This window comes from Cajanus cajan, chromosome 5 (genome assembly GCF_000230855.2).
Source record: "Cajanus cajan strain Asha chromosome 5, NIPB_CcT2T_4, whole genome shotgun sequence".
In the NCBI taxonomy this organism is placed as follows: Eukaryota; Viridiplantae; Streptophyta; class Magnoliopsida; order Fabales; family Fabaceae; genus Cajanus; species Cajanus cajan.
Window position 1 is genome coordinate 60062875 of NC_138521.1, and position 134072 is coordinate 60196946.

At 31.4% G+C, this 134072-nt stretch overlaps 11 protein-coding genes across 17 annotated transcripts; 4 read left to right on the plus strand and 7 right to left on the minus strand.

The window, feature by feature from the left end:
* Nucleotides 1-13961: 13961 nt before the first annotated feature.
* LOC109808250 (protein IMPAIRED IN BABA-INDUCED STERILITY 1) lies at nt 13962-20077 on the minus strand. The gene is made up of 9 exons (XM_020371153.2): nt 19185-20077; nt 18316-18600; nt 17879-18196; nt 16973-17200; nt 16594-16691; nt 15927-16014; nt 15274-15804; nt 14611-14743; nt 13962-14443 (listed from the first exon to the last, which is right to left on the minus strand). The coding sequence occupies exons 1-9, from the start codon at nt 19494-19496 to the stop codon at nt 14424-14426; spliced, it is 2013 nt and encodes a 670-aa protein (XP_020226742.1). The 5' UTR covers nt 19497-20077; the 3' UTR covers nt 13962-14423.
* An 11375-nt stretch (nt 20078-31452) lies between these two features.
* LOC109808869 (HNH endonuclease domain-containing protein) lies at nt 31453-33635 on the minus strand. Its single transcript, XM_020372034.3, has 3 exons — nt 33374-33635; nt 33172-33294; nt 31453-31896 (listed from the first exon to the last, which is right to left on the minus strand). Exons 1-3 carry the CDS (start codon nt 33594-33596, stop codon nt 31757-31759), a joined length of 486 nt encoding a protein of 161 aa, XP_020227623.1. The 5' UTR covers nt 33597-33635; the 3' UTR covers nt 31453-31756.
* Nucleotides 33636-38073: 4438 nt separating this feature from the next.
* On the minus strand, nt 38074-39360 carry LOC109809794 (eukaryotic translation initiation factor 5A-2). The gene is made up of 5 exons (XM_020373193.3): nt 39122-39360; nt 38832-38954; nt 38670-38726; nt 38489-38563; nt 38074-38377 (listed from the first exon to the last, which is right to left on the minus strand). The coding sequence occupies exons 1-5, from the start codon at nt 39242-39244 to the stop codon at nt 38273-38275; spliced, it is 483 nt and encodes a 160-aa protein (XP_020228782.1). The 5' UTR covers nt 39245-39360; the 3' UTR covers nt 38074-38272.
* Nucleotides 39361-42916: 3556 nt separating this feature from the next.
* LOC109809409 (uncharacterized protein At5g01610) lies at nt 42917-45243 on the minus strand. Its single transcript, XM_020372716.3, has 3 exons — nt 44979-45243; nt 44362-44416; nt 42917-43474 (listed from the first exon to the last, which is right to left on the minus strand). The coding sequence occupies exons 1-3, from the start codon at nt 45063-45065 to the stop codon at nt 43089-43091; spliced, it is 528 nt and encodes a 175-aa protein (XP_020228305.1). The 5' UTR covers nt 45066-45243; the 3' UTR covers nt 42917-43088.
* Nucleotides 45244-61647: 16404 nt separating this feature from the next.
* LOC109806856 (Leucine-rich repeat protein kinase family protein) lies at nt 61648-65676 on the plus strand. The gene is made up of 2 exons (XM_020369388.3): nt 61648-62042; nt 62231-65676. Exons 1-2 carry the CDS (start codon nt 61979-61981, stop codon nt 65449-65451), a joined length of 3285 nt encoding a protein of 1094 aa, XP_020224977.1. The 5' UTR covers nt 61648-61978; the 3' UTR covers nt 65452-65676.
* An 8057-nt stretch (nt 65677-73733) lies between these two features.
* Nucleotides 73734-74591, plus strand: LOC109809928 (uncharacterized). The gene is made up of 2 exons (XM_020373356.3): nt 73734-73956; nt 74160-74591. Exons 1-2 carry the CDS (start codon nt 73825-73827, stop codon nt 74400-74402), a joined length of 375 nt encoding a protein of 124 aa, XP_020228945.1. The 5' UTR covers nt 73734-73824; the 3' UTR covers nt 74403-74591.
* Nucleotides 74592-99804: 25213 nt separating this feature from the next.
* On the minus strand, nt 99805-102984 carry LOC109808654 (flavin-containing monooxygenase FMO GS-OX-like 8). 2 transcript variants are annotated; one of them, XM_083075528.1, is made up of 7 exons: nt 102311-102984; nt 102152-102222; nt 101815-101973; nt 101653-101735; nt 100580-100715; nt 100253-100426; nt 99805-100182 (listed from the first exon to the last, which is right to left on the minus strand). In XM_083075528.1, the coding sequence occupies exons 1-7, from the start codon at nt 102879-102881 to the stop codon at nt 99979-99981; spliced, it is 1398 nt and encodes a 465-aa protein (XP_082931654.1). In that variant the 5' UTR covers nt 102882-102984; the 3' UTR covers nt 99805-99978. The 2 variants fall into 2 exon arrangements, with proteins under 2 accessions (XP_082931654.1, XP_020227320.1); XM_020371731.3 differs by having other exon boundaries at nt 99805-100170; nt 102311-102981.
* Nucleotides 102985-105445: 2461 nt separating this feature from the next.
* LOC109807578 (uncharacterized) lies at nt 105446-109845 on the plus strand. 5 transcript variants are annotated; one of them, XM_083075525.1, is made up of 3 exons: nt 106308-106548; nt 107194-107274; nt 107730-109845. In XM_083075525.1, the coding sequence occupies exon 3, from the start codon at nt 107767-107769 to the stop codon at nt 109465-109467; it is 1701 nt and encodes a 566-aa protein (XP_082931651.1). In that variant the 5' UTR covers nt 106308-106548; nt 107194-107274; nt 107730-107766; the 3' UTR covers nt 109468-109845. The 5 variants fall into 5 exon arrangements, with proteins under 5 accessions (XP_082931653.1, XP_082931651.1, XP_082931650.1 ...); XM_020370122.3 differs by lacking the exon at nt 106308-106548 and adding an exon at nt 106572-106936; XM_083075527.1 differs by lacking the exons at nt 106308-106548; nt 107194-107274 and adding an exon at nt 105446-105556.
* LOC109809677 (uncharacterized) lies at nt 108736-113117 on the minus strand. The gene is made up of 5 exons (XM_020373052.3): nt 112597-113117; nt 112133-112416; nt 111817-112027; nt 111446-111512; nt 108736-111363 (listed from the first exon to the last, which is right to left on the minus strand). The coding sequence occupies exons 1-5, from the start codon at nt 112620-112622 to the stop codon at nt 111187-111189; spliced, it is 765 nt and encodes a 254-aa protein (XP_020228641.1). The 5' UTR covers nt 112623-113117; the 3' UTR covers nt 108736-111186.
* A 123-nt stretch (nt 113118-113240) lies between these two features.
* On the minus strand, nt 113241-121639 carry LOC109807448 (uncharacterized). Of its 2 annotated transcripts, XM_020369963.3 has the most exons (8): nt 121243-121637; nt 119656-120966; nt 116932-118728; nt 115347-116447; nt 114897-115001; nt 114732-114821; nt 114208-114318; nt 113241-114123 (listed from the first exon to the last, which is right to left on the minus strand). In XM_020369963.3, the coding sequence occupies exons 1-8, from the start codon at nt 121297-121299 to the stop codon at nt 113596-113598; spliced, it is 5100 nt and encodes a 1699-aa protein (XP_020225552.1). In that variant the 5' UTR covers nt 121300-121637; the 3' UTR covers nt 113241-113595. The 2 variants fall into 2 exon arrangements, 1 of the variants encoding a protein (XP_020225552.1); XR_002240455.3 differs by lacking the exons at nt 113241-114123; nt 114208-114318 and having other exon boundaries at nt 114754-114821; nt 114897-114970; nt 121243-121639.
* Nucleotides 121640-127734: 6095 nt separating this feature from the next.
* LOC109809088 (heparanase-like protein 1) lies at nt 127735-132602 on the plus strand. The gene is made up of 10 exons (XM_020372310.3): nt 127735-128133; nt 128845-129110; nt 129259-129295; nt 129447-129630; nt 129970-130118; nt 130195-130428; nt 130917-131106; nt 131241-131366; nt 131510-131612; nt 132120-132602. The coding sequence occupies exons 2-10, from the start codon at nt 128901-128903 to the stop codon at nt 132528-132530; spliced, it is 1644 nt and encodes a 547-aa protein (XP_020227899.1). The 5' UTR covers nt 127735-128133; nt 128845-128900; the 3' UTR covers nt 132531-132602.
* Nucleotides 132603-134072: the final 1470 nt, after the last annotated feature.

The following is a 134072-nucleotide window of genomic DNA, read 5'->3' on the forward strand; positions in this document are numbered from 1 at the left end:
ATAGAGAATAGAGAAGCAAGAGATGGATTATAAAGGAATTAAAAAAATGTGTTTGGAGAAGATAATTTAAGTGAATTTGTGGAAAAATTGTGGTGAAATTTATGTGAATTTAATTTCACTCTCTTAAAGATGAATTTGTATGAAATTTTCTATATAAAAAATATATGGACAAAACTACTTTTACACTATTGTCTAAATAGTTACTCATTCCATTTTTTATTTATAGTCATTTTGGCATTATATTTTTTCTCTAAAACCAACGACTTATTATTTTTTTTTTCATTTTTACCCTTGATAATCAATGTGTGTTTATTGAATAATGTGTTTATTTATTTTCTAATGTATCTATTTCTTCTCTAACTATCTAAAGGATATAACAGGAAAATAAATAATAAATACTTAAAAAAATTAAAATATTAATCATTTTATTAATTCTTGTGTATAACCTTAAACGTCAAATAAAAAAAACGGAAAAAGTAGTAAGTAAATGATAGTAGAAATGTAATTGTTTAAATGTTATTTTTATATAAAAATCTTAAATAATATATTTTTATATAAAAATCTAACTTCGTAAAATATATTTTTAAAACCTCAATTTGTCTTTATTTCTCACCTAATTTCATTTTATCAAATAATTAAAAAATTTACACTATTTTTTACTTATTTCTTATCAAATCAATTTTCACATATTATCTTCCAATCCTCTCAATTCTTCTCTCTCCGAAACAAAATATTAATAAAAAAATTGTATAGAAAATAATAACAAATTATAAAAAAAAATCGTTTTAGTAATTTAACATCTATATTTTTTAACTAAGAATCAAACATAGAATTATAATTAAAAGTATCATTTTATTTTTATTAAGATTGTTGGAATAAAAGAAATTATAGGTATTTGTGTATGGTGAAGAAAAGGAAGGGGAGGGGTGGCGTTTGTCGTTTGTGATTTGTTTAGGTTTGGCAATCCCGAAAAGTGTAGAATAGAAAGATTGGAATGGGATTGGTGGATGAGACATGATACACGCTCATTCATTGTCACCCAAAATACCAATCAACTTCAACTTTTTATCACCTCCCTTATCCCATCAATTCTTTCATAACAAACAAATAAAAACTCACATGTACAATCATCTTTTCTACAACAAATTCTATATTTTTTCATGCAACTTACAAACATTTTTTTTCTTCAACAAAAGGCTCAATTATAAGCTTCTATCTCATAATGAAGGCGAAGAAAAAACAAGTTCTAAAATGGATTGTATTTACTTCCCATAAGAGTTTGTATAGAGACAAACTAATGTAATAGTCCATTCTCTCACAATGGTAGCTATCCACAATACCATATCTGTGTCTATCATTAATCTCCTTACTTAATTGTTGTGTTTATTCGTAATGGTTTGATCAGAGTTTGTCATTATAAAAAAATGTATTTTTTTTTGTTAATATAATATTAAGCATTTTTTCATTTAAATCTCTAGTAATAGTTTCTTCACAATGGTTAGAAATCAAATTACCATCAATAAGATTAAGAAATTCAATTATGTATGAATTATGTTAGTCCTTATTAATCCTCTAAAAATAATTCTTAAAATGTTGTTATTGTGATGCTTTTTTTTTTTTTATTTATAAAGAGTATTAATAATAAGATTAATTTTGTAAAATTGTTATGTTTTTCATCTGTTTAATAACTTTTTTTTATTTGTGTAAAAAAAAACTTGAGACAAATACATTATTAGACAAATTTTTATTTATTTTATTTTTAACTTTCTTTTATTTTGTAAACATGTTTTTTTTTCTTTCAATTTTTCCCGTTATTTTGATCTTTGGTTAGTGCAATTTTAATTAATCCTTTAATTTGATATTCAATATTTAAACTCCTTATAAGTGGTGAGGAGTGAGAACTTATTACATCATTTTAATTTTATTGTATTCAACAATGCTTTAGAAACGTAAAGATTTGCATTTAATTCTTTTTCTATTTCATACAATGCTTTTGCCATTCATTGGCACCAAAAATTGCCAGGAAGTGATGTGTGGTAGAAACATTTTGTTTTTCAATTTGTTGGCGCTTTAATAATTGTCGAAAAAATGGGTAATTTTATAATTTTAATTTCAATTTTGTGCTAGTGTTTGATATAAGGCTAATAGAGCATGACAATTAATGACAAAGATTAAAGCATAAATAATTATAAATCAATTAAAAAATTAATTAAAACATCCTTAGTGGCATTAAATCAACGAACAAAATTTTGTTTCACAATTGAGGAACCAAATAAAATATTGGGATTAAAATCAATATCGAGAAAATTTGTCTTTTCAATGTTACTAATTTCAAAACAATTTTCTCAGTTCAATAGAATTAATTTAGAAAAAAAATTCAATAATATTGATAAATAAAAAAAATTAGCAATTGTAATTTTTAGTTCAATCTAGCAAGGAGGAAAAGATAACTATGTTATAATGAAGCCTAAAATCCAAACAGTTCAAGAAGTGTTTACATGAGAGAGTTAAACAATGGTAGTGCACGAATGGTGGTGATAGAATCATGGTGGTGATAGAATCAGATGGTGTGATTATATGCAACTTTAGATGATGGTATCACACTCATACTCACTGTTGAGAAATCAATTCAAATTTTTAAATTCAAATCTCTAAGATATTATTTAGATTTTAAAAGATATTAATTCTTTTAGGATATTGTTAGAATTGAAATATATTGTATTTATTTTAGAGATTTGTTTCTTTTTTTTTAAATAATGATGTAAGGCCAATAAATAGAGACTCTTAAGATGGAAGAACTACCCGACCTGCAGAGGGGGTCACAACCTTAAATGAGAGAGGAGGTCATATGAAGGAGGGTTTCCAAGTTTCGCCAGAAAACTTGTGAATGATGGTTTTCAAGTTTCGCCAAAAAACTTGTGAGAAAGGGGTTTCTAAGTTTCATCTATAAAACTTGTGAGGAAGGGGTTTTCAAGTTTCACCCATACAACTTGTGAGGAAGGAATTTTAAAGTTTAACCCACAAAACTTGAAGGGAGGATTTTCAAGATATATGTAACACATTTTGAAATAAATAATGAACATCCTTGTGGACGTAGGCATGAGGGACTGAACCACATTAAATAAATTTATGTGATCTTTTCCTATTTCTTTTATGGTGTTATTTCAATATGTTTCTCATCATCATTATTGTGCGTAAAAAAAAGAAGTTTTTTTTTGTTCCCAACACTCACAATGAAGGTGGAAGTCACAATGAAGCTCGTGTTAGCCACAAACTCATAGTGGTGTCATACAATCACATGGTGTTGGAGCCACGGTGGAGTCGTTAAAATGGTGAAACTCGCACTCACAAAGGCAAAGATACTACACATGTGATTCGTAAAGGAAATGATATTAGATTTATGATTTCTTTTTATATTATTAGGGACTTATAGTATTACTTATAAAATTTTAAAATATAAATAGTTTTAACACACACACACACACATATATATATATATATATATGTATATATTATTTAATTAGTTAATTATATTAATATATATCTGGTGTGAGATGGGCGAGTACTTTACTACTTGAACCCACACCTATACTTTACTTGATGAATACTTTACTTGCATACTCACGAATTTGGCTCAAACTACATGCAAGTAGAAGAACGAAGCATGTAATGTAACTTAACATAAATATAATAACTCATTCTACATTAGAAATCCAACATGCAACCACAATTGAGCTAGACTCATCAAGATCACCTCAATGTACATCTCCCACCCAAAACTCATCAAAAACCATAATTTCATCCCTCAATTACTCACACAACCACGAATTAGTACAATACCACAACATACAACAATAATTCATCCAACAACCAACCAAATCACTCAATAATAATCACAATCTAGCTCTTTACCTTTGAAAATCTCCAAATCTAAGAAGAAGGGAGAAGGAAGAAGATGGTTTTCAAGCTTTGAGCAACAAGGAGCTTTGCACAACTCTACTCAAGAACGATCATCAACCAAGAACTTTGAATCACTACCCAACAACAATCCTCACGCACTCAGGAGGTCTATAAAGAAGGAAGAAGAAGAATTAGAGTTTCAAAAACCTTCTCATTAATATCTCTCTAATTTTTTTTAAGAAATGAACTTATAAGACTTAAGTTTCAAAAGAATCTTGTATACTATTTTCTTGAAGGTCAAATTAAATCTGTGTTTAGAAAAATCCTCTAAATTATCTAAAGACTTCTTAAGAGTTTCTTAAATCTTAATCCCTCCACAATACCTCAAAACACCTAAACATGCAATTATTGATATAAAGAAAATAATTAAATGAAAACTTAGTTATTACTAGAATAATTTTCAAGTTAATTATTATAAAAACTAACAAATTTATGGTACATACAAATTTGTAATTAAATAATAATATAAAAATATAATAATATGGGTCCATAAATTATTTATTGATAAAAGAATCGAAGATTGCAATGATTAGATCACAGAGACACCAGGTGCGGAATTCTAGTTTTAGCGCAATAGGATCTCGTTCCCACTTGAGAGAGGTGTCTAACGTGGAAATTTCTTAGCAAAGACAATAGTGAAATGTTGGACGGTAGGAGAAAGTAAGAAAACGCAAAATGAATGAAGAATTGATTTGAATAAATTAAATTAAATTTGATTGTGTGTAGTGTGTACTCAGATTTGGACTACGTAAGAAGATTTACACCACTAAATGAATAAGGTGGGGTAGTGCATGATTGCATCTCTAACAGGAAAAAGAAGGCACCAATCTCTGCGTGATATTGTGTGGTGTCTATTGCCTAAGGTCTGGAAGATGATATGTCAATTGGAAAGGACACACAAAACAACACTACCTCATGAATTATATTTCACTAGTTATGCTATCGTAACTTTTTTTTATTTTTTTTATTTTATTAAATTTGTTTTTTACAGATTTTTTTTTTTTATTATTTCAGCACGATTCGGTTCAATTTTTATGTGTTAACTTACCCGTAGGTAATGATTTTTTTCCTCTCTAAAGAGCCTTTTCTATTTCTAGTTCAGAGCACATGGACATTTTTTTTTTGTCCATAGGAATTAAATTTAATGCAAAAGTTGTAATAATTTAAGTGCATTATTCAACCAATTAAGATAAATCTCTGTGGTAAATAGACTTCTCTTCTAATTGTTGAGTACTAGAGAGAAAAGAAAACTTTAACAGCGGAAACGCACACACGAGAGAAACAAAAATAAAGAAACAAACTCATAAATTAACGTGGTTCGGCACTTCTTGCTTATATCCACAAACACACTCAACAAATTATTTTATTTCTCCACTTGCAATTTTTACAAGGATAAAATTATAAATCCTCTCAGACAATTTTTACAAGGAAAAAATTGCAAACCCTCTCACATAATTTTTGCACGGAAAAATTGTAAACCCTCTCATGACACACAACTACCCAAGTCCCTAATACACCCAAAGACTAGTGTTGTTGTGGTGAGTAGACCCAAACTATCACCCCTTATTTACAGTAGTAGTCTACCACTTCCCTTCTTCAAAACTATCCGATGTGGGACTTTGGAGAATACTCACACACTTTGGGCACAACATATCCTCCTTTCATCCAAAGTCTCACATTAATCCATCATCATTCACAAGTTTTCTGGCAAAACTTGGAAACCCCTTCTCAGTTTTTTGGCTAAACTTGAAAATCATTCCTCACAAGTTTTATGGGTGAAACTTGGAAATTCCTTCCTCACAAGTTTTTTGGCAAAACTTGGAAATGTAACATTGTTAAAAAAAAAAAAAAAAAAAAAAGAGGCTGATTCAGTAGCCCAGAACGGGCCGTTCCCAAATTGGAACGGGCCGTTCCAAGCTACTGAATTGAACTACATATTGTAGTTGAGAACGGGCCGTTCTGGGAAGGAGAACGGACCGTTCTGGAGGGAGAACGGGACGTTCTGGAGGGAGAACGGGCCGTTCCGGAGGGAGAACGGGCCGTTCCGGAGGGAGAACGGGCCGTTCCGGATGAGTTCCGGAACGGGCCGTTCTGATTTCAGAACCGGCCGTTCTGATTTCAGAACCGGCCGTTCTGGGCGTTAATTTTGTGCGTGATTTGGGAGTTCGGAACGGGCCGTTCCGAATTCGGTACGGGCCGTTCTGGGCCAATCCGAAAGTCTATAAATAGGGGGTTGGGGGCCTTCAGGAGTTTTGGAGTTTTTAGAGAGAAGTTTTAGAGAGAAGGTCTCTGGGTCAGTGAGCTCCTTTCTCTCCCAAATTTCTCTGTTTGACTCCTTTTCTCCTCTAGATCACTAACTCCTTCTGACTTTTCTTGAAATTCAGATTAGAAAGCTTGTTTTGGAAGGACTGAAGTTCCGAGTTGAGCCTCGAGGGGAAATTATACTTTTGTTCAGTCTTTGGCTATCTGAGCCAATCTTCAGGTAAGGGAAGCTAGAATGTTTGTTATTTAAGTTGCATGTGAGTTTAGAAACTCAATTGATGCATGAAAGTTGAGGATCCATGGCTGGATCGGAGAATTCGCTAATTGTTCAAAGTCTTGGAAAAATGGGGGTTCTAGTGAATTTGATGCATCAGATGGGTGCATGTTGATTCTAGGTTTATTTAAGTTGTATGGAGTCTATGCATTGTATTTTGTGTGTGCATGTGGCTGGATTTGTTGGTGTGGATGAGAGTTTGTGAACTCTGTTATTGGAATTTAGGCCGGGCGCAGGTTGAATGCGCTAGGTGTGGATGAGTCTTGGGACTCTCAGGCTGGGATTAGGCTGGGCGAGCTCAGGCTACGCCGAGCGTGAATAAGTTTATGAATGAATTGATGCTTATGCATGTTTAAAGTTAAAGTTTTAGATCATGTATGTATGATATATGATGTATGGTGAGGTGTGATTCATATGTATGCTTTGTGATGATACGTATGAGTGTTTGAATATGATATGACATGCGTATATGTTCATATGAGTATGATTGTTGATCATAATGGTGGGCAGACCATTATGATGTATGATGCATTATTGCATGTGATGTCTTATGACATGTGTATGATTGTTGATCATGATGGTGGGCAGACCATTATGATGTATGATGCATTATTGCATGTGATGTCTTATGACATGTGTATGATTGTTGATCATGATGGTGGGCAGACCATTATGATGTATGATGCATGATTGCATGTGATGCCTATGGCATGAGTCTAGCCTAGGACTTGAGGAGAGGAAAAATATTTTCGAACTGGAAGAGCTCACATAGAGTCTCTTGAGAGTGGTGCTTGGATAGACCACTGATATATGAGAGTGGTGCTCTGGGAGGCCACTGGATTTGGGAGAATGGTGCTCAGATAGGCCACTGGGTTGGGTGAGTCTCCTCTAAGTCCTTAGCTAGTGTTGGAGCGGGGTATGAGGTCGAGGGTTATTCCCTTAACCAAGTACTCGGGAAGGTGCGTGGATCCTTGCGGATAGTCGGTGGGCGAACTCCACAATTGACTTGGTTAATGCATGCCAAGGTCGTGGTAAGCCCGTACCCAGCTGTGCTATACCTGACGGTGGATCTGGACTTCCAATTGTGTAAGTGACATCATCCGAGTAAACCCGAGGGAGGATTATATATCCTGTTTAGCTGTGACCGAGCGGGCGCATTGGGCGTGAAAACGGTTGGGGTGGTTTCGGTAGGATGGAATGTCACTTATACAGCTCTATTGTTGTGGAGATCTCCTAGGTGTATGCGTGACGACGCATTAGATGATTGATATGCATTGATATCTGTCATGAGATGCATTTATTGTATGATTATTAATATGATGAAGTGTGGTGTTTGACTTCATGATTGGTGGATTGTATTTTATGCATGAGTAGTATTGGATAGAGTGTATGGTGTGACTCTATGAATACGATTGTGTAATATAGATTATTATGATTCATTTGTGAATTCTAGCTTACCCTTCTGTTTCCATGTGGTGGAACTGCGATGATCATACTTGGTATGGGAGCAGATCAGGGCTAGCTTGGAGTCGAGGTGACCGCTGCGAGACGGGGAGTTTGATCCTCGTGTTAGGGTTACCATTTTGGGTAGCGATTTTTGTCTGTTTGACCGGCACTAGGAAATATTATTTTTGGGATGACTGTACATATATGGCATTTTATTTTGTATTTAAAGAATTTGGTTATTTTTATTCTTATCTATACCTGTATGTATGAGTTATCCAATTTAATATTTTCCTTAGTTCACTAGTAGTAGTGCGATTCCACTAAGTGTAGAGACCATGGCGGGTCGTTACAGGAAACTCCTTCCTCACAAGTTTTTTGACAAAACTTGGAAACCCCTTCTCACAAGTTTTTCTGGCGAAACTTGAAAACTATCCTTCACAAGTTTTATGGCAAAACTTGGAAACCCTCCTTCACAAGTTTTATGGCAAAACTTGGAAACCCTTCCTTCACAAGTTTTCTGGCGAAACTTGGAAACTCCTTCCTCACAAGTTTTCTGGCGAAACTTGGAAACCCTCCTTCACAAATTTTTTTGGCGAAATTAGGAAACCCCTTCCTCACAAGTTTTCTAGCGAAACTTGGAAACCCATCTAGCCCACATACTGCTTCTTTTCCTCCCTGGTACATGCTTTTCTTCTTTCCTTGGTCAAAACCTCAATTCTTTTCTAATGTGGAAGATCAAACAAAGCTGCAACCACAGAGCATACTAAGAATTAAGAATCTCACAGAGCCCCACCACACCAACCTGGCTCTGATACCACTTGTTGGGTACCAGAGGGAAAAGAAAACTTCAACAGCGGAAGCGCATACACAAGAGAAACAAACTCAGAAATTAACGTGGTTCGACACTTCTTGCTTACATCCACAAACATACTCAACAAATTATTTTATTACTCCACTTGCAATTTTTTACAAGGATAAAATTACAAACCCTCGCAGACAATTTTTACAAGGAAAAAATTGCAAACCCTCTCACACAATTTTTTGCAAGAAAAAATTGCAAACCCTCTCATAACACACAACTACCCAAGTCCCCAATACACCCAAAGACTAATGTTGTTGTGGTGAGTAGACCCAAACTATCACCCCTTATTTATAATAGTAGTCTACCAATTCCCTTCTTCAAAATTACTTGATGTGGGACTTTGGAGGATACCCACACACTTTGGGCACGACACTAATATATGATTTTTTTAATAAAATTTAATAGTAAATAATATTTAGTTGGTGGGTCTCAAACTTTAGGTTTAGTAGCATTATTGTCTCGCTGGCACTGGGTATAGTAAACTCGTTTCCTCTGAAGATTCGATCATCTGACCTAACAATTTTCATTTTGTTTTAGCATATATAATTTTACTTGATGACCATAATAATAGAAAAAATTAAGCAGGAGACATATTTACATTAATTCCCACACACTACTCAAATATTATTTATTTGGCTAATAACACTCTAACACATTTGTCGTGCATTAGGGAATAAGAAAGGCAAGAAAATAAATATAAGTATTGAATATATAGAATGTGTTGATCATGTATATAGAGAGGTGTTTGAATCATGCAAAATCACGGGTTGCTAGCATTTAGCAGTCTCTGTTAAATTTGCCTTTGAATCAAAGGTAACCAACCTTGTGGTCCGAGGAATCAGAGTCGCTGTTCCCCAGTACGTGGCTCCGTGTGTAGAGGATGTAAGCGATCACAAGTAATCTATGAACTCAAACTAACTTAATGGCTTTGAGTAAGTGTTTTTTCGTGTTTAGATTAGATTTAATTTAACTCAGTCAAAGTTTAATATGATATAAGTCGGATAATTTTTTTTTTGTATTTTTGATTTGTGACTTCAACTAGTTATAATAATAACAATATTTTAATGATTATTTGTTTATAATAATATTCATTATCACTTTTTATTCAATAATAATTTTTGTGATTTTAGGTTGATAACATTGGAATAACATAACATATTTATTTTAAATTTTATTTTGTATTAGTGAATGTTAGTTTTTTGTAGAAGTGTTTAGAGATGGGGTTGGTTCGAATTTTGGTAAAACTCCAATTCGAATAAATTAAATTTAATTGCTTTTAATTCATCGAATATCCAAATGATTTTTAATTCTTTTAAATAAATAGATTTTTGATATATTGTCCAAAATTAACTAAATTGAAAATTTTGTAATATAGTACCTTTTTGTTTGTTTTCTTAACCTATTTAAAGTTTCAAATGCACTACAATATGCGAAAATAACACTTAATATATTATGATATAGTTCTTCATGGTTTCTTTTAAGTATTTGAAAAAAGAATGAAAAAATATACATATTAATCAAAAACGTCTTTAAAATAATCAAAATGATATATACATATTAATTGTAAACCAAATAAAAAATAATAATATATAAATTAATTGGTTTGACCGGAATTGGTTTAAATTTTAAATGTGTAAATTTGATACCTGAATTAATTAATATTATGTTTAATTGGTATATTTTGGGACGACCCTAACAAAAAAAATGGACCAATTTAATTGGTTCAATTTGAATTGTTAAGTTTGTCAAATTGATCTGATCTAATAAACATCCATAATTTTTTTAGTTAATAATATAATAAATTAATAAATTTATTTTTGAATTTAATTTATATCATTATTTACTTTATATGTCACTATAATAATATATCAAATAATTTATATTTATTTTTAAATTTAATTTTTTTAAAAAAATAAATAAATTTAATTATATTAAATTTAATAGAATCAATCAAACTCAATCGTGATTAAATTAGATTAAATTAAATTTTCTAAAACATTGCACAAATAATCATTACATTTTGATCGAATCAAATAAAAATTCATTCAAATATCCGACTCGCTTACACTAGAATTGCGTTGCATTACCACATGATTGTTTGTGAACATTAGAAGAAAAGTCAAGAGTATCAACGTAGGAGAGATGTCAAGTTACTTCCACAAAATGATTGCCACCACTCTCTGCAGTGCTGCCTAACATCATCTGAGATGAGGAATGATAACGTACGAGTGTTCCAGATTCTGCATTCACGTGTCTAAACTCAAAATCAACTTCCCAACACTTCCAGAGAAACTTTCTCCTCTAGCAATCAGACACTAGAAACTTGGTTTTAGATCACATAATGAATAAATTTAGACGGAAAGTTTATAAATTTGAGTTTTATATTTTGGTTTGCACATATTTCGATGGAAACCCTTGCACGTGAAGGCAAGCCTTGTGGTCCAAACCCAATCACATATAGCTGTTAAAAATTAAAATCAATTTATGCCCTCTGAGAAAGATATAAAATCAAACGTTGATATTCAATTTTATTTTCAGACATTTTATTATTACATACATTCAAGAAGAGGAAAATTTTAAATAAATATTTCTTAATTGTTATCATGTATAAAAGGAGGTATAAGAGTAGTGTAAAAATTGAAGTGAGAAAAAAAATATTATTATATTCTTCTTTTATTATGATTTTGCATAGGAAGAAAGATTAACATTCCTTTCTAATCCATATTACAAAATGGACAGGCAGGTAATTGGCTTATAATGATCACATGGATTACCGAATCAACGTGGAGACCAATAACAAAGACTAAGCCACTTTGGATAATTAAAAAAAAAAAAAAAAGGTACAGCTTATAATTAATTTCTTTTGTGATTATTAACTTTTATAATCAGATTGTTTTCTCCATCAAACTGAATGTGAAAAAAAAATCTTTTAAGTACATTAATATTATTATATAATTAAAAAATTAAAATTTATCGGCTTGGTTATGTTATAGGATATGGTTGGATTTTCAGATCAATTAGGCAGCAGCATAAATTTTTCTCGAATATCTAAGCAATGAAAAATTAATTAAAGGCTTGAAATTACTTAATCTAATCTCACTGAATTTATATATACAAGGGCACTAGTGGTACGAATTATAATTCTACTGGTCCCTCTTTCACTTTCATCATCACGTTGATGTACTCGTCCTCTTTAAAACTGACAATAAAAGAAACACAATCATTTCCGTGATAGTGAGGATACCCTTTGGCTCTAATAGCTTTGTTAAAATTTCACTAAGCTCATAGAAATCTGCATATAAATAAATCTAAGTTGTCCAATTCCTATGTTCTCTTTCACTGATTCGTTGACTAAAACAATGTTTTGATTGACAGTGACCAAGTTTGGAAGCAACTTCTTGTAAATATTTCAGCTTATTTAACAAGCATTGTATTGCATGCATGCGTCTGTTCCAAGAGTGAGGGTGACTCTTTTTATTAAGAACACCATGACAAAAGCCTAAAACCAAGGTTTGCAGGTCTAGGTTATGGTTTTTTTTTTTTTTTTTTTGTATGGATAGAGCAATTATTAGACTGATTAATATTTTTCTTACACAAATTTATCCATTACAACCACTTTAATTTGGCTTAGAGTGGCGGTTATTTGCTACGTACTAGCGTTGATTGCATCAATCAAAGCGGGAAAAAAAATTATCAATTGAAATTGTATTATTCTTGAAGTTTGTGTTATTGATTCTAAATTAAATTGAATGCATATCACACTCAATTTTTTTTTAATTGAAAAGTTACTTTAATATCATTTAATGTGTACATATTAAAAAACTAAATGATAAATTATTTTAAATACTTTTATTCAAATATACTAAATTTATAAATAATTACTTTTATTTTTCAGATTATTTCTTGTCTTGAACTTTAGTTAAAACTTCAAATTGTTTTATTTTATTTTTGAATAAATTTCTCAATCTTGTAAATTTGAATACTTATATTTTTTACTTATTTATTCAAATTATATATAACTACACATGCATTTTTGATATAATTTAAAACAATTTCTTCTTAATTTGTATTTTAAAATTTGATCCAAGTTAAAAAAAAAAAAAATACTAGTAGAGTGTTAATTGGCGATAGTTAAATGTGTTCCACCAATTCCGACGAGTTACAACTCATCACGACTAACTCAGGCAATATGTTAGATACGCGTGCATTAATTATGATACAAATTTAATATGAGACGTAGTTTTCCAAGTTGAGATAGCAAAAATCTAAAGAAATGCATTATGCAGGGCAATATGTTATCATTTTCAGCCACGTCTATGGAGCAATAGCCCAATAAACAAAAGGAAACGAAACTACGTCATAAAAGTATCCATAGGGAACAAGAAGCCCAATAGGCAATAGCATTAGGATTCGAGGCTGATTTCATTTCAATAGTTAAAGTAAAGGATGAAATATAATTTGGATCTTCTAAAATTTTTCAATAGTTTTATTTTCAAAATTTTGTCATCATTCCTCTAATTTGGAAATGCACATTTTTTTCTACTCATTAATTTAGATAACACTTTTATAACCATTTTTAGTACTATTTAAACTACTTTGATAATCATGAAAGTGATACAATTTTTAAATTAAAGAGGCCAAAATAACAGTTTTACTTCTTTGAAACTAAAACGAATTAAAAAAATTATAGAGAAACTAAAAATTATTTCACTTTTAATTAAATGAATAAAACCAGAATAAATTATATCTGATTCTTTCCTTGATAAAGAAATTATCAAGATAGTGTTTGTTTCGAGATATAGAGAAAGATATTTGGAAATATTAATTCATTCTCCTGTTTGATACAAGTTTAGAAAAAAAAAATTTCTTCAAATTATTTATTCCTTGGAATATCAATTACTCACAACTCCTTATTCCCACAATAAGGGTGATCTTGCATTCTCATGGAAACGATTCCCACTTGGCTTCCATATGTTTTTTTTTTCTTTCACTTTTATTTTTTCAATGTTTACCATAATATTTTGTTTCTTCTGAAATTACTAAATGCCCAGCGATCATGTCTATGGAAATAATATTCTTAGACATAATCTGATTCTCGACAATACAACCTTGTACCTCCTAAATCCGATATTACTGAAGCCTATAAAAACCGTGAAAAAATGATAACTAGACCGATGTATAGATATTGAAGCAGTTGTGGCAGATCAAATATGTACATTGCTGGATGAGACTTGAGAGGTAGATAACGATTACCAGAGGCAAGAGGATTGAGGAAGTTTAGATCATACAGAAATAACTTTTCATATATTATAATTGACCAAAAATAGAGAATCCATGGTGAAAAGGAAGGAAGAAAAATCTTTTCCTCTCTTCTCCACGGCATTCTGATTTCTATAGATTGAATTACACTCCTCAAATTGGTTAGCTTCCAAGCTTCTAGGTAACAACTCATGCTGCTGGATACCGTGTTGAGTGTGTTCATGATAATGTTCATTTGTTGCTCAAAGTCACAGCAGTGAAGTGTGCTTGGACAATGGAGATTGCCCTTCGCAAGGACATTTCATTTGATATATCATACGAGGATATATAACCTTCTATGAATAAATATTACAGTTGTGGTTACTTTCCTTGCTTCTTACCTGCAATCCAGGGATCACGTGTTAAAAAGAAATGCCATGCTAATGTTCTCAACCGATTTGATTGATTAGCTTTCGAGTAGCATAGTTCCTTAATAATGAACTCAAGAAGTTTATGCATAAAAATGAAGGAGAAAACATAGTAAGTGATAAAAGCAACTATACAATACCTCTCTGAAACCATGATCTTCTGACGGTACGACGGATGTGACGCTCATGTCTTTCCAAGAGTTCATCAACTGTGTGCATTTGAGACAGAAGAGGCCCTGAAAACTCTACCTTTTCTCCTTGATCTTGGTAACTCTGTTAGGAGGGAAATAAATAAGAATCATGTCCATGCGAGGACGCATAAATTGCATATTCTGGCTTCTGATCCAAGAAAATTAATAACTAGGGCGAGTAAGGTAAAGTAAAGAGTAAATTTCATCAAATATTAAGTAATTTTTGTAAGACTAAAGTTTTTTTTTTTTACTAATAAGTTGTTTGTTCGAGTGATATTAGACTCAATCTCTTTAAATAAGGTCTTGGTTCCAGTCTTGTGTATGAAAAAACATAATTAGGAAAGAAGACCTCATTAAAAGCCAGCCAGATTCTTTGACAGATATTAGCCATCAACGAGAGAGTGAAGCTAATGGATCCCCACTAAAGTTTTTTGGTTTTTAACGGACAGTTAATTATCATCTAAGCAAGATATTAAAGTTCCTGACAACTCACTTGTCCTAAATGATGGACCATGAGTCATCACTAAACAAGGCTGATATTATTTCAAGAAAATATGAATATCTAATGCTTAAATGCCATATTAATGAATGTAGTAAACTTAATAAACTTACCAAGTTACTTCTCTTGGATAGTGAATCTTGCCTGTTATAAAGCGCCATGGACAGTTCTTGTGAATGGTACTCCTCAGAAGTATCAAATGAATCTGGACGATCAAACTTACTCCATTGATTTTGCATAGCTAGCTTAGAAATTTCAAGTAGGTCATGGCCCCTAGAGTTGGTGTGTGCCCCAAAAAATTCCTTATTTTCATAGTTTCTGGATTCAGAATTATTCCTTGAATTCAGTGTCGAAGTTTCTAATGAATTAAAGATATATCCTCTAGAAATAGACCGACTGTGGGTTCTAATTGAAGTGTCATCTTTGCGCCTTTTTGCCCATGCAAAGCCACTTGATTTTGAAACTTGCAATGGTCCAGGAAAGGGAATATCTACTTGAGATGCATTCTTCATCTGGGAAGCACCTTCTGGTTTAACACTAGACTGCTTTGGTGCCTCCTCACATGTGTTTGTGTTCTCTTCTTTAAGGGTGTGGAAAGATTTATCATCAATCTTTTGGGATGTTTGAGTTTGACTTGTCAAATCCTGAAGGAGAAGAATATATGTTAAATGAGAATTCATTTTCGGTAATTAGACCACTGCTAATCGGTGTGCATGCACAGATGAAGAAACACAATGATGCAAGAACAAAAAATAGCAAGATAGACCTCTGCTGGGGCTAATTTACTCAGTCCTAGTGGCTTTCTTGATGGTTTCTTCGATTCTGGTCCGCAAACTCGCCCACCAATTTTTTTCCTGAAAGTTCATCACCGTATAATTTTATGAAAAAGATAACAAGTAATAATTGCAGAAACGGAAATTTCAAGATTAAATTTTGTTTATTATGCTCGATTATATTGAAGTTTCAGCTTTCAAGTTTTACTACCTTAAGAGTCAGTTTGGTAAATTGACCCTTAATTTGTCATTCGTGTTATTTTGAACTTCTAATAAATATTTGTTTTTATTCACCTTCTGAAAATAAATAATTCTAGTCTCACCAGGTTACTTTTATTCTCAATTTACTGCACAAGTATGCTAATTCAAATGACATTTGAAAGATAAAAGAACCAATCAAACCTCCCTGGCATTCTAACGCCAAACCTTGACCCTGATTAAATATTCAAACAAATTCTTTAATGGATTAGCTTATGATATCAATGTATGGTGATGGACTTGACCAAGTGAATGAAAAATGCAGATATTCTCTTGATTTGACCATACCAGCCAGACAGAAGGTAATACATCACTAGGGACACTGGTTGATATGTGACAATCTAAACCTTTCTCAGCCAATAAAACTGCATAAAATAGGTAGACAAGATGATTGATTCTCACCTTCTCGACTCCTCTTCATGTTTCGCATCAATCTCCTTGCTAGGTGGGTATATTGGTAAGCTTGATGGATCACATGCATAAGGTTTTGTTTTGAAATACTGAAAGTGGTAAAATTATTTTATCAGAAGACTAGAAGTGTCCAAAACCATACACCAAGTCATCAATGCTTCACATAGCCATAAAGTAAGTTTGCAGATGGATGATGAACAGATTTGTGCCTAGGAGGAGGCTAGGACTAACAACACAAAAACAAACAGATTTATATGCATTAAAATATCTTCAAAATTTATTACCAATTTCAAAATTAACAAGGGCAATCAAAAGACTGTTTTTGCAATAGAGATTAATCACTAGATTCTATGCTGCCAAATTAACCTACCTCCAATGAGAGAGCAGACGAGGCAGTTCCACGTTTACTTGGTTCAACAGAAAGAAGGGTCTGTAGAAGATTTACACTGGATGCATGAAAATCTTTAAATGTCTCTCGGAGGCAACTATCATATGGTTGCTGTGGCTTGAACAATGTTGCATGAGGAAGTCTGGTCTTTTTCCAGTATTCATCAGGTGGGGAGCCACAAAGCTTGAAAATTTTGTGCAGTTGCTCAACCTGGATGTATAACAAAGTTGAATTCAGAAGAGATTCAAAAGAACATTCAATAAACAAAATATTAGTATTCTCATTTCCAGTTGATTCGTTTATTATCAATAAGCTGGTTAACAATCACCATGTAGTTTGATTCCAGTCCACTCTCCTCTGTACCAATATCATATACAACTAAACACACAACGATAGCATCAATGTCAAACAAACCAAATAGTTAGTTTGCCACAAGATCTCATGCAATAGGAACGGGACTAAAATTTCTACTCTGATCAATTATTGTCAGCAACTGCATAGTATTTATTTTGAAATTTACAATGTAACTCAGATATAGTAAATGTAACAGAAACAACGAATGAAGCTCAAATCAGTTTGTAGGCCTGAGTTTACTACTTTGTAAGAGCGGGAAAACAAGACAGTCGAGACTGATATCTAGGTAACATGCCTTTCAAGTCTAGGTTTGAAACTTAAAAGTGGCATAAACCACAGGCCACTTAAGCATTCGACCAAAATTTTGTACATCAACAAATACAATGACAGAAAAGTGGATTACTATATTTGTCTAATAAGATCTAATCCAGTTTTCACCCACTAGCATCATCAAAGGGGAATTTGATTCTGAACACAAAATATCAAATGGGGAAGGAAAAAAGTCCATACATTTTGAAAAGGTTACTTTACTACCTCAGTTCTCCCCTGAAGTATAGGCTTCCCAATTAGTAATTCTGCAAATACACAGCCAACGCTCCAGAGATCCACGGATGGACCATAATCTGTTGAACCGAGCAAAAGTTCTGGAGGACGGTACCATAAGGTGACAACACGACTAGTGAGGGGTTGCTTGTTCCCAGAACTGGAGAAATTTGCTAATCCAAAATCTGCCACCTTCAATATCCCTTCATTATTCACCAAAAGATTTGACCCTTTGATGTCCCGGTGCATTACACCCCGTGAGTGACAATGCTCAAGACCAGATAACAACTGTTTCATGTAGCATTTGATCTGCACAACAAAATCATTTCATCCTTTTAACTAAGCATCACAACAGCCAGTTGGCACTTTTTGTGTCATTTATCTCATGTTGCATAAGAAACAAAGCTGCAAACTCGAAACATTCATACCTGTGATTCACTGAACTTGATTTCTGGTCTAGACAAGAGCCCCGTGATGTCGTGCTCCATGTACTCAAACACAAGGTATATGCTACAAGACAATCTAGAAGTAATCAAGCCATCCAGTTTAATGATGTTTGGATGATCAAGCCTTCTAAGAATCATTATTTCCCGTGCCATGAACCTCACACTCTCTGGCTCAAAATTGTCAAACCTAACCTTCTTCAAAGCCACTATCTTCCCGGTCTCAATCTCCTTTGCTCGGAAAACACTACTATATGTACCCTGCCCAATCTATTCATCCAGTTCGAAAATATAAACCAAATGTCAAAACTCAATAATAAACACTACTAGAAAAAAGAAACATCTTATATACAACTCGAGAAAAATCAATATTCAACATACATTTATATCAAGGTTTTAAAAACTGCAATTTCAGAGGCAACATCAAGATTTTTGGGATATCAGTTACCCCATTGCACCAAAACTATGATAGCATTTATCTATAATTTCTCTCTATAAATGATTGTGAGGAAGCTACGTAATTGAAGTCACATTTTTCTACAATTTCCAACATATCAAAGGTTGCGAGCAAACTATAACTACAATTTTTTTTATGGGTAGTAATTACAATGACAACAATTCAACTTAGAAATATATGTATACTAAGCTAGCCTCCACCACCAGAATCTAGTTAATCAACAATTGCTATTTAAAACCTTGTTTATATCATTCCAACAAGTTTGAGAGATTTCATCCTTGCAAATATTACCTAGGTAATCAAAGCATAACATTACCTCCCCCACAAAAAAAAAGCTTTGAGAAAAAAAAAATTGATAATCTGACATAACGAAATGGTGGTTATTATTTATACGAACCTTATCAAGTTTCTCAAATGCGTCAGCACGAAGAGGCACCCAACCGTGAATGGCTTCACAGGCGACGGCGCTGAGCCACGCCGGCCACCCCGCCGCCGCCTGCTCTCCCTCGACGTACTTACTGAGGTTCCCCAATCTGAAGCTGAGAGAGTCACTTTCACCATTGGAACTCGCTCTCCCTGACTCACCCAACTCGCTCCTACTCGCTCCCACTGACTCACTCTTCTTCTTATTCCTGTTCTTCTCCAACTCAACCGAGTGCTCAATCGCCGGCGTCACTGACACCGCCTGCTTCGCAACCACGCACCCCATTACACTACGCCTCACCACACCATATCACTCCCCAACAAGTTCCGACCCACCACGCAACCGTTCCACTTTCTCCGGTTCCTCGGGTCAAGTTAGTTCCTTTTGCAACCGCAGAGAACGAGGGTGAGCATCAGCAACTGTTTAACGACACGAGGGGAAATGGGTCTGGTCTTTTAAACTCGCGTAACACGAACTCAGACACAGATACAGACACATACAAAGGACTTTGTTTGTTTCATTAGCTTTCTCACTTTTTTATTTTATTTTATTTTTGTTTCTCCGGCAATTGCGGGGAGAGGGTGGACGTTGGGATCTTAATGAGGCTCACTGAAACACAGCGCCGAAATCAACGGAAGGATGGAACTCTTTTGTGCGTATTTGCCTTTTGAATGACAACGAACGAAAACGCGAAATACTAGTTTTGTTGTATTTGTTACTTTGCATTGTTGTAGCCTCATAGGTTGATGTCAAGTGAAAGATAAACTACTAGAAACTATGGAAATTTTTGCATGGAGAGCGCGTGTGTAAACGGGTGGTTGCATTGTTTGTATGTATGTGAATGTGAGAGATATATTCTTTTTTTTCATTTCGGTCATGTCATGCCAATCACCAATTATTATCAATGACAATTAATATTGCTTCCATACTGATAAATGACATTGGGTCGTTGTTGCGTTGATTAATGCGTCTTTGTAAATCTTATGATTTTCCACTTTCTTTGAATTTAAGAATTGGAGTTTTTTTTTTTTTTCATACTTCATGCACCATTTACTTACGTGGGGACACCGCAATAAGAGGGAGATTTTTATATGCTTCTGGGTGTATTTGAATCTTGATAATTAACTTGATGATGTTATGTTACTAAGTTAGTGAGGAAGGTAATTAAAAAAAATTAATAATGAATCTTTTAATTGTTTCATGTAAACGTGTCATTGTCATATTGGTTCCAAATAGAAGGAAGATCTTAATCTGCATAAAATTTGCTTACTTTAACTGTGTTTAGTGTTTACAGTTCTCCCATGGCTGACATATTCATGTTTACTTTCGTCAGTTACTGACTTAAAGTCCACGCATTATTGGGTTTGATTTTGAAAGATTGAAATAATAATAATAATAATGGAGCAGGCACCACCTCAGTGCCACAAAATTTTCTTCGTGGTTTGACACTAGGTTATGAAAATATTACAGTCTATCTTTTCCTATCTTAGGTGTAGCTATCGACCACAGTTCTCACTTCCTTAGAGATAACGCTCTCAAATGTTGCATGTTTCTGAGTGGCCGTAGAAAGCGTGCTGCTCAGGATAGGGCTGACTAGGGAACTCACTATTGGGACCATTTTTTTATACAGGTAAAATTTGCCCAAATAATCCCATTTAAATTTGATTAAGATACTAACTTTTAAAAGGATAAGGTTTTAATACAATTGAGAATTCAGCCTTTACCTGTTAACTTCTATATTTCAATATTTTTTTTTTCTATGTGCAGAAATTTGAGTCACCATTGTTGCAAGAAGGTATTATTATATTGTTTGGCTCGATCTTGGAGTGTAACTTATGTATTTATTAAACAATTACATTTAATATCAATTGGTTTTAAGATGAAATCTAATATACTATAAGAATCTATAATTTATTTTTATAAATCACTTATTTTGATTAGTTCGTTTGTTTAAAAAAAAATGTATATAGTATTGCAAGATCTCATATTATTTATCAATTCTTGAGATGCAACTTATATATTTGATAGGTAACTTTATTTAATATTAATAGATTTTAAGATGAAATCTAACAATAAATAAATATATATATCATTGGTGTTAAGTATTAACCAATCTATTTTTGAAAATTTGACTAATCATTTTTAATATGTTTTTTCTCCTTATTAAGTTTTTTTATTCATAAAACTCAATTTTAAAACTTTGCTTAAGTTGTCTGAACTCAATTAAATTAAGACCAGCGACTTGATTGTTCTATGCTTGGAAGATATGAAAAGAAAAGTCAACATCTTTTTGCTTCGATTAATAAAAAAGAAATTAAAAGTTGTGTTTTCATTAATGATTCCTTCTGCTAATGCGTTTGGGAATTTAGTACAATGATTAGGCATGGTGTATCCATAGCTGACTTGAGTGAAAGAAGGATAGCATGATGATTTGATGACCAAAACCCTGCCTTCATTATTAATAATGTGTCCGCCTTATTTTCAGTATGCTGTTTTCCAGTATCCTAATTGCGAGGGAAAAGTTTGTAGTGTAGCCCCCACTATCTTTTTCTTTTTCTCATTCATAAAAGGAAAGTGCCCTCCAACAACTATTTTCACCATTATGATTACAATTCTATGTAATTTCTGGAATCCTAGAGTAATAGTTAGGAATAGAATAAAGTAAAATAAGTGAATCATTTTTCCTGATTTTGCAAGTGATCTTGTTATTCACCTAAATAATGCTTTGTGCTCTTATGCAAATTAAAGCTTTTTAATAATTTTGTCTATCCAGCCACATGGACAGGCCATAACTGAGATTAACAGTTTTGGGTTAAGCTTCAGAATTAGCAACAAAGTGTGGTAATAAATGTGGAAGGTGCCTTCTAATTCAGCTGATGAAGTTTTTTTTTGTAGTTGATTGTGATGACTTGTGATTAAATCCCAGTTTCACTCAACTTACCTCCCGGTAAGAAAATTTCACACATTAAACCATATACAAGGAGGAAAAAAGAAAAATAATTAAATAACAAATGGAAGGAAATTGTAATTTTGCAATTTAAGTTACCCAACATTGATATTGAACTTAATTTGTTAAAGAAGTTATAGGCTTGCTTTTAACAGTTCTACAATGTGGTGTCTTTGTCATCACTGATAACAGTAACTCTATTTCACAATCCCTTCTCCCCAATAAAAGAAAATGGCTCTGATAATATACTTTAAATAAAAAAGACTGAAAAAAGCCATAATTGCTGCCTCGTGCCTCCCGTGATCCAATCAAAATCTCCCTCTCAAAGCATGAACAGCACTCAGAAGCAATGATAAATATAAACAATTCAAAAGTGCACCAAATAAATACATCTATAGATGAAACTATGAAAGAAACACTTGCATTAAATAAATGTAGACAAAGCATTATTCAAACTTACAATTTAACATATAAAAAACGACCCGGGTGAGGATGAAAAGGGGGAAGTCACAAAGCTAAAACAAGCAAAAGTTTTGTCATTTACAACCTTGCACCCATCTTTCCCTAAAAAGTGTTTCAACCCGGTTTAAAGAAGAAAAAAAATATCTACATCAATTTTTAAGGACTTAATTCTAATTTTGAATATGAAATAAATTATATTATAAAAAAATTATCTTGTATGTACTTACGATATTTAATAAAGATTAATTATTATTTTTAACATTAAATATTTCATATCAATATTATAATTATCTAGAAAACATAAAATCTCTTATATAGTATTTATTGCAATGGTGTAAGTAAGTATACCAAAGAAAAGTCCACAAATTTTTAATGTACCACATAAAATTCATTTTTTATTAATTACTTCAACTTTTTTCTCATAACTTGATATCTAGTAATTTAGGATGAAAGTTATCTCTACTTTATACATACATCCATACATACATACATACATACGTGTGTGTGTGTGCGTGTGTGTGCGCGTGCGTGTGTGTGCGCGTGCATGTATGTGCGCGTGCGTGTGTGTGTGTGTTGATGTTCTAAACAAGCGCACCTAAGTCTCTGTAGTATAATAAAAGGTTGTCGATCCTTATGCACTTGGAAAGTAAATCTTGATTTCTATTGTACTAATTGCTACTTGTTGATTTAAACTTCGACTATTCACAAATGTTAAGTAGTTGATATGAACAGTAAATTAAACTTAAGTAAACAGAACTGAATTAAATTTAAAGAAATACAGATATTTTAAGCAGTTGGGATTAAATTTCATCAATCTCCCTCCTATGCATTCCTAATGATTCTTGCAAATAATTTCATTGTTCATTATCATTGAGTTCTCTATATTCATTCTGAACCAATTCCTTGACATAAAAAATTCTAAAATATTTAACTCAATGAATGATTCCTCACTTCATCTAGTTAAACGTCTCGCATTAAGAATCAAAACTTATTGCAACTATCAGTTTCGAAACCATTCCTAGCTTTCAAAGCTAATAGGTGATTCTTCAAAACTAGATGTAGAAGACGTTTTCCAACCAAATTCTAAATCCAAGATCAACGATAAATGATCAGTTTATCAAAGCATTAAGAACAGAATCTGAATCACTGACACTGGATAATAGATATAATATATATATATGAATCAAAAAGGAATATACAAGAGTTTGATGTCAATCAAAAAGTTTCAGCTCTCCATAGTGAAGGAGATCACAAGTGAAATCAGCAAAAATAAAGGTAGATGGAAGAGATTAATCCTAAGAACTTCGTTCCCACGAGCTCCAGGGTGCTACGTTTGGTCTTTCTCTCTCTGTTCTTTTTTTCACAAAACCTTCGATATCTCTTTTTCTCTCCTCTGACCCTTTTATATGTGCTGGAAATAAAATAGAGCATGCAAGAGAGAGAAGAAACCGCTCAACGCCTGGGAACCATTGAGTGGATTGGAGAGTCCTTCATCATGAAGAAATCCAAAGGGTTGAGCCCTTTAAAAGCGTTGAGCGCCTTAGAGGTCGAGACTGCTCCATCTCCAATGGCCAAATCACTCAGCCTTTCTAGGGCGTTGAGCTCTTTTGCCCCTATTCCACTTATGTGCTCTCTACCTTATTAAAAGCGCTCAGTCCTTTAACAAGGCTGAGCCATTTGCTTCCAAGGATTCTTTCTTGTTTCAATCTCCAAAATCCACAAAACAAAGGGAAATTTGATCATAAAAATCATTAATCCCTACAATCACTTCAATTAAAGACCCTTTTTTATTCTATTTATATTTGTCATAATTTTATCATTCTAGTTTAAAAAATTATGCTAGATAAGTGTCTTAATTCAATATTTTCTTTAGACAAAATTGACACTTTTATATATATATATATATATATATATATATATATATATTATTTTTAGTTGGTTGGTGTGAGAGTTGATTTTTTTCTTACTCTTACACTTTAGAAATTGTTTAATAGTTTAACAATCGAATTAAGTTAAGTTTTAATATCATCTATATACATACCATTTTGATACTATTGTAACTAAAATGTGACTTAAATTTTTTCAATACATTTTGACAAACCTAACTCGAATGATAAGGAATTATAAAATTCGTTTGGTAATTTGAAGAACATAAGGTTAAAGTGATAAGAAAGATGTATATTCAAATTTTTTCAATAACATAACACTTAATATTTAATATTTATCCATAAAAAAAATACATTTTGACAAACTTAATTCGAGATAACAAAAAATCTTATAGTGTGTTTGGATAGAGAATTTAAATAGAGTAATTCATTTATCTGAAGAATTTTAAATTTTTTGAGGTGAAATACCTTGTTTGGATGAAAAATTTATAAGGAAATTGAAATTCAAGTATTTGTGAAATTTATTGAAATAGTAGAATTTTAAGTTCTCACAAAAAAGTAAGAATTTGAAATTCCTCATATTTTTTTCTTCTTATTTCACTTATATATTTTATCTTATCTCTTATCACTTCATGTTTTTAATTATTTAATATTCAAAAATATTTTTAAAATTATTAAATATTATCTAATATTAACTTTAAAAATTATTATAAATATTTAAAAATTATCTAATATTTATTTTTATAAAATTTAATTTAAAAATCTCAACATATAAATATATTTTTAAAATCAATTTTACCATGGTGGAATTGAATTATCATATCTAACCAAACAATTTAAAATTTAAGGAATTTGAATTAACTTAACCAAACAAAATATTTTAAGAATGATAGAAATTAAAATCAAGTAATTCAAATATCAAGAATTTAAAATTCTTTGAATTTGTAAAATTTCTCATCCAAACACATCATTAGTGCCCTAAGTGGATTTATGTATTAATAATATAGGGTGTTTCAAACTGCAACCAGGGAAAAATGACAAGAAACAGAAAAACAAAGCGTGTGCGCGCACCTAAACATGATTAAACTGAAAAATTAATTTCCAAACGAGGAAACAACTCAAACCAGTGAGTAAATGCATGTAAAGACCAAAAGAAACAAGTGAGTAAATGTGACGTTGAAGAAAGCATGTGAATGGAACTGTTGTGATAAAATTTTGAATAAATTTTTTATAGATGGTGGAGTAAGCATGCATGATCTCCCTCTTCCTCCACTGGAAGTGAAAACCAACAGCGATGATTAAAAAGAATAAAGGGTAATGAAATGAAGAACAAAAGGAGGTGGTTGTGGTAGGTCACAAGTGGGGGATCCATGTCAGGATTTGGTTTATAATAACTATGGTTTAGTTGGTGCAAATATTGACTAGAGAACCAACATATGCTTAATGAAACCACAAACACTGCACGACAAGGGAACCATAACACACCAACATTTCCTTTCTTTTATGCTCTGCAACATGTGCACACCTTAACCACATCACTTAAGGAAATGCTAATTCTTCAACTCCTCCTCCTCCTCATAAAACCCAGCCATTCTCATAAAATAAACTTTGCATTATTGCCTACTTTTCTTTATGCTCTATGATCTGGAAATATGAAAAATATAAAAAGTTGTCTCAGTCATCATCATCGCTGATATTTACTTTTTTTTTATTTTTTATACAGCTATGTATTTTATTATTATTAAAGATATTTAAAATTACCATATTTTGCAAAAATTTCTTAAATATTTAATACATTTATATATTCATAATTCAAATTTAAGATTATTAGTTAGATTAAAACGACCTCACATGAATTGATTAATGTGTTAAAATTGATATTTAGCATGTACATTACATGGTCATTATTACATTCTAGGGTACAATGAAACAGCTGGTAAAGATGTATTTAAAGTGCAAGAGCTAGTACTAATGTATTTAATTTGAAGTATATCATAATTTTAACCCACTAAAATTTAACACCAGATACACCTCTTTTATTCAAAGACCAGTTCAGTTTAGAAAAGTTTTTTCCCAATAAAATTACTGCCATATGAGCGTATGATTCTTGCTTAAATGTACTATTAATGATATTTGGTATATCTGACAAAAAGAGAGTTAAAATGTTAAATGTTATGGGGTCAAGGGGTCTCTGTCCATTTGGAATTGTTTGTTCAGAGTCAAGAGATGGCGTGAAAGACCAACTTAATTTGGTAGTAATATTAATTCCATTTTGTTAAGTACCACCAACTTAGTTATAGAAACCTCATTGAAACATTTATTTCTAAAGGTCAAGGTTCAGTATATGAATCATGATTGGAAGACTGAGTTTTTACTGTCCAATCTATCAAAAACAAATCACTTTGGCCCAAAGTTGTTTACCTGTCCAAACCATTAATTGGTACATTGATTCAGGTCAATCATAAGCAACCCATGTGTAAGCAATTTTAATTAGATCAAGAAAAAGAGAACACACCTCAACCTGAAATAAACTAGTAGCCTTTTATTCTAGAACAGGTCAAACTCTTCACTTGAATGTTCTATAAATCTAAGTCATTATATTAGAGAGTCTTTGTAGATACTTAGTGTGTGTTTGGAAATCTGTTCAAAACATGTTAAACGAACATTTTTTACTTTCCGATACAAAAAAGCTAAAATAAGTGATGTGTTACTTTTGAGTTACATTGAACGTAACTGAAAAACAAACATACCCTTAATCCATTTCGATCCCAACTCGCCTCAAATTTCGGTTTAAATCAATTTCAAACATACTAGAAATTAGAAAACAACAATCACGACTATAATAAGAAGCAAAGTCAATGAAACACTTCTCTCACGTACCCAATTATTCAGGGCCTCAAGTTTTATTTTAACATTTCTTTAAAAAAATTACTTACCATTAATTTTAATTATTAGGTATATATCATGCACCAAAAAAAGGATTAATGTAGCCAAAAAATTATTAGGTGGTGAGTTTTATTATGATATCATATATTATTTATTTTTAATTTTAATTTTATTTTATTAACTAGTTTTATTTTCTCAAAATTATAATTGAAAAACTCTGTTTTTGCTTTTATACTTATTTGTTCTTAGAGAAATGAGAATGAATGAAATTGGAACGATATAGAAAAGGAGTATAAATGCATCTCTTTCAATGTTTGAATGAGGTGAAATATAGAGAAAAATTGCAAAAAGTAAGGGGATCTTTATAGAACATTTGTTCCCTTTCCCGGCACCAGAATCATGAAATGGAGAAAAAGAGGCTAAATACCCTCTTGAATTTAAAAGATACTGTTGAATTAGTTTCTAAAATTTATATATATATATATATATATATAATTAGTTCTTATATTATTAAATAAGCCATTAAATTTAATTACTTATTAACATTTTAATTTTTGAATATATATCCATGTTATTATTTTAGTCATAATTTTCTTTTAGTTTTGAACTAATAAATTTTTATCCTTAAGAATCATAATGAGGATAATATAATTCGAATTCAACTTTATGTATATTACTCTGATTCCACCACTAGCTTTGAATTAATATAATTGTCAATTTGTATTTTCAAAGACTAAATTTACAATTTTTTAATTCTAGGTTTGCCAATTTTTTTTTTTTTTGTTCGTCCCTAGAGTATCCACCGCCGATAGCAGTGACTAATCTCCTCGCTACGTTGGAGGCACCTCAAAAGGTGGGATAGCTGGCCCCAAGATTTAACGCGGCTGCATACACAAGGCAGGATTCGAACCCCTGACCTTACTTAAGCGTAGATCAATCCCTACCACTGAACCACACGCTTGAGGTTAGGTCTGCCAAATTTAAGATAAAGTGAGAATTTACTCTACACAAAACATATGTTTATTCCAATTTTATCTTTTGATCTTAGATATTTATTTGTGTAACTTACCTGCTATCATGATTTATTTAATCGAAGGTAAAGTTGTTGTTTCATAAATACTTTTAATCTTTTTCACTCTCACATCCATTCATTCAAATAAATGAAGAGAAATTCTCTCAAATTTTTTTCTTTACTATTTCACTCCTAATTCCAACATGGTTTCTTTTTGTTTGTATGCAAATTGCACACCTCTAATTTTCCATCCATGTACTGAAATTGATTTTTATTGCAGAATCTCCTGTTCCACTAGTATGGGGTGAATGCTTCTTCTGCTGTTATTAATATCTCTTCTTCTTTTGCAAGAAATATGAGTTGTATTTGCTTAAACTTGTCTTGTATTATGATACCCTTTCAAGTTTGATAGCTTTTGAAAGGAGAAAGTTGGCCCTTGTGCTATCAAGTTATTATTAATATAAAGCCTCCCAACATACTAAGAAATGAAATTATGAGTCATCCATCAATTTTATATTTCTTCACTAACACACATTGTTATTCACAACGAGGGCAAATCCTTTACATTCCTTCTTGAAATATTATTTTCCAAGTAGTAAAATTGCAGTATTTAGATGTATTTATATATATATAAAGAGGATTAATGAATACTCCCTCTCTTCTTTATTATATATAAAAAAAGAATATACATTTTTTTAAAATATAAGAAAAGTTAACTAATTTTTTCTATGATATTTTCTCTAAAATATTTTTTTTAATGCATAATCATTCCGTTATACAACCTTTCTTTTAATATTTCTAACAAGAATAATTTTATAAAAAAAGTCTTATAAAAATAATAAAATTTAATGTAAATAACTAACTTTTAAATATATTTTTTTTTCTTATAATAGAAAATAGATGGACTACACCCATATATTGTTATTTTAACATCCCACATAACTTCCTTGTGGCCGCCAGTAAAACCCCATCTATAAATTAAATGATATCTAGAATAGCATCAGTTGATTTTAGAGTGATAAACCCAGCAGCATTCTGATTAGAAACAAATCAATTTAGAGGAATAATTACTTATTTTTAAAAAATTCTCTCAAAGTAAAAAATATGCGATTATTAACTAAAATAACTTGATGAATAAAACACACTAATACAATTTTTTTTCTACATGTCCTTCAATATCCATAAAATAATCTCTCTAGGCCCTTCAATGTCCACTGAACGAATTTTAGCTTTAGATGTCGGGTTAATTGGTTTAAATAGGACATTTTTTTTACTCTTTTCAGGGTGCTATGGCCCCCACTCCTTTGCACCCACCTACCTTTCGGCTGTGAAATAATAAATGCAACATTAACATACTTGTAGCATTTCAAAAATTTCAGACTGCCATAAAACTATATTCTTTTTTTTTTTTTTACACCATAACAATATTCAAGTTAGAAACCACAAAATCTATCTAAATTGAAAATTAGAAAATGAATTGCCTTCTCCTGTTTGACTCTATGTGAGGTGGTGAAGATCATACACATTCATATGATCTATTTCTATACACCAAAATGGTAAGTGTGATAACATCTCTTATGTTAGAATTATGTTCATACACTTGTGCAAGTTCAAAATCCACAATAACATTAAAATCTGCATCAAGCATTATATTGCAGGTAAGAATAATAGAAGAATTGAAGTTTTGATGTAGAGTTTAATTAAGGCCCAAGGCTCAAAAACCAAGACCAACCCATTCCCCTCGTAGTTGTTCCATCAAAACAGAGGCTTGTCGTACAATGGTTTTAATTTTGAAATTCAAAAATGATTTTTGGACAGGCCATAAATAAGTTCATGTTGTTTAACCCAAGAGAAGATAAAATAAAATAAATAAATAAAAGATAGAAATGAGAAGATGTTGATAGTCTTTAAAAATATGGATGTCTAAAATTCATTACTCTTTCAAATTTGATCTTTCCTTAGTCCTCGGTGCATAAAACAATTTATTTATTTATTTTACAAACAATGCATTTGAAGTTTTCAATTGTCTTCATTTACTCTGGTGTATAATTTGTCGGAAAAATTGTTGACAAAATAAATAAAATCCAAGTCAATATTTTTATCCAATTTACATCTAACTTTTAATATGTTTATCAAATATTATTAATTTCAGCTAGTAAAAAAAACGATAAAGTAGTTGAAATTTTTTGTCAAAATACACTTGAGACATTTGACATACAAGCCAAATGTGTTGTTCAACCTAGTTCTGTTAGTATGCTAGACCAAGCCTAATTAGCCCAGTTCTTTTTGGGCCACTTTTTCGGAGTTTGCTCTATGCAACGTGTCAAGCCATAGAGTCAACGCAGGCCCGAATGTAAAAGTACAATTGTGATTAGTAGGTAAAACATTGCTTTAAGAATTGATACAACTGTTTAAACTGTTATATTAATTAAGCAAACAATCTCGATCATTTATCAGAAATTTTTTTTTAAAAAAAAAATAACAAATCTATAATTATAGATATAACAAATATCTTCATAAAATGTTAACCAAATTGTATTTCTAATCTTCCTCTTTTTATCCATTCATAATTTTGATCTCCTTATTTTAAAATAAAAAATATTTAATTACCCTATTTTTAGTAATACAAAATTTTAAATCTCTCATCATATTCACTTCTATTAATTATTAAATTTCAACATTTTTTCATACATAAATGGTGTAAAATTTAGCAAAAAAGGGCATTTGAAGGGGGAAAAAGCTATAAAAAAAGCATAAAAAATAAGATTTATTAATAAAATAAGTACTCATTACTCATTAAAATAAATACAAACAAATTTTTATGTTATTTTATAGTTTTTATTCATACATGTCATATAATTAAATATCATGTTAATTAAGTGATGACAAATCACCAAATAACATTAAAATTTAATGATTAACAAATATCAAAGTGATAATATGATCAAAATTCTACATTTTTAAAAAGAGAGGTTAAATGTTCCCATTTTAAAATAAGAGAACCAAAACTTCAGATTGAAAAGAAAAATAGAAGGGCCAAAAAGTTAATTTAGCATGAAATATAAGTTATTAATTTTGTCATTGAAAATATGAATCTTTTATTTTTCTTCTTACTTTAGAGTTAACTTTAAAGAAGTTAGAACCCTCGAATGTGTTTAACAACCCACTTAGATGTGAATCCTCACACAAGATCAAATTATAGAAAGTGAATTGCTATCTTGTCTAAAAATAAGGGAGTGGTAGGAGCTCCTTTTCTCAATGCATGTGTGTTGCAAAGTTGCTTGCTACAAAGATTCATCCTTCTATGAATGCATGTGTGTTGCAAAGTTGCTTGCTACAAAGATTCATCCTTCTATGGCAACTTACATGCATCTGTGTCATCTTTTGATTTGAATTTGCCAAGTTTTTCAGCCACAGTTCTGCAACGACATTGGTTTCCTGGCCGCAACACATCTCCATAAACAGCCATCTCAATTATATCAAGCTCCTTATCTAATAATTGATCAAAAGAAGATGATGATGATGATGATGATGATTGGACAAAATTTTGAGCACTACACAATTTGCTTTTAAAATGCTATACCTACAAGTAAGTGTATAGTCTGTTTGGATATAATTTAGAAATATTTTTTAGAGTTTATTTACTGAAAATAAAGAGTTATTTCCAGTAGACAAACTCTCAGATATTTTTATGCTTGTATTTAAATTCCAAACAGCTTCATAAACAAAGAAGTCAATAACAGATCAACTCTCAGGCAGCATCAAGCAGAACAAGATCCCAAGTGTAACAACAATTCTTCTAACTTGACACACTGAACAAACTAGCCATCCTAATAAAAGTCAGGTACAGTGACTGCCCATCAAACCCCTTAAAATCCATCTTAACTCTTAAAAGATATTGCCATCTAATTTTGGAGATCTTCACAATCAGGGTCAGAAATTTACAACATGTTCTTAATTGATTGAATTAAAATGAAGCATTGGCTTCAATATAGCATTCCAGACGAAAAGATTACATCCATATGCAGCACATGAAAGGGAACTAAGATTACACATGAATAAAGAATTTCAAATTGCAAATAAACATTTTCATTATTTCTTACAAAGGTAGAGCAGCCTATAATTCACAATACTTGTAAGGTACAGGAGATGCAAGTTCAAAGCATATTAAATTGCAAATGAAAAACATAAATTTGTAAAGCATTTAGTAAATCCACCCAATCTGAGGAAGGAAGACGCATGTTAAAAAATTTGCAGATGCCCTTCAATGATGCATCTATAAATTGCAAAAGCAACAATCGAAATGAATTATGACCATTACCCATAATATCATTTTGGATTTAGGGTTCTCCGTTGAAGAGGATTGAGGTCCTAATCTTACTAAGAGAAGATGGCATGGGTTTAAAAATACAAATTGTGATTTTCAATTACTAAAGACATGTTTGAGTAAGCTAAATAAATGAAATAAGTTTTTTCACAAGTTAAATTTTATGTAGAAATTATTTTCTATTAATTTTTCTAAAATTTTATTTTTAACTTACCACTGATGCATAGGCTAAAATTCTAGCTTATGAAAAGGTTTATTTTAATTTTCTTTCATATGTTTTTTAATAGTGCCTTCCGATATAAATAATACTAACATTTTATTCATCCATAATGGACGAGGCTGAATAAAGGAAACCCTAAGGCTAATAATGGGTAAAATGCAAAATAATAATCGAAAAAGATAGTTTGAATGCAAATAAAGACAATGCATACCATACATACCAGTAAAATTAACCTCACAAGAGTAGTCTTTCAATTGATCGGAATCAACGTGATATTTGTCCGATTTGAATCTGTTAACCCTAGATTGAAGTATTTGACAATTATCCGCTGTGGACTCACCACCTACAACACAATAATAGAGTAAGGAAATGAAATGAATGGGTTGAAAAGAGGTTGAAGGGGGTAAAAATAAAAATGGAACCTTTGGAAAAGGGAATGATGTGATCGTACTCGTAGCAGAGGCAACCGATGCAGTTGAAGAAACGTTTGCAGACAATGTTGCCGGCAGCGTCTTTGCGCCACCGCTCAGGGTGGCGGCCGGAGACAGTATCGGCCTTGGCCCAACAGATGGCCTTGGTCTTAGAGTCGAAGAATCTAGGTCTGTTGTCGCCATCGCCGCGAGAACGCTGTGGAGAGGAACTCATCGCCCCTCTCTTCACACTTCACACACAACAGAAGAAAAACTGCGCAAAAAATAAGGAAAAATGGTTTAATTCTATTATTATAACATAAATTTATGTTTGTCGCTCTGGTTTTTTCTGCAGTGGGTTTATTGTAATATTTTTTTTAATTTAGTCTTTGAAAAAAATAATAAACATGTTTTTAGCCCCTACAATTAAGTAACTCCTTAAATGATGACAAAACAATTATATTACGTAACTTGTATTATTTTAAAGATGATTTTTGTCTCTAAAATTTTTGAACTCTTGATTTGAGACTAAAAGCACACTTATAATCTTTTAGTTATCTAAAAGTTAAACGAGAACTCTGAGTGAGTGTTCTAAAGGAGGAAAATACCTACAAAAGATACTCTGATGTTTAAGTCAGGACAAACACAAATATTAATAACAATAAATGAACAGTGACTTTATCTCGAGATATAAACTATTTATACTGACATATATGAGCTCTACATGTGGTGGGCTTCCTTTGTGATTTTCCAAATTAGGTAATCAGTGCTCAATGACTGATTATTCCCCTAATCCAGTATTTATCCTAATTTAATCATGATCATCTCGCTTTCAAACTTGTGGGCTCCTTTTGGCCATCGACTAAGCCGAGGGATATGGGGTACCCAATAGACTTAAACACAAACATCGGCTCTCTCGACCGTTAGCCAAGCCGAGAGGTATAAAGTGCGATGGTTGGGGATATGTTTTCGATCTCGGCATAAGCCGAGCCGACATGATCTCCACCAATTGGATCAAAGCTTAATCCATCTCGGTCGATGACACGATCGAGATGTTATCTTGGACTTATATGGATTCAATCGTATCAGCGACCGTATTGACCGAGACAGCTTGATCGGACATAGGGATGACAAATATACCCGTACCCGTGGGTAATACCCGAACCCATCCTGACTAAGTCAGGACGAAAAATACCCGATTTGACCAAGTACGAGTACGGGTAAAACCCGATATATTAAATCGGGTACATGTACGGGTACAGGTATATACTTACCCGCCCCGTACCCGTACCCGTACCCGTCTTCGTTTCTATTTTTAATTTAATACCCACTTTCAATTTAATTATATTAAAAATTTTAATATTTTTTATGTGTGATTATTTATTATAATATGAGATAGAGAAATAACTTAATTATAATTATAATATAATAAAAAAATAATTTAAAAATATCATATTTTTTTTACAAAAGATAAAAAATAAAAAAATTTGATGGTACGGGTACGGGTATACCCGATACCCGATGAGAACAGGGATGAGGATGCAAATCACATACTCAACGGGTACGAGTACGGAAACGATGATAGGTTTGACTCGCGGAGACGGGAACGGGTATCATAAAACATGTACCTGACCCGCCCCGTTGCCATCCCTAACTAGACAAGTGTTATCTTGGCCCTTGGGCTGCCGAAATGACCGAGACGTAGTGTATCACATGATCGTCTCCTCCTTTCCGGTACAAGTCTAATAAGATTCAAACACTAATTTTAAATTTAGTCAAATTTCTAATATTTTCTTCATCTACTTATACATTTGTTACCAACATGACTACAAAATATCATTGAAACTTGGGAATTAGAAGCAAAGATGGAAGTAGTACCATGTGGCATACTAGTACAAGTAGTATGTGACATAGATCCAAATCAGGTATTATATATAAGTTTCAAGACACACTTCCTTCGACAAAGAAAGTTTGGAGATACACTTTTCAACATCATTAAGCACGTAGCAAAGTTCGATATTGAAGTTATAATTCAACTCTGTAAACTATACCCAGATTGGCAGGTTGGTTCATCAATAAATAAAAATTAAAACAATTATAAAACTGAAAATTACAACAACAAAAATGAAATAATCTATTACTACTTTCGCTCATTCACCAATAAATTTATAACTATATTTTTTTTTATCTAACTCTCCTAACTACTTTATTTTCAACACTATAAATAACCAAAAAAAATTGTTAGAGGCAATCTTTTAAATAAAAATTTTAGGTTCTAAACACCAGCATTTTCATACGAGAATGAAATAAAATCTTACACTGTTATTTTATTTACTATGTTTATCTACTTTAAAAAATAAAAAAATATTGAGCTAGTGAAAAACAAAATTTCGGCGAGTCTAACTGGTTATGAACCAAACATCATCAGCCCAACCTGCCTAAGAAAATAAAATAGGATAAGCAAACTTAATAAGTCAAGTTCACACCCATATAGACATAATATGATATTCACATTCACGTTGTATAAATAGTTTAAAAACAGTAATTAAGAAGACATACATACTATGTGTGAGAGGTATTAGAGAAATATTCTTACAACAATGCTTGAAGAAATTAAAGAGAGAAAAACCTCCCTCAAAAATAAAATAAATTAAAGAGCAAAAACATCATACTATTAAGATGTTGGATATAATGGCAAATACCTTTTCATAAGTACTTTTAGGAAGAAAAAAAAAAAACCTTATCTCATAAGCTAATTTTAGCTTATGTTCAAGTAAAAATCATCTCCTAGAGAAGTTAAAATCATTTAACTTCTAAAAAAATGGTTTCAACTTAATTTGATCTCATGAAAGAAAATTATTATTTTTTCTTATTTTCTTCTAATACGGGTACTTATAGAAGGGGGAAAAAAAACCTTATCGTCTAAATCTCTTATTGCAACCACTCTTCCTAAGAGAGGATCCTGGAATGACTTAATTTGTAAGTCTCTATTAGACGAAAATATATGTACTGAAGAAATTATATCGTCAATTTCTTCAAGTTTTGGAAAGAAACAAAAATGGAAAAACTGAAATAAAAGTAAATAAATGAATATGAAAACACTACGGCCAAACGAAAATGACCTGATCCATTAATGTGGTGTAAAACTAAGACGTGATCTCCCAAAGCAACTCGAGGGGCTTCACAGTTTGTAATCTTACATGTAATTCCAAAAAGTAGGGGTCAAAATGCACCACCATCACACGTAATAGAAATCGCAAAAAACCTGACCCCATAACTTGGCAACACGTGACTAAATTTTACTTGTGGCCCCTTAAATGCTTTTATGCATGAATCAAATAGCTGTTCAAGTGCATTCTTCCTCTTATACGCAATGTTCTTTCTCAAGCAACCTTGTTCACATGTTCAACTTACTCGTTATCTACCTCACTCCACCAAACCTGACTCCATTGCCACCGAAACACACGACCAGTGAGTGTGAACCAAGTCTTTTGCACATGCCTAACACTAAACTTGTAAACAGTCATTGACACAAACAACTCTAGTCATTGGTGCCAATGAATTACAAACGGCCTTTTATGAGTCTCTTTTGCTTAGAAGAGCACTTTGTTACAACTTGATTGCACTCATAAGCTACAGCTCATCAGAGTCTGAATACTCCATCAAAACCTAAGAGAATTAAGTACCTTATTGTCGAAAAAGCATGAGAAGTTTTTAAATTAAATGAAACGATTGTGTGCAGCTAACACTATTCGTTAACACGAAACATTACAGATTATATCTAAAAGAGTAAGCTTATTGAAATTTGAACTATTCTTGTAAAGCAAATAAAGGGCAGAATAACTGCTAAGAAAACCAATAGAATCTTTGAGACATTCCTTATCACGAACCCCTAAAACATCAATGTAAATCACAGATAGAGGTCCTGTATTTTCCAATACATCTGTATGTAAAAGTATCTAAGTGAACAGAAGAGCGCAGTCTATTAATCTTGAAACAATAAGCTCTTTCGTTAAACTCTAGCACCTCTAAAACTAATTAATGCGTTTACAACAACAAATTTTGGACAAATCAGAACATGGATAAACAAATTTTACAAACTTGATCTTGGTCCAAAATTATTCCTAATAAAACCATTTGCATTTAAATATTTTTGTACATAAGTTTAGTTTGAATACCAACAAATAAAACAACTTAAACAAAAATGCAAAAAACTTTGCTTTATACAAAGCATGGGTGTAGAAATAAAACCCACTTAACCCAAATGTGAATTCACCAAAAACTATTCTGGATATAGTGAGAATTCAATTTGCACACTTTATTGCAGCCCATACATGACCTCAAAGCACAGATTAATTAAAAAATTTGTTCATAATAGTATGGAGCTAATCAAGATTAGATGCATTCAAATACTTCATTGATGATATCGAATGTAATTTTGTCAAAAAATACACATTTGTGATTGATTGATTACAACCCAAGATCAAATTTGCCCATGTAGAAGTGATCAAATAAAACTTTGATGGATTAAAATATAAATATGAAGACTACCAAATACAAAAATACTGCACATTAAAACTAAACTTTTAACAAGAATTCATTTTATAAAAGTAAATTCAAAAGTGGCGATAAATTGTGTCATTTGCTATTAGCATGCAAGTTTTCATGATTGCATACAACGAACATAACATCATATTGTACCAAAAAAAACCTTCCCAAAATAGACTCCTCCTTTATAATAAAGTCACAGGACAACAGAGAAAAACAGAAAAATGTGTCACCACATCCATAAACACCATCGTTAAAACTAGTCCAACTAGAATCTATAAGCCAGGTCTTGAAGAAACCAATATAAAGGCTTACAAAAATATCTTTGCTTAAATAGAAACAACAAAGTGCCAGCAACGAAAGCTAGTTCTTTGGCCCAATATCCTTCAGGGCACAAATCTGTTCCTCGCCCATGGCAGACATGACAGAAACAACAAGGTCCTTGCCATCAGCAAATCCATCCTTAATCTACACAAAAGAAATCAATGATGCATACCCAATCAGAAGATATACACTCAACCAACTACATAATATTTGTCAATCCAATATGGTAAAAAAAAACACGAGAATTGCACAAACCTGAGTGAGCAGACTCTCATCGGTGGGAAGCCTGAGGTCGTCCTTAGTGTTCCCATTTTCAGTAAGGAGACTCACCTGCAATAGCAAACACTCATTCAGATCTAAGAATATAAAAGACTAATCACTAACTGTAATTATAACAAGTTAAAAAAGAAAACTCTGAACAGAAACATCAACTCACAAATCCATCCTCAGAAATATCAATGAGCTGGTAGTCAGTACGATTCACATGAGGAACCTGACAAAAAAAAAACATCGCATCCACACAAAAAACTCAATACACGGTAAACAACTATTAAGAAAACAAAAACAAAAAATAATAACAACTAAGTGGCATCAGTACATCACAATTGTGAGAAGAGGGCACAATATCCTCGAGTTTCTTGGCAGTGAAAATATCAATTCCAACAAAGTGACACTTAGCGTGACCATGCTTTCCAGTTTTGGAAGTTGAAACTTCCACAACCTGTTGACAAACAAACATAACATAATTAAAAAAGAAAAACAAATCAACATCCACAGATAACCAAATTCAGAAGACAAACACTCTAGATAAAAATAAAATCAAGCGCAGATCTAAAACGCGAAAAGAATTAAGGAAGAAAAGGGAAGGGTTTGGAAGAGGAAATAGACCTTGCAGGGACGACCTTTGATGACGATGTAGCCATTCTTGCGGATGGTACCAGCTTGCTGGGGATAGGTTTTGGAGGCTCCGGCATCGGCCTTGGACTCGAAATGATGCTCTTCGTCCGACATGATTTGGATTGAACAGAGGAGAGATTCAGAAGTGGCGGAGAAGAGCGAATGAGAGCAAACACACGCCTACAACTATCTGCGTCTATTTAATATAATCCTTTCTCATCTATCCAAACTAGGGTTTCCTTTTTCATTTCAATATATCACAGATCTTCTTCCTTTTGATTCTGCACCGTTGGATTCCACTTCCTGCGTCAGATGCACGCCAATCTTACTGGGCCAAAGCCCAACTATATCTTCTCTTTCTCTTTTTTTTTTTTAATAAAATAAAACTAACTTTAACATTCACACATTTTTCTGTAAAAAAGAAAAATAGCGCTATTTTTTCACTCAAAAAGTAACGTTTTTACTATATTATATAATTAAAATTTATAAAATCATTTTTAATATAAATTATATTATATTATAAGTAAAATTTGTAATAAATAAATCTTTTAAATATGTAAATTATATTTTAATTTTATAATAAATCATTTATATTGTGATAATGAACTATTTAAAATTATTAATAATTTATAAATAAATAAAAAGTCTAAAAAAATATTTTCATTAAATAATTATTTTTTTATTTAATCAATATTAATATAAGAAGAAGAAAAATTATGAGTTTTAAAAATATTTTCGTTATCAAGTACTTAAATTTGTATATTTATTTATTGATTAGTACACATTTACTTATTATACCTGAGAATTTAATTTATTTTTAAAATAACAAATAAAATAAAGTGATAACATTATATCTTACTGTTTTTATTTAAATTTAAAAGTAAATAATATTTTAGTAAGTGAAGTGTATAGAATAAATATTTATTTTTATATAATTATAATTTTTAATAAATAAATATTTTAATTATTTATAATTAAAATTTATAATAGATAATAATACTTTTGAACATATGAATTATATTTTAAATTTATAATAAATAATTAATATTATAAAAAAATATTTTAATTATTGATAAAAAAATTAAAAAATTATTGGAGTTTAATTTAAAACTATAAAACAATTTAAGTGGAAAACAAAAACTTTAACGGTGGCTTGATCCACACTAAATATTTTTTTTTTTCAAAAATAATTTTGATAAGTAGTGTTAGTTAAGATAAAATTAAGTTTTATTTTGAGTGAAACTCAATTAATATTTTAAAAATTAGATTAATATAATACTAGTGGGTCAGAAGTTGAATCAATAGATCACTAATTAAATTACATGACTAAATTTTTAATAACTTTTTTAGAAAAATCATGTCATACATATTTGATATCTATAAATTTTAATAAAATTCATATCATACCTTAAAAAACCTAAAAAAAACTATAATTAATATAATATTAATAGATAACAAAATTATAGACCGATTAAATTAATAAATTAATATATAATTAAATTTATAAATATAAATTAAAAATATGTTATGTAAATTATTTAAATCAGTTGTATATTAAAGTATATTAATTTAATAATCACTAAAGTGTTAACAATCACGTTTATTTTTTATCTAAGTCTCATTTCCAAAAATTATAATTAATATATAATTTTATATAAGATTTGTGTAAAAATAATATAAGTGAAGTAGACAATACAATAATACTTGGTTTAGTAGTATTTAATATTAACCAATTCATTGATTCATCTATCCAGTGAACCGATCAAGTCATACCGGTTTAAAACATATCAATGACATATCCGATCCAATGAGTAACTCGTACTAGCATCACCTAAATTATATATTTTTCAATATTTTTTATTAAGTAGTGTTGACCAAGTCCACACTAGTTTTATAACTTTAGCTTCTATCATAATGTCGATCATATTCATGTCAACTCTGGTTTTTAATTTCAGTGTGAAAGCGAAAACTTCCCTACCTCGATCATCTCACTTTGCTTCTTTCCCAAATCTTTCATCTCACTCTTATCCTCTCTCCACTCTCTCATCTCATTATATTTGTTGCAAGTGATGGTAGTCACACCAACATTTCTGAGGAAAGAGGCTACAACAATAATGAAGGTGATAATTATAATAATGGTGCTGATTATTAGTTCTTTTTTAAGTGTGTGTTTGACAGCACTAAACAAAGAGAGGAGAAGAGTAGAAAAATGTATAAATTATTACTATAGATACATAATTTGATAATACAGAAAAAGTGAAGAATCAGTGTTAGAAATGCAACATAATCAATTATGTTGCCTTTTTTAATATATAAAATATTTTAAAAAAATATAAAAACTAAAATAACAATACAACACAAATTAAAATGAAATATTAATAGTAATAATAAAAAATATATTTTTTTATTATTTTTATATTAAATAATCTTTTAATCTCCCTTTCACTTTTCTTTTACTTTTTTCTTAGAGTATCTATAATGGGAGTTGCTTATAAACAACTTCAAACCACTTTAAATGAGTCTCATTGTATCATATCACTCATAAGTAACTCATACCAATTTTTACAACTTTTGTTCCAATGAAATTGCTTATAAGCACCCCTACTTTTTTACCACTCATACTACACTTTTTTACACCTCACACTATACTTTTTGTAAAATTTCTGTACACTTTTACCTTGGATCAACATCAACCAATCAAACCTCTCCATTTTAAATTTTAGAATGTTAAGCATCGTTGCTTCTCCAAACAACAAAGCTAAAAATTTTAGAACTTGTCTTGTCACGTATGTTAACTCCAATGAGGATTTCTTGTAAGCACTGTTGCTTAAAAATAAGATACACAACAAGCACTTCTCACTAGAGGTGCTCTTACCAAACAACCTCAATTTTCACTCTCTTCTTCACTTCCTTTCTCTTATCTTCTCTTATTTCTCTTTATTTCTTTCTTTCTTCTCCACCAAACAAAATATAATTCTTATTCTAACATTTGACAATATTTTCTCTAATGGTACCACATCTAGCGACACATCTAACTAAAAGAAAAAAGAAAAAGGTAGAATAACCTTTAGGAACTAAAACTAATAAAAAAAATTATCAAAGAATTAAAAGTGAATATTGATAAAAATTCAAGAGTTAAAAATATATTTAATCTTTGACACTTAATCAAATCAAATGACTCTATTGGTAAGATTTTTTCGCATCAATTTTTTTTTATTTTTATAATTCATCATATTCTTAGTCAAAAGTTAAAAACTAATCATTTAAAGTATTGAGATTCATTTAAGAAGTTGACATTTTTTAATAAATTTTTTTCATACGCATTAATTATAGATCGAACCTTTAATTTAAGAGATAAGATTATGTATCAATCATATCACACCTTGTTAGTAGTGAAAAATCTTTTTATGTATTTATGAAGAATTCAATTTTCTTCTTTTCTTAATTTTACTTTCTTTTCAATTTAATTTACTGCATATTTTTTTAGTATTTTTAATTCAATTACTTAATTTTTTAACTTAAAACTCTTTAGATTAATTATAACAAATAATGATTATTTTTAAAATAAACACGATTAAAAACTTAATAAAAACTAGCCAACCAAAACATGATTCCAGTTTGATAATAATTAATTTCACGAATTATTCTCCTGGTGTTGACTTTTGCATAAAAATGATTCTTGAATATCTATAACACCTATTTGACAGCTTAAAAAAAAACTACAAACATAAAAGGTGATACGATTTAATATTAAGCCAGAGATAGAAGGGAAATAATAAATGTTGATGAAGTATGTAAAATTACGAGGTGTCGAGATATAAATACCCTTATCATTAGTGTATACATACTTATCACCAAGTAGTACCATCAATGCCTACAACATGCACCTTTCTTAAAATGATAGGTGAGAAAGTGAAATGTATTTCAAGTGTGATAGCATAATAACATAAAAAGTGTCTCAAAATTCTTCTACCTTAACAGCTTCACGAGGCATAAGATAGGCATCTTTGGGCCTTGATTTCTTAACTCCAGCGGTGGTAGTGAACCATACTTTGTCAGACTTGTAACTCTCAACAGCAACAGTAGTGACCTTGACCCACACCAGAACCTTGCTCTTCATTCCATCCACGACAGTTAGCTTCCCCTTTGACAGTGTCCCTTTTACACGATTTGCATACCTCACAATGGATGAGTCCTTGAAACACACTTCACAGGGAGAGGACAAGTACACTATCAACTTTCCTTTTGATGCATCAAACTCGTAGCATGTTATGTTCCGAGGAAACAGACCCGGAGGAAGGTTGTACTCTCTAAGGAGATCTGGTAAGCCTTTCTGAGATTTACCTATTAATGGAAAAACAGAACAAATTAAATAAATTCATGTATGAAATTTTCTTTATAAGTTTAAATAAATTCATGTATAAGTTAAAAATAAGTTCAGAAAAATTTATTTGTACATACTTAGAATATCTCTGATAGGTTGTAGTCGGTCTTTACTTATTTTTATAGGATGAGATATTCATTATTGGAGATGCTATAACATAATTTCATTTGAAATTTTCTGTGATCGGTCTTTATTGACGTCATAAATCATGTCAATAAAATAATTGCTACTTAAAATCACGGAAACCTTAGGAATGTAGTTTAGTTAATAAAAAATATAAAAACTGCTATTTCAAGTTTTCAATTTGAAAATCACGAAGCCACCAAAGGAAAGGAAGCAAATAATGTGTAATTATAGGATAACAACGGGTCACCCGTCGCATAACTTTATATCTTGAGATTAGGTAGGTTAATTCTTTTTAAAAAACCGAAATTGCATATTATTGGTTAATGTCACAGTCACAGAGGCGATTTTGAAATTGAAAGGTGAAGTTTCCATATGAAGCAAATATTGAGAGTGAGAAGCTAAAAAAGAAGGTAAAGATGATAAATATTATTAACATATTTTGTAAAACAATGTTATAGATATTATCTTTTATTTTAGTACGTGAATCTCACTCAATATGCGAGTTCTAATTTTTTTTATTGTTGAATATCATTCTCAAACTAATAGAACCCACGAAAATTTTAATAATAAAAAAAAGTCTGAGAGAGAATCTTTGTTTTAATAAGTACATAATTAGCTCTCTGCGAGATAAGAAAGGCCTACGCAAACATTTTGCAAGTCATAACTGGTTAATGCTGGAAACCACAAGTGCAAAATTTTGTGAAAATAAAATACTAAGTACCTTTCAGCTTGTTGATGAAAAGTTTTGCCTTCTCTTCCACCGTATTTGAGAGAGACTGAAATTGCAAGCACCGTTTGAGCATTTTTGATGTACCAAAATACAAATATAGGCATTCTTGTAGCACAAAATATTAGTAAAATGTTTACACAGCAACAAATCAATTTGCATAAACAGGAAGAACAGAAGGCTAATAGGATCTCTTCTGAATTCCATTTTTCCCCTAATTTACCAGGATCTGCAAACTATTTATATTTAAAATTTTTGGGGTCACCAATTAACTGCATGTGAGCTTTTCATGTATGCTATGGCTAATTTGGTTCTACACTTTCATATGTTCAATATCGTTTTCCTTAGTTTTTATCCCTTTTTCATTGTAGATTCCCAGATCTTGCCTATGTGACTAGTTATTCAAAGAGCAAAGAATATCTTCCAATAAGGTATACACTAATTTGAAGAACAATGGGGTGTAAGTAACATGAGGACAAGATTAGCATGAGTTACCCAAAATAGAGATAAGTCAAAAGCAAACAGAAATTTAAGATTTGAAGGTGGTCCTAAACAAATGAAAATTTTCAAACACTAAAGAAATAAAGGGTGAGTGAGACAGAGAGACATACTGATAGGTCATCGGTTATGTGGGAAATCTCTGTCTTGGCTTTGGTTGAGATCCAAGAGCTTCCCAGTTTAGTCAGAGCTTTATCCATTTTCCTTCAGCTTTTACCAATTCTCAATCTCTCTTATTGAAACAAACAAAGGAAAACCATGTTTAAATTAACACTATACAATGTGTCTCTATCTTGGATGGTAAACCAGACAACTCAGGGCGCCACATAACAGTAAATGCTCAAGAACTTTCAAATAAAAATTTTAAAAAAGATGGAAACCCGAAAATCATTGAAAGTGAAATCATCACTGTATGAGGATATACTCCTAACTTTTGTCTCTTTAGTTTGGATTTTGAGGTTAAAAATTAAAATTCTTATTGAAAATTATGTATATTAGTTTTGGCTACTGCTTCAATGTTATATGTTAGTTACGAGCTTAGCTTGACTTCTAATCTAAATTAACATCAATTTCTGTGAAATTATGGTTATAATTGTTGTATAGGTAGATGATGTTTCACATTCAATCTCTTCTTAATGTGAGGTATGAGGCTCGCTGAATAAAACATGACAAACAAACAATGATGTCACACCTACTTATGTGTTAAATCGATGTAAAAGTATTATTACCCAACAAAAAAGGGAAATTTTATGTAAAAATATTGTCAGTGATGTTTTTACAAACTTTTTTGAAAAAAAAAAATGTTAATTAGCATCAATAAAAGAACATTTGTACAAAACTTTGCAGAAAACTTTTTAGTTTAATTTTTTTTTCATGTGTAAAATATCTATTAATTTTATTAATTACTAATCTCAATAAAAAAAATTATTAACTATTTTTTAATGAATTTTTTTCCTATCATATTTTTTTCACCTGCAAGATGAGTATTATTTAAGAGATCTCCGCATGATACCATTAAGACCAAAATGACTTGTTGGTGACACGACTTTAATTCTGTTTCATATCATTACTTAATTTTTATTTATTAAATTTATTAATCAACTAATAGGAAATTACTAACAATGAGTTCGTATGTTCCGTATTCAAACGATTTCTTACTAATAGAACTATTTCTTTTCTTCTTAAATATAATTTTTTCATGTAATTTTTTTCCTTTCACTTTTAGTCTTTATAATTTTTTTTATTTCATTTTTAACATTTTATAACGTTTTAAAAATAGTTTCTATAATCAACTCTATTTTATAAAAAAAATCTTACATAACATACAAAATACATATTATATTTATTATATTACCATTGTCACATAAAAAAATCTTTTTAAGTTTCAAATAAATTTTAATTTGTTTCCTCTTCTCACAAGTTCCGTAAAAAAATATGATTTTTTAAGAAATTTCAGGCATTTCTCTTACTAAATCTTTCTTGTTTAATTTATATATACATTAAATTTATGTGTCCAATTTTTTTTATGCCAAATCCATCTTTCATCTTATTTAAAATCAAATAAGTTACATTTTTTTTACTAAATCATTAGGATAAATCTCATAGATATTATTTTTCTTTAGACAATAAAAAAGTATAGACTCATCATTTTATTTGACTGTGTATAAGTCCTGGTCAAAGGATACAATATACTCACTATCACAAAATTAATTTATACTAAATAAATTATACTTTAATCTTTCAATATAGAACACATTATTAATAATATGTGTAAAGTTCTTACTATCTTACCTATATCTCTGATCTTTCCTTTATCACTACCTTCAAATGAAATTGTTTTTTCATGAGGATGAAGATCTAGGAATATAGATCTTTCTCACGTCATGTGTCATGAGCAACCATTGTTTAGATATTAGTGTGAATCTTTTTTATTTTTGAATACCAACATACTTTTTCAAGTAAAAAAAAGTTTTAATTGAATATCACCAAATTTTGATGGGTTTCTAAAAAAATCTTGATTATCTTAATTAAATACCACTAGATTTCTACGAATTCTTAAAAAAATCTTTATTGTCTTGATTGAATATCACACGACTTTTTATATTAAAAAAAAGTCTTAATTGAGTATACAAGACCTTTTTTATAATAAAAAAGTCTTATAAAATTTATTGAAATTATAATCCAATACATTTCCTGAATATTATAAATGTATATTTATTTATGAACCGTGAATAAGCATACAGAAGAAGCTAATATTGTCCAATTCAAAAATAGTTAATACTTAAATTGTACTTTTAATCTCTCTATTTTCATTGATTCACAATTTTGATTTCTCTATTTTAAAATAGAGATATTTAGTTTCTCTAGTTTTAAAAATACGAATTTTTGGTTCTCCTGTAAAAATGACATTTACTAATCATTAAATTTTAACATTTACTCATTTTAAGTGATGTGAAATTTAGTAATACGATATTTAAAAATAAAAAACTATAAAGTATGCAAATAAAATTTTTATTAATAAAATAAATATCAATAACTAATAAAAATAGATACAAACAAAAATATTTTATGTTATTTTTTTAATTTTTATCCATATATGTTATTTCGTTAAATATCACATCACTTAGATAATGATAAATTACTAAATAATATAAAAAATTAACGATCAACGAATATCAAATTAAAAGTAAGACTCAAATTTTGTATTTTAAAAAAAATATTTTATTTTAAAATAAAAAAATCAAAATTATAAATCGATAAAAATAAAGGAGCCAAATATGCAATTTAACCTTAATCCTTTGCGCTGCTAGGGTTTTGTTGAGTCACCAAATAAATATTATTTTTATCACTCTGCAGATTGATCCGAGACTTTTTTCTTTTTAAATAATTATTTAACTTCCTCTGAACATAAATTTTAGGCACCTACATATATTTTATTTCAAAACTTTTTAGAAATACAAATTTTATAATTAAATTGATCGAATCATGAAAAATCGTTTGTATGATCATGCCAACTTCTAACCATTCGAGAAAGATCATAGAATTTCACTTTAAAATGCCAAATTTATCATTAGAATTCAAGTGTTTAATATTGTCTTCCAAATAATTTTTCATTCATTGCTCTTAATTTCACCCAGTTTCCTCCTCATTTGAATTGATGTTCAAATATAATAGTGTGAGAAATCATTTGATTATTGTAGACAAATAATTTTCAGCTTCTCCTTAATATTATGATACATTTCTCGTTCTGGTTCGTGAAATTCAACCATTTCGAAGAATTACCATTGAAGACTGATCAAGAAGTTAAGAAATGAAAATTATAAATGAAAAAGAAAATGAACAAATGAAAGAAATCACCAATATCATGGAAGAATTGATAAGATAATGAAGATGCACCACAAGCTTAAATGCTTAAATCTTGATAAGAATCAAAGGTTCATAAAAAAATATATAAGAGAAATTCAAAAGTCTTCTCTCACAAAATTTAAATGCTTAATTCTTAATTAATATCTAAAGTTTTAAAAGTTTTTAACAAAGGCTGAAATAGGCCTATTTATATTCCCTAACTTAAAAATAAGTCTTACAACCTGTTTGGATGTAATTTAAAACGATTTTTAAGAGTTTAATTATTGAAAATAAAAGGCATTTTTTAATATAAAAAAAACTCTTAAAAATCTTTTTAAGTTTGTATATAAATATGTTCTTAATCAAAGTTAAAATGCTTAAAAAAAATTAAATAAGAGTAAAATAATCCAAAATGTACAAAAACATAATTGAAATTCAAATTTGTAAGCAACTTGATGATGAGATTTCGCTTTGTCAATCATATTCACCAAGTAAAGTTAATGAATTTCATTAGTCAAATAAATTTGTCCAATGTTGCACTTGAAATACATCAAGGACAAATGTATCTTATCAATAATAACAATGAATATGATTCCAAATATTAAATCCAAAGAACTACGCAACAATTACCAGCTTAACAAAAATTCTCAATTGTTTTGGAGTAACCCAATTTTTTTATAGGAAAAAGTACAACTTCAATTGTGAATAATCTCAATTTATGCAGAGTCAAGATTTGATAATGATTTAAGGATTAAGAAACTTAGGGTTACAACTTCAATTGTCCCTAATTTTTGCAATTCTAATTTAGTTGAACCTTAATCTTGATTGTCAATTATGTCTCTCAAATTCTAATCACTTTTATTTGGTCATCAAAATTAATATTTGACTCTTGGAGAAAACAAAAACTTTTATTTGTTTTTCATATAATGCAAAATATCTTTCATATTTAATTCTTGACAGAAGAATTAACTTCAGTATATTGTATAAGTCTTTTATTCATGGTTTTAATTTTGACGTATTTGTCTAATTACGCAATTTATTTGAATTATAGGAATATGTTTCAAACCCGCTGCTTGTGTGGTATTGTATTCAGTAAACAAGCAATAAATAATCAATCTTCTATATGACCGAATTCCAGCATAAATTATGAAATGGAAGCTTTTACTACTTCACGACTTCAAATAAATAAAATCAGCATTCTAAAGTCAACAAAAAAAATTTAAGGTGAATCTTATTTTATTATCCTTAGAATCCTATTATCATAATAAACATAAATAGATTTAATAAATTTAAGAAGAGAGTGGGAAATATTCAACTATCAAAATTAGCCTTGTGAGATTAATTAATTTTACTATAATAAAAATGATGAAGCCAAGAAGATTAGGCTTCATAAGATTTTAATTTCTAACTTGAGGCACCAACTCACAAAACTAGCAATAACATATGCATTGATTTAGGCTTTCATACCAAGTAAAGAATTTTCCTAAATATAACCCTATATTAAACTCACTAATGACGCAAAATTAATTGTAGAATATTATAAAACATCCAAAGAGAAAATTAAGATTATAATTATATAAGTTACATAAAAAAAAAAGTTAAATTTATGGTTAAGCATTGTTAGTACATGTTAGAATAACAATTATAAGGACTATATACTCTATATTGATAGGTAGAGTTTCACATTAAAAAATAATTGTCTTGTGAAAAACAACTTTTATAACCATATTTATTGATAGTAGAGACCATTATTACATGAATAATCGAATCCATCAGAAATCATCCGAAACAAAAAATATAGTTAGAGCACCATTAATTAATCAATTATTATGAATAAATTTTTATTTTCATAATCAACATATTTAATTAATAATTTAAAAAATATTTAACTGATTAATTAATATTAATCAACACAAACAAATAATCGAATACGGAATACTCCATTTCCAATATCACATCAGACAGCGAGACCATAAAATAAAAATAAATTAAAAACACTATAACATGACAAGAAGAGGATTTGCATGGTATAATGTATAAATTCAGAGGGCCACAGCATAAAGCCATAAACCAACCTCTACTCGACGATTCCAAGAACAAAAACTTATAATTCTTCGACGGCCATACTCAGTGACAAGTTCACCACGTTGTGTTATCCGCAATGCTTATCCCCATTAATACAACTTCCAAAACGTACCTTCATCATGACAACTTTCATATTTTTAATTTGTCTCTCTTCATCCTATTCTCACTTCCTTTTTCTTCCCATTTTCCCCGCAAACTTGCCTCCTAGTTCTACCCCCGAGTCAGGTACGTATCTGCTCATCTTCTATCATACTTGGTTCTTTTGTAGTTTTATTCTTTCCACATCACACGTACATTATTTTTTTATGCATATATCTCACATATGATATTGATATGACTTCTAACAACATGCAACTCATCTTTACCCATCTGCCTATAAGATAAAAACATACGACTAAGCTGTTTTAAGTTCTTATATATTTAATTTCCTAGTTTTTTGTTGGAGTAATTTCCTAGTTGTTTTAACTATGTTGAACAGTTCTATGTTTGATGCTCTCTTTACCATGTTTGATGGCTTATATACAATTTTAACACCTATGATTTTTTTTTTCTTTTATTATTTGTTTAGATTGTAACCTGGAGATTTTGGGGTTTTGACTTTCTTGGCCACTGCTGTTACATGCTCTTATTGTTTGCAAAATCATGGGTAGTGAGATAGATACCAAATCAATTGAACCGGTCCGAAATGCCGTGTCTTTGTTTGGAGATAAAGGTGATCAGAAGAAATATCAACCTACCAGGAGTAAGGTAAGTAAGGAAAAGAGTTTAAAATTATCTTATGTTACTTTTCTATACAAAATACAGTATCTATACACTTGACATTTGTGATGTGATGTTCAATTATTAGTCCCTTTCACTGGTGTAGATTTTTTATCTATTAATATCAGTGTAATGGTCATGACTCATGAGAGATCGGTATCTAAATTCATGATTTTCCTTTTTGTTTTGGTCAGAGTGGTTGTGAAAAAGAACTAGAGGAGTTGACAAAGGAATTGTCCAACTGCAAGGTACAATTAGAAGCAAAGCAAGCTGCACACATGCAAGCACTTCTTAAGATGGAGCACAGCCAAAAGATGATTCATGAATTGACTACCCTGCTGAAGAATTCTGATTTTGAGAGAAACAAGAACACGAATGAATGTTCAGAGTGCAGAGCTTGCAAAGATGAACTTGAATCCAAGATGAAAGAGATGGCTGATCAGAATTTGGAGACTGCAAAGGTCCGGAACCAGCTTACACATGTTTTGTGTGAATTGAAGGCGACACAAAGGGAGCTTCTAAACAAAGAAACAGAACTTGTTGCTGCTAGAGATTCTGAACTGAAAGCTTTGACAAATGCAAAACAATTGGAATCTGCCTTGGAGGTTGAAAAGGAACAGAAAGAAGAACTCCTGCAGCAAGTGAAGGAGCTAAATGAAGTTATTCACAATTCAAAACTAGCTGCCATTGAAGCTGAGAAAGAGAAGTTAGCTATATTGTCTGAGAAGGATGAGAAAATTGATTTAGCTACAAAAGCTACTGCTCAAGTACAACAACAGCTAGAAGATATGAGAAAGCATGTAGAAATGCTACAGGAATTACAAAATCAGCTAATGGATAAGTCTACTACACTGGTTGATTCTCTTCCCTTGGAACCTATGCAAGCTTATGAAACACTCACTTTATCTGAGGATTCTGCTCCCAAAAACATAAACAACTCAGACCAATTAATCATTGACATGGAGCTAAAGGAAAGAAAGATCATGGATCAATCTGTGTACATTGAGACACTGGAAGCGGAATGGAGTCGGTTAAAACAAGAGCTCACTGTTGCAAAGGAAGAAATAAATTCCTTGAACATTACTAATGAATCACTGAGAAGTGAGTTACATGAGGCTAGAGTTAAACAAAACATGAAAAAGGAGACTGACAATGAAGCACAGGTGGAAATTGCATTGCTGAAATCTCAGCTTCAGGAACTTAGGTTGACTAACAAGAATGATCACTCAAAGTCAGAAGCTGAGGAGAGAAATAGTGAAAATAATGATGACCATGTCACATGCAAATACTACTTTGAGAAGACAAGTGGAGCTCAAGGATCAGTAGGGGAAGTTGGAAGATTATCAGAGTTAGCATTGATGAAAAAGGAGGTGGAAAATGCATCAGTGAAAATTGCTGAGCTGAGGGCACGTGCAGAACAGGCTCTAAGTAGGGCTGAGTTTGCTGAGAATGCTAAAGCAGCATTAGAGGACAAAATAAGGAGACATAGGGAACATAGGCAGAGAAGGAGGGCTGCCCTTACTGCACTTAGGGAGGAATCTACCCCTAAACCATTTAGTCCTTCCTCATCTTATGGAACACCTGGAACCTACCAGCCCTTAGGTAAGGTTCTCAATATGAAATTGTGAAAGTCTAACTTCACGTGTGAGTTGTTACTTGTTAATGATATTTAGTTGGAGTGTTACTGCGATATTTGTTTGTTGTATCTAGCAATGGGATCAGCGGTTTGGTCTTACTTTGTGTTGCAAAACTCGTGTCTTATCCGAAGACAGTAAATGTCTTAAGGTATTTGTGAACATTAACAATGATAAATGGTTGAGGTTCCTGATTCTGCAACAGCTCACATTGCAAGATTATATGCTGTGAAAAATAATTTGTTAATTCAATTTTTACGAGGTAGATTTCTCTAATGTATATTTGTTGATCCTCAGTTTGATAAGTAAAATTCTCAGTCAAATTAGATATTATTAAGTTATGTTAATCACTAAGTAGATAATGGTGTTTGATCCGAGAATTCTCAGCATGTCATTGACTCTTGATCTGATAGCTTATTTTTGATACATTAAAAAAATTATTTATGGATTAACAAGTTTTCTAATTTATTTGTATATCAGTAGTTAATTCTCAATTTTTCATTATTTATACATGGCTTTGGTTTGCTAATATTAGTATATTACATGATAAAAATTTTGGTCATTGAGTTCTATTCATTCTTTTTTTTTTTTGGTCATGTTATTTATTTTTATTTCTTCACGATCTACAAATATCCCAAAGAGCCTCCGGCGGCTACGAAACCCAATTGCTTATGGTGTGGTTTGGAAACATAAGAATATTGATGCTGAGACCTTGTTCAGTTTTAACATGGATAAACTGGAATTGCCCAATTAATGGGATCACATAACACCCTTAATTCAATGAAACTGTTTTTCATTTTCCATCAAAATTGGGTTGGGTAAGACAAATACCCACAATTTCGATTTGAATTGCCATACAATAAAACTAGGTGACAAGCTCAAGGCATAGACGGCTAAAGCCCATGAGATTTATTTTTGTGAGGGCTCCAAATAAAATTATTTTAACTTTAGACTTTATTTTCATAATTTTAAATTTAAAATATCCTTTAAAATATTAAATTTATATATAAAACATTATTTTTTAAAAACTAATTGTTTTTATCATGTTATACATGTAAAATATATGTTGATTTTGTTAATAACTAATCTTTAATGAAAAATTTAAATATTTCAAATGATATTTTATTATTGAAAATAAATTAATAAAATATATTTGTTTTACATGTCTAAAAAAAATAATTTTCCAATTTTATGAATTGAAAAAAGAATTCTGAACTTAGTTATAAAAAATTAGTAGCAGCAGTTGATTTTCCAGCAGAAAAAGATAAGAAAACATATTATACATTTAAAAAAGATGTTGATATAATTTAAATTTGGTGAAAGTCTCAAGTAGTGGTGTAATATGTAAAAAATGTGGTTAGCAACAGCAAGTTAAACACGTGTTTTGGTACACAAGAACATAGACTTTGGTGTTGAATTTCCACAAGCGTGTGCTGGTCAACAGGTCATAATACATCAATTAATGCATTCATAATCATATAGTCTCATGCCACGCTGTTCCACAAAGAGAACGAAAATTCTTCTACTGCATGCTCCTCAGCTAATATATTGTTCAAACTTTTTACAACCATTAATCATTTACTTTACATGCATCGGTTTTACAAGGTCAACAATTTAATGCAATAAATTCTGAACTGCACGTGTGGGAATGAATTATTTGCTCCCATTCAAACTATGACCTTTCATTAACCAATCCAATGTAATACAAATTGTAATATTAATCCATTTTATTTTCTGTTCAAAAAATTATAACAAGATAATAAAGTTTTAACTTATGAATTTATCATTATCGCAATACTGATTTTAATGATTTAATTATAATCTAATCTAATCTAATACTGTTTGTAATATTTGAACAAAAAATTAAAAAAATAAAATTAAAATTTGTTTTTTTTTTTAATAATTAGATTGTATCTAAAAAGAAGTTATACCTCTTTTTAAATAAATAAAAATTAATTTAATTTAAATTGATATAATTTTCTGTCTTATCATAAATATTCTCATCATTGAATTTTAGATTAATCTTGCTTTACAGTATTGTAAGTGTTGCTAACTTGAAAGATTTTCACACAATAAAATTTGAATATTGAATTATGTATTACATTTATTGTCTCCATAACATGTTTAAGTGCAACGTTGAATCAAATTTAGTTGTGTACTCAATAATTAGATTAATTTGTACATTCAAAGACTTTTAGGGACTTATAATTTTCTATTTATTATATATTCAAAATAATATAAATATTTTTTTTTTTTTTTGTCTTCTGACTAGTATACTCCGGTACATTGTCAATATGTCAAAGATTGATTTTGCTTGTATTTTTGTATACAATTTTTTTTTTTTGAATAGATGGTATTCACCAACACAAATACCTAACTAATATATCAATCCATTATGTATTTGTAATTAATAAGTTGAATGTATATTTTGAATTATGATTTGACACTACTATACAAAAATATATATTATATATTAGTTATTTTTTACATTTATATCAGTTCAAAATGTAATATAGATTTTGGCAAAATGTTAAAACATTTTATGACATCACTTCCTGCATTACAAGTTACAACAACCTTCTTAGATAAAGGGGTGTTGACCACCTCACATAGAATGTTACACTTTATATTTTGAGTGGTTAATATTTATTAAAGTATGATTATCAAATATGATGATTTAATCATGACACCAATATTTTACTATTAATATTGACTATTATAAAAAAATATTTTATGATGATTAAATGCATATTTATCATAAAATATTTTAACATATTTATAAATATATTACTATGTTACTTTTTATACTATGTGGGTAATAATCAACATAAAAATTGCGTTACGAGAATTTGTTTTTATACGAGTGTGAGTTCTATATGAATGTAATGTTTAGTGTTAATTAATATATTTACCAGTATTTTTTAAAACCGATAATTTAATCCACATTAAAATAATTTGAGTCAGATTGTATTTGATGTTAAAATGAAAGGATTAGTTTACGAAACTCAAAACTGAAATTATTTGATCAAATAATTTCTCCCTCTTAAAACTGATGACGTAATCCAATCCGGAAACACTACTCATCATAAGCGTATAAGAGCATCTACAACCACTTTAAATGGGTCCTACTGTGCCACATCATTCATAAGCAACTCATAGTATATTTTTATAATTTTTGCTTTAATGAGAATTGCTTATAAGCACTCCAATTTTCTACAACTTATACTACACTTTTTAACACCTCATATTATTATAATAATTTATATAAAGAGGAAAGTAAAGAAAAAGAAAGCAGAAAGTACAACAGAAGCAGGCAAGCACCGTTGCTTCTGCAAGACACGGAGCTAAAAAAAATTTTCCTTCTTGGGCCACGTAAGCCTACTCCAATGGGCATTCCTTGTTAGAGACGGTGCTTATAAATAAGAAACTGGGTAAGCACCCCGTTGGAGGTGCTCTAAGTGTGTGTCTGGATCTGCGTTCAAAAACTACGTTAACGCAGAAGTAAGAAATTTTTACTTCTTATTTTCACGTTTTTGACGTGAATTAAGTGTGGCGGACGTGAAACCAAACACGCCAATAACTCTTTTTGATTCTGTTGAACAAATTAGTTAAGAAATAAAAAAATAAACAAATGTAAATACCAAAATAAAATATTTTATTTTTAAACACCTGAATCAATCAATATTGTAATTTAACTAATGACTAGTTTATTTGCGTGAAATGTGATTCTTATAAGCTAAATATTATTTTAATATTTAAGAAAAAAAAGTCACTTTCACTTTTTAATATTGACGGTGTTAAGAGACTTAGATAATTAATGAGAATTTATGTTGATTACCAATATATCCAACGTGAATTTGACCAGCAAGATGATAACATTCGTGGGTTACTTGATTCTTTTAAATTAATATTAAACAGAAAACTCTGATATATCATATAAGAATAACCTGAAACTTAAGTCAAACACGTGATTCACTAATTTATTTATGATTAGAGAAGTATTAAAAGCTTACTCTATTGTTTTGGCTGAAAATAAAAAAATGTAAATACGTTTAATTAAATATGAAATGGGAGTGATGTAATTTCATAATTTTTATTTTAATAATCTTCGATTAATAATAATATTTAAAAAATTACACATGGTCCACGGGAACAAAGCTGCTTAGTTTGGTACTAAAGTTGGGTTGGGAACATTATGGTTGACCTGCTTGGAGGTTAACTAATTTGATTTTGCCTCCTCCAACTATTTGTAAACTATTCTTGTGTTGAAAATGGTAGATTTGTACTATAAAAGTCGTTAGAATACTTAATTAATTATCGGTGTTTGATTTGTAGTTTAGATATGAAGTCACAGTTAAAAGTATGTTTTTATTATTAATTATAAGAACTAATAAAAAAATGTGAATTTGTTAGTTTTAAACAAGGGAAATGTAGAACATTAACTAATGGTTTAAATGTCACGTCTGAATCGAATGATGGTTCACATGATTGTGATGATAATTAGGGAAATTGGGTGAATTAATTAGAAGTTCACTGTTTGGTCAATGGATGTTTGTGTTACGACTTCGAGTAATAAAAAATCATAATTTTTTTTAATCATGATGAGGATAAAACTGCTTGTGTATCAAAATAATGGATTTCACTCATCTAAAAAAAATAGATTGACAAATTTGAGAAATATTGATAAACATATCAATGGAGGAAGGTATACAAATTTGAGAAATAATAAATATTGATAAACTAAAATTTTCTTTTTATGCTATTTTTTCCTTCACAAATGTCCTCGTTTATTAGCTAAATAATTATTAACTAATTTTGCCAAATACCCCTAATGTCAGATCTAAGATGCGAGAAAAACTTCTCATCATTAATTGTTAGTCATATTCTATTTTGTAACCTTTAATATTTTTTTTGGGAAATAAATTTCATGTCATTAATTTTTTAGTATTTATTGTTTAGAGTAAACCACACGTACTTTTCCTTTTTGAGAAACAATTAAATTATATATGATCTTCCTTTCTTATTTTAAAAGTTAACATACTAACATTATTATTTAATTTTAATTTATTTTAATATGAATGAGTTTATTAGTAATGACAAACAAACATGCATGATCTCATGTATACATTTGTCTCAATCTATAACTTGAAAGGTTGTGATATGTTAATGTTTTAAATATTCATATATGATTGGATTTGAAACTTCATTTATAATTATCATATTTTCTTTTGAAGTTACAAAGTCTATATTCAATACTAGTTGTTAATAATTGGTATATTTATAATTAAAATGATTAAATATTTTTAAATCTTAAATTTTTGTCAATTTTTATTTTTATTTTTAAACAAATTTTATTTAAATTTAGTTCTTGAACAAATTTTATTTAGATTTAATCTTTGAGAGTTTTATCCATAACAAAAGATTTGATACCAAGGACCAAGATGTTAACAGGAAGAAAATTATTCAAAGACAAAAACAAAATTGAACTAAACTTAAAGACTAAAAACGTTAACATATATAATCTTAATTAAAAAAAGGAAATTTGTTCCATTTTTTTATAAGAATATGAAATATTATAAAAACGGTCGTAATGAAGATTGAACCTAAATATTCATATTTCTAACTATTTCAATTCTCTCCACTCAAAAAAAAATTATTTACTTCAACATGGAAATATCACAAATTATTTATGTAGAGGAGAACGTGTAATTTTCAAAATAAAAAAATAATATAATTTTTTTTATTGTTTAATACAAACTTAACCACTAGAATAGAATAGTCTAGTAATAGAGGCATTGAATAGATAAAAGAGATTTAGATTAAATTATTATTATTGTTATTATTACTTTTTATCGATAAAACATTGTAAAACTTAAAAATATTACAAAACGACAATTATAATAATCATTTGTTGTATATAGATTGACTGATTTTATATTTTTATAAATAAAAAAAAACTTGGGCAATATTATCTAAACAAAAGCATCACAATGATAAGAACAATCCAACATATAGTGACCTAGCAATCTCACATATCATAATATAAGATTATCATATAATTATCCAAAGACTAAAATTGCATAGAAATATATGAGATGGACCTCACTCTCGCTCTATTGCTGCATGTAATAAACTATGCCGTAAAGCCAAATGGGCACATTCGTCGTTACCCTTTCACCAACCAACCATTTATGATTAGTAATGCTTTCATCAACGATGGCCAAAAAGTCAAACCTGAATTTCATTAACCTACTTCAAAAGTGACAATGGAAATGACCATTTTATTTGAGTTTTAAAAAACAATGCTTCATTGGACCACATCACACCCACGGGGAAGATAGATTATCTGCTTTGCTTAGCTACGGAACTATATCGTATAAACAACTAATCCAACAACTATGAAGGAGACATCAATTTCTTAATTTCTGTATTTAAGATAGGAATGATAAAAAAAGGAAACCCTAAAAAGATTAAGCACACTCGGAATATATCCCGCTTCCACTTTCTGTATAAAGTATAACATGAGTTTATTTTAAAGGGTTTTTTTTTTTTTTTTTTTTTTTTTTTTTAATGGTGGCAACAGGAATAAAATATATAGGACCTTACGTATCGTTGACCATTGTGCTTTAAAAATAAATAAGTGAATTTTTCACTAGTGCATATAGAGACATTTCTACATCATTTATTTTCAATATTTTACATTGGTTGTGGGAGAAAATATTGTTTCACCCAATGTTAAGAGATGGACATTTTAACATTTTTTTTTACAACAACCGACATATATATATATATATATATATATATATTTATTTATTTTTACAATCCTAAATACGTAAACGATTCTTTGACAGATAATTTTATAATTAATAACATGAAAGGAAGATGAAAGTTAAACAAGAGAAGAATGAAAACAAAACAAAAGTTAAATAATATGAAATGAAAAATGAAACCAAATGAGAAAAGGGATGTTCCACTTGGTGATGGTGAGGACAAAACTTGGAGAACAAATACCGAGGGTGAGACAAGAAAAACCTGACCAAATGAGGAACAAAAATGAAAAAAAAAATGAAAATTACATACTTGATAAATGTCGTTGAAGATCCTGAACAATGGAGGAAATGCAACGAAAAAAAAAAAACTTGTTGGAGATGCTTTGAACGTTGTCAACGTTGATAGAAAAATTAAAGTCCGTTTCTATTTTTATAATTTGGCCAATTTGATGTAGCTTTGTGTCTTTCTTAAAAATTATTTTTCTAAATATCTAAAGTTATGAAGTTACCTTTTTATCTATTTATTTATTTTAATAGTTACCTTTTGTTCGTATTTTTATATTGCCCTTACTCTTACATTAGGAGTAAAATTGATATGAACTCATAAATTAAATCTAATTAATTACATATTAGCATATATATTGAGTAAGATTAGTGGTTCACTTTGAGTTTATTTTAACGAACTCAATTGTAGTGGATTGAATATCGTGTTGATGGGTTCTAATCCCAATTAATTCTATCTAATTCAAGGTACATATAATATTCATTTAGGTATGCATTAGAATTTTAATTGTGCTTGAGTTGAAGTTGTCTATTTGTAAGTCATTAATCAAAACTTTTTGAATAGTGTATATGTCATTTTGACCTTGGTTTGGTTTTGCTTGTTTATTGTTTAGCTAGCTTATACACATTTGAATGTCTTGATCTTAAATGAGTTAAACTAATTAGATAATTTTTAATTGAGATTTTGTGATCGTAATAAAATGCTACAAGTACCTACTAGGTTCTAAGTACGTCTTGAGATTATATGTTGATCTCATTTTTTTTATAATAATTTTAGTTATGAAATGTTATCTTTTATATATTTAATGTTTTGTAGTGTATTTGTTTAGTCTATTTACTTTTTATAATATAACATTTTAATCATCTAACCTAACCATTCAAATCAGCCAATTAAAATCAAGTTGATTTGGGTTGAATTTCTTATAAAAGAAATTCAATTAATTCAAGGAAATTATATTTTATTGAACTGAGTTTTGAAATAAACCAATCTCATTTCAACAAATTTGTGCGAGCCACACTATTACACCAGATAACCACATCATTGTGAGACAATTTTTGCGTGCGACGTGACTCAATCGGCAACCCTTGGTCCCTTGCTGAGATTGCATGTAATTGGAATGACAAGTCTACTACCACTCTATCATGTACGAATGCAGCCATCGAGTTACTCAAACATGTCCATTGCATTGCTTATTTCAATATCTCATTAATAGTGCTAGTTAGACTTAGACATATACATGCTAATCAAGAGGTTTCATATCATCAAAGACTTCTAATAATGTTTACATAAAAAAACATTAGAAGCGTCATGCAGTGGTATGGCATGAGGTTCCTTTCGCTTTACTTGTCTTCACCAACACAACACGACACTTATTAACTATTATAGATATCAAAACCACATTTACCATGCACCATTTTTAACCTCTTTCAAGACTCAATTTCATTCAATCGGTGTGGTCTAAATCCACGTGCGTTCTTCGTAACTCTCTAACCTTGATAACAAATGCTGTCTCGTAAATCGTTGCCAAACTTTCCACGAAATTCACAAAAGGCCATCATCTACTATTACTCTTCAACCAATAAAACGGCGCTCTCATTCTTCCTTGCTTAAACCACAATACTATATTAATAAAATACTCATTATTTTTTTATATCTCTTACCCCTATGATCACACATTCACGTACAAACACAACCTAATGAATCTACCAACATTAGTAATTACAAAGAATTGCGTAAACCGTGTCCGTGTTGCACTGTTTCGTTGAGGTCAAACTGAAACCCGAACCGGTCAGCAAGGGCGGCTCGACCGGTCTCCTTGCTCTAACGTGAGCTTCTTTATCTTTTTCTTATGCAGCCATTCTCAAATCTGAATTCTTCATTAAATAAATGCCTCCAAAGTAGATTTCACATTCATTAACAAACACCATCAAGCACACACACCCTTCTTTTGTTTTTTACTTTTTAAATACATAATAACCACAGCAACCATTCATTAAATTAAAATAATTCCTGAGACCACAACACACGTATCTTCAACCAGTAAACATAAGATTCATGGGAAGCTTCCTGTTTTCGGTTCCATTTTGTCCCCGTGTTCCTGCAACACGCTTCCCAATGGCTTCAACTTCAAATTCCTCACGTTCTTGAGTCCCTTTTTTTTTAATTCTGGAATCACCAGCACATGAGTTTTGCTCAATAAACAAAACATAACAGGAGAAGAACTAACAGCAACATAAATGTCAGAGCAGGAAGCACATTCCTCTGCCTTACTCTTATTCTTTTTCTTCATCCTTCTTTCAGGTACTTATTCTTTTCTAACTGAACCTCTTATTTGCTCTGTTGTACTCTTGAGAATTGGCACACTATTATTTTATTTAGTGTTTCAACTTTCAAAGGTGGGTGATTTAACTGATTTTGTTGTACAATAGCACAAACATGTGTTTTTGAGTTTACCGAGGCAATTCATGTTTTGTGTTTGGTTTTTTCAGGTAAAGTTGTTGTTGGGGGGTCTTTGGACACGGACAAAGAGGTTTTGCTGAAGCTGAAATTGTACCTAGACAACAAAACTCTTGCAGACAGAGGAGGGTACATATATTGGAACACCAATAGCTCCAATCCTTGTGAATGGAAAGGAATCTCATGCAGTGGTACGAGGAGGGTGGTTGGCGTAGACCTTTCTCATAGTGACATTACTGGTGAGATATTCAAGAACTTCTCGCAGCTCACTGAGCTCACACACCTTGATCTTTCTCAGAACACGCTCTTTGGTGAGATTCCGGAGGACTTGAGGCACTGCCGCAAGCTCTTGCATCTCAACCTATCTCATAATATTCTTGATGGGGAGCTTAACTTGACTGGATTGAAAAGCTTGCACACGCTGGACTTGTCAAGTAACAGATTTTATGGGGAGATTGGGGTGAATTTCCCTGCCATTTGTGACAGTTTAGTTACTCTGAATGTCTCGGGTAATAACTTGACTGGTAGGATTGAGAACTGCTTTGATCAATGCGTCAAGTTGCAGTACTTGGATTTGAGCACCAACAATCTGAGTGGAAACATGTGGATGAATTTTGCGAGGCTCAAAGATTTTTCTGTTGCGGAGAATCATCTAAATGGGATCATTCCTTCGGAAGCAATTCCCGGTAATTGTAGCCTTGAAGGACTTGATCTTTCACAAAATGGATTTGTTGGTGAGGCACCTAAGGGGGTTGCTAACTGCAAGAATTTAACCACTCTGAATCTTTCGAGTAACAAGTTTACTGGGGGTATTCCCGTTGAAATAGGATCCATTTCGGGCCTCAAAGCATTGTACCTAGGAAACAACAGCTTTTCAAGAGAAATTCCTGATGCCCTTTTGAATTTGACCAATTTGGTTTTCTTGGATTTGAGCAGAAACAGTTTTGGTGGGGACATACAAGAGATATTTGGGAAATTTAAGCAAGTGAGTTTTCTTTTGTTGCACTCAAATAATTACACTGGAGGATTGATATCCTCTGGAATTCTCAAATTGCCAAACATTTGGAGGTTAGACCTAAGCTACAACAACTTTTCAGGTCCATTACCTGTTGATATCTCTCAAATGTCAAGTCTGAAGTTTCTAATGTTATCCTACAACCAATTCAATGGATCCATTCCACCCCAATTTGGAAACATGACTCAACTGCAAGCACTTGACATTGCCTTCAACAATTTGACTGGGCCTATACCATCAAGCCTTGGAAACTTGAGTTCCCTCTTGTGGTTGATGCTTGCAAACAATTCTTTAAGTGGAGAAATCCCTCCAGAGTTGGGAAACTGTTCAAGCTTGTTATGGTTAAACCTTGCCAACAACAAGCTCTCTGGAAATTTGCCTTCTGAACTGTCCAAAATTGGAAGGAATGCCATGACCACATTTGAATCAAATAGGAGAAACTATCGAATGGTTGCTGGCTCCGGTGAATGTTTAGGAATGAAGAGATGGATACCAGCAGATTACCCACCATTCAGCTTTGTGTATAGCCTCTTAACAAGGAAAACTTGTAGAGACCTTTGGGATAAACTACTCAAAGGATATGGTATTTTCCCGTACTGCACACCTGGCTCTTCCTTGCGCATACAACAAATATCCGGGTATGTTCAGCTAACCTCGAACCAGCTCAGCGGTGAAATCCCTTCAGAGATTGGGACAATGGTGAACTTCAGCATGTTGCACTTGGGGTTCAACAATTTCTCTGGGAAGCTCCCTCCAGAGATGGCAGGTGTCCCCATTGTGGTGCTGAACATCACAAGCAACAAGTTTTCAGGCGAAATCCCCGAAGAAGTTGGCAACATGAAATGCTTGATGAATCTTGACTTGTCATACAACAACTTCTCTGGAACCTTTCCCACAAATTTGAACAAATTGACAGAGCTTAACAAGTTCAACATCTCGTACAACCCCTTAATATCCGGTGTGGTACCATCAACAGGACAGTTTGCCACCTTTGAGAAAGAATCATATTTAGGCAACCCCCTCTTGATCCTGCCCGAGTTTATCGATAACACTACCAATAACAAAAACACCCCCTCTCAGAAAGACCATAAAACCTCCACAAAAGTGTCCATGTTTTTGGTCTTTCTGGTCATAACACTGGTTTTCACGATATTTGGTGTTCTTACAATCATAGTCTGTGTATCCGTGAAAGGTCCATCATCAGAGGAGCCAAGATACCTCTTGAGGGATATGAATATAAAACAGTGGCATGACTCGAGCAGCTCTGGATCCTCACCGTGGATGTCTGACACAGTTAAGGTTATCCGTTTGAACAAGACAGCTTTCACACACGATGACATTCTGAAAGCAACAAGCAGCTTCTCAGAGGAGAGAATAATAGGAAAAGGAGGATTTGGAACAGTGTACAAGGGAGTGTTTTCAGATGGGAGACACGTGGCAGTGAAGAAGCTCCAAAGGGAAGGCTTAGAGGGTGAGAAGGAGTTCAAGGCTGAAATGGAGGTTCTGAGTGGTCATGGATTTGGATGGCCTCATCCAAACCTTGTGACACTCTACGGTTGGTGCCTAAACGGTTCAGAGAAGATACTGATATATGAGTACATAGAGGGTGGAAGCTTGGAGGATGTAGTGACAGATAGGACACGTTTGACATGGAGGAGGAGGCTAGAAGTGGCAACTGATGTGGCACGTGCGTTGGTGTATTTGCACCATGAGTGTTACCCTGCGGTTGTGCACAGAGATGTCAAGGCTAGTAATGTGTTGCTAGACAAGGATGGGAAGGCCAAGGTTACTGATTTTGGGCTTGCAAGAGTGGTTGACGCTGGGGATAGCCACGTGAGTACTATGGTGGCTGGTACTGTGGGCTATGTTGCACCTGAATATGGACACACGTGGCAGGCTACTACCAAGGGTGACGTGTACAGTTTTGGGGTGTTGGTCATGGAGCTGGCAACAGGGAGAAGAGCAGTGGATGGAGGGGAAGAGTGTTTGGTGGAATGGGCCAGGCGTGTTATGGGCTATGGACGACATCACGGGTTGGGCCGTTCTGTACCGGTTTTGCTAATGGGCTCTGGGCTTGTTGGTGGGGCTGAGGAGATGGGGGAGTTGCTGAGGGTTGGGGTGAGGTGCACAGCTGATTCACCTCAGGCTAGGCCCAACATGAAGGAGGTTCTTGCTATGCTGATTAAGATATATAACCCCAAGGGGGACTCGAGTTATGGTTATGGACATATTGTTTAGTCATTTTTGTTCTAGTTAGGGGATTCATCGATTTGGGAGATAAAATGTGCATACTTTAAGGTGTCATGCACAGTTGATTCTTCTATTGTACACACCAGACAGAAACTTTATTCATTAAGCAAGTCCTTCAATTTTGTTGTGTAACGTATTTCTGTACTGATGTTACGTTTGTTTCTCTCTTTTGATGATTATAATATTCAGCAATCAGCACGCCAGTTCTCGACTCTTCAATTTGCAATTTTCGACACGCCATAGCAGTAGCCATTAGTTAGTTAGCCATCAATGTAAAATGGAACAACGACTAGAGTGATTCGAATGTCGTTTAGTAGAGTACCCCTTTATTACCAATGGCAAATTATAGCTTTCCTTTTGTGCAAAGTATAGCCATACACTGGATCAAACATGTATCATTATGTGAAAACTTTTAGTTATTAGTCACCACAATTTGATATTAGGATTATACAAGTGTCTCATCTTTTAAAATGATATAAAATATATAAAAAAAATATTTATTTTGCTAAAAAAATTATCTATTATTGATAAAAAAAATTTAATTAAAATCTCATGAATAAACAGACTAGTGATACCAACAATTTTAATCCGTCACAATTATTTGTTTAATTGATTAAAAAAAATATCAAATGAATGACGTAAATATTATATCATTGTGATTATGTCATGGGATCATTAATAACTAAATTATATATTTTATTTCTCTTTACTCTATTTCTAATTTTTTACTATATTTTTTCTTAAATTTATTGAGAAAAACCCAAGTTCCACATCGATTAGAAATTAAGCAATTGAATAATATATAAATGGAAAACAATTCTCACCTTACAAGCCGATTTTGTAGGCTTGAGTTAGACTTAATCCACTATTCTAAGTAGATATTAGAGCTGTCCTAGATTCTTAAAAATGAGCCACGTGAGGGAGTATATTGGGAAAAATCCAAGTCGTGTATTGGGAAAAACCCAAGTCTCCCATTGACTAGAGATTAGGCAATTAAATAGTATATAAGTGAAAAATAACTCCTTACCTTACAAGCCCCTTTTGTAAGGGGGTGTATTGGGAAAAACTCAAGTCTCCCATTGACTAGAGATTAGGCAATTAAATAGTATATAAGTGAAAAATAACTCCTTACCTTACAAGCCAGTTTTGTAAGGTTGAGTTAGACTTATTCCACTATTCTAAAAAAATCAAACAACTAAATTTTTATTTTATTTTTTTTACACACTTATTTTTCTCTTCTCTATTTTTTTTTTAATTTCTTTTCTTTCTAGGAACATAACTTGTGAGTGAGCATTACTATTGGATTTGATTCCTACTTTTTATGTGAACCTTGCGCAGAGTACTATTGTTGGCTTTCAACCAACAATACCATGATGACTATAAGCAGTAACTTGGTAATGATTGAGTTTTATTGTAACCCGAAGACGGTAGGTATTAACTCGTCCCTCTTCAGATTCATGCATCGGATATATTTCACATGTCTATTAGTTGGTGCTGATAGTAAAGGGTTAAATAATTGTGTATCACATTATGGGTTTGTAAGAGAAGTTCGTGCATTTGCATTGATGTTGTGTAACCAATTGTAGTACACTTCTCTTCTGACTTTGTTAAAATACAGAAAATGGCACTCTAGTGTTTTTACTGTCTGTCATTTCTTTGCTTTGATGACATGATCATGCAAAATGGTTTGGCGTCATAGTGCTTCAAATTTCGAGTAACACCCAAACATTTTAATTTGGTTTCCGGTCTTCTGTTATTTTTCCTTCATAATTATTCAATTCTTTTTGTATATATTTATTTCCTTAACGCTCTGTGAACCATGGTGCTCAAATTAGGTCCAGTCTTCAGCTTCAGTTTTAAGCCTCGAATCTCGATATTCCTGTAGAAATTAAGATATAAAAGCACGAATACTAAAGCTTTTATACGCACCGCTTCCACAGTCCGAGCCAAATATAGGATGTTTTCTGCATAAGAACAAGAACTTAGGAGCAACAAGCTGGTGGCAGTATTGAAATGAGTATTAGTTGCAGATGCACAAAAAATACATAATTTTCTCAATAATCCTGTCAACCCCGCAAATTAAATGTAGTGTGACACATTTATATATGGTTCTCTTTGTAATAATAATGTTAAGTAAATTGACAAGAAGAATATGGCAAGTGGCAACAATAAATAAGCGTTCATGATGCATATTATGGTGCTTCACAAGCTAATCTATTATAGGATTATTGCAAAATTTGGGGTGTTTTCATATTGGCTCAGACGATTGTGTCTCAGATATGCCACAATAGCTGGTAATCTACTCGGAGCTTCCTAAGTTTGTACGTTTCAGGGCAAAGAAAGAAACGTGTGTCCTGACTAGGAAAGTGGTGATGTTATCATGAAAGGTAAGACTAAAAGCAGCCATAGCTATCCACATAACACACTAGGCTATAAGGCTGCTACCAAATTATAAAGTATTTTAAAAATGAGTGGAATGACTTTGATATGGTTTTACAAAAAGCACGATTATATTTGTTCAGTTTACCCTTAATAGGGCATGTTAATTCCAGTCACAGGTTCAAAACTCAGAGCTACAATGACTTGAGCAAACTGTTAATCAACGTGGTATTAATTTCAAAATTTATTGCATGAGTAACAACTTGACAGATGTTCGCACTTATTGGAAAATCCACGTTAAATCGAAGTAAAAACATGGATAAAGTAAAATATTAGAATATATACAACATATAAAATCTAGTACATATATTATATATCATAACTAGATAATTACAAAATGTCCTTTATAGTTGGTAGAGGGTTCCAAAATATGACTTTACTAAAAGAGTCATACAAAACAGTTATCACCTAATCATGTCATATTTGCATATCAAGTATATTCATCCCAATTTCAACTACAAGAAAAAATGGACAAACTTAAGAAAGAAACAACATACAACAATACAACTAAAGCATAGATCGATAATAGTACAACTCACAACTTATAACATGCTCAACATTTATCAACTTATTCATAATCAACTTCTCAACAAATATATATTAATAATTAATGTGTTGTCACGCATGTCAACTAAAAAAATATCTTACAACTGCGGTGAGTAGTTTAAATGATTTATTTCGACTGAATGATAGCGTTAGACCTATCTCAAATAGGTCAGGTATAGAACAATGTTAGGTCTCATAAGTAGGGATGGCAAAGTGGGTCATGGCCTGCGGGCCGGCCCGTTGGCCCGCCAAAAATTGGCGGGCCGGGCCAACTATTTCAACCCGCCAACCCGTCAAGCCCGCCCCGCCAAGCCCGCCAATCCGCCGGGCCAAATAGCGGGCCGGCCCGCCACAACCCGCCGGCCCACATATATATTTTTTTAATTTAATTATTTTTATGTTTATTTTATTTTGATGTAGAAGATGAGGATGAAGATGATTAAGAAAAAAAACAGAGACAACTTCTTTCAAGAGAGCTTCTAATATTCTTAAAATAAAAATTTAAATTTAATTAATTGTATTTAAACTTGTTTTGTGGACTATCAAAAAGTTTAGTTTATAAATAATTTGTAAGTTTATAATTTGGTTTTGATTTTGGTGTAAATGGACTAATTTCTATTTGATTTTGTTTTAAGTTTGTAATTTGTTTTTGTTGAACATATATTATGTACAATATGTATGCATTTTTAATTTCATATGGTTATATTTATTTATTTGTAACAATTTTTTTTATTTGACCAAAAAATATTTTTTTTTCCATTTTTTTATTTTTATTTTTTCTAAGCGGACCGGCCCGCCAGCCCGATCTTAGGCGGGGCGGGCCAGCATCTCCAGCCCGTTTTACATTGGCGGGCAGGGCCAAAACGGGCCGGGCTGGCCCGTTTTGCCATCCCTACTCATAAGAGGTTCGATATAAATAACTTAGTTTAATTTCTCGAGCTTTGCCACTTAAACAAGAAAATATGATGCTATGTCAAGGTAAAATAGTTTGGATGAGTCTTCCATGACATTAGCTAACTTAACTAAGTCATCTATGGGATTAGTTCACCAACTACCCTCTAAATACCATAACCCTCCAATACTATATTAGAGATTTTAATCTTCAACTTCGTACTTTAATCAATTAGTCATTCAACTAAGATATGATTTGACTAATTCCATGCCAAAACCACATAGAATTTAGAGGAAAATAACTTTTAAAAAAAATACAACTTAATTCATCTCTAACATCTATGTATCTCAACTTAGACATGTATCTCAACCACATGTCCACAATTTTACCACTTTATATAGCATACAACTTTACAAATTTCAACTTTAAATAACTAAACAACTTAACAATATAATTGAATAACTTGAAGCACATTTTTCAACCACCCACTTGCAACATGTATAATAATCTCAACATTTAATAGCTAGAACATTATATATTACCATATGTTATAAAAGAGTTAACACATAATTTTCAACATGTAATCATCAACTAGTATACAACAACAACTTCCACATAAGACAACACAATTTGTGCTCCACAAATCTAATCAAACTTATCTTTATCTCATATGAAAGCTAATAAGGTTATCTATTGTACTGAAAATCACAAAATTGCAACAATTTGCATAATTGTTGACAACTTGACCTTTATTCACTAAAAAGGTCATAACTAGAATTTTGAACCACCTTTTTAGGTGATTCTAAAGTCATTGAAAAATTAATTCCAAGACTATAACTTTTATGAGTTCCTAAGACCAAATTTGATTAGTTACCCCGTTGTTGCAATGCTCAGTCTGGCACTTCAATGGTGGACTTCTACTAGCCTAATTTTTCTCCATTACTGCAGCGCTTAACTACTGTTGTAGCATTGGATCTTTGCTAGAGCTCATTCTTCACCACTACAACGCTGGATCTTTGTTTGAACTTCTTATTTGAGATACTTTCAACACTTCAACATTAAAACTAGTGTTCCAGCATTAAATGTAGAGTTCTTTTGCATATTCATAATTTCTCCTTTCTTTCTCACCTACACTTCACAAATTTTTTTTCTAAGCGTCATCTACAACTCATTTTCATCACCAAATTCATACATGCAACTATTATATTTAGTCTAAATTATATACATTATTTTTATTTATTTATTAAAAAATAAATCACTAACATTTATATTATCTAAAATTCATAACGATAAAAATTGAAATTAAAATAACGACATAAAAAATATAACAACACCTCTCTATACAACTTTAATGTATATTTTTAATAAATAAATAAATAAATAAATAAATAAATATATATATATATATATATATATATATATATATATATATATATATATATATATATATATATATTAACCCTCTTGTTATAACTCATAAGAATACATATTAGGAAGAGCACATAGAATTATTCATTAAGAAAAGTAAGTGTGACATGATATATAAAAGGACCAGCTTGTGATTTCACTCCTCCAGAATGTGTGACATGACATGGAATGGAAGGACCGACACCTAGACATGCTTTTGCCGTGGCTGGGGTCACTGTGGTGTACTTTAAAAATAATTTGCGGAGGAAATTTAAATTGACATTTCCTTTGTAATTTGAGGCATTATTAATCTCGAATCATTGCTTTTGCCATCCTAGAATGTCTTCCTAACCGCTTCGTAAATTCAACGGACAAAAAGCAAAATTCCTTTGTAAAAGTAATTCAACAGAAGAAATGCACAACCATGCAACTGTGTTCAGCTAATAAATAAATTTTAAGCGACCAATTATTGTATCTCTATGATTAAAATGATTTGTTTCTAAATTATAATGCTTAGATATTGTTGTTTTCTATCCGTAAACTAAAACATATTTATTATACATATTTTAAATTATCATTTCAAAACATATTTATTATAGATATTTCAAAACTGAAAGATAAATTTTCATTAAATTATTATAGCTGCAATAAGTTTAATAAATTATTTTACTAGTTAAGTCTAGAAAAATGTTAGGTGGGCCCAAACTATTACATCATAGTTTTTTTTAATGTATTTAGTCTATGAACATTTTAAGGTTCTTTAAGTAAGTTCCTAAAAGAAAATTATAATTAAATATTTCATATTTTTATATTTTTTTAATTTCGTTTTTGGGGTTATAAATTTGTTTAGGATTTCTAAAATTTTAAAAAAAATATTATTGATATTACAAAGAGATTATTATGTAGTGACACATAATTTATAATAATATAATATTTGTCACTAAAAGTTATTCTTACCTATATTATAAATATAAATTTTTTTGGTATATTGTTATAAAATTATAGATATATGTTATAATGATATATAATATATGTTGTTGAATCTTATTCAAAATTAACATTAAAATTGTGTATACCTATATATCAAATAGATTTATACTTATATATATATATATATTGTATTTAATTTATAATGACACTTTTTGTATGTTATTGTATATAATATTTTTTTATGTAGATATTAAGAATATTATATAAAATTTCATAAATTGTAAATAAATTTTTGACTCCATGAACTAAATCACAAAATTATAAAAAGATGAAGGTATGAAGGAACAATTTACAAATTTTGTTAGTTTAGAAACTTAATTATAATTTTTTTAAAAAAATATGAAACAAAATGATGCATGAAACCAATTTATTTATTATAATATGAAGAATTAAAATACTTTCTTTTTAAGTACACTTGACCCACAATTTATGTTATACCATCAAATTATTGTTTATAATTTTTTCAAGCCACATTTTTCTTTTATAAAAGGTGATATTGTTGAAGTAAAGAACATCTAAAGCTTAATAATGAAATTAATTCTTCCAATTAACGCGAACATTTTTCACACACAAAAAGGTGTGTTTGAGTTATCCTTTCTTCACGTAAAATACCAATATGATGTGAGAGGGAGAATTCTCATTTAACATGCATCGGGGTTAACTAAATCAAACACACACTAAAGATGTTTAATTCAACTTGAAATCTTATTTAAAAGAAATTAATCAAACGTATATGATCACTTTAGGTTTAAATCGTCCACTCAAATGAATGGCAGTTATTACTTATTAGTAAAGCTTTTGCTATAACTGATGTATATTTTCTTTATGTTCCTTATGATTGTGTAAATCATTCACTCGTATGGAATTTGGGATGAGTAACACTTTTGCTATGAATGATGTTATTTTTTTATTTTTAAATAATCATATTATTAATTAGAAATATTTATTGATGAAGTTGATAATTAATATCGGTTGAAAATTTTGATTAATTACCATTAATAAAATTTCTTTTCATAACCATATTTTTTTTTGTCTAAAATACTCAAATTTTAAATTTTGTATAAGAAAATTCAATTCAATTTATACACTAACGATTTTTTGAGGTGTATTTTCAATATTTGAACCTTATGATTGTCTCGAAAAACTAGAAATTTTAACATCCATCGATCCTAACTGCATTCATTGGGTTATTAAAGGTAAGAGCAGAGGAACACATGTCAGAACAGGCACAAACTCTAGGTGCATGCCAACCTGCAAAGCATATGCGCATATGATAGAACCCTCCCTCATTTTCCTCGAGCAAAATTGGTCTCTAGGTGCATATTCCCATAAACTATAGGTTTTAGTTATATTTCTAAAATATATATACGTAAAGAACAAATGTGATCGTATCCGCGAACATATCCTTGTAATAAATTTTATAGAAACTTTCTGGATTGGTTAGATGATGTTGCATATTTTCCCCACAGGAATCGCAATTTTTGGGATTCATAAACCATATCAGTAGCTGAGATGATGTTTTTGTCCATACTGAATCCATGCGTAAGAAAAAAGATATAAAATCGTATATACTAGCTAGTCATGAATTAATATTTAATAACCATATATATCAAGTTGGCAAGAAGATAAATCCAAAGTGAAGAGGGTCGACACAAAACCGGATTCGTTTAGAAAATTAACACGAATGCTAGATTCTATAGAGATGCATGTGCATATATATGTAACTAGGGTCTAGGACTCTAGGGGAATTAGGGGAGAATGAAATCGCTATTCAAATATGGGCTAGAACTTTTCAGGTGTGTGTGTAAGTAAGTGATTTCAAGTCATGGATGTAAAGATGGAGGCATATCTGCCATACCATCTCCATGATTACTGTCCTGCTGAAAAAACCAATCAAGTGCTTCTCCACTATCAATTAGTGCATATATTAGTTAGAAAGGGAAGGGATCGAACAAGAGAAATACGAATATATCTTATCAACTCTCTCTTTCTATCTTGTAGCCCCACTCCAGGTTGTCTATAAATTGGACATGCACGCAAGACTATTGGATGAACCAAAAGACACTAGATAACCCCTTGCTTAGAAAATGGAGTACTCTAGTGGATTTCCTAGAAAAAGAGATGTTTCTCTTCATGAACTTAGCAGAAGGCTTGCTGAGTTTGCTGAAGTAAGAGGATGGGATCAATATCACAGTCCCAGAAATCTTCTTTTAGCTCTTGTAAGTCCCAAATAGTTCATGATATTAAGGTTTCTTTGATAAAGTTAATAGACATGCTATTTTATTTTTATTATTATTATTAAAAAGGTATAACTTCTTTATACCAAATCCGTCGTTATAAAGATAAAGTGTTACTTTCGATTGTAACTATATAATATTCAACTCAGGAATGATAATGATGACATATATAATTTGATATGCAGGTGGGAGAGGTGGGGGAGTTGTCTGAGATATTCCAGTGGAAAGGAGAGGTTGCAAAGGGATTGCCAAATTGGAGTTCTGATGATAAGGAGCACTTGGAGGAAGAGCTTTCAGATGTTTTGCTGTATCTAGTGCGTCTTGCTGATGTTTGTGGGCTAGATCTTGGACAAGCAGCTCTAACAAAAATAGTAAAGAATGCTAAGAAATACCCAGTTACTAATGATCACACGCCCACTTCCACCTAGTTCTTAATTTCTCATGCATTTTTACTACTATGCTATTGCTACCTACCCAAAAAGAAAAACAAATTGCATCTGTGTAATGTAACTTAGCTTGGTTTTAGTTTTGGAACTGAGTCCACTACCCTTCTATCTTCACCGTCTAAGAAGAGCAAACCTTTTAAAGAAGCAATAAGTATTTAATAATTTGTGTTATATATCTTTTCTCATTTCCCACACGCACATTCTTCTTTATAGAAAATCTAGTTAAAAGAGGATTCCTTTCCATAGAGAATATCTGTGATTTATACTTTAAAAAAAATCTTGTTTAAAACATGATTGGATAATAAATTTAAACGGTACCTCTCGCAGTGAGAAATGGAACCTTAGTCATGCACGTTGGAGACTAAAAAAAATTAACCCTTTTCATTATACCGAACCCCTTTAGTATGTGTATTATATATCTGATAATGATTAGCTATAGCACAAGAAATGCTAAGTCTATACGAAGAAAATGGTGCTATACTAATATTAGTTTTTTTAATATATTTTTTAACTATATCATTCGACTATTCATCAACTTTTCTAAAACTTTATTTAGAAGATTAAATCCAGTTTCATTTGAATTAACAACATTGATATAAAATTTATTTGAATTAAAATTTTCATAAACAATTATAAGAGAAAAAATTAGGGGGAAAAAAGTTAAATTAAGCTTTTTTATAAATAAAAAATAGTTTATAAAATAATTAAAAATAAGATTTTAAAAATATTAATAAAAAAGAATTTCTATAAATTAACTTATATATAAACTAATTTAACTTATAAAAAAAATTTATTTCATTTCTATTTATTTGGCTACCCTAAAAATATTCCCGGAGAATTTAACACAAAGTGATCCATTCTAATAACAGTTTTGGTAGTCATAACTTGCTTAGCAAAGGACTGCTTCATACATAGTTGGGTCAGATATGGAACTCCACATGTGATCTCGTGTCTAGTGGCGGATCCAAGATTAGTGGGAACGATTTTTTAAAAAAATTAAAAATTAAAAATTATTATATATATAAAATAAAACATAACTATTGAAAATAATCATCAATAAATTTAATATATAAAATTAGAAATATAAAATATAATAATTTAAATATATATTAAAATTTTAATTAAAATAAGAGATGTATTTATCTACTTATAATGTAAGTTGGTAACGATTTGTATCCTTGTTAGTGAAATGAGTAAATTAGTCATGTTGACACGTGCCTAGCCAACAAATTTCATCTCATGGATTGTTTTGGATATCATCGGCGTCATCATATATATGTTTATATTGTACAATTAATAACGAAAATTATGTTTTACGCGAGGTGAATTTTGCTTTTCCCTTTGTTTTCCCGCATCAACTGTGAAGTAGACAATTTTTGCAGCACTTGGAAAGAGCCTATCGTAAATACAATAAGTCAATAAGACGAGGAATCTTAGAAAATTAATTTCCTCGGTCTATCTAAATAAGGTCATGCATGTACTCCCAGCAGTACATGTTTGATTCATTCGTTAGTCACATGTAAGGTTTGAAATTATTGAGGAATGACTTCTAGACATTTCATTTTTCTAAAACATTCTATTTAATTACACTTTTTATTTCTCTTTTTATCGCATCATATCTTCTTAAAATGCAAGCTGTACGTTTAATAGGTTTCAGGGTGTAAAAATAATTTTCCGAAATTATATTGGTTGCGATTGCGACACCGTTTGTTGGTAGCAGATGGAACCATGCATTGTAACTGTAATTGCACCCTCATCTGGTCGCAGTAGCTGATGCAACTCAAATGATCATGCTGTCACAATAGCTTGCATTTCCAAAATAAGAGTAAGGATGTCCTTATTCCCATCCAAGAGATATAAGAGTAAGGATGTATAGCAATCTATTTCATTAGTTTGAACTTTTTGACAGAAATAACATATACTTGTAAAAACTTCATCTAATTTAATTTATGACATTTTGAGATATTACTTGAATTAGTAACCGTAACACTTAGGTATGAGAGGGGTTCCACAAGCTTATTCTTAAAATAGTGGAGTTAGAATGAGAGAAATTTACTCTTTGTTCCTTGTTCTTAAGATCTTTTCTTCTTCTTCCCTTTTTTATATGTAGTTGGTGAGTAGTTGTAAAAGTTCTTCCTTAAGTTGAGTTGTGAAGTCAAGCTCGGATCCATGCGAAGCTTCTTCTTCCCTCTATCTCTCTTGGCTGATTTTATTTTTCCTAAGAGGTAAGGGAAGTTAAAACTTGATCTTGGTGGATGATTATTGGATTATCATGTTGCATGTGTGATATAAATTCTCATTGATGCATAATTGTTTGAATGTTAAATTGATTTGCAAGAAGACTTGGTATTCTTAATCTCTCGGAGATTTTGTGGTATTTGGGGTTTTGGGAAAATTTTGATTTTGCACCCAAATTCTTGTTATTATTTGTTTTATTGTTGAAAATTGATGCATTCTACTTGTTTAGATGAGTTTTTATCATTTAGAATTGAGATTAGAGCTTGTAGGAAGCTTGAGATGGAATAGGAACGTTTGGAAATCCCAAAATTGTGAAAAATAGAGATAGTCTTTGTCATGAAACAATTGAGCCGTTTTGAGACAACAGAGAAAAATTGAAAATGAGAAATAAATGTGTCTCTGGAAAGAAATAGCTGAGCGAAATTGCAAATCAGAATCATGTGTATTTTTTGAAGGAATATTTCACTAAGCGGTTTTAAAATGGCTGGGCAGTTTGGTGCTTAATTTTTGAATTAGACTTTGTTGTCTTTGTAAAAGTTGTAGTCATAGATGTTATATTTCCAATAGCCTTGAAATCACCTAAAAATAAGATCTAGAACTCCAATTATGATCTTTTTAATGAATAAAGGTCAAACTATCAACAATTAGACAAATTGTTGCAATTTTTGCAATTTTCAACATGATAGATGATGGAATTAGAATATGAAGTTTTTAAGATAGTTGTAGATAATTTGTCTATGTTTCATATATGAGATAAAGATGAATTTGATTGGATCAGTGGAACTCCAAGTATGTTGTGTTATGTGGAAGTTATCGTTGTATGTTAATTGATGATTATACATTGAAAATGATGTGTTAATTCCTTTATAACATATGGTAATATATGGTGTCCTAGGTTATTATATGACGAATTGTTGATGTGGATGATGATGTATGGGGATGTTTAAAGTTATTTACGTTGTGATTAAAGTTGTTATGTAAAGATTATGTTGAGATTTCCGTTGAAGTACTTTTTATTATAATTATAGATTAGGTTACTTCCCTCAACGGACTCAAACACGGCAAGTGTACCGGCCGTACAAGTAGTAAAAATATCGTATCCACAGGGATTAGAAGGTAAACTAAGCATTCATTGGCTACTTGTGACTTGAGAACAATCCCAATAAATATGAATATGAATTTAAGAACAAAACTACTGGAATTGTTAAAACACAAATGAATGAATTAGAAATGAAATGGGGTGAGAAATGGTAAAATGGACACTTGAAGTTGTGGGGGTTTGATTTCACCAAAGAAACACTAGTGAATCCTATGTCTCTTGTTACATTCATTGTTCAGTCAACCATAAATTTACTCAGACCTAATTCCTTAGAGAAAGAGCCTAGGTGCAAAATATTGAATATCAATCCCTTGAGTACTCAATACCTCCACCTGCATTACCGGTTAGGGTTTTAAGACTACTAATGGGTCAAGCCCTATCCCTAGGTACAATTCCCACTAGGCATATATTCAGAACTAGTTTCAAGGATATTTCCCAATACTCAATGAAACCTTAAATCATGCAAAGGGTGATCAAGCCAAAGCAAGCATTAAGCATAGAATCATACACAACAAGGAATGAAACAACACATATATAACATTAAACACAAAGGGATTACAATAGAGTTTGTTGGTTACATCAAAACCCCAATACAACGGATAGAACCTCTCAAAACAAAGAGGGGAAAACTAAAATAGAGATGGAAGAGGAAAGGAAGAACCGAAGGAATGATCCACCATGGCCGTTCCCAAGCTCTGGGAATCCCTTCCGCAGCTCCTGGAGGCGCCCCTGCGTGAATGAGGGAGAAAACCCTCGAAATTTTCCTTTTATGCAGCCTGAGGAGACAAATTAGGGTTATTGCGCCCGGCGCGTTACACTTCGCGCCCGGCGCGGGCTTCCCCTGATGCTCAATGTGCTCGCGGCCTTGAATTGCGCCCGGCGAAATTCTAAATTGCGCCCGGCGCAAGGTTTCCAAAGGCTGAGAGTACTCTATTTTATGCCCGCCCGGCGAGATTAACACGGCGCCCGGCGCGGTTGCCTGCTCTGCTCCTTAATTCTTTTGATTTCCACTCCTTTGGCCTTTTTATCCTCAATTCTCTACTTGAATACCTGCATATACAAAAGAAACCAAAATGAGAACAATTAAAATGCAATGATACAAAGAATGGAAGAATTTGATCATTAAATCTTGTATAAAAACAAGTATAATTTAGGCTCATCAAATTCCCCCAAACTTAGAACCTTGCTTGTCCTCAAGCAAAAGGTAATTAATCAAGCAGATAACAAGCAATGCATGTGTGTCAAATTCCTTATTCTTGGTTCACTTACAATTTCATTTCACAAGCATGAACCTTAAACGAATTTTCAGCCACAATTATTGCAATGGAACATGACAATGTGCAAACAAAAGTTTCAAAAGAGATCAAAGAACTGAGAAAAGCTAATGACTATCTATGAATGCATCCTCACTAGGAAAGTGTTTCTCTCTATGCACACTAGTGTATAGGGGTGAGTGTTTCTCTCATATCTACTACTCACGCCACAGGATTCAACTTTGCTCTTCGTTTCCAAATGAAACCAATGGTAATACACATGCAGGCACTTATCACAAGGGCTTTATTAGGGCAATTTAAGGTAATTAGGGTCAAGCATAGCGGTTTCATGGTTTTTCAAGGAATAAGGGTGCTATAGCTTAAGAGAGTACTTGAAATTTCTTCAATAATTTCTTTCTCCATACCCCAATGTATCATTTTAGCACAGGCCCTCAACCAATTCCAGCCATTAGCCTTTATATGATGCATCTGTACACTTTTGCATCTTATTTCATTTTTTTTTTTTTTTCTGACCACATACTTCTTCTTTCTCAAATTTCTTCATTCTTCAACTCCCCCAAACTTATTTGATGTCATCAATATACTCTCTTAACCAAAACAAAGGTTTATGGTTAATTTTTCAAAGTTGGGATAAGTGGAAGGTTGAGTGTTTAAGCTTAGGAAGATATGGGTCAAAAGAAAAATAAATATGGCTTTTTGGCTTAGATGGTTATCAAAATATAGAAATGCCTTGATCATGTAATTGCACTACACTAGCAAACCACCCGGGAAACTCAAGCAAAGTCTATCATGCAACATAAGTGTAGTTTCTCTCATCAGTATTTAGGCTCAGACCTCACTCGGTTGGCATCCACAGATTATCACACTCAACTCAGTCTATGATCAACATTGAAACCCGTATGCAACTAATCATGAACTAAAGCTCTAATATGACTTGAAAATGTCTAAAGTACACACACCATCAACATTAAGCAAACCTCAATCCAAAATTGATCACATACAAAACAAGTATTCAACAAGATTAAAAACCATGCTCTAGCAGGATATTCAAAAAGATGTACCAACCAGAGTAATCCAAAAACAATTAAAATACTGAAAATAACAACAGAAGAATAAATTGCAAACAGAGGTGAACTAAGGTGAGCTTCATCTATTTCCATCAAATTTGGTCATCTTCCTCAGTAAGTGCTCAACCGCATCTGCATCAGCAGCTCCACTCCCCCACATTTAGAAGCCTGGTCCCCAGGCCAACCAGTATATGCCTGCAAGTCCTAGTAACCAGAAGTTGTGAAAGAGTATAATCATGAAGAACATGGTGAGCATTGTATACAATGATGACCATACAATTATATCAAAAATGAAGAACAACCTTAGACCAAAATTAACCACAAAGAAACATGCTTGAAAACAGAGAAATATAGGTTCAGGAGAGTGCTCGCGCCGGGCGCAGCACAAACTCGCGTCGGGCGCCATATCAGTAAAAGGCCAACGAGGTTCAAATTCTGATACCGCGCCGGGCGCAGCACAAACTCGCGCCGGGCGTGGTACTCTGAAATGGTCACATTTTGCCTAAATTTGCTTTGAAAGGAGCCTTGTAACCAACCAGAACCAGAATTACCTCATTTCTCACACTCCAAACAAAGTATAACCTATATTTACTCATTTCAAACATGATTCACACACTTAACAAATAACACAAACAATACATAACACAAACAACATATAACACAAAACATATTTACATATAAACAAACAAGTCACAAATAGCTATAAATACTCAATTTGCCATTCTAATCCCCGGCAACGGCGCCAAAAACTTGTTGAGATTTCCGTTGAAGTACTTTTTATTATAATTATAGATTAGGTTACTTCCCTCAACGGACTCAAACACGGCAAGTGTACCGGCCGTACAAGTAGTAAAAATATCGTATCCACAGGGATTAGAAGGTAAACTAAGCATTCATTGGCTACTTGTGACTTGAGAACAATCCCAATAAATATGAATATGAATTTAAGAACAAAACTACTGGAATTGTTAAAACACAAATGAATGAATTAGAAATGAAATGGGGTGAGAAATGGTAAAATGGACACTTGAAGTTGTGGGGGTTTGATTTCACCAAAGAAACACTAGTGAATCCTATGTCTCTTGTTACATTCATTGTTCAGTCAACCATAAATTTACTCAGACCTAATTCCTTAGAGAAAGAGCCTAGGTGCAAAATATTGAATATCAATCCCTTGAGTACTCAATACCTCCACCTGCATTACCGGTTAGGGTTTTAAGACTACTAATGGGTCAAGCCCTATCCCTAGATACAATTCCCACTAGGCATATATTCAGAACTAGTTTCAAGGATATTTCCCAATACTCAATGAAACCTTAAATCATGCAAAGGGTGATCAAGCCAAAGCAAGCATTAAGCATAGAATCATACACAACAAGGAATGAAACAACACATATATAACATTAAACACAAAGGGATTACAATAGAGTTTGTTGGTTACATCAAAACCCCAATACAACGGATAGAACCTCTCAAAACAAAGAGGGGAAAACTAAAATAGAGATGGAAGAGGAAAGGAAGAACCGAAGGAATGATCCACCATGGCCGTTCCCAAGCTCTGGGAATCCCTTCCGCAGCTCCTGGAGGCGCCCCTGCGTGAATGAGGGAGAAAACCCTCGAAATTTTCCTTTTATGCAGCCTGAGGAGACAAATTAGGGTTATTGCGCCCGGCGCGTTACACTTCGCGCCCGGCGCGGGCTTCCCCTGATGCTCAATGTGCTCGCGGCCTTGAATTGCGCCCGGCGAAATTCTAAATTGCGCCCGGCGCAAGGTTTCCAAAGGCTGAGAGTACTCTATTTTATGCCCGCCCGGCGAGATTAACACGGCGCCCGGCGCGGTTGCCTGCTCTGCTCCTTAATTCTTTTGATTTCCACTCCTTTGGCCTTTTTATCCTCAATTCTCTACTTGAATACCTGCATATACAAAAGAAACCAAAATGAGAACAATTAAAATGCAATGATACAAAGAATGGAAGAATTTGATCATTAAATCTTGTATAAAAACAAGTATAATTTAGGCTCATCAAATTCCCCCAAACTTAGAACCTTGCTTGTCCTCAAGCAAAAGGTAATTAATCAAGCAGATAACAAGCAATGCATGTGTGTCAAATTCCTTATTCTTGGTTCACTTACAATTTCATTTCACAAGCATGAACCTTAAACGAATTTTCAGCCACAATTATTGCAATGGAACATGACAATGTGCAAACAAAAGTTTCAAAAGAGATCAAAGAACTGAGAAAAGCTAATGACTATCTATGAATGCATCCTCACTAGGAAAGTGTTTCTCTCTATGCACACTAGTGTATAGGGGTGAGTGTTTCTCTCATATCTACTACTCACGCCACAGGATTCAACTTTGCTCTTCGTTTCCAAATGAAACCAATGGTAATACACATGCAGGCACTTATCACAAGGGCTTTATTAGGGCAATTTAAGGTAATTAGGGTCAAGCATAGCGGTTTCATGGTTTTTCAAGGAATAAGGGTGCTATAGCTTAAGAGAGTACTTGAAATTTCTTCAATAATTTCTTTCTCCATACCCCAATGTATCATTTTAGCACAGGCCCTCAACCAATTCCAGCCATTAGCCTTTATATGATGCATCTGTACACTTTTGCATCTTATTTCATTTTTTTTTTTTTTCTGACCACATACTTCTTCTTTCTCAAATTTCTTCATTCTTCAACTCCCCCAAACTTATTTGATGTCATCAATATACTCTCTTAACCAAAACAAAGGTTTATGGTTAATTTTTCAAAGTTGGGATAAGTGGAAGGTTGAGTGTTTAAGCTTAGGAAGATATGGGTCAAAAGAAAAATAAATATGGCTTTTTGGCTTAGATGGTTATCAAAATATAGAAATGCCTTGATCATGTAATTGCACTACACTAGCAAACCACCCGGGAAACTCAAGCAAAGTCTATCATGCAACATAAGTGTAGTTTCTCTCATCAGTATTTAGGCTCAGACCTCACTCGGTTGGCATCCACAGATTATCACACTCAACTCAGTCTATGATCAACATTGAAACCCGTATGCAACTAATCATGAACTAAAGCTCTAATATGACTTGAAAATGTCTAAAGTACACACACCATCAACATTAAGCAAACCTCAATCCAAAATTGATCACATACAAAACAAGTATTCAACAAGATTAAAAACCATGCTCTAGCAGGATATTCAAAAAGATGTACCAACCAGAGTAATCCAAAAACAATTAAAATACTGAAAATAACAACAGAAGAATAAATTGCAAACAGAGGTGAACTAAGGTGAGCTTCATCTATTTCCATCAAATTTGGTCATCTTCCTCAGTAAGTGCTCAACCGCATCTGCATCAGCAGCTCCACTCCCCCACATTTAGAAGCCTGGTCCCCAGGCCAACCAGTATATGCCTGCAAGTCCTAGTAACCAGAAGTTGTGAAAGAGTATAATCATGAAGAACATGGTGAGCATTGTATACAATGATGACCATACAATTATATCAAAAATGAAGAACAACCTTAGACCAAAATTAACCACAAAGAAACATGCTTGAAAACAGAGAAATATAGGTTCAGGAGAGTGCTCGCGCCGGGCGCAGCACAAACTCGCGTCGGGCGCCATATCAGTAAAAGGCCAACGAGGTTCAAATTCTGATACCGCGCCGGGCGCAGCACAAACTCGCGCCGGGCGTGGTACTCTGAAATGGTCACATTTTGCCTAAATTTGCTTTGAAAGGAGCCTTGTAACCAACCAGAACCAGAATTACCTCATTTCTCACACTCCAAACAAAGTATAACCTATATTTACTCATTTCAAACATGATTCACACACTTAACAAATAACACAAACAATACATAACACAAACAACATATAACACAAAACATATTTACATATAAACAAACAAGTCACAAATAGCTATAAATACTCAATTTGCCATTCTAATCCCCGGCAACGGCGCCAAAAACTTGTTGAGATTTCCGTTGAAGTACTTTTTATTATAATTATAGATTAGGTTACTTCCCTCAACGGACTCAAACACGGCAAGTGTACCGGCCGTACAAGTAGTAAAAATATCGTATCCACAGGGATTAGAAGGTAAACTAAGCATTCATTGGCTACTTGTGACTTGAGAACAATCCCAATAAATATGAATATGAATTTAAGAACAAAACTACTGGAATTGTTAAAACACAAATGAATGAATTAGAAATGAAATGGGGTGAGAAATGGTAAAATGGACACTTGAAGTTGTGGGGGTTTGATTTCACCAAAGAAACACTAGTGAATCCTATGTCTCTTGTTACATTCATTGTTCAGTCAACCATAAATTTACTCAGACCTAATTCCTTAGAGAAAGAGCCTAGGTGCAAAATATTGAATATCAATCCCTTGAGTACTCAATACCTCCACCTGCATTACCGGTTAGGGTTTTAAGACTACTAATGGGTCAAGCCCTATCCCTAGATACAATTCCCACTAGGCATATATTCAGAACTAGTTTCAAGGATATTTCCCAATACTCAATGAAACCTTAAATCATGCAAAGGGTGATCAAGCCAAAGCAAGCATTAAGCATAGAATCATACACAACAAGGAATGAAACAACACATATATAACATTAAACACAAAGGGATTACAATAGAGTTTGTTGGTTACATCAAAACCCCAATACAACGGATAGAACCTCTCAAAACAAAGAGGGGAAAACTAAAATAGAGATGGAAGAGGAAAGGAAGAACCGAAGGAATGATCCACCATGGCCGTTCCCAAGCTCTGGGAATCCCTTCCGCAGCTCCTGGAGGCGCCCCTGCGTGAATGAGGGAGAAAACCCTCGAAATTTTCCTTTTATGCAGCCTGAGGAGACAAATTAGGGTTATTGCGCCCGGCGCGTTACACTTCGCGCCCGGCGCGGGCTTCCCCTGATGCTCAATGTGCTCGCGGCCTTGAATTGCGCCCGGCGAAATTCTAAATTGCGCCCGGCGCAAGGTTTCCAAAGGCTGAGAGTACTCTATTTTATGCCCGCCCGGCGAGATTAACACGGCGCCCGGCGCGGTTGCCTGCTCTGCTCCTTAATTCTTTTGATTTCCACTCCTTTGGCCTTTTTATCCTCAATTCTCTACTTGAATACCTGCATATACAAAAGAAACCAAAATGAGAACAATTAAAATGCAATGATACAAAGAATGGAAGAATTTGATCATTAAATCTTGTATAAAAACAAGTATAATTTAGGCTCATCAGATTATTATACATGTTGTAAGTTGTATTAGTTGTTGAAAGTTATGTTTTTTAAGTTATTCAATTGTTAATTTGTTTGGTTAAATTCAGTTGATTGTTAGGATGTTACTTTTGTTGATGTATGCTTAAAGTTGTAAAACTACTTTGATGTTAAGTTATTATATTGCTTTGATGTTTTAAGTTGTTTTATAGTTGTAAGATGTATGCTAACAGTTGTTAAAGTTGAAAGTTGTAAAGTTATTGTGTACACAATGTTGTGTTTATTATTATCGTTAAGTTGACAATTAATATATATGTCAAAGGATGATTAAGTTGTAAATTAAGAAGTAAGTTGATAAATTGTTATGTGTTATATGGTTAAAACATAAGATGAATGATGTTTAAGCTGTAATGATGTATGATGATAAATTGTTAAGCTATTCAGTTGTTAGGCATGTGATTGTGATACATGACTATGTTCAGATACATAGACACTAGAGGAGAGTTAAAGATATCCTTAAAGTTTAATATCTAATTGTGCGAATATACGCTATGTTGAATCCTTTAGCAAGTAAGTTGACTTCTGAATGGGTATGTTATTTTTTATTGTCTCTTCTAGGTTCTATGTGGTATTCATATGTGGACAAGGTCGAGACATACATGTATAAAATGATCATAGGATATGGGCATAGTTGAGCTATATTGATTATAAGTAACCAATTGAGTAAAATACAAATTCGGTGGTTAAAATCCCTAACCTAATATTGGAGGATTGTAGTATTTGGAGGATAATTGGTGGGTTAATCCCACAGGTGGTTTAGTTAAGCTAGCTAATACTATGGTAGCTCCATACCCAAACTATTCTATCTTGACATAATATTATACTTCCTTGTTTAAGTATTAAAGCCTGAGAAATCAAACTAAGTTGTCTATACCTGGCTCTCTTATGATGCCTAACATTGTACTATACCTAACTTGGTTAAGATAAGTTTAATGCTATGATTCAGTAGGGATAAACCACTTAAATTACTCACCTCACTTGTAAGAAATCTGTGGTTGATATACGTGACAAAGCATTGATTGTATTTATATGTATGTAAATTATGTCGTCCTGTTAAAGATGTTTAGGTGGATGATAGTTGTATGAGTGTTTGTGTAGTTCTATGTTGTTTGGGATGAATTAATGATATAAATGTACATTTTATCTAGTAATATGCATATGTACATACTGAAAATGGTTAAGTTGAAGGGATAAAGATGTAGATGCTGATATTTGATGAAAGTTGTGAATGTGATGTTGTCTAATGACTATGCGTTGTCTTGTATCTATAATGACATTGCTTAGTTGTACACGTTGTTTGAGTGCCTTAAGTTGTATGATGAGACCTAATAAGATGTAATGAATGATGTAAATTTTAAGTTGTTTATGTTGCATGTTGTTGTTTGACATTGATTTTGTATTACAAGCATAACCTACATTTTCCCTTGTGATTTGGGATTGCTATGATAATATTTGGTATGAAAGCAGGATATATAGGATTAACGGGGTTGAGTGGTGCTGTTCGGAGGTGACTTTCTTTTGAATGTTGTTATCTTGAGGTAGTTAGGTCTTGTATAAACGTTTGACCGACGATTAGATTTATTGTGTATGTAGTAGTTACTTCTTTTGTAATAAGTATGTGTAAATGTTAGGAACAATCATTTTATTTCTTGCATATACAATTGCTTACATGAGATTTACTTACTTGTTGCATAATATCATAGGCTGACGTTTGACGCTAGTACTTTCATTTAGTTGTTGTTGGATCGTAATAAATATAGTAACCAGATGGATCGTTATAATAACATTTTAGTTTATATTTTATTATATATGTATTTTGTACTCAATATTATAATAAAATGTCTCATTTAATGTTATGATCATTTACTTAAATAAAAATATTCATGTAATATTGCATTATTTATTTAATTAATTAACTATTAATCAATTATGCTACTATATTATATATATATATATATATATATATTACTATATGTTGTATATAAAAATAAATAAATAATTCCATTTTAATATAAAGAAGGATAAAATGAAAATTTATATTTTTTATAAATACAATTTAACTACATAAAATATAATTTTAAAATACCATATTTCCTCTATTTTCATCTAATTTCATTCTAACAAACAACTATAAATTCACTCTATTTACTACCAATTTCTTATCCAATCAATTCTCACCATCATTTTCTCTCATTCCTTTTAATTCCTTCCCTCTTCCAAGTAAAACATAATTGAAAATAAATAATGATTAATTTTTACTAACATTGGTTGACACATTGTGTTTTTAAGTTGTCTAGGATTCAAATCATGGTTAAGGATGGTAATGAGACGGACTAATAGTGAGTTTTTTTCTCTCTACTCTCATAAAAGGCAAGGCGAGTTTGGGTTCAAATTTTAAATATATGAGTTTATATTTTTAAAATCATCTTCATCCCCTCAAGTTTTATTGGACTCGGATAAATCCATGGGGACCCATCACTTTTTTAAAAAAAATAATTGATTTATGCATTTTAAATAAATTAAAATATAAATTAATAATTATATTATAATATAAATAATATATAAAAATAATAAATAAGAAAGAACTTATCAATGAAAAAAATTTAAGAATTAAATTACATTTTTAATTAAATGTATTCTTTTAAATTTGCTACTTAATTATTGTTATAATGTAAAATATTTAATTATTAAAATAATTAACTTATATTTTTAATATTTATAAAAATTAAAAACTTAATTTTGATATATATATATATATATATATACAAATATATATATATATATATATATATATATACAAATATATATATTTTGCTATAGAAAAATGTAAAAATAATGTAATGGGACAGAGAAGAGATAGGTACGAAGCTAAAAGTTACATACTTAAACTCGATTCTTCAAGTAAAAAAAAAAATCCATATTCAAATTCATAATCGGTTAAAACAGATTTTCCTATTAAAATTGAGTCTGGATTAGATGGATACTCATAAATAAAAATTTAGTTATCATATCTAATCTTAATCTTAATATAAAAAATTATATTAAAAAATATTATCTTATATACCTATAATTTCAAATAAAAATTAATCCGTATTTCTAACAAAAAAATATCCCATATGTAAAGCATGGTTAAAAAAAGAGTAAAGATATAGTCTCTCAACTTTTCTTCGATTCACCCTTCGAATATTAAATAATTAATATTTTTTTAACAAATTTATTATTAAATAATTATTTAATTTAATATTTTATAATTTAAATTATTATTTTAATTATTCAAACGTATTTCGAAATGTCATCAAGACATTATCATTTTTCTTTTAAAAAAAAAACGAACTTAGTAGTCATGCACTCAAGTTTATGAGTGAGCACAAATGCACAATCATTAAAAGTCTGATCAACTTCTTTTGAAGCCAAAGTGAAATAACCTGTCCTCTCTTTTGAATACAAAGAGATTGAATGTAAGTCTTTTCCTTCAGATAATTCGATATGACAACTTTTTGGCTTTTAAGATTTTAAAACTAATTAAATATAACCTAATTGATGTAAACTAAAAACAATAATGCCTAAACTTCTTTGAAATAAAAAAAAAGTACATGTGCATGTTAATAATAATAAAAAAAGAAGTAAAAATTACCTGTTTTCGTTTTTAGCTTTTTACCACTAGTGTTTAAACTACTTTTTTGCTTAATGAAAACATGATTTAAAATTATGAAAGTTTCTTCCCACAAAAATCGATTATTATTAATCGATGAGTTTGGCCTAACAATATGAAAACTGGTTTGAGGATGAGATTACTAAAAATTTGATGACTGAATTGACCAAAACAAATTTTGTTGATGACCGGAAGATGCCCCACCCTTTCTATCTTTGAAGCAAATGGGGGCACTTCTGCACTGACTGCACTTGCTTCCTTTCTTCCAAAAGATAAATGATTATAGTTAGGACTACAAAACTCACCAATTATTGTTTGCAATACCTGATACATATACATCCATAGTTTTAAAAACCGGACCGGTCATCGAACCGGTTAAGGTACTGGGTCAGTGAGTCAAAAGTTGAACCGGTAGGTCACTGGTTGAACCGCATGACTCGATTTATTTATTTATATTAAAAAATATTCATATTAAATATATTTATACTTATAAATTTTAATAAATTCATATCTTATTTTAAATTTAAATTTTTCTCTTATTTAAAATTATTTTTATTTTTATTTTGTAAAAAAATACATAAAAAAATTACATGTTAAACGGTATATTAATGCAAATTAAAAATATAAATAATATGTACATATATAATATGCTTGCAATTAATATCACAAAATAATATATATAATATTTACATAGATATTGAATTATTAAATATATAATTTAAAATTAATAATATACTATAAAAGTTATTTAAGTTGTATATATTACAAACAAATATATTAAAACAAGTAGTCATTGTTATATTTAATAAGACTCCTTGCTTTTTCATTAAGAGATTCAATTTTCATTATTATTTTTGTGATTTATGGTCCCTTAAAATTTAAAAAAAAAAAAAAAAAAGTGGTTGAACCGGTTTGACCCACCGGTTCACCGGTTGAACCAGAAAATTGACCGGTTCAATCCGATTTGAAACGAGTCGACTGCATAACTGATCTAACTTCAGATTCGAACCGGCTGGACCACCGGTTCCCGGTCCAACCGGTCCGACCAGCCGATCGGTCCGGGTTTTAAAACACTAATACATCTATGACCAATTAATGTTAATTAATACTCCATCAACTTACATTAACTAATTCAAACAAAGTTGCCCTAACAATTTAAATGTGCTGCCACTATGACTCTGCGTCCTTTTAGTCAAATACCACTAAAATAAGAGCACATGAAAAGTTTAAAAGGAAGAGGTGGAAAGCATAAATGAATTTCGAGAGAGATCAAGAACCAAAAAAAAAGAGGATATTTTTTTTATAGCATTATATAAAGAAATTATAATTTAGCTCCTTTAATATTTATTGCATTATACAAAAGATATATTTCTTTTATAAGTATTTTTTACTTTCATTTTAATATGAACTTTTTTGTCTTGCTTCCTTATTTATTTTTTCTAATTTCTTAGAAACCACCTTTTCTGACGTCATTTTTTTTATTTTATAATTTACACATTATTTTTAATTTATTTTATTATAAGATTATTTATAAATAATTGTTAATAAAAATAATTAAATTTTTAATATAGATATGAAGTGTCATTTTTCTTGCTATAAACAAGGAGTGCAAATAATCATAGGCTTGAAATGAGCATCACAAACCCAAAATTTTATTTTAGCCACAAAAAATTAGAATTTGAATATTTAATACGCTAAAAAGAAGAAGAATAAAAATCTTCAACACTACTACACTTTATTAAATGCCTATAAAATGTAGTGCTAACAAGACAATTCAACTAATAAAAACTAACATTTATTCTCTTTTAATATAAATTAATATTTTAACATATTTATTTTATGGATAAAATCTTTGGTATATATAACTAAATTTTATACAAATAAATATTATAGTTAAATATATAGATTATATTTAAAATTTGTACAAATAGATATTTTTTAACTCATAAATTATATTTTTTTTATTTATATAAATGATTTATATTGCCATAAAAGATTATTTTTAATTATTAATTAATTATTTAATAATATTAAATTTTAATTTATAAATATATGATAAATAAATAATTAAATTAGATAAGAAGATAAAAAAATTTACAAACAGAAATAATAGATTATATAGTTGTAATTAATTGTTTGAGAGCAATATGACATAGAATCACTCGTACTCTAAATATTTGAAGGCTAAAATTCAAGAAAACTACTCATTATATATATAAATTAATTAAATTTGTTTATTCTAGTTCAAAAACTCATAAAATTGCACTCTTGGACTTCATGTAAAGGATTTTTTACACATGTTAAAAGAAGCCAATATTAAATTGCTCAGAAATCTGTGTTGTGTTGGCCAAGTTTTGAAACACAGTATATAGCTCAGTATAGTAATCGGCCTTATGTTACGAGAGAGGGCTTGGATTCCACCATTGGAAAGTATGAGAACTTGGACAGTGAAGTTGGGCCACCAGCGGGAACTTGCCACGGTTATGGGGCCTTCATGGGCCATGGACCACAAGCTAAGACAAGGCCCAAGCTCTTGGTGGAGACTCAACTCTCATTCTTTCAAGCCACAATTAAACTATACCTAGGAACCTGCATTAACTAAGCTCCTAGCAAAAATAAGATGTCTCACATCACATCAATTTAACTATGTGGAAAAGCCTTTTTATCATAAAAATATCAACATAATTTATGTTGCTCGGGCATTATTCTTAAGACTCAAATTGGCTTTTAAGGGGATTATGAGTTTGTTGGATGCTTAAAAAAATCTTACTTAATAAGAATTTATTATAAATATTTAAAATTTAATAAGTTATTACAGTTATATATATTAATAAGCACTTTTAAATTATTTTAATATAATATTATTTAAGTACTTATAAAATGTTGTTTTATTTTCAAAATTTTAAAAATTAAGAATTAAATCATGAGTAAAAATAAAATAAAATTTTAAAAAGTAACTAAGTAGTTTTTAAAAATAAAATTATATATAACACTAATATTACAAATAATAAAAAAAATTACAAGTTATCATCGACCTAATTTTAGTTTATAAAAAGAGAAAAATTAAAATCATTTATACATAACCATGATAGATTTTAAAATTAAAAATTAATTTCATATAAATTATAAAATCATGATTAAAATAAAATAAAATTCATTGTATAAATAATTGAAAAAACGAAAAATAAAAATGTATATATATAATTGAGTTTTGAAGGGATAAATGAAAAATAAAAATGGTTACATTGGTGAGACAGGATTTGAACATGAGCATGACCTTATAAATTTTGTATAAGTTGAGCATTTGTTGCTTATTAAAACAAATTTAAAATATCTTCAGAACTACTCAAGATTTTTATAAATTTTTTTAAATGCCTTCATAAATATTTATAGTATAAGATAAATATAAATAAGTTGTTGATAAGTTTTTTCTAAGAGATTATGAACATATCTAGATATAAGTTAGAAATATTTTTAAGAGCTTTTTATTAATTTTTTTAAAAGAAATTATGAATATATTTAAGTAAATAGATCAGAACTCTTGATGAATTGACGAGCATGTAATAGTTTAAGTAAAAACTATTTGTTTTTTCGTTTAGAATATATTTATCATCCCTAAAAGTTGGGATTTGTATGACATTATGTTCTAATTGAAATGAGTAAATTAAAACACAATATGAATGAGAGAGAGGAGAGAAAGGAAGAAGAGAAAGATAAGAGGTAGGGGATGTTGGGATTCATCCCAAGTCCCACATCGGTAAAATGAAGGAACATTGGCTAGTTTATAAGTGTCCACCATTCCACATAGTATGAGGCCTTTTGGGATGAATCCTAACAAACCTCCCCTCAGACCAAGGACCACATGTCTCGTGATCTCCTCCCCTCAAGCGATAATCCGTCACCATCTTGTACCGCCGTTAACTCTACGGGACACGCCGCCCAAAGCGGACAAGGAACAGGTGGACTATCGGGCCCTACAAGTGGTATCAGAGCCAACGGTTCGTCTGGGTTTGATGCGGGAAGACCCTCAGTGTTGTGCCTCGCGATTGAGATTCGAACTTGGTGCCTTGTGTCGAAAGTCTTCCTGATATTGTGGTGTTCAGGCGGCGTGTCCCGTAGAGTTAACGGCGGTACAAGATGGTGACGGATTATCGCTTGAGGGGAGGAGATCACGAGACATGTGGTCCTTGGTCTGAGGGGAGGTTTGTTGGGATTCATCCCAAGTCCCACATCGGTAAAATGAAGGAACATTGGCTAGTTTATAAGTGTCCACCATTCCACATAGTATGAGGCCTTTTGGGAAGGAGCCCAAAAACAAAACCGTGCGGGCTTGGGCCCAAAGCGGACAATATCATACTATGGTGGAGGAACAGGTGGACTATCGGGCCCTACAGGGGAGAGAGAAGAAAGGACGAGATGGGAAGAGAAAGTATTTTTTTTTTTTAGTCTTTTAAAAACAACTTTATAGAATTATTGGTTGACCAATAGATGAAGTTTAGTATAGTTAGTTGGTTAGTATGCCCAAGTTGTTGTAAATTCATGATATCGAATTCGATTCATATGAATTAAAAAAAATGGATAAATTTTATTAAATGAATCCTTTATAAATTGAAATTTTAAATAAATTTATAATGAATCAAAATAAATTAATAAATTATTATTATTTAATACATTATAATTAAAAAAAATTATTCAATTCATTCACTTTTCATTCTACTTAAAAAGTCATTTTTAATGAATCAATATAGTCATTAGCTTAAATAATACTAAATTTTATATCTTTAAATAAAGTTTTGATTTCGAGTATGGAAAATGAAAAATTATAATTAAAAAATAAAATTTAATTAAAATTAATGAATAATATTTTTAAACAGAGAATAGTCATCAAAAAATTAAATGCATCATTAATATAATTATAATAAAAAAATTGTCGGTTCTTGAATCCTGTGTTTATTTCCATGTAGTTTAGCAAATGTCGTTTCATGAATCTGTATTTATTTCCGTGCAATTATACACCTTTCCTGTACAATAATTGAATGCTTCCCTAATTATTTCAAATTTTATATGTGGGTTACCAGCTATACATATTTCCATGATCAATTCATTTGACCCTACCAATGCACAAAACCCTCAATCTCTATAGGCTAGCTCCACCTACCACACTACCCTAGAACAAGATCTACCAAGATTTCAAGACCAGGATCCAAGGAGCCGGTATAAATTTCTTGGACACATTCTCAAAATTCTATTTAAAAAATCTGTCTGCATGTTTATGTAACTAATCATGTGTTTCATGCTATTTTCTTTTAGAGTAATCATTTATACATTGTTAGTATAATTTTTTTTACATTAACAACTAATCATATTTTTTAAATTATTTTATTTTATTTTATTTTATTAAATAAATAAATGATATGATATTATTAAAAGATATAATTGATTCTTAATATAAAAAGATTTTACACCGACTCTTTCTTTTATTCCAAACGGTTGTTATCCTTTTATATATGAAAAAAGATTGACATATATAGAATCTCTTTCTTTTTCCAATTTCAAGTGACTGAGTTATCGATCACTTTTTCTTTTTGCATAAATGACATATCTATCACTTTGTTTTATTCAATAAAATTTAACATTTGTTTAAGAATTAGGATTAATGCGAACACCAACATGTCAATAATCTCATGGCCTATTTGTTTAGGACTAATGTAAAGCAACATCTTATATATGGCCTGTCCATGTCCACTGTGTTGGTGCGTTCGTTAAATATAATCAAGTTCCCTTTAGTAAACAAGTGCGTACAGTATTTGCGTTTAAGAGCTTCTAAGAAAACATGTATGGTGATTTATAAGTTGACTTTTAGGCTTAAATTTAACTTTGTTTGTTAGTATGTTAATTAGTGTTTGAAATATCAGTCGCAAAAATTCAAAAATTAAGTGCATATTTAGAAATGTGGAAGGTACCATATTAAAAAATTATGATAAATTTAATGTTAAATTACTTTTTCAGTACCTTATTTTATTTAATTAGTTTAATTTTCTTTCTTAATTATTTTTTTTTTTAAAAAGATACAATGTGATTGTCTTATCCAATTGAGACCAACAAGATTAATTTTTTTTTACATGTACAATATGTGTCATTTTTTTTATTGTACCATATGTATTAGGAGTTAATATTGTTAGTTTTAATTGAATGAACAAGAGTACAGTGTATAATTTTTAAAACTAAGAAATTAAATTCCACCTTTTAATAATAAAAAGAGCAAATTGTTTTGATTAAATAAAATAAGAAACTAACAAAGTAATTTAATTTAAATTTAAAAAATTATAGTAATAAATAAAAAAAGTTATTCTCCAATGTGGTGGAAAATTATAGTACATTAAATTTCATGTATGTGATTTTGACATAATAAATTGACAAGGAAAGAAAGTAGAAAGTAGAAACTATTGGCATGTGTGATGGTAATATTTAAAGGAAGTGAATATTATAAGCATAGAAAACAATTAATTAATATTTATATAATAAGTACAGTTATTCACACTATTATTATAAATAGATATATCCTTCATACGACAAAAATCACCCAACTTAAAAGGACATGTATCGAATCAACAAATCATCTAAAATAAAATATTATATATATATATATATATATATATATATATTAAATATGTTACCTAGTAAGTTAAGTATTAAATAATTCTTCAAATTAATCTCTAAATTTTAATAAAAATATGACCTAACCCCAAGCGTGTGGTTCAACGGTAGGGGTTGATCCACGTTTAAGCAAGGTCAGGGGTTCGAATCCTGCCTTGTGTATGCAGCCGCGTTAAATCTTGGGGCCAGCTATCCCACCCTTTGAGGTGCCTCCAACGTAGCGAGGAGATTAGTCACTGCTGTCGGCGGTGGATACTCCAGGAACGAACCTAAAAAAAAATAAACCAAATTCAAAACTCAAACGAACTTTCAAGGGTCGGTTAAAGTTCAGCAGGATTAAAACAGAAATGGACATTAGAGAACAACATAATCAGTTTTTGTCATCATTGATCTTTATTGTTGTATTGAATTTTAATAAATTTATTTAGATATATTTATAATGTTAATATTCAATAAATTTAATTATTTGATGTTAATTTCTGAGTTTCGGAATTTGATATCGAAAAAAAAATTTATTTGTAGGTCAGAACGGCCCGTTCTGAAAGCAAAACGGGCCGTTCTGGTTCCACTTTTTATGTGCTAATTTTGATTGGAACGACCCGTTCTGATTTGTTTTCCATGTGTTATTTTTTAATTCGGAACGGTCCGTTTTGATTTCAGAATGGCCCGTTCCAAAACGTGAACAGTAGATAGTGCTAGTTGAGAAAATAAATTTGCATCGTTGCTATTTAGGTAAATATTTTTTAAAATAATATTATTTGAGTAAAAAACTCTAAAAATTGACTTCCAAAATGTTATTCTTGAGTTGAATTGCAAGCAGATAATAAATAAACTTAAGAGCAAAATCATTCTTTAATATCCAGCATAAAATTTATTCTTTTGAAATTGCAAAAATAGATTGTTAAATCATCCTAACTTAAATATAAATTTTAAATTTTGTTAGGAAAAAAATTAATTGTGTGACTTATCTTTTAATTAAAATATCACAATTTTATGTTAATCACTACACTTTTAATTCCATATCTTATTATACCTATGGTACTATTATAATGAAATGAATTAATGTTTGAGTAGAGAATAATTGAGCACGAAGTTGTTCCCAACTCAAAACTCCACATTACAATTGTAACACGCCAAGAAAAATGAAACAAAATGGAAATATATCTACCAAAATGAATGCTTCAAAAAACAGGTGCCAATAAAGAATAAAGCAGATATCCCCTGCTTGGCTGCTTCTATGGATTCCAAGAGTATTTAAAAATTAAACACCACTTCAAGAAGAAATGAAGGTGACATGTATCGTGATTCGTGAGTAATTTGCATTAATTTGCCACACCTTTAAACCAATTGGTGTGCACTCACGCGCCTTCTGCATGTATTCCACTTTCTATATGCTTCACATGCCATGAAGCATAATAATTCAATACGTACGTGGTCGAATTACAACATTAATCAACCGTCCCCATTTTGTTGTCATATCCGACATATACAACTCGGTACGGACCATAATTCACCATCACACAGATCAAACCCAAAAGCTCACAACAAAAGTACATTATGAATTGTAACTCTCAAACTGTAATCAACTTGAGTAAGAATTAGTTTTACTCCATGTCGAAACACATTTATGTAAGATATAAACGGGTATGTGTTACGATGCAATCCAAGTAAAAGAGAAAATTTGTTCTTTGTACATGGTCATCAATTAGGTAGTAAGATTTGCATAAAGTCATTACCTTCATTCATTTCAATCATACTCTAGAAACCAATCAAACTAACAATTTTTTTTTTTAAAAAAAAAAACCTCACTAGAGAAAGTCCTTTTCGAAAAAAAAAAAAAAGTTTTTAAACAACATATTTGGTGAGATAGTGATGGTGATTATATTCTCGTTATTTTTTTTTATAGTGAGGTATACGAGTATTATTTTTATTGTCTCGTTATAATTACACAAAATTAAGAAAAGTCAAAAATAATAAATTATCCATTAGCCTTATATTAGATAGTTTTATGTATCATATTTTCCAACATAAAACACGTACTTGAATATATTTAATTTTAGTTTTTTCAGATATCATTTTCTACACTAACTTTATATATATATATATATATATATATATATATATTAAATAAAGTGATTTATTTCATATTATTCAATATAAGAGAATAAATACAACTTGGTATAATGTATAATTAAAAGTATAATTATTTCCTATGGCATCGATCTATTTTAAGAATAATAAAGTGGTATTTTCACAACTCCATGTTTTTTTTTTAATGATCATTAATTATCTTTAAACATTTGCTTTCAGTTGTTAAAAATATATTGATATGTTCTTAAATATAATTATATAATTAAGTTTATTTATTTATAAATAAATAAAAGTTTAGAAAGAACTTTTTAAATAAAGCAGCATTAATTAATTTGTCTGGTTATATGGACACGTATGCATAATGCAACCACGGTACCAATTTCGTTGGCTTTTTAAACAAAATCTTTTCTTTAGAATTTTGATTAGCACAAAATTTGTGGCAACAAAGGTAACGCCTTACTGCGTTTGGGTCAAGTCTAGTGGCCGACAGTTACCAACGTAGAGTGGCTACATCATATCAATATTTTTTTCAGGGAACAAAAGCTAGTGGACAGACAGGTACTATAATTGGTAAATATATTTTCTTTTACTTATTCTAATTAACTATAACTATAAATTAAACGTGCATAACATGCAATTAAACGCGTCTATACATCATACTTTTAGGGGGGGAAATATTCTACATGTTTATTGATTTCAATCATGACAGGTACTTTTGTTATAACCAGACCGAACCTCAACTCGAATAAGATCGTAAGTTAATGAATTATTAGTTGAATTAATGAATTATTAACAGAACCATATTTATTATATATATATATAGAGATAACATATTCAATAAAAACGTACGTGTTTTATTTTATGAGAGTTAAAGAATCAAATAATAATCATTATATTATAGATAAAAAATTAATAATTGAAATTAAAACTTAGATTTTAGATACTTAATTATAATATTATTATTGTTGTTATCTTAATAATTATCAACATTACAATCATTACTATCATCATTGTCATTGTAGTTGCAACAATCACTTACATCATCATTTCATAGTAATTCTTAGAATAATGGATTTGAATTTAATTCATAAATTTGAGTCTAACTCAATTTTACAAAATCAACTTGTAAAATAAGGATTACTCTCCACTTATATACTATTTGAATTGTCTAATCTCTAATTAATGTGGCTTGGATTTTTTTCCAATATACTTTCTCACATCTAGTACTATTAGGCTTGGTACGTAGATAAATGATGGGTGACCCTTTTTTAACGAATCTAGGATAGGTGGTCCTTTTTAAGGATATAAGATAACTCTGATATCATTTTAAAAGAATGGATTTGAACCTAACTCAATCATACAAAATCAACTTGCAAAGTAAAGATTACTCTCCACTCATATATTATTTTAATTGTCTAATCTAATCGATGTGAGACTTGAATTTTTTCTAATAATAATGATAGTAATAATAACAACAATAAAGGTGAAAGTGATGATAGTGTATTGGGTGACAATAGTATGTGCGATAATAATAACGACGATAATGGTGATGATGACAGTGTCAACAACATACTATAGATATATAATAATGATGGTAATAATCATGGGACGTCAATAGTAATAATCTTATAAGTAAGCAAATTTAATTAAATTTTATTTTTAATCATTGATTATTTTTATTTATAATTTACATAATTAATTATTTTTATCTATAATTTAAATGTTATTATTTAACTCTCTTATCTCCCATAATAAAATATACTATTTAATAATATGCTCTCATAATAAAACATGCTCTTATTATTTCACAAAGTTTTATAATATTTGAATTTTTTAAAAATACAAAAATTATAGAAACTCCTAACTGTAATTAATATACCTTGAATAACATGTATATGTATTCTGTTGATTTGTACTTTTTATCTGAATCTTACCGAGAGAAAAAAATCTTTGAACATCTAATTAAGGAAGAGATGAGAAATAAATTATTGATGAGTAATGAGAAATAAGGAGTGTAGTGAGGTGTTTATACAGTTTGGATCTTTGGAACTCAAATATTATATGAATTTTGACACATTTCATTACGTCCAAACTAACATAAGCCCAAAAACTTGGACAAACCAAGATTGAGAATATTCACGACAAAGATTATTGAAGTTTTAACATAGAAATACAAGTAATTATTAATTGATTATTAGAGTTATACAGAGAAAGTTATTCAAGTTCAACTCCAAGTTGAGTGAAGTAAGGACTTCGAAGGGCCTCCTGAACCTTGTCATCATCATCCCATGAATCACGATATGTCTCCAAGTTGACAAATAAGTTTATTACGGCTGATACACACAACTCTTTCCTCCATTCTTCTAACTTTGGGAATCCTACATTTTCTCCGTATTTATCACAATACTGCAAAATGAGCTAAATTGTTATATATTATTATGTCATTAACCTTGCATGCTTCAGCAAATCAACCTCTAACTAAACTTACTTCAAAGCCCTGAATTTCATGGGTGTGGCGTTTAGGAATGCCAGCTACTTCATTTGAATGATAGAATTCCTCGATGGATTTCATCATTTCCTCATATGATGGCAAAACTTTTTTCCCAGAAAGCAATTGAGCTATCCATTTTCCTTGGGACTCAAAGAAAGGGAGCCCCAAAATCTGCACCACTCATCAACCAAGATTACTACACAAATATTTATCAAATATACATACTCCATTACAACTAACATATCGTATATTCTTCTGAATAAATAAATAAAAATTAAGTGTTCTACATAAAATTACATATCCAATTTAAGCTAATTAATTTACCCTTTTGGGAATGCCTACTAAGGAAAGAGAAGGAGCAAGTGCTGGGGGGAAAGTGTGTTCATACAAAGGACCCACTCTGTTATCATCCACAACAACAATTCCTTTGGTGTCGAGAAAGGGGAAGGAATAGTTGTACCTACACATAATCCATTAAATCCCATCAATTATGAGGATTTTCAGCCAAGAGTATGTCTAGATACAATTTTAGAAAGAATTTAAAGAATTTTTCTAAAAAAATATTCTTTATTTTTAGTAAAGAAACTTTCAAAAGTCTTTAAAGTTTGCATTAAAATAAACTTTAATTAACTTTTAAATAAAAACACATAATCTATTATTAAGATCTTTAAATCTAAGATCCATTATACACATAATCCTTTCATTAAAATCTGTAAAACAAAAGTCCATTGTTTTTAAATTGACCTTTTCAATGATGAATTTAGAATATTTGACTTTTTTTTATTCTGGACTCTTTTATTATTTATTATAAGTAAAAATAATTAATTTTATGCGTATTAAAAGAATTGGTTATTTATATGAAATTTTATTATTCTTATATTTTTTTTTATAAATTATCTTTGCTATAAATGATAAAAGAAATAGTGTAATCAAAAGCTTATACATCAAATTAGAGACATTTTTTTAAAAATATTATTAAATAATATCAAAGTAATTAAATTTAGGCTTAAATATGTTTTTAGTCCCTATAAAATTAATAAATTTTGATTTTAGTTTTTTGTAAAAAATTTTCTTTATTTTTCATCTTTATAAAATTAAAACTATTATTTTTAGTCTTTATTTTTATGTGATTATTTTTTAACTATTTTTTTATTATTAAAAAAGTTAAATAATTATCTTAAGTATTATTAATAATTATTATTAATATTATATTAATATTCAATATTTTTAAAACTTTATTTATATTTAAGAATAAGAAAAATATATATATATATATATATATATAGAGAGAGAGAGAGAAAAGTGAGTGAGTATAAGACATGAAGATAAAATTTGGGATCCCTTAGTCTTCCATCAATTTTTTGCCAAGTTGATTTGCTAGTGTTATGAGATATTACCCAGTGCAGTATAAGATAGTGTCGGCGATAATTTTGGAACCATCCGTGAAAATGACACTCCCATCCTCTTGAAGGGTGTCTATCTGCATAATGTGAGCAGGTTAGCAAAAACAACCCCTGGATCTTCTTCTTAGGATTACAAATCAGATTAAGAAGTGATACCTGTGGATGGAAGTGAAAGTTGTCGTGTTTGGATATGACTTTAGATAAACCCTCATAAATGTCAACTATTTTTGAACTGAGGTGTACTTCCTTGGCTACTTTCACAAGTTCCAATGATATTTCTTGTCCACTAAAAGAATTTCCAATCACCACCACAATCTGTATAAAATTTCTCATGCTCAGTAACATTGTGAAGTGCTTTATTTAATGCTGATTTCAAATACGAAAACTTAAGAACATTTATCTCTTTTAGGGTTATAGCTATATGTTTGCATTCTTAAGGTTTCACAAGTAGTTGTAGAAGCATCTCCTATGTATTTAATGGATCATATAGTACCTCTCCGCGAAATGGGTGTGGAGACCTGTAAATGTGACTATGCATTTGTTTTCTTCTCCATGTGTCCATTCCTAATTGTATATAGTTCATGTAAGAGAGAGAGAAGATAATTAAAAATGAAAAAAGTTAGAAAGTAAAGGAGTGGTAGGTAGTAGGTACCTTGAATGGAGGGCAATCTGGGGTTAGAGTAATGACCAGTGGCGACAACGACAGCATCAAAGAGTTGTTCAAGTTCCTCCTCATGATCACCCTTGTTCTCCTTGCTTCTGACAAGCCACTTCAAATCCTCCCTAGAGGCTCCAGCTCCATAATTGAAGGGTCCCACGTAATGGACCTTGGTGTTGAACTTGATGATATCTCCCAAGTTGAACCACTGAGCAAAGTCCTTGAGGTAGAGAAGGAGCTCTCTGTGGCCAGGGAACCTCCTGGGGTCTCTACCTTTCTTCACCAAAAAAGGGAAATCGGTGAAACCCATGACTTCCCTGGGAGACATGAGCCTCAAAGAGTGGTAAATGCTGCTATGCACCTTGAGCCAAGGGTTTGCTCCCAAAGGATCCTCGTGTTGTACGTTAGGGTCGTAAAGCCATTGGCCTCCAATGTCGCGGTTCTGCTCGAGTACAACCACCTTGTGACCTTCTCTCACAAGCTCCCTTGCGGCTACTAGACCCGATGGTCCAGCTCCGATCACGCACACCATCTTGGATTCCACCCTTGTTTCCGAAACCATCATGGACTAATTGCAATGGGAATGGATCCCAGGATTTATTCTCCACCTCTTCTTTGTTTGGACGTAATGGACAAACAATATACACTCTACTAATTTCAATGGAGGACACGTATTACTTCATTAAATAAATTTCACTTCTCTATGCTCATATGTACCCTCATCCGCCAAAACTTTTTTTAATATTTTTTTTAATTTCAAAAACTATTAAGAGAACATCTTCTAATTTCAAAAGTTTAAATAATTATTTATTTATTATTAGAATTATTAATATGATAATGAAGAGTTAAAATAATATATACAAAATTTTAAGTTCAAATTTTGTAATTGATAGTGTAATTTTTATTGATAAAAAAATGATCAAGACCGAATTTGTTGAGATAAAATACAATTCATAGAAAATTAGCGATTATGATTATGCCTAACTTTAAAATTGTATAAATGATTTTTATCACAATTTTAATCGTTCGTTATTTCTTTTAACCTATGATTGTATATACACTTTATATTTGTATAACCATTCACTTTTTAAAGCTAGACTTGTATGCTATAAATTTCATTATAATTTTTATCTCTACTATAAAATAAAAAAGAAATGTGATTAAACTGTGAGTTAGTTTAATTTATAATCCAATTTGATATGTTTAACAGTAAGTATATGAATATGAAAGTGATAGGCAGGTATATAACTAAGATTTAATAATCCGATGATTAAGGCATGATGCATTTTAAAGGGAAATTTAGGGTAGCAGTGCAGAGCAGCTGGCAAGTGGCAAGTGGCAAGTAGAGAAGTGAACACCACCAACGATTCAGAATACCATATTTCTTCCATAACCAACACTCAACAGAGTATTTAGACCCTACTGCACTTTTATGTTGTATTTGCTGAAGGAAGATTTAAATTCGAAACCACGAGGGCCAATTGCAGTTGTGAGTTGGACAAATGTTTGTTGGTGATATATCTGATAGAACTGCAAAGTATCTCTTACTATTTTGAATTTTGAAGACAACTTGAGTTGTTCTCATGTACGGTTTTATGTAAGTTGAAATAACGATGAGATCATGTGATCATGGACGGACCGGGCCTTGGTTCAATTGAACACTTGGACTGGAAGATAGGCCCAAGATGAAAACAATTCAGGCCCAGAACCTGGAGGAGAGCCCACAGCAGAAGACCGGCCTAACAGGGAAACCAAGCTTGCTCCAAAATTGAATGGTGCAAGGAAACCGCTGAGGGAATTGCTGAAATTGGAGACTCTTATTTTGTTGATTCATTTTCCATTTTCATTTTTCAATTTGCTAATTAACTGCAATTTCAGTTATAATGGGGAGGCTATTTAAAGGAAGAGTTTGGTGGTGAGAGGTATTGGAGAAGAAAAAGCCCATTTTATAAGGGGTTTCGCACTGTCAATACAATACAATTGTATTTTATGTCATAAAAATGAGTAAATTTAATAAATTTGCTTATTTTTTATAATTAGTATAACAACCAATTAGTTTTTAAAGCATTGTAAGATTGTACTTTACAGGGTTGAATTATATTAAATTTTTTGCAAAATTAATACAAGGCATATGAGTTAATTTGGTATATCATATTAAGGATAAGTATAAATTACACTTTATATATATATATATATAAATTGAATTCCAGTTTTTGCATTAGGGAAAAAATTAAACAAATTTAAACATTAATCAAAGTTAGTAATTAATATATGCATATGCATATGCATAAGCATAATATATCATAAATTTGCATATTTCATTGATATTTTTTATTAATGATTGAAATATCTCACTTTTATTTCTATAGTAAATACATTATTCACTTTTGACAATCTAAATTCATTAATGTCAAGATTTTATTTTTATTTTTTTAATCAAGTTAATGGTTAAAAATTTAGGACACACGTACATAAAAAGAATTTCAATGAAACTTATTTAAATTCAATGTAATATTTAAACATGTGTTGAGTTAAAGTTACAAAATTTATTTGCGACATTCTTATAACTTTTTTATTATAATAAATTAAATAAAAAATTAATTAAAATAAACTTATTAAATAAATAGTTATTAGTTAGTTACTTAAATATCCCCATTAGACATTAGTGTATAGCTCCACAGTCCACACAGACACTAATTTATATACAATTTTTGTTGGTAGTTAATTATAGTGGCATAACATAACCCTATAACAACACTAATTACATTATGCGGAAAAGATGTACAAACAAAATCCATATCATGCCATGAGCCACTTAGCCTACACTTCCTTCCCTGAAATCGACCTAATTTTCAGTATTCAGATTATTAGGAAGCTGAGGTGGTTAATATTGACTAAAGTAGGATCACAACAAAACACCCACTCGCATGATCAAACCAAATATGGTGAAGGAAGGCAATAATCGAGAAAAATTACCTAGTTGCTAATTATACTCGAAGCCCATAGGTTCAAAGCCTCGTTAAGGTATATGTATAAATAGGAACACAAATCTAAAGATAGAACCTGTTCATTTATTCACTGTCCACTCATTTATTACTCACATTTTATGCTTTGAACCAACCCTTAATTAGTGTCCTTTGTAGGTGTCCCAATTCTTAGAGCACCCGGTAACCAAATACTTGAGATGGAGACATAGAAATAAAGGAGCTAAGCAGGAGACACCCTTTCACCTCGAGACAGGTTTACTTCTTTTTAATCTTATTTTCATTTTTTTTTTCTATCACTGTTTTTTCTCATAATATCATCATATCATTTTTTTCTCTTCTTTGTTTTTTTCTTCTTTCCATTCATCTCTTTCTATCTCATACATTCCAAGATGGAATTAATTTACGTTAGTTATTTTCCATCACAACACACTACCGAGTGCAATCAATAAACACGCTCTTACATAAAAGGGGAAATAGCTAAACAGAATCATATTAAAAACAATTATTGATAAAAAAAAAATATTAAAAACAATTGTCATTATATTATATCATGTTCATAATTCAATATGCTGGATATAATTTAAATACAATCATAAACATTCTTTATGATTACTAGTGGAAAGAGAGACACTATGTGTCTAAATTATATTAAGTGTTGAAGTGTTTATAGGTGGATGTAACCTTTCTTCTCCAACCTTGGCACGCTGCACCAGTAGCTCAATGGACTTCTTCCTCACTATTATATATATAAAAGAAATAAAAAGAAAAAAAAAAAAGTTATATGCTACTCTTTATAATATAATAGCGTCCTTGTTATGGACATGAATAGTTATGAAAAGATGAATTTAATGTGATTTATAAAAAAAGTATTAAAATGAAGATGCACGTAGATATGTACTTGGAGGCGTTTAATAGAATGTGTTTAAATAGAAAGGAAAGGGTAAGGATAATGGTGATGGATGTTGACGTGCCTTCTTAATGTAATGATATTGCATGGTTAGGGTGGCTTGGTTGACAGAGTGTTATTCGTGGTGGTGGGACTCTCTCTTTCTCTTTCGAGGTTACTTTCTCGCAACAAACGCGCATTGGTTTGGTTCGCAGAAACGCCACCTCATCCAACACCACCCTTTTGAGTTTGCATCCAACCTTTCCTGACTCAAATCACAATTTTGGACTACACCTTTCTTACCTTCTTTCTTCCTTGCTTTCCTTTTAAGATTAATCTCACAGATCATTAAAAACAAGGTATGCAACCATGCATTCTCTTTTGGCCACTTGTTTTCTGTTTTCCTATGTTCACAATGATTAAAAACACGGGGTGTCTGTTTTGTTTATTTGTTTTTTCTTAATCTCCTCGTTTAATGAATGCTATGATGATGAATGACAAATGCCATCTCACTCACAATCATGTCTTGAATGCCGTAGGATTCTACGTTTCAAGGGATTATATTATATTCTCTCTTGTGCTCTGATCATAACCATAATGGTTAAGAGAATTAATTGGGTTTAATGTGTCTCTCAGATAATTTTGTTCAGTTTCTAATTTAATTTCTTTTTTCCTTCTAATGTTCACCATCCACGAGGTTCTGTTCTGATGTTTTATTTTTGGTCTGAAATCTGAATCAATTGTAATGTAAGTACGGTTCTGCTTTTGTAGCACCCCTGGATTTTTCTTCCTTTTAAATTCATTATTGGTGGCGTATTCATGGAAACCATAGCTTGTGGCATTCCTGTGATTGATTCTATGTCCTAGTTTGGACTTTCCTTCAAACTTTATATACCCCTTTGGACTAGTATTATAATTGGTTGTGTATCAACGGTGAAATTTATTTCACAAGCTTCTACGGTGCAAAATTTGTTACTGAACTACGAATATTAAATTGTCTGCAGTTTCCTAATCATGGAATTAAATGATGGACAAAAGCAGTAATTGATGAAAAACTATGTATCGATGTTATTGTCTATCTCCTGGTAATTCTGGGATATCCTTCAAGATTGTTTCACTTCCTTGTTTTGTTTCATAAATTTAATCAATTCAGAGCACTTTACAAAATGAGCCAACCAATGTCATTCCCTATCTTGTGTGAAGTAATGCACCTCATTGCATAGTTTTTAATTATTTCCGATCATTCTACCTGGTTAGAGACCAAGGCTTAATCTTGTGGATCTAATTATAGTTATTTGGTGCACATCCAAGTTTTTAAATCTACTCTTTGCAATGTTTTCATGTCATTGAACAAGTAGAGTCAACATCAATATGTCAAGATAACCATCCCTAAGGTTTTGAAATTAGAAGCTTTGCACCATTCCAATTATGAACTAGATTGTGGAAAAAAGTTGTACATATTTCATGTTGCTTTGACCGGCATACTCCCCTTCATTTACCCTTCCTTCTGCATCTCTGAAACGATTCTTATCTATTGCAGGAATCTTTGAAATCGTTGATTCTCCTTGATCAAAGTGATGGCAGAGGAAAGTACTACTAACCAGATGAAGTCTGAGAAAATTGAGCCTGAAGATGCTAATGAGAAAGCAAATCCTAATGAGGGATTAACCATCACAAAAGTTCCTCCTAAGATTCTTTCTCGTTATCTTAGTGCTCCAAAAGCTTCCTGCCATGATCTTTGCAAATATGGCATCCCACATGGCGTTCAAACCAAACCATGGAGTTGGACACATAAAAGGGTTACCAGAAAGGAAAGGAAAAGCAAAGTTCCAGAAGAAAATATGACTTACATGGCAAGGACAAAGAAGTCAGGAAGCAGTTCAAAGCCTTCTCAAACTTCAAAAATAGAGAAGGCCAATAGTCCTGTTGACATCAAGGAAGTAACACATGAAGAAATAGTAACTTCAGAGAAAAACTCACCACCTTTTCAAGAAGCAGATATTTCCACAGAACATAACAGTGATCTAAAGCAAGCACATTCTGAGCCTTCATCTCTCCCAGTGCAGGAATGTTCCAAAACTCAAACAAAAAGGGAAAGAGTGAAAAACAAAACTCGTAGTTCAAGAAGCATAAAGGAAACTGAAAGCAGAAGCAAACAAACAAGGAAACCAAGTCTCCCCTTCTCTTCAAAACACAATGTCAAGAAGCCTCCAAGCTTAAGTTCCAAGAGTACCAAGAACATGACAAGAGAGTCTTCTCTGAAACTTCATGAGAATGTTGAAGAAGTCAAACCTGAACTAGCCAGCACTGGCAAATCACCAGACAGAATTTTACATGTCATTGAACCTGCCTCTGCAGATTCATCTGAGAACTCTACCGTGACTTGTGATGCAACTAAGTTGTCTTCACCTTCACCTTCACCTTCACCTTCATCATCATCATCAGGGGACAAAAGCTTGAATCATACCAATAAGAAAACTGGCGAGTCTGCGGTATGTGCATCTTCAAAGAAGGGCCTTAGATCAGTGGCTGGCAACAAAGGGAAGTCAAATATGCTGCCCAAAACGCATAGTGTATCACGACCACGATCACTATCACTATCATCGTCTTTTTCCTCATCCAACTCTTCTCTTGAGAAACGAAGTAATGCTACATATAAGTCCAACAGAATAGGACATGATCATCATCAGGGTGAAAATGTGAGGATAGTTTACAAAATCAGGCAAAAAATGAGCAGAAAAGTTGGGGCAGCTAATAAAGTTGTTGCAGCTCGGAAATTGAATTTTAAGAGAGGAAAAGTGATAGAACTTCAACCTCAGACCAACACCATTGCAAGGAGACTCAAATTCAGGCCAGCACGCATTCTAGGCGATGACATGCGGAGAGACATAAATGGTGCTAGAAAAAGGACCATTATGGACAATAAATTTGGTGGTGGTAAGGTAAATGGTGCAAATACCAAATCAGAGAAAGCCGTGGCCAAACTCCAAATTGTGGAAGGAAGTAAAAGGAGGAGTATTGGGAGGAAGGTTGGTGGAGATAGGAGCAAGATAGAGGGTTCAAAATCAGGATCCGAGAAAGTGGTTTTGAGGCATCAAAATGTGGAAGGGAAGAAAGAAAATCCACGTTTGTATAACAATGTAATTGAAGAGACCGCAAGCATGCTTGCTGAGCAAAGGAAGAGCAAGGTCAAGGCTCTAGTTGGTGCATTTGAAACTGTGATATCTCTTGATTCTCCTAGAGAGGCCACATCTGCGGAAGTAAGCACGCCTTGTTGAGTTAACTAAGGCTTGTTGCATATTCAACTTCAACATACATATAACTGTGTCATAGAGTGATAATTCATAAATGACAAGGAGGAAGACTTGGTTGTGAAGTGGCTTTGGTCTTAAGCTTTGGCCATTGTGAAACTGCAATTGTTTGTGGCTTGGATTTACATAGCTATTGGCCTATTGCTGTTAATGGTGTTTCCTGTGTTTTACTGTTTTCCTTTGGTATCATTAAGATTTGGGGAGTGAGATGATTTCAGTGGAGTGTGTTGTTAGTTGTTAATGATATAGCATTTCGGCTTTGAATTATGTGGATATATGATAACTCTTATGCTAACACCATTATGTTTGTGTTGAGTGGCAAAATTGTGTATTTGTTTCTGATTCTTTCTTGTGCTTCATTCTGGTCCTTTCTTTCTCTTGCTTGGATTACAATCTTGAGGAAATCTTTCTGCGGAAGTTGAGAATAACAGAGATTAAAAGGAGTGAAAATGTCTTCTTTTTCTTTTTTTTCCCCCACAAGACTAGTGTAACTGTCATTACACGTTATATCTTCATTGGTGATTTATTTATTACACCTCATGTTTTTACTATAACACAAAACATACCTATAAAAGAGCACCTAAGTCCTGTCCATACTGTCCATGACCTATTCATTCAAAGTGATCGAAAGAATAAGAAGTAAAGAAAAAGAGCAATCGATGCAACTTAAAAGGAATCCATTCATAAGAGGAAAGAAAGTCTGGAGAGTTCACAAGAACAAGAAATTGTTTAGATTCTAATTAGGTATTAAAGAATTATGTTATTATTCGTTCAACATAATTTTAGGACACTTTTATAATTCTTTTTTCTTTGTTTCTCTCCCTCTATCGTATTAATGATTCCATCATTCATTTTTCTCTCTTTTCTTCTATCTCATTTTATTATGTAAAAATTTGTCCACAAATGATGTATAAATACAACTTCTCTAAAGTAACCACACTCGTTCATCATCATTATTTCTCCTCATTCTCTTTTACTCGTAATAATAATGGTAACACTATTCTCGTAAAAAGGGATGGTTTATTTAAATATTTCAAGGGATTTGGGACTATTAGTGATTTTGTTTCAATTTCTGAATCAGTAATTCATGTGAACTTCGCAAGTCACATCATGTACGAGCTCTTCTAGTTCTTGTCAAATGTTGCCATGTGGTGGTATTATTACTAGTATATTGGCAAATTCTAAGCGAAAGAATATTAGAATAATAACAAATAAATTTCGTGGTACTAGTTTATAAAAAGTTCCAAAGTTTTATAAGGACAATGCATGCTTCTTATTAATATCTGTGAATACGTGCAATCTCCCGTAAACCTCCTCTTAATAACCAGCCAGTTTGGTTGTTTAAGTAAACATAGATTGCAGGTAGAAAGAATAGGAATGTGGTAATATCACGTAGTGGTGGTAAAATAAATAAATAAAAAGCATATTACAATGCACGTGATGACTTGAATGCCCTTGAAAGGCTATAACTTCTAATGACCAGTTATATTAGTGCACGTTTCGTTTATTTAAACAGCATCATTTATCAATAAAAACAGTTTGAGCTGCGAGGTTTGATGTCATCTCATCTGTATAAAGTCAATCACATTTATGTGTTGTAGTTGGATTTCCGAAGCTTGGTCAGAAAATAAATAGTTTGCGCTATTTTATTTCCAGGCTGGACTCTTGACTCCCAACACTATCTGGTTAAGAATTGAAGCACAAACATTTAACAACGACCTTGCTTGTTTTTCCATTTTTGTTTGCTTTCTTTCTCGCTTCAGACTCTTTTATTCTTTTATCTTCTAACCCTGCTCTAGCTCCTTGCGGCATCATATCTGCCCTTGCTATCTTATGCTGGTAATTTTGCACTTCCATTGCTCTCTGTATCAACGAGATTACGTTCACAAAATTGAAACAAAAAATAAAACACCAAGAATTGAGGAAAACCTTCTTCCATTCCCACCTGGGCTTTGGCCTGAATCTTTTTCACAAACTCCCAGGAAAGAATTTCGGACTTCATCTTCTCATACCTGAAATTTTTTGCCTACAATGATGAGAGGAAACTAATCTAGATTCCCATTTAACGACACTCTCTAATATTCTATTTTCTAACATTCCAGTTATTATGGATCAAAATTAGTTGAAAATTACAAATTTTTTAGATCTTATATCTCATTTAATAAACCAGTCTCTCAGGATCCACCAAAATTTGTCATTATGAACTAATAATAAAGAGGTATTAGCAAGAGAATTAGAGTAAGTGTCGCTAAAATTCCTCTAATAGATAATAATTTTAGAGGAAAAGAAAACCACTGCTCAAGCAATCAGCATTACTGCTTTTGAATATTTTTTATCATGGCCTTTTCACAAGTTTCTGGTCTGGTTTTGACATTTTTGTGTTGTAACGGAATCCCTTGCTGCTTCTGATACCCAAGTGCCGGGGTTACAGGCCTTGGAGGTGATATACCACTTGGACGTCTAACAGGAAAAGCAGTTTCTTTGGTCCTGAGGTCTTGTCCAAATGACCTTTTCTTTGAAGTTTCCCCTGATACACATAATATGGCCATTCTTCTTAACAGCTAGTAGTGAAACTTTACCATAGATTGTTAGGCATGTTAATCTAAACGTTATTAGGAAAAGTTATAACTACCATAAGTTGGCTGCCTTGGTAATGGCATGTCATCCTCTTTACTTCTCATAGTTTGGGTCCTCCTTGAAGATTTAGGGCTCTCTCTCATTTTTTGCAAGTTACGTAATTCCGCTTCTTCTAGAGAATGAATAGCAAATGCTGTAGCTGCAACTGAAGTTACGAACTCATCATCCCTTATATAGTCATCATGAAAAGTTGTTCTTGGGAGCCAGTTCCAAGCCTTGTCATTTCTAATGCCACTGGACCCATGATGATTTGGTGAATGTTGATCAGAAAATGACACTCTAAAATAAACAGCAATTAATCAGTGATGTAATTGGCAGGAAACCAAATTAATGCTTTGTAAGTGAAACACTTCACAACCAAGTTGTAAGAAACGGTTCTGAACGAAACTGCAGCATACAGATAGCCAAAATAAGATGAACAACAAATGGCATCACAAATTCTAGTTAGCAACCAAATACCTTCTTTGGTGCAGTCTATTTTCCATTCCCTGAAACTGAAATCTGGATAGACTTTTCTGTTTGTCTGAACTTCTAATTTCCAACCCGTTTGATTGTGCAAAAGATGAACTGAGAGCAGGCCTTATACGAAAGCAGCCTCCAGGATCCAGAGCAGATGCAGACAAGCAAAGCAAAACAGGCTTTACAAGCACCTCCGGAGGATGCAAAGTATCGTCTCTTTCTCTTTTCCATTTCCGTAAACTACACCCACATGCACATAAACCTCTATCGTTAACTTGATACCATTTTTAGCTGCATGGTTGCTTCTGGCTATAAAGACATCTTTGGCACAAAACCAACTTTTCAGTCTTGAGACATTTTGGATGATCAGAAATCAGAACAGAAACTTTGCCCATAATCTACAACTATTCCTTTTTTCCCTCGTAACGGAAGGGTGTATTGGCACGTTAACAGGCTGGGTGAGACGTGGCTTCTCCAGTAATATATTAAATAAATCGAGTTGCATGAATACAACCATGCTAGCTCGTAAGTTTCTTTTAACTTTTTGCTTTTCATCTCTGCCGTGAAAATAGTAAAAAAAAAATCGAAAGTGTTTTTTTGAGTTGTAAAATTCACTGTAACAAAAGATCGATAATTCAGTAGGCTTGAAGTCAATAAGACAAATTGATAGCTGGGGTTGTTACACCCCGAAACATATCGGCTATAATTACAGTAGTGGTAACGGTGGCTATTATCATAAGCCACTTCTCTATCGTTTATATATTACAAGAATGCTCCACCCGTACTACGAAATATATTATTTCACATAAAGTACAATATTTTTGGCATTGCCTAAAAACAAGCTTTGATGTATAACTCGGACAGGTTAATCTTCAGAGACACGTCAGCTTTTCGGATGTTCCGTGGATTAGAAGTGTGAAACGTGTATAAAGAAACATAATCAGTTAACGCGTCAAGTTCCGTGAATTATCGATCAAAATGAATTCACAATGTTTAACCTCAGAGTTCATCAATCCCGTTAGCAATTTCCGCTGAAAAGAACTGCTCTACCTTATCGATGAAGATGGGAGGAAATCTACAGTGCAACATTAAGTGCGAAGGCTCACTGTTCTTAGGAGCCGCTTCTTCAGGAATCTTGGTTGTTTTGCCGTCCCGTAAGTTTTTTATTCTGCCACTTTTTACGTTATTTCCCAAAGCACCACTCTTTCCCAAGGAAGCCCGAGTGCTTTTGCCATTGGAACGGCTGTATTTTACAGGAACGTCCACTTGAGGCTTTCTAATTTCAGTACCTAATTGATTACATTCACTAGATTCGTCTGTTGTGGAATTGTCTATGGTTGAATTAAGCTGAGTTGCAGACGCAGCATTTCTGCAAGACCTTAGCAAGGAAAGTAGCATGTCAACACTCAGTTCTTGCTGAACTACAAACTTGTTCTGCTCACACCCGTAGCATGCGGCAACTAATGTGCCAGCCAAGATTGGCATCAAATCCGGGTCGCTGAAGAAAACGAATGGCAGATCACAAACCTGTCTTTTACAGATGAATATTAGATTATCTCAATAAATAGAACAAATAAACCAAAACTTCCTAAATATTTAAGAGTTTCAGACCTTATGGAGGATAGTGGGACTCTTTCCCCATCGAAGGACAGCTTGATTTCCAGGATGAAACAACGCAAAGTGACCAAGAAGTGATAGAGATTCAAGCACAAGTGAACCAACCTGAAAAATAAAAAATAAAAATTGCTGATTGTGGCATTATAGTAACCGGATATGATCCCGAGACATATTGATCAAACTATTAGAGGCATCTAAATACCAACAATGCATGAAGACTAAGGCAACGTGTCCATCATCATTATAAACACTTCCCATGCACACAACTCTTAGCACTGTTTTATAATTTTATCTTGTCAGTGACATTATACTGAACTCTCGAGCCTAGATGCAGGAAGAAAAAATTAGGGGGGGGGGGGGGGGGGGGGGGAGACTTTTAAGCACCAATACTAATGTGAGGTCAAAGATATTTCTTTCTACAAGGTCTAAGATTTAGGCAAACTAAGCTTAGCAAGGCCAGGATAAGTATTTTATCAATCAAGCATTGTAAAAGATTTTTCAAGTTGTTGGTGATTCACCTGATCATTAGGAGCTTTCCACTTGCTGGCACAATGAGAAAGAAGGAAGCTCATCAAATGGAAAATTTCCATTTTCAGATCTGGCCTTGCCTGGAAGTAAAAATAGCATAAGGAAAATAGATCATTTAATAGATCCTTATTACAGGGGGAAATCAGCAAACTTACCAGCATTCGCTGCAAAAATACAAGATCCAAAAGAGCCACATTGTTCAGCACCTTCAGTACTCCAGTAGCCACCTCTTCAAAATTAGATGGAAGGATAAATGAGGCCTAGAAGAAAATGAAGTTGTTCGACTCAGGTATAACAAGAAAAAGATTAATAATTACTTATTGACTTATCACCAGGACAGACAAGCAAACGAAGGAAATAATTAGACATATAACAGAAAAAATGACCAAATTTTCACCCAAAAATAACAAAGAAAGCACTTGGTTAATAATAACTGATATGGTTTTGGGGGTAAATGACATGAGTAATTGCTCACCAAATAAACAAAGAAAACATTTGTTTAATAATAATAGCAATATCAAAAATCCACAGAAATTTCACAATAAAGAACTTCAAAATAAATTAAAAACTTGTGTGAATGAATTTGCAGGTTGTAGAAAACTCACTTGTTCAGAAGATGATCTATTGTTTGCTTGCAAAAGAACAGCAGTCAAAAGAGAAGGGAGACTGACTAATCCTGTTTCAGAAATAGCTGAAAGAAGAAATACTACTGGCTGAGCCAAATTTGATACTTTTTCGTTTTTCTGTACTGTAACATTTACCACTGTATGTTTCTCATCCTTTTGGAAAACAGGCATATTAGTAATATCCCCATTTTGATATTTCTTGGAATCATCTAGATCATCTATCTTTTCCGTATCATCATTTTTCAATTTAACAGAACTATCTTGCTCCAATTCACAATCCTTCCCAATAGAAATAGATTCATCATTCTTGTTCACCTTAACCATTTCATCCAATGGTCTGTCCTCGGGGACATCAGGTAAATGCACAACTGAGCTGGCATTAATCACTGATAAGGGAGTGTAATCTCCCCAGGAGTTATTCACCACAAAATGTGCAGAATCTGCAAACTTAGCCCCTTCACTACCAATTTCCTGCTCCATTGCCACAGGGGAAGATTCCCAGTTAATATAACTCAATCTTCCAGATCCGGAGGTCAAAACAACCAAAAGTTGTATGCTTAAGAGAATAGGGACAGGAAATGCTGACCCTTCCATCTGTGGCCTATCATGAAGAGCAAAAAGATCTCTTAACCGATGAATCACTTGATAGGAAATCAATAACTCCAGCAAGCCATCTCGCATCTGAAGTTGTCTTTCTTCTGAGCTTATATGACCAAAAATAGCAGTAACAGTCCACAAAAAATTATTTAATATCTCAGAAATTGATTCAAAGTTCTCAACTGATGCTTTACTTGATGGCACACTGAAATTGCCTGAAATACTTAAAGATGCTGCAATCTTTATATAATTTTCAAGAGCTGCTGAAAGCAACGGGATGATTGGAGGCAAAAGATTCTGTGCAAGGAAATAACTCCTATTTGCAGGTGTAGATAGCACAACTCTCAAGAGTTTTAACAAGTGCAACATAACCTGGCATGCCTCAGGTTTTGATGTGTGAGATGCAGGCAGGGCAGAAGCAATAAAATCAAGTAGTCCAGCTTGACGAGATGCTTGTAACTCAGGATCCTTGCCCTCCAAATACTAGAAAATAATAATTAATAAATTAATGAACATAGGGACAAGTTAAAAAAATTAACTAAAGCAATTAAAATTAAAAAATTAAAAAAAAAGGAACTTGGTTCAACGTCTAGTCAGGAACAAGGATTGGTTGGATAATTGTTCATAAAAGTAAGTGGTTTATAATTTCTGATCAAACAAAAACAAAGACCATATGCCAGCATCAACCAGAAAAGGACATAGTAAAGCACAACAATAACTAGAACAAATACAACAGCAAGAATCACTAGTTTTTCCAGAGTAATATTTATTCACTAACTAAACAAGAGCTCTCCAAGAAGTGTTATTTTAATTAGCAAAAGATTCATCAGAATTCAAAATGCAGGGACAAAAATAATGAAAATGAAATTTTACCCCACAGAGCAACATTCTTTACTTTAAAACATGTTAATAACTTATATTCATGGATAAGGAGTTATATAATTTCCAGTGAACAAAAAATTAATACCTTGATCATTTCAGAAATTATTAGCCCTATACTTGTGGCCCCTTCTTTTCTTGCTTGCCTAAGTCTTTGAAGTTCTTGAAGCCACCTGCCAACTTTTGCCCTAGCAGCACCCACTGCTACTCTATATCCCAGGCTAGCACTTTCACCACCAAGAAGGGGCTCAAGAAACTCATACTTTAAAGCCATAAGCCTTTGACGAATCCTCTTAATTCTTCTCTTTATTGAGTGTTGCAATGTGATGCTCCCAATTCCAAGACTAGTCCCAATGCCAGAAACAATATTCTGTTGAGAATCATCACCGCTGTTGGAAGGTGTAGATTTAGCTTGCCCCTCTTTATTTATCGATCGACGCAGCAAAGGAGATGACTGATCCCGCAAATTTGCTCTCTCCCGAATTTGCTCCAGGTAAATCTTACGGCGTTGTTCACTTTCATTTAGTCTCTCTGCCAATTTCTGAGCCAAGAGTTCAGCTTCCTCTTGTTGTGCTTTCGCTCTTTCTTCCTTTCTGCGAAGCTGTTCAATAGCTCTTGCTTCCCGTGCTGCACTTGATGCTTTTCTTTCCTCTTCCCTTCTGACTTGAGCTTCCTCCTTTCTCCGCTGAATCTCAGCAAGACGCTGTAACTTTTCAGCCTCAATGAGTTTTCGACGTTCTAGAACAGCTTCCTCTCTTGCCAAATCCTCCTTTTGCTTAGATTTTAGCACTTGAAGCTTTTCAGCTCTCCTCAACTCTGATTCATGAAGTTTCTGACGCAACATCAATTTTTTATTTTCTTCATTTAAGGAAGTAATAAACCGAACTTCATTTACCTTGCTACTTTCATCACCAGCTCTCTTCGCCACTTGAGCTAGAAAAGCTTCATGACGAGATTCACTGCGTTGATGGCGGGCATACATGCCTTCTCGCAACTTCATATGGCGAACAGCATGCCATTCGTTGACACGATTTAATTTTTGTGATGTACGTTGAAGCTTCTGGACTCTCTCATTCTCTAACTCACTTCTGATTCTCATAGCACGGGCATGCTTTTCTTCTGCTTCCCTTTTTAAGTCTGAAGTTGTTTTCTTCTTTTTTTCAGGAGACATTAGTTTATCATGCAGAGTACGTACACGCTCGGCACTTTTCCGGCCCAGACTTGGTGAATATGGCATGCGGGAAGAGACGCGAAATGGAGATGAAAGTATGTCCTCCCAGTTCCTCTTCTCCTTCCAAGCATTCAAAGACTTTCCTGGGGCGATACTCCTTTTTTCCTTATCTTTTTCAGGCAGTGGCATTTGCCGCCTAAGGTGATCTGTGGATCTGATGTTTTTCTCATTAACAACTTCTGTAGATACTTTATCTTTCTTAGAAAGCATCTTGTCAGATCCAGTTCCAAGGTGATCTTTTTTACCCTTGGTGGTGGCAAAAGCAGAAGAATTTTCCATGGGAGGTAATTTAGATAACTTAACTTCTGAAGTTAATATACTTTCTGGTGGGTTACATCCATTTTGCATTGTAATCGAGTCACTGGGTTTTCCCCCTCCAATATTATGCTTTTTTTCATTCGGGTTCCCTTGTTTAGCATCTGATGATCCAACATGCTTTCTTGACTTTGTCACTGAATATTTGGCATCATGTGTTCCATCATTGACCCTGGACCTGTTCTTATTGCCAATAGATTCAGAACTCAAACATTTAGACATGGCATTTTCTGTGGAACCTGATTGCAAGCTAGCACGCTCTAGCTGAATCTTTCTAAAAGCCTCAAGAGATGAAGATAGAATATCTGCCCTATGAGGTGAAGTTGTCATCCTTCGGACCTAGAATCAATAAAGATCATCTGAACATCTTAAGCATAAGAAAGCCAGATTATAAAGATTTCAAACAGGTAATACTCAGTCTCATTTGTGAAGTCTATGGACCAACATCTTTGAAACCAGAAATCAAGCAAGCAAATGGGTATAGACCATAAGTGATTTCATGCTTAAATGTTGTTTCATTTATATCTTTTTCTAAATCCAAGACACAAAGATGAACCAATGACTGTTAGTCTAAACTACAACAATGTTTAATAACACAAATTTTTAAGTTATCCAGTTGGGATGCCATGAATTTCACCATGTATAAGTTATAAAAGTAGAATAAACAAACAATGGGTGAGTCGCTGAGATCTTGTAACAGTGTTAGATGAGTAAGTTTACACTTCGTTCATTTGATCCTAACAACTCAATACTCATTAGACAATTAGAAACTCTAGATACATAAAATCACCCAATGACCCAAACAGATGCATATTTATGCAGAATTAATTTACAGATAAATATCAAGACTTCTGTATCAATTTATGCCATTATCAGTTAGTCAGAAAAATAAGAAGGAAATAAAAAGAGACTGTATATATAATGTCATTTAGTGAATAATTATTCCCCACTCGTGCATAAACTCACATGCAAATTACACGTACATTGTCCCTCGCATTCAATGATAACAAATGTTATTATCTTTAGATTTCATCCATTCTAAGAACTGAAAGACCTATCAAGTTATATACATTTTCTTAATAAGACATGGGCTCTTCAAAAAAACAAATTAATCATTAGCGAATCAATTTTATTTTCTTTGGCAGAGGATCTACTGTTGTCAGGCACAAGATATAAATTTCATGATGTAGCATTATGGAACCACAAAATATCAACCTAACCATGGAAGGAAGCAAATTAAAAGCAACAATATGTAATCAACCATACCTCCCATGAGAGAGCGTGTGGCCTGCGGTGATCACTCTTCAAGATGACAGGAACTCCATCAATTATTTGGGAAGATTTTTTAACCTTTTCAAATTCCTCAACTCTAGTAATTAGCTCTCTAAAATCAGATGCAGACTCCTCAAGAACAAGAATTGCCTCTTTCATCTGCTCCAAATCACATTCTAGTTCACAAAGAAGATAAAGTTCATCTACAGACCTATTAAGATTCTCAAACAGAAAGCACCAAAGCCTCTGCCTAAACCTTTCTTTGCTTTCATTGGAATCACCTTCTTCAAGAGGACTCATATTATGAGATGTTGAAACAACATTTTCCTCATTACCATCGTGTGGATCCCTAACCACTTCAGCAGAAGCCACAGAATCATTGACAATTTCAGAAACTTGTGACTCGGTACCCAGGGCACTAAATGCTTCACTTAAGCTTCCATTTTGTTCTGCCGCTTCAGAAACTTTTACATCACCTACCACATTGCTCAAGGTATGTTCTTGATTTGCAACCACTGCAGCATCATTGGCAGACAAAATATCATTGTTAATGGCACCATCAGTCGTTGTTTTATTCACTTCATCATTTTTCTTATTGCAATGTAGTATATCATCTTCTGGATCAATTCTTTCCTCGTTCATTTGTTGGTTTTTCAAATGTTCCAAAGATATGTTCTTAACATCTTTACCATTCTCCAGAATATTTTCGTCTTCACATCTCATCGAAAGGATCTGATCAGAAAAAGCCTCTGCGTCAACAGTAGTTGCTGTCATGTCTTTTTCTTGAACATTATATGAACCACAAGGATCAGGATTATTCCCATGATTTCTACAGTTAAGCAAACTATCATCTCCAATACTGCCAAACTTGATTCCAACTCCAATCAAGTTTTCATGGGGCAGTGCCAAAACTCCTTCCTCTAAATCACCCCATCTTGTTTTCTGAGCTAAGTCAGGCTTATCCGTTTGGTGTAATTTCCTAACTTCTTCAAGTTTACCTTGAGAATCCATAGGAAGTAATGCATTTGACTTCTGACATTCAGTATTATGTCTAACTACACTTGTATTAACATAGTTGGTGCCCTCTTTTTCATTGGATCCGGAGGGAGAACTCGCAACAGTCCCAGGCACAGGGTTCTGTGAAAAATTGCCCCCTGACCTTGAAAGTTGAGTTTTCTGCTGGCTATGTGAATTGACATTACTTTTAATCATGGAATGCTGAGTACGCGGAGAGTTAGAAGCATTTTGCCCCGAAAATCCCCCCACCCAGCTCTGCAAAGAGAATTTCGAAGTATTTCTGTGCTTCTGGATAAGAAAGAAACAGCACAATTAGAACATGTAAAATGTAAATGTAAGTAACACTTGTTTAATACAAGACTGAAATACAACCAAATAACGATATGATATACAAGAATTAACAAACATATGGATGCTAAAAGACTGATCCATCCATTGTGAATAATCGAATTAGTAAATAACTTTAGGCTAGGTCTACATTTTTCCTTAGCGTGTCTTCAATTTTATCTCGCATCAAACAGAGTTTTAAAAAAAATTAAAAATTAAAAAAAATATATTAAGAACCTTTTTGACTTGGAACCATCCTGTGTTCTGATCATCAACTAGTTCATTGTCCTCCATCACGAAACGAGCAATGCACTAAGTGATTTACGTGAAAGAAGGTAACAAAATTCCATCGAAATTCGGACAGGGAGAATAGAATACGAGACTATTGAAATCGAGAATCATTAGAGGAGCATGGATTGGGAAGGAATTTGAAAGGTAAAGTGAAATAGTGGGAGAGAAAAAGAAAGGGAGGGAGAGGAAAAGCGTGGAATCGGAAGAAAGCAGTTTTTGTTAGGGTTTTGAAGAAAATTTGGAAAAGGAGGGAATGAGGTTTATAGGTGAGTTGAGGAACAGCATGCACACCATTCCCTTTTTTCTATTTTCCTTCCTTCGGTCGGTGCACTGCAGATACTTTACCTTAAAACACTTTTTTTTTTTCAGTTTTATTAGCAGTGTTAAAGGACTTCCAAAGTTTAAAAAAAAAAAAAAAAAACGATGGAAAAGAAACGAATGTAATTTTTTTATCAGGGCAAAAAATAAATGACCTGTGTACTTTTAAGCATAATTTAATGAACCAAAATAATTTTATTTTCTTAATATTAGACGATGTTGATAAAACTGTTTTTTAAGCAAATTAGTAATTTGGTTGATCCAAAAAAAAAAAAAAAACGAAACTAACTCAAATTTCTTAATCACGAGATATCATGCTGCAATTCGGAAGAAAAAATATATATTTACTTGATAATTTATACATTTTCAATATTCAACTTGATGAATTGTTCCATCAAACCCAGTAAGATTGGTACAAATTAAACAAATTCAATATAATATAATCCGACAATTTTTAATTAATTTCGATTTAAAATTTTCTTCAACCTATTTTTATTAGGAGAAAATAAAGAAATTTGTTATTCATTAGGAGAAAATAAATTATCTGTGCCTCTTTATTTAAATTAAAAAATATATAATAAGTGATTATTTATGTTTTGTTTAGTGCAATGAAAGAGAGGGAGAGGGAACCGTGGAGATTATAGGGTAAATTCATCATTGTTAGTTGTTTGGCAGAGAAAAAAAAGGATGAAAGTATGCGGATTGTTGATGGATTTTGTTTGAAAAATCACACTCTTAAAATTGAGAAGATTTCTGCAAAAGTAAAGATAACTGTTTTTCTTTTCTTTTGCCCCGATTAAAAAGACTCATTACCAAAATATTATTGTGTTTATCTAAATCTATTTTTCTTAATAACTTATGTTTTACATCAAATTTTAATGATATAATTATTAAATTAAAAAAATTTAATACATAAATTAAATTTATAAATTTTTAAGATTTTAATAATTATTTAATATTTTATTTTATTAATTCAAATTAACTTATAAATTATTTTTATGATTAATTATCAACAAATCTAAGTAGACTTGTTTTTAAAGTAAATAAATTCTCCCCATATATATGTATGCATAGGAGATATCCCCTTAATTTAATGTTTTGTTTGGGGAAGGAAGATGAATAGAAAAGAATGAGAGAGAATAGGTGATAATTTATTTGATAGGAAATAGATAAGAAATAGAATGAAATAATATGAAAATTGTAGTTATTTGATAGAGTTGAATTAGGTGAGAAATAAAGTAAAAATTGGTATTTAAAATTACTATTTTACTCATTCTTTACAATGTAGTTTGAATTATTATTTTTTAAATATTGTAATTTTACATATCTTCTAAATTCTATAAGAATCCTCTTAATAGAAAAGGTATTGAAATAATGTGGGACTCGTTTTTAATTTCTCACAATTGTCCTTAAATACTTTCTACTAAATATAAATATTTTGTTCATATTCACCTTAATCCATTCCCCTTCTTATTAAATCATCTCCACTAAATATAGATTAAGAGTAAGTTTCACTAAACTTACTTCAAAAATAGTAAAATAAGTTCATTAAAGAAATATATTTTTTCAAATTTCAACAATTATACGTAATTGTAAGGAGTTTAACTCACAACCCTCATATGTTTTCAAGAGATGTATCTTATAATTAGACTTACATTTGTGTTAATTAAAGATGTGAAACAAATGATATATATATATATATATATATATATATATATTATTTTTAAATATATTTAAATATGTTTTTAGTCCTTCAAAAAAAATTTAGTTCTTATAATTTCAAAAAAAATTATTTTAGTCTTTATATTCAAATTTTGTTAGGGAATCTATCAAATATGGTCACATAAAATCTATCTACTAGTATCTTTATTGTTAAAAACATCACATTAAACTCAATTAATGTTGTATAATTGTTTTAATCTGTCACTTTTAAATATGTTATTACCTTATTGGTGATCTAAGATATTAAAATAAGATTTTTGAAAATTACAGGAAGTCAAAGACTAAAAACAAAAGTCTTAAATTTGAGAGACAAAAAAATTTTTTACTCTAAATTTGAGGGGATAAAAACATATTTAAGCCTTTTAAATATTATGTTGTATAAACTAATTTAGACGGTTCAACTAATGATATACTAATTTGACCAATAATATATTAATCCAATACTTTAACTAAGTTGATGATTGTCCCAATTATGATGACATTGGTATAAATTGACATTTTGATCATCAAAATATATATAAAAATAGTCAACTTATCCCCTTTTACTACTATTGTTATCAATTTTCTCTAACACAATCTTTGGTTGTAAGGAAAAATATGTGAGAAATAAAGTGAAAAAAAAAACAAAAGAAAAATAAATAAGAGAGTAGATATAAGGTAAAAATAAGATTATTTGATTTGAGATAAATATATAAGAACTAGAAATAATATAATATTATAAAGTTGTTTAGTTTGAATAGATGGAAGAAAAAAAATATTTAATAATAAAATTACAATATTATCTTCTAATAAAATTATTATTTATTCAAATAAATAATATGTTTACAACAATTTCAATATATAATTATTTAGTATAAAATTATAAAAATAAAAGTTTATCAAAACCTCTTCTCTATTTTCGTTGCTTTTTAAGGAGAAGTTTATAGAAGTGTAAATTCTTCCTCTAATACATTTTTTGTAAAATAAACCGACAACTTTATTTCATCACACGTATTTCTTTGCCTTTTCTTCTATTTTGTTGTTTGTATTAAACCAAACACAATGTAAAAGTGTAGGAGGAGAGAGGAGGGAGAGAATAGAGATGCATTGCGTGATGCAGAAGAAATTAAATGGTTGTACCAATGCAGATGAGGACAAAGAAGGTAGAGAAGCATATGAAGTGATAAAGGAAGAATGTGTGGTTGTAGCAGTAGTGGAGGATGAGGACGAATGTGACACACCACAAAACACCCCAACCTACAATTTAGTCAAATGCAAATACACCAATAAACTCTGCTAATGCATGGAATAGACGAACAAGTTCAACAACCCAAATTTGAAGCTAAGAGCATTTGGAGCTGCTTATAAGCAACTCATTATGTCACATCAATTTTTTTTTTCTTTTTTCTTAAGTAACATAATTTCTACAAATAATTTTGTTAAAATTTAAGTAACTCATTTTAATATTAAATAATGAAAAGAGTTGATGTGGCACAATGAGTTACTTAAACAACTCACGCTAAAAATACTCTAACATGCAAGATCAACGGTTGATAGAAGGTGTCATATCCTAAATATATATATATATATATATATATATATATATATATATATATTATTTTGAACTAAAAAAAAGGAGAAAAAAAGGACAAATAATTAATGTGATGAAAAAGAAAATTGTGAAAAATATTAGAAGAAAAACTACATAATTATGGATGTAAGTTTTGTTTAGAGAATAAAAATATTTTGTTAATATTGATATTAATGTTAGAAATACTATATTATAATATTTTAAATTAGGATACACAATGAAATATTATCAATACTCTTTTATACTATTTTCTCCAAAAAAAAAAATTTCTCTCTATTTCTTTTGTTACTAAAGTTTTTAAAATATAAATATGACTCTTCTTAAAATATGCATCAACTTCATTTTATTAGTTTTTCCAAAAGTTTAGGATGTGGAAGAAATGAAAGTAAAAAGAAGTGAAAAGGATCTATTTTTATATGGCTTTTGAGTTTATGTTTTGGGTAGATAAATCTTATCTCTGATTATTCATTATTGTTTTGGCATTTTTTTTCTTTCTAAAAATAATTTTTCATACTATATATTTTGTGAAAAATCATTTTACACTCAATGTTTTATGATTATCATTTATGTTGAGTAATTTGGGAGTAATAGCTCGAAACACATAATAATTTACCTTCATGTTAATATTTTGTAATTAAAGTAATTAATTACAAAACAAGGCCATCAATTACGTACTTAAAGAAAAGTATTCGATTATCTACCGCAGAGTCCATTCAAAGACCCAATTGATTTCTATAAAATGAGCCTATTTTATTTATTCTAATTTTAACAAGCAAAATATTGATTTACAATGGAGAAACTCTACCAATTTGATTTTTGATTGTTCTCATTGGACCTCTTAAAGATTGAATAGTATTTTAATTACTAGAGTTTATATTTTCAATTGTTGGTTAATTTTGTGCATATTTCAAGACTTGAGAGATGATCTTAAACATTAAAAGGGTAAGAATTCCAACGTTGATCAAGTAAGATATTTTGATTGTACAATTGATAGCTTTAATAAAAAAAATGCCAATTGGATTGATTGGAGATAGAGAGTAAATTAATATAAATTGATTGTGCAATATTCTTTAATATAAAACTCCTTATATTATTGTTTGATTTTTTGATTAAATTAATTAAGTTGTTTCTTGAATTGCATCGTCTTTATTGATTGAATTGGATAGATAAATTAAATGTACAACGTGCATTATACGAGTTAAAAATTAAAATACTAATAAATACAATAAATGAAAGTTATGAAAGTGGACCAATTCATTGAAATTTTGACAGATTGAAGTATTCATTAGCATTGATGCAGCAAACACACGATGCCGTCCTGAATTAACGATAAGGACGTTGGTAATTTAGCACCAAATATAAATAAGGTACGGATATAATAAAACCTAAAGTTTAATGTGCACCTTTTAGAAGAACATGTGTGTATAAAGTACTAGCAATTAAGAACCCGTTTTATGATTTAATTCAAACCTAGCTCTGACTTTCTAAAATTAAATTTAAACAGCTACAATTGGAGTGGGGGCTTCACATTGCAGCCTCTCAAAATAACCACGTGGAATGAAATATAATTTTCTTTTCTCCTTCAAAATAATCAAATACCTTTACTAATTTCAACAATTCGGTGCATGTTTGATTACACGTCTAAAAGTGATTTAGAGCAAAAATTACGTTTAAAACGTAAAAGTTATAATTGACAATTTCTATTCTAATGTGATTTAGTACACTAAAAATCTGAACCAAATACACATTCAACATGAACAAAATATTATTTTGCGTTCACCGCATCGTTACGTAAATAGTTTGAAGTATATGATTCACATTCCAGTAAATTATCTTTCCTTAAAATATCAAAAGCAGCTAGCATTCCTTTTTACTAAAATCTTTTTATTTTATTTAGTACAAACATTTCAAAAAAAAAAGAAATTATAATGCTTTTGAGTAGTAATCAAGATCGATATATACTATTTTGATAGTATTTATAAAATACAACATATATTATATTTTAATCAGCTTGTCAAGTATTATCAAAGAGTCAAAGACTCACCTTTGCTTTGTGACTTTTATAGTTTTTCAACCATACATTTTTTTTTTTTTTTTTTAAATAAGACTTGACACATTTTTATTTTAATAAGAAAACAAACCTTAAAATTTGAAAGTATTAAAAAATAAATAAACTGAAGTAATCACGCACGTAAAGACACCGTGATTCGTGCGATTATAATATTTCAGTCAAAGTTTGTATAGTTTTAGTTTCTCAAATTAGTTGTCCTGAACTTTTAACATCTCACATACATAATCTTAATTTGCACGAAATTACAACAGTAACATATAAGCATTGAACAGAGTTCAACCAAAGTCTTTATTCAATCCACACTTCAATTCACATTTTAATAAATGAAAAACAAATCTCATCACCTACGCCCCACTAGTCAATTCAAGGATATTAAAACCAATCCACAGCAAATATAGACAGGTCTCCCAAATCTTAAGTTTTAGACCCGTAAAAAATCATTAATTATTAATTTTATAAAATAAAATATCATATTTATCGACAAAAATCTTATATATAAAAGTAAATAATTTTTTTTGTCATAGATATTATAGACTAACCTGATTCATGATATTATCTTTGGTGTTGACTAATATGTTTCCTGAGTTAATGGAAGAAAAAAATATTTGAAACATTATTTTGTCTCCATGCGGTGGGAATATGAATGTTGGGGAAGAAAGTATAGCTTCTCCATAAAGGCAAGACAAGACAAAGACAACTTGCAATATGAGCAAATGGAGACAACAATAACATTTTGTTTTTTGAATTTCCTACTCCATTTCGAGGGAAAAAGAATTGACAGTTGCTTGCACCCGTTAGCTGAGTTGTTACCTTTCCCAAAACGATGCAAACCTTCAACCACTCCACCATAACGACACCTAAATTTGGAGGCAACAATTACCTCATGAGAAAACACCTTCACCTTAAAAATATTAAATGCAGCAATGCATGTGACTTTTGCCAACACCCATCTCAGACACACCTATCCTATCCAACAACCACTGAACTAACATCACGACAACCTTGTCCTTCTTCATCGTTGCTTCGCAATCTTAAACCTTTCCTTCCCTCTGGACCAGTACGAGGCAAGGAAATTGCCACTTACTTAACACTTTGATCCTCTATCAAAGGCTGTGCTGTGCTGGATCAAAACTTCAAATTTCAAAACAAGGTTCAGGTTGGTCTTGTAATAATTGTGTTTTGTAATTTTTCACTGTTTCTCTATCTGGGTGTTCTTCAAGTTTGTTTCTTTTTTTCTGGGTTTGTTTTGTCTTGTGGAGAAACTAGTTTTCCTTGTTCGTTATGGTGTGGAGTTATATTTGGATCTAATTGGCTAATGCTTGCGAGTTACCAGTTCTTAGATCTCCATTGAGATTAACGATTTCCTTGTTATTAAAATATGCATATATATATATATATATATATATAATGGAGCTCATTGTGATTGGCGTTCGTTGAACGACATCAAGTACTTGTTTAAAATAAATGAATTACCGGTTCTTGACTATGTTTGAATTCAATCTTACCGTTCCTATTTTCATGAAGATTGGACAATTTCTCCTTTTATTTATTTATTTATTTTGTAATCATTAGGCACCATTACTTCAGTTAAAAGCTTATCTTTAAACAGCTGTTAGATACAGAAAATTGCAATTATGTAGTTTCAAAAGATCTGTCTATAATTAGAGGGTGTTTGATTTGTTTTCTATCTTCATTCTTTCCTTGTATATTTTTACTTGTAATTACAGAAATGTTGCCTGCTTTTGTAATTTCCTTCACAAAATATTTGAAAAAAATGAAAACAAAAAATAAAATGGAAACAATGTGATGTTTTTATAACAAAGACCCAACACAGCCTGACATTTTTTTTTTCTTTTTCTAACCGCAGTTAATTTAATTTGGATAAGTTTGTTGGGCTTGGATGCTGTTGTAATTGATCTACTAATGGGAATCCACCTCGCCTTGTTTCTCTTTCTGGCCTCTCTTCAAATGACTTTATCTCAAAAAGTTGAACATGGTTTGGTTCAAGTAGATGGAGTTCAAGCAATTGCTGAAACTGATGATAACTTTATCTGTGCCACTATTGATTGGTGGCCTCATGAGAAGTGTGATTACAACGATTGCCCCTGGGGGGATTCATCTGTGCTTAATTTGGTGAGTATTTTGGCACTCATTTGTGTACAAGATGAAATAAGTAGAAAATATATGTATTCTATTTCTTCCCATCTCTTATCTCTCATTTAGAACTCCAGAAAGCTTTGAAGCAGTTTTAGTCATTATTCAATATGGATTGGTTTTTCAGGACTTGTCTCATCCTTTCCTTGCCAAGGCAATCCAAGGTCTGTATGTGATGTAGTAAATCAGTCACTATGGTGGCATTCTTCTGTTTTGTGGCTTCCTAAAGCTACTTATAATTTTGTTGATAGTTTCAGTTTTTGGAATATTTACTTCAAACGTGATGTCATTCTTTCCACAATGGTTGCTCGATAGGTTTCAAGCCTTTGAGGATAAGAGTTGGAGGTTCTTTGCAAGACCAAGTGCTGTATGAGGTAGGAAGTTTGAAGTCCCCTTGTCATCCATTTCAAAAGATGAAAGGTGGTTTGTTTGGATTTTCAAAGGGATGTTTACAAATGAAAAGGTGGGATGAGCTGAATCATTTTTTCAACGAGACAGGGTGAGGATTTTAGCATTGAGATTGTTGTTTTCTTCACTACCTAGTACCTACCTCCCCCATTTTAGCATTGAGATTTTCAAAGGGATATTTACAATGAGGCAACCTCCCTTCTCCCTAAATTTTTTGTATCAGGAAAAAGAAAGATCTGATTTTTGTTCACATGCATTTTGAATCAGTAACTTTCCTTTTGGTTTCAGCGAGTGTGAGTGATTTAACATGCTATCTCTGTAGTGTGTGCTAGCATAAGCATATTTATGCTGGAACTGGAAGGAAAGCAGAAAAGGGTGGGGAAAGGATGATTATCTGTGGTGTAATTTAGTTGAAATTTGACACTTGCAGGGCCATTGTGACATTTGGTTTGAATGCACTCCATGGGAGGCACCAGATTAGCCATACTGTTTGGGGAGGAGACTGGGACACTTCCAATGCCTATGATTTAATCAATTACACAATTTCAAAGGGGTACAAAATTGATTCGTGGGAATTTGGTAGGACAGAAGACAATGCTATTTTTTATGTTCGATTTTGTTGCATTGGAACTTATTCTTGCCTGTGCTGCCATAGGTAATGAGTTGAGCGGGAAGGGCATTGGGGCAAGTGTTGGTGCAGCACAGTATGGGAAAGACTTAATAAAGCTTAAAGAAATTTTACTCTCATTATACAAAAACTCCAAGCTCAAACCTTCACTTTTAGCACCTGGAGGATTCTATAATAAAGAGTGGTTTGATAAGCTTCTTAAGGTTACTGGTCCAGGCATAGTCAATGTGCTGACTCATCATGTGTATAATTTGGGCGCAGGTTTGCTTCTCACTTGCCTAATTTTTTCTACTATAGTCATTCTTAGAGAATATTTTATGTTCTAAACTATCTAGATAATGGATGTAAAAGAAAGCAATTATATGAAAAGGCCTCTTTTGACGTTAATTTTTGTACAGATACCTCTTAGCCTCTCTCTCCCTCCTTTCCTTGATAATCTCTCTAACTGCCAAAAAAAATGTTTACACAGACAATATAAACGGCAACATTGACATGTGTCTCCTGTAAAAGAAAAAATAACCACTACATATTTTGTCAGGTCTCTGCTAAATTTGTGATCATATTCCCTATAAATGCTATTTTTTTGTTAAATCGAAAATCGATTTATATTCCCTATAAATCGAAAATGATATATTAATTACAAAAATAAACCAATTTTCTATCAAAGATTATGTATTGCGTTTACTTGTAGGGAAAAATGATCTTGTCAATCCTTTCTAGTTAGTGTGTAAGTGAATTTCTCTTTTCAGGTAATGATGAGCATCTTGAAAGGAAGATTCTAGATCCTGAGCGCTTGAGCAAGGTAGAATCAATTTTTGGCAATCTTTCAGAAACCATTAAAAAATTTGGTCCATGGTCTTCTGCATGGGTAGGAGAATCCGGTGGGGCATTCAACAGTGGTGGTCGTAATGTTTCCAACACATTTGTAGATAGCTTTTGGTAATCTTGCTTCTTCCTTACATAATTTTATATTCCTCTTTAGGTGCTGAAACAAGAATTAGAATATTTTGTTTACTTACAAAAAAGTACCATTAAAATTGATCAATGAGTTCTAAAACTTTGGTGACTTACAGGTACTTAGATCAACTTGGAATAGCATCAAGATACAACACTAAGGTTTATTGCAGGCAGACTTTGATTGGAGGAAACTATGGTCTTCTCGATACCACTACTTTCATTCCCAATCCTGACTACTACAGGCAAGTACAAATTGAAAATGTAAAATGAAGAGATCAAGAATAAAATATATATTTGTTTCTCTAAATTGTTGAAGAGTTAAAATAATGTAAAAGTATATTGCTCAACCTATCTAATTTCTATGTCCTGGTGTTGTTTTGAGTAGTGCACTTCTGTGGCATCAGCTAATGGGGAAGACTGTTCTTTCAGCTAGTAGTGATGTTTTTTCACCTTCTTTACGCACTTATGCCCATTGTTCAAAAGGCAGAGTAAGTGCCCTATCATCCTATAGAAGGATATATTATGCAATAGAATTGTTAGAAACATACTCTCATTGGTTAAAATTTATTGAAAGTCACAAATTTTAGTGAATTTCACATCCTATTTAATGAATCTCTTTGTGATTTTATAGTTTTAAATTAATTTTAATCAGTAAGAGTCAGAAAGTATGTTTCTAATATTTATGATTCGTTCATCTATATCTGCTTACCAACTTCCAAATTTTAAGTTGATACAATATCATATAGATAAACTGACGTTTGATATATATAAATTTGATCATTAGCATTATCATTATGCAAAAAGTTCATGAAATTATGCTAGATTGAATTCTAGCTCGATTCATCGGAGAACCAAGTTGTTATTAGCATCCATGAATTGAATGTCGCCATACTTGTTGGATTGGAAGTTCCATACCTGATCCATTAGTATCTTTTATTTAACTTTCAATTTCACTTTTGTCATTCCTATAATTCTCCAGTAATTTCATTATGCAGGATGGTATAACATTACTGCTGATAAATTTAAGCAATCAGACTCATTTCACACTCATGGTTCATGACCGTGTGCCTGTAAGTAATGGAGGAAATGAAAATGCTAAAAGCATCCATAAAGAAAATTCATTCTTTAGTCATCTCAAGAGTGCATTTTCTTGGATTGGAACAAAAGGATCAGATGTCACATTCAGGGAGGAGTACCACTTAACTCCAAAAGATGGTTACCTTAAAAGCCAAACCATGTTGCTGAACGGTATCCCCCTAGAGTTGACAAATGATGGAGAAATTCCAACATTGAATCCAGTACTCAACAGTGTACATTCTCCGATATACTTGGATCCTTTATCCATTGCATTTATTGTATTGCCCAACTTTGAATCTCAGGTTTGTGCTGGACATAGAAAACTTTAATAGAAAACATATCTTCTACCCGTTGTATATTTTAAAAGATTAATTTATTCATAAAATTATTTTGAATTTAAATTTAAATTTAAAATAATTATTTTATTAATTACAAATTTTAAAATCTAATTAATATTAGTTTTAATGAGACATAATAATTTGATTATTGTAGTCGTAATTAATACTTTTTTTAGTTAACTTATCAATTCTGTATAAAAAATTACTAAATTTCTCCTAAGACTTGTAATAAAAGGAACAATTTAAGTTATTATTTTCAAAGACACAAATCTATTAAATATGAATTTATCATGCAATTGTTAGTAAGAGGATTTTGGATAACAGAACAATAATTGAATATTAAGAACGTAAAATAAATAATTAATTAGAAGTTTCAATATGAAATTGCATCAATTCAAGATTCAATTCTTACCACAAAATTTTCACAATTCAAAAATATAATACGAGTTCAATCAACCTTAAATCAATACAAATGTAATTAAAATATAAATATAAATTTAGATATATTAAATTTCATAAAAACGTGAAATGCATTCACGATCTTACAATTTTTGTGAAATTCAATAATGGTGAACAATTAATTTAGGAAATTTAAGTTATTTTAGATAAAGATCTAAATCTAGATCTAAATTCAAAATTAATCTTCAAATCTACTTTAGATCTATTTGAACATAAATCATAATCATGAAAAATGAAAAATAGTTTTAGAACGAAGATGAAAAGACTTCATTAAAATTAAATTAGGAACTCAAATTTTATAGCAATTCATGAAATCTTGAATTGATTGAACGAATTAATCACACATCACCATCAAGTTGTTGTAGTTAATTCAGAAACTTTAGATAGAAAAACCTAAAAGAGAATTTAGAGGATCTTATAGGGGAAGCAACTCTAAAATCTAAAAAAATGAGAGAAAGTATATATAATAAGTCTCATAACATCTATTAATATACCAAATTAATGGGTCTAATCGAAATATTTACAAGGCCTAACTAGGGGTGTGCAAAAAATCCAAATTGATTCGAACCGATCCATAACCGATCCGATCCATATTGAAAAATCCGATCCATTTTGAAAAAAAATCCGAACCGAACCACTTTATAAAACTGGTTCAGTTATCCAATTCATTTTTACAAAGTGGATCGGTTCGGTTCGGTTTGGTTTTCTAAAAAAACCGATCCATATATGAGTAAAAAAGTGGATAACTGCACCGCACCGAACCGATCCAATTTCAAAAAAATCGATCCATATTTTAAAAAAACCAAACCGATCCACTTTATAAAAAATGGATCGGTTAACCGATCCACTTTTATAAAATGGTTCGGTTCGGTTTGGATCGGTTTTTTGAAAAAAAACCGATCCATGAACACCCCTAGGCCTAACTCACTAAACAACTAATTAACAAGGTTAAACTTTTTATACAACAAATTCTTAAAGTAAATTTAAAATAAAGTGTAGAGGTGTAACATTGTGGCGTATTTTTGGACCTTGGGACGTTTGAATTGAGTGAAACTACCAATAGAGAAATTGTAG

Coding starts and splice junctions, on each gene's coding strand:
- LOC109808654 (XM_083075528.1), bottom strand. CDS start 102,881: ATGATGGTTTCGGAAACAAGGGTGGAATCCAAGATGGTGTGCGTGATC. Junction 101,736..101,814: donor ACTTTCACTTCCATCCACAG/GTATCACTTCTT, acceptor CACATTATGCAG/ATAGACACCCTTCAAGAGGA. Junction 100,427..100,579: donor TAGTAGGCATTCCCAAAAGG/GTAAATTAATTA, acceptor TGAGTGGTGCAG/ATTTTGGGGCTCCCTTTCTT.
- LOC109809677 (XM_020373052.3), bottom strand. CDS start 112,622: ATGGAAAATAGACTGCACCAAAGAAG. Junction 112,028..112,132: donor ACCAAGGCAGCCAACTTATG/GTAGTTATAACT, acceptor TATGTGTATCAG/GGGAAACTTCAAAGAAAAGG. Junction 111,513..111,816: donor ATAAAAAATATTCAAAAGCA/GTAATGCTGATT, acceptor AAAAAATTTCAG/GTATGAGAAGATGAAGTCCG.
- LOC109807578 (XM_083075527.1), top strand. CDS start 107,767: ATGGCAGAGGAAAGTACTACTAACCAGATGAAGTCTGAGAAAATTGAG.
- LOC109809409 (XM_020372716.3), bottom strand. CDS start 45,065: ATGGATAAAGCTCTGACTAAACTGGGAAGCTCTTGGATCTCAACCAAA. Junction 44,417..44,978: donor ACATAACCGATGACCTATCA/GTATGTCTCTCT, acceptor TTGCAATTTCAG/TCTCTCTCAAATACGGTGGA. Junction 43,475..44,361: donor TTTCATCAACAAGCTGAAAG/GTACTTAGTATT, acceptor TTCCATTAATAG/GTAAATCTCAGAAAGGCTTA.
- LOC109809794 (XM_020373193.3), bottom strand. CDS start 39,244: ATGTCGGACGAAGAGCATCATTTCGAGTCCAAGGCCGATGCCGGAGCC. Junction 38,727..38,831: donor CCTCTTCTCACAATTGTGAT/GTACTGATGCCA, acceptor TTTTTTTGTCAG/GTTCCTCATGTGAATCGTAC. Junction 38,564..38,669: donor ATATTTCTGAGGATGGATTT/GTGAGTTGATGT, acceptor TTGCTATTGCAG/GTGAGTCTCCTTACTGAAAA.
- LOC109807448 (XM_020369963.3), bottom strand. CDS start 121,299: ATGGAGGACAATGAACTAGTTGATGATCAGAACACAGGATGGTTCCAA. Junction 115,002..115,346: donor ATAGATCATCTTCTGAACAA/GTGAGTTTTCTA, acceptor ATTTTCTTCTAG/GCCTCATTTATCCTTCCATC. Junction 114,822..114,896: donor TATTTTTGCAGCGAATGCTG/GTAAGTTTGCTG, acceptor TTTTACTTCCAG/GCAAGGCCAGATCTGAAAAT.
- LOC109806856 (XM_020369388.3), top strand. CDS start 61,979: ATGTCAGAGCAGGAAGCACATTCCTCTGCCTTACTCTTATTCTTTTTC. Junction 62,043..62,230: donor TTTCTTCATCCTTCTTTCAG/GTACTTATTCTT, acceptor TGGTTTTTTCAG/GTAAAGTTGTTGTTGGGGGG.
- LOC109809928 (XM_020373356.3), top strand. CDS start 73,825: ATGGAGTACTCTAGTGGATTTCCTAGAAAAAGAGATGTTTCTCTTCAT. Junction 73,957..74,159: donor GAAATCTTCTTTTAGCTCTT/GTAAGTCCCAAA, acceptor TTTGATATGCAG/GTGGGAGAGGTGGGGGAGTT.
- LOC109809088 (XM_020372310.3), top strand. CDS start 128,901: ATGGGAATCCACCTCGCCTTGTTTCTCTTTCTGGCCTCTCTTCAAATG. Junction 130,119..130,194: donor AATTGATTCGTGGGAATTTG/GTAGGACAGAAG, acceptor GTGCTGCCATAG/GTAATGAGTTGAGCGGGAAG. Junction 130,429..130,916: donor TGTGTATAATTTGGGCGCAG/GTTTGCTTCTCA, acceptor TTCTCTTTTCAG/GTAATGATGAGCATCTTGAA.
- LOC109808869 (XM_020372034.3), bottom strand. CDS start 33,596: ATGAGTTCCTCTCCACAGCGTTCTCGCGGCGATGGCGACAACAGACCT. Junction 33,295..33,373: donor CATCATTCCCTTTTCCAAAG/GTTCCATTTTTA, acceptor ATTGTGTTGTAG/GTGGTGAGTCCACAGCGGAT. Junction 31,897..33,171: donor TTGTGAGGTTAATTTTACTG/GTATGTATGGTA, acceptor ATCAATTATTAG/ATAAGGAGCTTGATATAATT.
- LOC109808250 (XM_020371153.2), bottom strand. CDS start 19,496: ATGGGGTGCGTGGTTGCGAAGCAGGCGGTGTCAGTGACGCCGGCGATT. Junction 16,692..16,972: donor CGTCTGCTCTCTCATTGGAG/GTAGGTTAATTT, acceptor TACCACTTTCAG/TATTTCAAAACAAAACCTTA. Junction 14,444..14,610: donor AAGATCATGGTTTCAGAGAG/GTATTGTATAGT, acceptor CCTGGATTGCAG/GTAAGAAGCAAGGAAAGTAA.